The sequence below is a fragment of the Rousettus aegyptiacus genome, unplaced genomic scaffold (assembly GCF_014176215.1).
Source record: "Rousettus aegyptiacus isolate mRouAeg1 unplaced genomic scaffold, mRouAeg1.p scaffold_m13_p_2, whole genome shotgun sequence".
Taxonomy (NCBI): domain Eukaryota; kingdom Metazoa; phylum Chordata; class Mammalia; order Chiroptera; family Pteropodidae; genus Rousettus; species Rousettus aegyptiacus.
In genome coordinates, this window is record NW_023416295.1 from 55387869 (window position 1) to 55532047 (window position 144179).

Sequence of the window (144179 nt, forward strand, 5' to 3'; positions counted from 1 at the left end):
CCATATATATAGAACATCTATATATAACATTTTAAATATATATACTAAGTAAGTATAACCCTTGCCCCAAAACTTAATCTTATATTTTTTTCCTACTAGTATTGAAACATAATAACTGTTTTGGCTAAAAAGACCAGAGGCACATCCAGAGAGACATTCTCCCCTCCTAAATTCCCTCTTCCTCTTCATAAAAAGTATGCAAGATACCCAAGTATAAATTCTTTGTATATAAAATGAGTGCCCTGTAACGCAGATAGTTTTAAAGAGTTGAAAGCCAAAATAATTTTCATGTAAAATTCAAGTTATAAATCACAGGATATGTTTATAAGGAATCTAGTGATAAGTAAAAGGTCAAACAACCTGAAAGTATCAGCTGTGGTGCAAGCTTCATTGCATTAATAATGTCACAGTTAGTATGTTTATTAAATTAAATATTACCAGCAAGGGTCTTCTAAATGCCATGTTCCTAATACTAGATTACATATTTATTTTAGAGTTAACATAGTAAGAAGGGGAGCTATCACTAGAAGGTCTATTAAGCCATGGGTTTTTTTTTATTATTATTGCTTTAATGGAACTATTCAAATAAAAATTTTCACGCCATGCCTTGAACACTGCTGCAAACCATACTGTGGGTGTAAAATACATGCAAGGCGGATATAATCAGCTCAGATGAGACCAGTGACTTGTACACCATCAAGTTTACTTTATTGTGAAAGCAGTGGGGTTTTCTTTCAAGTGAATATATTTTTAAATATGTTGCAACCTAATTTACAAGCTGAAGACTGGGACCAGGAAGACACAAATCTCAAAGCAACTGAATTAAACCAAGCATCATGCCTAAAATCTTACCTAGTTTGTCCCTTTTCCCCAGAGACTCTTAACTTACCTCATCGTTCTGGAAAAAGAAAATCTAACTGTCCAAAAGTAAATTTTGGACTCAGATTGTAACTTCAATAAATCATATACACCTAACGTGCACAAAAAGTCTCAGCTACCTTTCAAAAGTCTGCTTTTAGTGATATTAGGGTAAAAATTTAGTCTTTCAAATATTAAAATGCACCAAGCAATTACCCACCTACCAGAGTAAATGTTTTAAAAATTAAACATTTTACACTGGTATTTAAAGTTGCTGACTTCTTCAAAAGTAAGTTTATCTAAAAATTATTAATTGTTGTTGTTTACTTTGGGAAATCTAGATGGGTTTGTCTTCGCGCGAGATAATTTTTTTCCCATCCCCGTGGTTAAAATGCCTACATCAAATAATAAACACACACACATAAAGATGCTGTACCTTAGGACAGGCTGAACATCTTATAAATCACCTGTGAACACAAACAGATCGCCCAAAAATTCGCTCTAAGAGTTTTTAAATCTGTAATATAAATGGCCTGTATTCAGCAAGGCTTCTGTTCCTAGCTTGCACCCTAAACAGAAAGTAGAACATCCTAGAAAGCATCAGTGCTAAAAGATAAATACTTAACATCGCAAAAAAAAAAAAAAAAAAAAAAAAAAAGGTCACAGTCTTAGCAGAAGAAAAATGTAACTGCAGGAGGTAAGAGGATTCAGAAAGTTCTCTGCAGACCCTAAATTACTACATTTCAAGAGCTCGGGTGGTAAAGTCAGTGCTGAAGACAGAAACAACCTGATTTTTGAAAGTAACTTCACTAAGTTTTTGCTAGGCCTAAAAAGGCTTCCACGGCACGTCGTAAATCCTAGTCGGTTGTCCAGCGTGGCTCTCGGGGAGCTACCTGCAGGAAGCCGAGCCGAGGCCGCGGGTCCCGGCTCAACCGGACTCCGAGGGAGCCAGGGCCGCCCGGACTCCGGGCCTGGTCTCCCAGTCTAGACCCGCGGCCTGGACCCCTAACCTACACTCCTGGCCTAGACCCAGGCGGCCGGGACAGCCACGCTGCAGCCGCCCGCACGCCCAACAGCGAAGCTAGAGAGGCTCGGTCCGGGCTCAGCGGCGGGGGCCAGGCTTCCGGAAGGGCCTGGCCCCGGCTGAGCTCCTGCCGACGCGCATCCCCGCGGGCCCGGAGCCGGGGGCGCCCGCGCGGCTGCAGGCCCGGCCGCGCTGCGGCCTTGCCTGCCGGAGCTGGGCGCACCTGCGGCCCGCGGCCACAGCCCTCCACCGCGGCGCGCTCGGTTCCCGCCCCTTGTCTGCACTGACCGGCGGCGTCCGCCTCGAAGGTTAAGAATGAGGGGCAGCACGCCTCGGCTCCAGCAGCTCCTGCCAGCTACAGCGCTGAGCCCCGAGCGGGTGGTTGAAAGCGAGTTAAGATGGCGCGGGCTGCGAGGAGCGGGGAGGCATGAACCAGCATAAAGTGCTAGCTGCACGCTCGGCCTTCTTTTTTCCTCCTCCTTTTGAAAAGACACTTTTGAAAACTGCAGAAATCTGCAGTGGACGGGGAGGATTCGTCGTCCCTCTCCGCCCTTACCCTGACCCCCGCCCACACGGACCTTAAAAGGCAGCTCGAAATGTAACCAGGGACGCGAACTTTGGTTCCCACCAGCCCTCCCCAGTCCCAACTCTGATTTCCTTGGCACAGCAGCGGACTCTGAGACACATAGACGTTATCGATTGACTAGACACCCAAAGACTTTCTTGGAAGCGAGGAGAAATGATCATGCTTGAAAGGGACAGGAAAGCACACTGCCGCCGAGAGGAGCGCGAAGCTGCAAATCTACCTCACGCTGACTCAGTCCACACAGCAGATGGTGGCAGAGCTGCAAGGGAAACGACCTCCCTAATTTTTTAAGTACTTCCTAATAGCAGCTAAAATGCGTCTTTCAGTACAAGGCACTGCGTTCCTGTGAAATCTATCCTCGGCTTCTAAGAGCTTTGCTTTCGCACATGACACTGACTCTGTTGCTCGCGGTGACTCTGGCCCCAGGGCGGCGGGCCTGGCCGGGCGCCGCGCTCCCCCATCCCCCGCGCCCCGCGCCCTCTGGCCTCGGCCCCCGGCGCCCTCCCCAGGGCACGTGCGCCTCCTGCTTGGCAGCACTGGGCGGCGAGGTCGCAGAAGCACAGGCCCACTGGGGCGGGGTGGGGGGTGGGGAGGGGGTGGAATCCCAAAACTACAGTGCTCAGCTTCACTCGCTACCCAGGAACCGTGTTTTGTACTTTTCGTCCTCTTGTTTAGTTCTTAGGTGTGGGAAGGGAGAAAAACACAAAGGAAAATCAGTCATCGCTTTTCTAGGTGGCAGACAAAACTCCGCGGAACGCCGTCTAGTGGCGAAACTGTCCAGGGACGGCAAATAGGTTTTGTTCCCCTCTCTAATGTTCGTTTTAATTGGAACTTTGAAGCCTCATAGCATCTGTCAAATTGCAAAGGTGACACAGGACAATCTCTAGGTGATGGTAAATTTAGTCCCGTGACCTGAGACTGGCCCAGACTAAGCAAGAATGTTGAACAACTATATTCCACCTCTTTTCTGGATCTCCTTTCTTTGGAGACAAAGTACAAAATCGCTCCTCCGCGAGGTAAAAGCGAAGCTCTGCAGATTCTTTGAGTAAGACTCTTTGAGTAAGACTCCCTAACTGGAATACCCAAATCCTCCACGGCTGGGGATCTGGCTTGGGCAGGACTGGCATAGGGATTCCTCTGTAGAAAGGATGGAGTCGTGCCTCCCAAGGATGGAGATACATCCCAAAGCAAATTTTAAGTTCAGTGGTTAAAAACTGACCTTTCATGAGTTGGTCCTTCCCCCACTTCAACCTTGTCCAACTCCCTAGTCCCCCAAACCAGCCACTCGAGAAATGTAGGTCACTCTGTGTTTGCATTTACAGATTTGCCACTGGCCTTCAAGGCCTGGTATTTAAAGATTGTAATTCTCGACTTTTAGCTAAAGCTGAGGTCAGCTTTAATTTTTTTGACACGCATTTAAACTACATCCTACTCTTGCCCAAAACCTCATGCCTTACTCTGTGAAATTTAAAGAAATTCTTAATTCTTTTATAAAGATCCTCTTTTTTCCTGCTTGCTTATTTCCAACTTCAGAGATCTCAAGACATATATGATGAGGAAGTGCATATATTTTCCTGGAAAAAAAAATGAATGCGACAAAGTGAAAGGACCCATAGGGAAGCAAGTAGCTGGAAATAAGAAGGAAAAAGGGAATTGCTAGTATTGCTATAAAACAAATTTAAGGGGAAACGGGAGGTGGTTCCCATTAAACAGACCGCCCTATTTTGGAATGGGGACAGGCTATTCTTCCTGAACCCTTAAAAGTAATCGCCTATAATAATTAAATTATTTTCAAACTGTAAACTGCGTTCAAACACCATAGTGTTTTACCAGATTTATTTTACTTGTTATACACAGACGATACAAACGAGCAAAAAACAAAACGTTTCTCAATGGAGTGTGTACTTGTATAAATTATTCAGTTCACAGACAAAACGAAACAAATATAAAAATCACAACATTAGATTTACAGAAGAGCCAAAATATACACACGTTTAGACCCTGAATTCCTATTAGGAAAAATCCCCCCATGGACTGGAATCTAGATTGAATATTGTGTATGATGCATATTTCACATTAATTTTAAAATACAAAAAAAAAGTATAGGTTTGCTACACATTAGAAATCTTACTAATCTATTTCCAGGGGGATTAATGCTTCTTATCAAATATAACAAGACTTAGAAGGGGGGAAAATCAGTCTTACTTGCATTAATGCTAGTGTTTTCCCAAAGAAGTCAAATTTCAGCTGTTTCTAGGTGGTGGGGAAATCATTTTCAAAACTAAAATGCAGTAAAATATACAACTCACACAAGTCATCTTCACTAGACTACACTATAGTTACCAACAATTCAGTCAGCTATATCATTAGTGGAATATTCATTACAAAGATTTACAGCATATAAAGGTGGAGGGGGGACTGAAAAGATATTCAGAAACAGTTTGTCAGCATATTTGGCACCTGCACAGACCAGTAATGAATTTGGCACTTTGGGGAAAAACAAATAAGGCAAAATAATATTGCTATGTTGAGCTATTCTATTTAGAAGGAATGAGGGGGAAAACATACAACTCCAGTTAACTTTGCTTTGCAGGCATCATGCCACTTAATCGACTTGCCTGTGAACAGACACCTATCCTTTGTAGGTGTCTGTTCCCATTCTCCTTAGCTATTTGTGTGTATTAGGGCACAGAGTAATTATTTCATGCAACGGATTGAGAAGTGAGAAACCTACCATTATCTATCAAGTATTTCAGGTTTCCAGAGCCCCTTAGAATATTGTTCATTATCTCACAAGAAAAATTTGAAAAGGGGAGGGAGATGAAGAAAAAGGCAAAGAAAGAAAAAGAATGAAAAGGTTAAGCATAAACTGGTTTTGTGCCTTGACGATGAGAATAAAAACTAGCCATTCGTTACAGTAAATTAACACTATATACAATCGTTTTCACAGGCTTTGTTCCACTAAAATTATTAACATCCCTACCATCCATCCATCCATCCACTCGTGGATAAGAAAGGACGCGCTGGGTGGGTCCAGGTTCTAGAGTCAACATCCTACGGGTAACGGGGAGGCCGAGACTTGGCGGGTCGGAATCGCTGCTGCCTGACAAGGACTGCCCAGGTCTCCTGAAGGTGAAGAGTTTCATTACGAGAAATAGAATGAGGGGGCGAGGAAAAGACGAGGGGTAGGAGGGCTGTTAGTTGTTTAACGTCACAGAAGGAGAGTAAGTAGGAAAACCAAACGGTTTACAGTAAAGTTGAAGGTCCGTGCGCTAACTGCAGAAACTGCTGTGCAAAAAAAAACAAAACAAAAAAAAGTTAAAATCACACTCGGAGACCTGTCCTTATTCGCTGCAGACGGTAATCGAGGGTCAAATGAAATGACGGGGGTGTGCAAAGTGGGGTCTGGGTGAGAGTTGTGAGGGGCTGGCGGGCGTCCGGGCCGCGGCGGGGCGCGGGGTCGGGCAGGCAGGGCCGGCCTAGCTGTGCGAGTAGAAACCGTAGTAGCCGCCTAGGTCCTTGGCGCAGTTCTTCTCGCAGTCCCGCTGGGCCAGCACCTCGCTCTTTAGCGGCGACGAGCTCTCGGACACGGGCGTGTCTGCGGGCGAGATCCGCCTCCGCTTGGCCTGCTCGTAAATCCCCGAGTCGCTCGAGTCGATGGACTTGATGGACGAGGGCGTCTCGATCCAGCTGGAGTCGGACAGGTCCTTGGGCTTGGCGTCCTCGGCGGCGCCAGGCGGCAGCGGCGAGCGCTCGGCGGCCAGGCCCTCGGCCTCCTCGCCCAGGTAGGGGTTGGCGCTGGCCATGCGCGCGGCGGCTGCGGCGCTGTTGGGCCAGCAGGGCAGCACGGAGCCCGACTTGGCGCCGCAGTACTGCGGGGGGCTGCGCGCGCCCCAGCCCGACGGGTCGGCGTAGTAGCCGAGCGGGCGGCCCGTGCAGCCGGCAGCCTGCAGCGGCAGTGCCTTCACCCCCGCCGCCGCGTACGAGAGCAGCGTGGCCGCATTGCCCGCGAAGTCCGTGGCGGTGTCATAGGCCGAGGCGGCGAAGTCCAGCCGGTTGTTGGCCGGCGTCACGAACCAGCGCTGAGGCGACGGCGCGCCCGGGTCTTCGGCCTGCTGCGGCGACAGGAGCCCGTTGGTGTGCGGCACGCTGCGGTCCGTGCCTGGCCCGGGGCCCGCGCCCGCTCCCGGGTGGAAGCGGGCCTTGGCGTAGTTGCTTACGAACTGGTCCTGCAGGAAAGAGCCAGCCATAGCGTAGCGGGCCCCGGGCACGATCTGCGAGCGCGGGGAGTCGTTGGGCGAGGGGGTCAGGCGGTCCATGTCGCAGCCAGTGTAGATCCTGCGAGGGAAGGAGAGAGAACGGAGGGGTGGCGCAGAGGTCCCTCCGGGGGACAGAAGGAAAGACCACCACTTTCACCCACCGCCCGCACTCTCCATCGGAACTTGCCATCCAGGGTAGAGACAGACAAAAGGTCACAGGCACGCGTCTTCCCCAAAGTAAATTGTGAAATTATAAAGGGACCAAACTGCCTACTCAGGGACCTAAAAATGATACATATACGAAGTCTTCCCTCGTCCCATGTTCCCACTCGCCAAGTGTACCGGGGACCGAGAGAGGAGGCCAGCAGCGGATTCCCATTGTACATCTCCAGTACATGGTCACATTTAGGCGGGTTAACCCAAGGGCTAAGGCGTTATTTGCACAGTGGGCCTTTCCTCTGCAGTGAGAGTTTCTGAGCAAAATTCCTGAACAAGGCACCCATTCCTCCACCCTTTTAAGACAGCTTTCTTCCATTTGACATATATGCAGGCAGTACAGGTAGTGATCATCAGACTGGCCTTCACCAGTCTTCCGAGACCCAAGGATTGCTGCTGGAAGCCTCCACAGTACTGACTTGTTTCCCCTGTGTGATCCTTTAACCCCCACCTCAAGCAATTACTACCTGGAAACAAAGTCAACAATCAATAGAATTATTTTACTCAGACCTTCTCTCCCCAGCTTTTGATCTCTTGCTGGTAAAAAACAAACAAACAACTTTGGGGCAAACTCATACAGTGTAGTTATCAATCTCCTCCAAGCACTTTCCCACTAATAATAGCTAACCTTTATACGACTTGACTATGTGCCAGGCACTGTTGTCTAGGACTGTACAGATAGTGATTTATTTAACCACCACGACAATCCTTGGAGTTAGGTAGTATCATCGCCCCCACTTTTCAGATGAAGAAACTGAGGCAAAGGGAAGGTAAATAATTTACCCAATCAGTAATTGCCCAGACAGCAATTGTGTTACTGGGAATTACCTTAGATAAAATAATGAAAGATTAATTCTAGGCCCTGGGCCTAGAAAATCCCATTAGAATTGAGAGGGAGGGAACCAGAGACTGGATCAAGATTGGTAGAAGTATTTTCTCATACACATACACACATGCCTCTTTTTTTTTTATTTAGCTCACACATAAATGTTTTAATCTTTAATCAACAGACTGTTTTGAAAGAGAGCCTCAGTCTTGTCAGACCTTAATCCTTTGGGAAGGAGATTCCCTGGTGAGTGGCCAAGCAGCCCTCTTGTCCCCCTGAACTCTTGCTGCTCTCCTTTTTTTCCCCAGAAGTGAGCCATGCCCAAACAAACTGCATACCAGTGGAAGAAAGGAAAGTGTCATAAAGCATTTTACTCTTTCCTAACCCCTAAAAATCTAAAGCATCCTTTCATATAGGTAAAGAAGCTTTTCATGAAAAATATATAGTGACGTAAGAATCAAAGGAAAGTAGTTTTTCTAACAGAAGTCAGCTAGAGGAGGGGCAGGTGAGGGTTACGCTGCGGCTATTCAGTCCATTCTGCTTACTGCACAAAATTTCCCTCCTGAAATTTAAGTCCAGTATCAAATAAGAGACGTAGAGGGAGGCAGGGAGGGAACATAACCAGCAAGATGCAAATATTTCACTGTTTACCACTACAGTGTTTTAAAAGAAAAAAAAAAGCAGTCTGCAAAAGATACAGTCTAGATGCCCATCTAGGTCCCAATCCACTTGGGATTACTGAATTGATTTGTGCAAAATAAAATGCTTTAGAACAGATGTTCACAACAGAATTAAAAGCTCAAAATCTACCAGACCCCCTAGTACAGAGACCAATATCTCTGGTCTCCTGGGCCACACACTTTTTATTGTGCTGGTTCCACCTTTTTAGATTGTGAGAACTGGAGTTAGCCAAGTTTTTATTCTGGGGAATCATTGGTGATGCTCGCTTCCTTTGAACTACTTTTGAGGGATGCACATGATGGTTATAGGCAATAATATCAATATCTCTCTTTTCTACTTGTTATAAAAATATCAGGAAGGAAGGTTGCTATTTACCTGGAGATGGAAGAGACAGCCACTTGTCTCTTTCTCCATAAATTTAATGGGTTTTTAGTCGAAGACATCTCCAACTTTGTAGATCTATTCCAGGCACTTAATGCAAGCTGTGAAATTAAAATGTATGTGCCCTTCCCTTTTATGGTTAGAAAAAAGTGTGGGAATCCCACAGTCCAGATTTAGATTTTGCTATATAACACTATCTGAACTTTTAGGTACCATACCTGGACTCTGAGCAAGAATGCTAGAACAAACCCACAAAGCACTCAGTGTACACCTACTGTTGCCCCCAGAGGACGGCATTTTGATAGAAAAGAAATAGAGATAGGTAAGGGAGGGTTGGAGAAAAGGGAACCAACACATTTAATTAAAACACATCTAAGAGTAAATATTTTTCTCTTAAAGTTTATAAATAATACAGAGCAACAGCACCTGGTTCCTTCCCCAAAGCCTGAAACGACTGTAGTAGAGGCTCTGCTTATGAACTTGCCTGTGGTGAGTGCACTTTTTTATTCAGTCCGTAGTAAACTCGCACAGGAAAAGCTATTACACAAAACTTGGAAATGGGTAAATAAAAGTCACATATGCCAAGGAAACTGTAACAACTGCCAGAGCCACATGCACTTTCAGGCAGAATCCGGCAGTTTCAGAAACAGACAATCTGAGCTGAGCATCTGCAGTGCCACATAAACTCCCTCACCCGGGAACCAGGGCAGCTTCCCCAGCCAGCCAGCCAGCCCTAGAGGCCCGCCAACAATTTTGTAATTCATAAGAGAGCTAAAAATAGGTGAAGGAAACCTTTGACCAAAACCACTGAAGTACTTAGCCAGAAAGTCGCCAGAGAGAAGGGGAGCGGGGAAAGGGAAAGGGGAAACCTGGAAAACAATCCTGTCTTCACACGTTTCTAGCTTCCAAAAGCCTTGTACATAACAATCCACCTTTGACCTAAAGCCCAATTCCACAACTATTTGAGAAGGATAGTACGAAATTACTTACGTGTCATAATTATCTCGAAATCCTTTTGCAAAGGGGTTGTGATCTATTTTCAGTTGCGTGATCTGGAAAAGAGAAAAAAAAATTATGACCTCAGCTGCCTTACAGGAGGATTGGATATTGAGGATATATCATCTGCCACCGCTTACAAGGCTTTAAGGCCTCCAATTTCATCAAATAGCAAAGTTTCCCTAACAGAAAAATTTGAGGGAATAGATAGAAAGGGGAACTAAAAAAAAGTGTCATGAAAGTTATGAGGAACATGTTTAAATTAATTATGCCTAAAACTAAATCAGTGCTTTTAACTGGCTCTCCTATGTGTTCTAAATTGCTCCAAATGCACATTTAAAAAATACTGTTATATTAAAATAGAAAACAAATAAAATGCTGTTACACATAATGCACTATTCAGACAAAAGTCTTTAAGTGTCATTTGAATTAATCAACAAAATTGTCTATCTTAAATGTTTCATTATATTTAAAAGTTGGTCGCTTCTGAGTCACAACCTGAAGAACCTACAAGCTGCATCTTAAAATCAGTTTTGGTTGTTGCAAATTTGCAAATGCTGAAGAGGTTCATGAGCTGGAAAACATTCCATAATCCACAGTAATTTGATTTATTGTAGTTTTTACATATATGAATGAGTGTTCTTTTGATCATTCAAAAAGTAATGTTTGTTTATTTCAGTCATCAATTCTGAGACTTTAAACAATTTTTTTTTTTAATTTTAGATAATGCCACAGTTTGCCAAGAATAAAATGCAGGGGGAAATCTGCTTGTTTTCTCAAGGAAAGAGGGCTTTAAAAAAGAAAAAGAGAGAGATTTAAATCTGTTCTAGTTTGAGAACTAAATGAAAAATTCCAAAGAGAAAAAGCCCTGGAAATGCTGGCCGGTATGACCCGCGACGCAGACCAACAGGAAGCGTTTTTCTACGGGCTAGGTATTTGGGGAAGGAACGCAGCAGGCCCCTACCGCTACGCCTAAAAGGCAAACCAGAGCCAGCTGTTCCTGATGTTAGTGTCCGAGCCGGATGGCCCGGGGGTGTACCGGCGAGTGCCGGGAGAAGCGGGTGCCGCCCGCCGCGCGCCCAGCCCCAGGCCCCCTTACATCGGTGTTCTGGTAGGCGGTGACTGCGATGAACTGAGTCTCGGGGAAAGTGAATGTCTGCACGCGGCCGGGCTGGCTGGTGTCCTCCGTGCCATCCTCGTTCACTTCAACCACATGCAGGCGGGGCTGGTACTTGTGCAAGGACTGTAAAACCACCATCTGTCCCACGGAGAGAAAGGGGATCGTCGGGCGGTGGGTTAGCGCGGTGGGTGTGCGCGGGGCTGCGCGCCACGGGCCGCGCGGAGACCAGCAGGAGCCCGCCCCCGGCTAACTGACCGTGGGACTCGCCTTGCTGATGACTGGGTAGCTAAGGCAGACCAGTCCGATCACCTCTGGGAGCAAGAATCTCCCGAGCACCGGAGGAGAACCAAACCCAACGGCCCGATCCTCAGGGCCCTTCTCCTAGTCCTCCGTCCTCCTTTAGCGAGGAACAAAGATTTTCGCGACCAGCAGATCCTATCGGGTTCTTTCTCGAAATCAAACATTTGCGCTTGGAAAGGTCGGAAACTTAGGAATTGGGCAGCGGGCGAGGAGGACAACTTTATAGATTAATATAATTTTGAAGAATGAAAATAGAATTTTAAGAAGTCTTTTTAATGAAGCAAAGAAACATGTATCCAGTTTCTCATGCTGATTTAAACTAATGGACTGAATATTAGAGAGGGACGAGTGTGTGTGTGTGCGAGACAGAGAGAGAGAGAGAGAGAGAGAGAGAGAGAGAGAGAGAGAGAGAGAGAGAGAGAGAGATGAGCATTTGAGCCACTGACCTGCCCATTGTTGTTTGAAGCTCCTTTGTTGTTAGTAAGTTTTAATTTTCCAAAAGAGATTTCCTGGCGCATCCAGTGAGCCCCCGTGTTGGGGGAATCCGGATGCATATAGACCCGATTTCCTAGAGAAAGAAATACGTTGTTTACATATGCCCGGGGCACTACCCAGTCCCAACTTCTCGCCACGTAGGACACACACACACACACACACACACACACACACACCTTATTCTACTGTGAAGCCCATTAGCTGGGGCTTTTTTAGGCCGCGCTTTCTTCTTATTAACTGAGGATGATTAAAATAGCTTTTGCATAATCCTCCCCCTTCTAGCCGCTCAGTCTGTCCCCCTATCCCCTTGTTTCCTTTTAGAAGTCATTGGCCGATCGTTTTAAAAGTCGCTCGAGCCAGTCCACAAAAGGCTTTAATTAATCATTCTCACCTAAATAAGTGTCAAGAAAACGTGTTAATTGGAAGGACTTGCCTTGCACATTGGTGTCCGCTTTGCCGCAAGGAACCCATTTGCCTCCTTGAAACCTCCAGTGATTGGGATCCGCCAAAATCACATCCACAAAAATATTGTAATGAGCCGTGGGATCGAGACCAGAAATGTTAAAACTTAAAAAAGGAAACATGCGCCTATTTAAATTAAGGGGGGGGAGAAAACAAGGGGAAAAAAAATAAATGTTAAAGATTAAATGCAAGAAGCGCGGCGCCAGATAGCAAAGCAAAACTTGTTCTCGCAGCATTGGTAGCTAATGTTTGCTGGGTTAGAAAAGGGGTGGTGGGGGAGGAAAAGAAATGGGGCCGAAATCGGGGAGATCGGCTCGTGAGCTGGACTGGGGAGTCGACAGGTATCACTGCCCAGGTGGAGAGCAAGGTTGGCGACCCGCATTTCCACCTGTCGTGCATCCAGGCGTGGATGCGTCCCTCCCATCTCTCTCTCTGCCGCTGGCCGGAGCTCTCCCTCTCCCTCTCTCTCTCCCTCTCCTCTGGCCACTGACTGGCTTGGCTCTCTGACCATCTTTCTAAAGAGGGATCACCCCCCACCCAACATCACCGCTGTGGTTCTACCTTCCACTTCCCCCTTTTCCAAAACCAGCTAACTCTAGAGCGCCTTCCACTCGGCTCCCGACCCCAAATTTTCGCGGCCGCGGCGGTCACAACCGGCGGTCACAATCCGGGTGCACTTGCTCCCGGGCCGCGCCTGGAGCAGAGGCAGCCGAGAATGTAGCATTACCTTCCCTGTTTGGTGATGATCATTTCCGTTTGGTGTCGATGAAATTTCAGCCAAAGGGGCCTGTTGCACAGGTATACCTGCGCTTTGCCGGGCACGAGCCCGGGCTGTGTGGAGGAGAACTGGTAGAACGGAGCTCCTTGGTAGGAGTGGCCGTACTGCTGTGGGTAGGGGTAGCCGGCCGCGGGGTAGCCCTGCGGTGAGGAGTTGGACAGGAGGCTGTTGTAGGCTCCGTTGGTGATGACTGGGTGGTGGGCCATGTAGCGGCTGGGGCTGCCGATGGAGAAGGCGGGGTGCGCGGGTCCGTGCTGGCCGGGATACGGGAACATGGCACTGGGAGCAGTGGCCGCAGACTGTGGCTGGCTAGACTGAGAGAGGAGGTAGCGATCTGCAGCAGAGCCATCGAAACTGTGACGAAGCTCAGAGACCCCGTCCAAGACAGGAGAGAGTTTACTTCTCTGGACGTCCCCTGGTGAGTCCTTGGAGTCAGGAAAATTGTCTGTATCTGACTGATTCGTCATCCCCCTGGTAATTTTTTTCAAAGGTGAACTTCTCTCCAGGTTGTCAGTGGTCGAGATAATGGGATGATCGTGCAAGACAAGCTCAGATCCGCCTGAATGTGGGTAACTGCTGCTCACATTGAGAAATTTCTTGGAGAGCATGATAGAAGGAGAAAGGCAGTGCTCCAGCTGCATAGCTCTAGAACCTGAATACTCGCCCTCCTGTCCCTGGTTTTAAAAGTCCTATTTATCATAAACTAGAAATCCACAGACCCCCTCACTAGACAGAAAGCACTTCAACCAGCAAATGCTTCTCAAAGGTTTGATTTACTTTTTTTTTTTTTCCCTGGGAGAAGAGATTGGCCAATTGACACTATGCAGCAATCAGAAAAGGCTCACTTTTGATCTTGCTGCTTGTGCAGCCGATGAAACGGCTCCTGCCATTGGTTAACTGCTGACAGTAATTTAATTAGATAGACATTAATTAGGATAATCACCTGGCTTCTGGTCGCGACGATCATGGCAAATTGAAGGGGATGATTTTATTGTTGGCTTGGGGGGTGGGGTGGGGAATATGTGTTGGTTTTACGTGAGCACTGTTGTGTCACCTTTAAGCTTTGTGACCACTGCTTTAGGAAGATTCAAAGATGTGCAATTTACTAAACATTTTGTTACCTTCCCCCCACCTCCCTCCTTCTGAGCTGAGGGGCGGAGGAGGGAATTCGAAGATGCTAGGAGACTTTTCGGATCTGAATGAGCCAAATATTCAGTTGAATGTAACGATTCCAAGTGCAAAGTATACAAAGCGCGAGCCGGTGGCCTCTTCTCGCCCTGTAAAAGTTCCAGAGTCTGTCTTTTCCAGTTAATACAGAAGCACACAACACCTGAGCCAGTCCTTTGTGAGCAGGTCCTGCGTGTCCTCTGCGAACACTCCCCCACCACCACCACCAACACACATTTTTAATACATAAATAAATAAATCACTGCTGCTGAGAGCCACAGTGATGAAAGTGGGCGGGAGAAGGGAGAAGTGGGGGCGAAAAGCAGCAACTCACCCACCCATCCACCCACCTTGGGAAGGTTCGGTTTCTTGTGTGAGCACAGAAACAGTGACAATCTATGATCTTTTTAAGTTTTGAAATAATCATAAGCTGTCGGACTGAAGTGCCTTAATGTATTTGCAGTGATGTTTACGAGGTCTTAACTAAATATTTTATCAGCAAGCTTGGTTGCATGTTATCTGAAGAGCATCTAACTGGGGTGCAGGCGCCCTGCATCCCTTGCGTCCCACTGCACTTCCTTCTCTCTGAGGTACTGGCTTGGTGACAGGTTCAAAAGCCTCACCAGGAAAAGGGAGGACCGAGTCCTCCTGTAAATGGGTTCGCTGGAGGCACTGATCCGGGGAGACAGAGTGGAAGTGGTATCAACGCAGTGACCGTTACTGAAGACTCTCTCTCGTGTGCGCGCGCGCGCGCGTGTGTGTAAAATGTTTATATAATATGGAGAAGAGAAAAATAATCCATGCCAGTAAAAAGGAAGGATAGAGAAAAGAAGCAATATCAAAGGATGTTGGCACAAATAAAGAGCCCGAGGCCCAAAGCGACCCCAGGTGTAGGAAGAAATCTCCCTACACCTGGCTCTACAGAGGAGAGCCAGGACGAAAGGGCCAAGAGCAGCAGAGGCTTATGCGCCCAAGGCGTCTTCGCGTGGCGTGGCACCCGCCGACCTGCAGTCCTGCTGCCTTCCCCCGACGCGGAGCCGCGCGGCAGGAAGGCGGCGCGGCGCGCCGGAGCTTGCTCGGCCCCGCAAGCTTGCTGACAGGCGGGAGGCTCCGCGCCCCGCACTGCTGGGGCTGATAGCAGGCGAGGCCACCCTCCCGCCTCCCCGAGCCCGGCGCTCCGACTCAGACCAGCCGCCCGGCTCTGGCTCATTCTGAGGTTCCCGAGAGGCCCAGGAGTAGGCGCCCCAGCACCCTGGCGAACCCGAGAGGGAGCCAGCGCCCGGGAGAGTGAGGGACCGCGGGCGAGTCTCGTCCGGCGCAGACCCCAGGGACACATCCTCTTCCTTTGCCAGAGGCCCGACCCGGCACTTCCGCCGGTGAGGCCTGTGCCTTCGAGAGAGCGTGTCTGCTCTTCCCGGGCCCAGCAGCTCCCTGAGGGAGAGCAGCGATTGGGACATTGAGTGGGTTCTGGGCATGGGCAGAGAGGGGTTAACTAGACTTGACCTACGCCTGGGAGGGCGCATTTTTAGAGGGGCTTCGATGGGCCCAGCGGTCAACGCTGAGTTCAGACTGCGCCCCAGGCGGGCTGGGCGCCTTGGCTGCAAAGGACACCAGCTGTGGCCTCCAGCAGAGCGCCGCGAGCAAGACCCGGCACTGGCGGCCCTGGGCTGGACAGGTTGATGACCAGATGTCCCAGACTCAAGCCGAGACAGTGTTCTGGGAGAAAAATACAGCCAGGTCCATTTTTCCTTTCGGAAGCGAATCTCAGGTCCTGGCCTGGAAGGTTCATAAACAAGCAGAGTCTTTGCTAAGGCGTCGGGGTGCGGGGGAGGGGACAGCAGCTATGACACTATGTGACACGATTTTTATTCCATTTACCTTCCACTACCATTTTTTATGAGAAGCTTTTGCTGTATTTTGGCCATTCTTGTTTTCAAAACAAGTGGCAAAAATGTGAGACTCCACCCAGGCTTTTCGAGGCTTTGTCATTCCTAGCACCCTGGCTTTTTAAAAAATGAATGATGCTAAAATGAAATATTAAAATATAGGAAAGGGATAGAGGTCTCCTCCCTCAAGAGTTCTTAAGGAATTAGATTAGGAGATATATACTCACTTTATCACTACTAAATTCAATAATTCCTCACATATAGGCTATACCTTGAACTTATTATATTTGCTTGGGAGCTAAGACCTTCCTCAGGACCAGTACACCTACTCTTGAGCTATACTACTGTAGAGCAGGGTTTCTCAAGCTTTAAAATGCATATGAACCATGTCAGGATTATTGATTCTAATTCAGGTCTGGAGTGGGGCCTGGATTCTGTGTATATAATGAGCTCCCAGAAGACCCAGGTGCTCCTGATCCAGATCACACAGAACACTGAGGCTGGAGCTTTCAATGCCCCCATCCTAGTCTAAAAGGAAAGCAAGGATATCCCTGTGCTACAGGCAAGCAAGCATTTTAGCTCTAGTGCTGCTTTAATGTTGCATAGATGGGTCAGGATGCTAACATAAACCCCCACACACCTTAAGTGGCTTATTGAATTTGTGATTAAATATGTCATTTCAATGCCTAACTGGGCCTGGGCCAACAGGCTGCTGCTAAAATAGCAGTACATTCTGAGACAAATGTGTTTGTTAAGCCTCTTCTTAGGGCATCCTAATTTTTATCAACTCCAAATCTACAAAGAAAATGTAGGTTTCTTCTAAGAGGGATTTTCATCTGGTTGTGAAACTGGGAATATCTCCAATATGAACCAAGTGGGAGAAAGTGGTATGTGTGGCTGTAAGTACAAGATGAGGTGATCAAATAAGAAGAGCAAAAGGTAGAAATTGTGTAAGCCTTCTCAGTCACCGAACTCACTCAGGAGATATTTTCAGGGGACTAAAGTGAAAAAAAAAAAAAAAAAAAAGTGTTTTCAAATGGAATGTTGAGCAACTGCCCTAGGATTATTGAGGCCTTCTGAGGGCATACTGTACAAAAAAACCTTGACTAGCTCTAATGAACAAGAATGTGAACTAAGTCATAGAACTTCATTTATGTAAAGAGAAATATATGTGTCAAAAAAAAAAAAGCCCACACACAAGTTCAAATTAAGCAATAGGAAAACTTCTAACTTCCGCTTATATTTTAATTGTAAATTAGTTGTAAACTCAACAATTAATACATATTACATATCCTACATATTATCACTATATTTAAAAGAAGAAAACACAGAAAAAGCAAGAAATGCTTAGACTATCTCCATTCCACCAAAAAGACTGTGAAACATAGGGGAAATTTAAGCTATTTCCCAAACCTTTAGTTTCTGGTAACTTCTCATTAGGTAACCAATAGCAGCCTAGAATTGTTTTAAAGAGGCAGGAATTTGGTCTACCACATCATCACACCACCTCCAGTACAGGTTCAGTCTAAATTCTAAGTCCCCAAGTAAAAGCCTCCTTTAATGAATGAAGCCTTAGAAATATTCTTGCCACATTTTCACAAAGGGTACAGATAAGAATTAAAATCTTTGTCTCCATGTTTTGCCATACTCCTTGGTGTACCTAGTATGGTGTGAGTATTAATGGGGCCTAAACTTATGTATATCGGGTTAGAAGCAGGTTGCAGGAAGAGGTCATCTATGAAAACTGCCATTAGTCAAATTTTTGTCCTTTTCAGAAAACTGCTAGTTCTAAGTTAATTTGGGAAAAGATAAAACAACAAAATTACTGCTTATGTACTCATTATGCTAAACTCACATTATGGCTACTTTCTCATTTTGCTTTGAAGATATTAAGTACCTTCTATGGCTGTCTTAGCTGAAAGTCTAGTGGAATTTTCAGCAGGCAACTCCCAGACAATCTCAACACTATTGGTGGAATATACTCTTTTAAAAAATGATAAAATCTAAATTAGCATTGCCCCCTTCTTCTTAAACACACTCTTCTGAAATCCTGAATGTGTGTTAACATATTGCATATACAATATAAACTTGTGGCAAATGCTTTTAATATGTCAACATTTTTTTCTGGGTTAGTAATGAGGTAGCCACTCATTAATGGCAATTATTTTACATTTGTGAAGTTGTGTTATTACACTGATGTTTTATGTTATAAAATCTTAAAATGCAAAAGGGAAACATATCGTTGTGTGAGATTTCTACAGCACTGTCGAATGTTTTTCTGTCAATTCCACCCAATGCCAAAAAGACCTCAGGAGACATAGATTGTAAATGTATTTTATTTTGTAAGCAACAATCAAAATATATTTGTGTGGCTGATTTCTTCAAATATTAAATGGGATCTTAACAAAATTTGTCCACTTTGATGTATTCTTATACAACTTTGGAATCTGCAAAGACCCTGACTAAAGAAACAGAAGTAATTGCACAACTGCGACTGAAGGTGTTACAGTGCTGCGAATGATACCAGATGTCTTACATTTAACCAAATACACCTTCAGAGGTCCCTTGATTTTGAGCATTAGGAACAATAGAGGAATATACACTGAAAGTATCAGTAATATCTTTTTGCATTGCTTTATTTAAATACAACAGTATCCAACATAGCTGCTAAACACTGGACAATATTTGAAGTCATAAGTACATCCACATGTTCCTCCAAATGACGTTTGGGGTCCTAAGAGAAAAGAAAAAGAATAAGAACCATATTACTGGTAAACATATTACTTAGATTTTTTTCAGTAGCTGATGAAATTAGTCAAGAAAGCCAAACCTCGATTTATATTTTACAATGTAACTTTTCTAATATATGGTTATATTTTTTTAGAATTTCTAAATCTGTTAATTTACTGATAAAATAGATTACACAACGAAAGACTGATTTACACAATCAATGCTATGACTCTGTACCAGAAATTATAAATTGTTATAAATAGTAACAAGAAATTCTATACGGCCTGCATCATTGATTAAAAAGTATAAGCATTTACATGCATCTATAAGCCTGAGTATGTGTGTATATTTTCTGCCATTCACATATACTGAATATGTGAGGGAGTTCTTTACTCAAAACAGACATACCAATAGGTAAGATGAAATCAACATGAATTCTCATCGTTTCCTGTACAATTTTAATTTAATTCCTGTATAATTTTAATATTTCAGGAATAGAGCTTTAAATGATTCAGGAAATATTCTTGGATCAAAAGTCACTGTTAGTAGTTTAAAATTTTAAATACAATTTGGATCAATTCTAAAATGTTAAGAATAAATCTTTCGTGCAGCTATTTTGAAAAAATGTATCATTGAAGTGTATAAGTACAATCCTTTAACTTATACCTGATCAAATCTATATTTGAAATGTCTGAGTTAAAAATAGGCTTAAAATTGCATTGTAATAAAGTTAAAATAAAATGCTTAATTTATATGTATCTTTAATGTTGAGCTGAATGAAATATTTCAGCTAAATATGAAAGCTCTGAAATAAAGACTATATACTACGCAATAAAAAAAATCTTGCAATTAAAGCATTATTTCCTTATAAGTATTGCTAAAATACCCAACACTCCTAACTTTAAACAAATGTTCATCATTGGAATTATTTCTTGGCTGTTCTCTTCTAAAGTATAATTTCAATACACTTGATTTCTTCTTAAACAACCCAGAGATACAACATGCTACAAATAATTTCAAGTAACCAGACCACAATATTAAATTTTCTTTATTTCAAAAATAAGACTTAGGGTGTTTTAGGTGAACGAAACTGAGAAAGACTGGCAGGAGAAAACGATTATTGGTCTAATTCCATTACAGACAGTTTTGCTTTTGCCATGCAGTAGGCTAAACCAGTGAAGTATTATATTTTAAAAATGATTCTGACGATTATTAAACTTTGCCAATTATATATTTTTCACTTTAACTCAGTCACTTTACTGTTAATTGTCATATAAAACCTACGTCAAGAAACTACAACTTCGGAGTCATTTATTTAAAAAATATTTACTGAATTTTATAAGGTTCAAGCCTCCAAGTTGGTAATATAATATCATATATTAGATGAAAATAAGCAGTAGGAAAAAACAACAGGGGTGACTATATCACATAGGATGAGAAAATAAGATGAACTATATTTCATTTTGGTTTGGAGGGTTCTTGTTGTTTTTAAATTATAATATTCAGAATGTAGTGAGATTTCATTTCACCCATTGTGATATTTTTAAGTCAGACCTTTGCCCCTACTGCTCTATTGGAGTAACTGGTTTTGTAGTGAATTGGTAACACACTTCCCTCGGTTATCTATATTACTTCTTGTGGCAGCTGGGTGATTCTTAGAGATTTCCCATCCAAGAATGGTCCTGGCCCAAACCTACATAGCTTGTGAGATGTGATGGGATCAGAGCATATGGTAGGATGGCTGAAAGCAAAGACAGCTTAGTGTCTTGCATCTGAAATATCAAGATTCTGCCAACATCAGCAATATGATAACCATGTTCCATGAAATGAAAAAAATGTAATCAACATTCTTTAAAAAACAGCCTAATTAATCTGTAGATTCTTTTAATTGGTTGGTGTGTTCCCCTCAACCCTAAGAAAATAGAAACTAAAATATATATTTCATCTTGGAAAAGTGAAAGAGCAAATACTTAAAACCCTTTCTCTTAACTCAGTATAATCCAATAGGACTCTAAGCTTTTCTAAGAATATTACCTACATATATCATTTAAAAACTGTTACATGTGAAATAAATCTACCATCCTATTATCTTCATTGGTAATATTATTTCAAGTAATACTTGAAAAATTAACTCAGGATGCAAGTTTCCTAATTTATTTCTAGTAAGTAATTTTCACTAAAGATAGTATCTCACAGGTGTATCTGTGATTCACTTCTTTATAGATGGCAGAGAGAATGTGACATCAAATAATTCAGTGACCTTTAAAATTAGCATTACATTTACATGACAGAAGAAAACTGTAGAGTGAATGGACAGGGGGGGAAAATCATACAGGCCTTAAAATAATTTTAACTATACAAGGGCATGTAATTATGCGACTGCATAACCAACCTATTACAACAGTACACCTCACCTGCTTGCCAACATTCTTTATTGCCAGCTGTTCAGGTGTCATCTTATCTTCTTCTTCTACAGCCTGTGAATGAAACACAAAGAACAGAGTTTCAAATTCTAAATTTACTTTTTCCACTGCAAAATAATCACCAAAGATAACAGTGATGATAATTTTCCTCCACTGAACCTTTTATTCAAGTAATTATGGAACGAAAAAGCAATTCTGCTAATCTTCAGAATATCCTTCAGGGTAATGAATACTATTACCACCATCATTTTAAAAATACTTTAAGAAATATGTAAAAGGCACTGAAAATATCAAACTGGACCACCAGCTAACCATTTGGACATTCCTGGATTGAAGGATGGCTAAACTGGAAAATAGAAGTACCTGAGGTAGCTGCTATTGACACCATGCTATTAACCAGTTCTAGTCTATCATCTTATCCTTTTTCTACTTTCACTAGGGTTCTTCCCCAACTTCTCATTGTATTCAGGAAAAAACTCACTTCTCCACGAGTGATATTTAGTAATCATGAATAAAGATTAAATTTGAAGTTTTCAACATCAATTAAAAGCCAAATCAAATAAAAATTAATCAACAAAATACTACTTCCAGCTACTTCCAGTTTGCTATAAACTCTTATGTGTGTGATAAATTTTCTAGTAGAGTGATTCTGAAATAATTATCTAGTAGAGTAATTCTGAAGTAATTCGGAAATAATTACAGCATTTATTTAGATCAGCTGCCACCTCTGCTCTCCTCTCCTAATAACAGTGCCACTACTAAACCTCTTTATTGAGAGGTCTAAGTTTAAGGAACCTCTTTCTTAACAGTGTGGCTATGTTAATTCTTGAAATTAGGACTCTAAGTCAGGTGAACTCCCGGTCTACGATTTATTCATAGCATCTGATATAAAGGAAAACAGGAAATTTAAGGATCGCCAACCTTATGAAATAACACCATGGCACTGCAAATATGGTTACAAAAGGGGATGAAATGGTGGTGGCAGAAAGCAGGAAACCAAAATCCCAGTGAGGGTTTGACTTGGATACTCTAAACTTAATAATCTTGCAGCTGCCAAATTTCTTCATGTGTGAACAATGAACATGTAAGAAATGCAATCATCAGACATTTCCCATAAACTGGGAAGTTTGGCTGCATTTCACACCTTCTTAATAGTTTTGTAAACAGAGAACTTGAAAATGAGCAAAGATGGCAAGTGTCTAATTTTATAAATGGACAAAACTACCTAGAGAATTTCTCCAGTAGAACCTGCCTAAAGAGAAACGACAGTGAATAAGTACTGTATATAGTGATTATTAGAGTATACATATTTACACATCATTAGGAAATACATTTATGACTCATAAAACTCAAAGAAAGAAAAATAAGGTTAATAATACTTCAAATCCAGAATTCCCTAGACAGAGAATATGTTCATTTTCAGAGTCAGATGTCACTCTATTATTCTCGGCTAGTTAAACAAGTATTTCTTAACTGGGAAATTGCTTCTCTCACTATAGCTCAATGTTTTACACATATGGATACACTGCAACACATAAAAAGTTTGTCTTTCTAAATTACTTTTACAAATTATGATACTATACCTTACCAACTGACTTGAAAACATATTAGATGAATGGAACAATTCACATAAATTTGTAATCTATATCCATTCAGGATTAGCTGTTCTAAGCACATGCTGACAACAGTACTTTACTGTATTGGAAGGAGGTAAGAGTTTTGGAATTTGGCTCAAAATACCAATCCATGTACAAAACAGTCAACATGGAGTATTTTGGAGTATTGCAAATATCAAGAGGGCAGACATGCAAAGATGAAAATCAAAAAGCATTTAAAGCACTGACCTCATTGGAAAGGTTAAACAGAATGTAAGAAGCTCTAACTCAATTTTTAAAATCTTTTACATCATTTAACCACTTTACCAATTAGTTTTTCCACTTCCAATAATTAAAAAAGAGAGTTCACAAACTCTTTGAGAAGTGCAGATGGCAAAAAGTACTCCCAGCCATAGATGCCATCTGGAAAATGAGGAGCAGCTGTAGATTTAGGCATATACTAAGGTTGCAAACCCCCATGACAAAAGAGTAAGCACATCTCTTACATTCTCAGACCAGATCAGACGAAATCACCACATCAAAACCCTAAATATTTTCTCCATCTACCTAAGTTACCTATATCTCATTTACCATCTGGGTAAAACCAGTTTGTCTTCATTCATAGTTCTAATCTGGCTAGTCACCAGAGAAAATTAAGAAATGGTAGCAGCAGAAACAAATGAAATTCAGGCACAGGCAGTGTCCTCACTAGGGGAACTTCTGTGTTTATGGCAACTTCTGTGATTTGGCATCAAATTTTGCTTTTGCATTCGTGCTCTTCGGTTTACTCAACCAACAAAAAAGCACTGAAAATGTTTGTGGCTATTCACACTAGAAACGTTTTTAACAGTTTATCAACAAAGACCCCCAGATGGCTATCCCATCATGCACGGTCTGCACAGTTCTAAGAAATTCCTGAAATTTGGTCTGTTATGTTATCATAATCCCCTCAGATGTACCCCAATCTCGAAAAGGTTTTTACTAAACCCATTAATATCATTCTCTTTATTTCTGGTAATAGTAACATTTCTATACATGGAAAACCTGTATCTCAGATTCTACCATACATTTACCCTTTAACAAACATGGATTATATCCTTGGCACTTCATTAATAGTCTCTTAAGGATCTCTGCCAGGTGAGTGCCAATGGACTCAGCCTTCTTGAACTTTCTGAACACCTTAGAGCTAATCCAATACCTGTTTTCTCTTCTAATCCTTTCTTTAACCTCTGCTTTTCTGACATGACATCTCTTATTCACCTTCATATTTCTCTAACTATTCCTTGGGCTTCTTTTTTCACTATGACATGTTAAGTTTGTTCACTCTATAACATGTCACACTCCCATTTAAAGCACATCATATATATGGTATTTTTCACCATTAAATATTCTGCAGAATTCCTAGTGGATTTCAAGATAATGTATTTTATTTCTTTCTGGATTTTTATACCAACTCAATGTACTGACAACTGAAAATTACATTATGGGTTTGAGGGTTGAGAATAATAAGTTTAAAGAAATGGCTTTTCTAAAACACACTTGGGAAAGCAAAATTAACAAACATAAAACAGTTAAAAAACTATCTGAGAAAGTGTAAGAGGTTTGAGTACAGAGAACAATAAAACTGGCTTTCCTACAACCACCAGGAATTATACATTAACATACACATGCTTTATAAATATTAATTTACTGATTCCTTAAAACATCCCAGTGAAGTAATTAAACTACATTTTGCATATGAAAATATTAGGCATTATTTCTTTGGGGCAATCACATGTTAATTCCAGCAATACGTCTATAAACTTTTCCAACTCTTTTTGGAATAGCTTATAACACTCCACTATATTCTATGCATGTCCTCAACAGTAGAATTTTCATCATTTTATACATTCAACAATCACTATTAAGTACTCTGAGCAACAGTTCTTGTTCTTGAAGGAGCTCATATTTGGGCTTTACTTGCCTATAAATCTCAAATTATAATGCAATATGACATATACAAAAAAGGAGTGTGCGCAAAGAATGACAGGGACACATATAACCGTATAGCCAAAAAGCAATGAAACTGTGACTTAAACACAGTTTTCATCAGTCTTCAAAGAGTGTAAAGCAATGTTCATTGCAATTTGGGAAATCATTACTTTTTCATGATACATCCTGGATAGTCATAAAGCCACACCTATGATTAAGTGACCCTGAACAACATAAATTCTTTCTAAAAATCTTACAGGGAATCCAATTTTAAAATGTAATTTTAAAATTTAAAATGTAAGAAACAGGGGTATAAAATAAAGAGCGAGCGTGCATGTGTGCGTGCGTGCATGTATGTGATGGAAACTGTAATTCAGCTTCTTGAAAAAAAATTCTATGGCAAAGTCTACTAGCTGCCTACCAAATATACATCTTCCCTTTCTTCTTTTGTCATATAACCCTGATTTTATTAAAGGCAGCTATGCTCCCAGGTAGATTATACTATATAGCCTATCTCAAAGCAAAGTGTGTTCACTTGACTAAGTTCTGCCAGTGACATAAAACCAGAAGTGCCGGGTTGGAACTATGAAAAAAATCCTGAAAGGAAACTGATTTAGCTGGGAGATATCCCCCTTTGCCCTGCTATTTTTCCTGTTATAAAACTGCCTGGAACTCAAATGGAACAGCTACAGTTCTAGCAATCATCCTGAAATCGTGGGGAAGATCTAAAGGATAGAAGCCAATATAAGGAAAGTAAAGCAAAAGATAAAAGGATTCTAGGTTTATGGTGACTTCAAAGTTTCATACTGGCCTTGAATTTTAAGAGACATAAATTTCTATCTCATTTAAGCCATTGTTACTTTGAGGCAACACAATGTTAGATATGTTAACAGCTGTTTAGTGCAAAAACTGAAAGTAATTCAGGATTTACATAAAGTATATAATTCCCCTACCTTGCACCTTAGAGGTGACACTATTAACATAATATGTGAGATAGAGAAATATCTTTGAAAAAGGGAAGGAAGATAAGATAGTAGGAACTTTTCATATTGTTATACAGTTTAATTTTTTTATACATAACAGAAGGTTGTAAATATTTCTCTAAGTTGGTACTTATAGAATTTTATTCTCCATAATAAAACCTTAGAAGACAACCAAAAGAGAACATGTTGGTTTACAGAGTTATATGCATTTAAAATTGAAAGATAAAATTAAAAGATGGCTTCAAAAAATGTTGTTATTATTTTACTTTCCCACTAGTGGTTTATTTTCCCAAACCATTTTTTTTTAATTTGGAAAGAAATTTTCAACTTATAATTTTAACTTTTTTTTTGACTACTTAATAAGAGGTTAAATTTCTTTACATATTTATGTGTCATTTGTCTTCAGTGAGTTTTCTCGCTCTTTTGTCCAATTCATTATTTTTTAAAGAATTCTTTAGATATCATGCATTTTTTGGATACTGCCCTTATATACAAATATTTCCCCCCAGTGTGACTTGTTACAAACATTTAATAAATGTTACTTATTATTTTTACTGCAGACAAACTTTACTGTCAAATTATCAAAAACTTAAAAGGTCACTGGTATTCTTACTAGAATTAAAGTAATCTTTGGGAAGCTTGACATCGGCTTAACAATACTGGGTCTTTCCATTCAGAAACTATGGATTTTATTCACAAATGTTTTTAGTATTATTCTAATAAGTCATATGTGTTTATATATCAACATTTCTCATGCAGTTACTCTTAAGTATTTTATAATTTTGGATACTACTGTGAACTGATTTATCTATCATTGTCTTCAACTGGTTTCAGTCTATGTAACTGCATGGTTACTAGCTACACAATTCTTGATCATGAGTTCTAACAGTTCTCCACTCTTGAATTTCTATGTTTGATTGCAAAGATATACTATCGTATTTAAATAATGATAATCTGACCTGATATTCCTAATACTTTTATCTTACTTTGTTTTTCTTATCTTATTGCATTAGCACAAAAAAAGATTTTCCTATTTAATATAGCTACTGTAGGAAACCAAATATAATCATATAATTACATGTTTTGTATGCAATCACATAAAAGATATATCCAAACTTTCAAGTTCTAAGTAGCAACATTTCTACTTGAAAAGTAAACTGTCAGAACTCAGAATTATAGGGCCACACGTTTAAATTTTTATGTTTCTATACTATTCTTAAAATGCTCTTTTATTCATTTTTTCACTTGCACATTCATTTATAAATATCCAATCAAATGTCATCAATATTTTAAAAATTGATGCATCCTAGCACAAATAAATTAGGAGAATAAAAGAGTTGTGAGTGTTGCAATTCAATAATTAGAGAAATCAATGACTAATAATCAAGCAGAATTTGTGTGAAATTCAGACCTGAAATCTCAAAGTTAGAACAAAGGAATTTAATTATTTTCTAACCTCCTTTTACTTTAGGAGTTAACTGGCACCTAACAGTAATTATCTTAATTTAAAACCTCAACCAATTAAAAAGAATACTAAGAAAAATTGGTAGCATGGGCCTTTCTTTTTATATTTTAAGTGTTACTAAAAACTCCACCGCATTCTCTTTCAATCACAGAGGGAATTACATTCCCAAATTTGGACTCCTTCATATCACAGCTTACACATTGTTTTCATTTTACAACCAAACCTTACAAGTTTTTGAGTACTACAGAGATTTTTTAAAACTGTAAAATAGCGAAAACTTCTGTGGATGGGCAGCAGTAACCATAAATAGGTTATTTCCTGGCAGTGGTACCAATATGAATTTACTTAAACTTGTAATGTTATAAAGAAAAGAAAACCATTCCTAAGACTGCTGAATAATAACTTGTCATAACTTTTTAACTTACAAAAGGTTAACTGTTTTAAGTATGATAAACTAGTTTTTCTCTCTTAATCTTCACAGCATAAAAACATATACAAGAAAGATAAAAAATATTTTCCCTACAGTATAGAACCAATAGGGATTTCCAGCTGGAACGCTACATATTAACCAGGACATTTCCTTCAAAGCCAAACCTAATTTTGTTGGAATTTAGCTTTGTATGAACCCAGCAACCTTTTATCAAAGCTCAAGTCTCTTAAAAGATGTCACTACACTTGGCAAATTTTATATACCATCTTTTGCTTTATATTTCTTTTAGCAAGATGTGCTTAATTTAAAAAGAGAAATATTTTTTAGTGTGACAATCAACACCAATTTTAATTGTCAACAAAATCTTAAGCTTTAGCACTTACCATTAATTTTTAGTCCCCATTTCTAACTGCTCATTTAAAATGTAACTCTTTATCTCCTTTCTCAATCCTTCTATTTCTACCAAAATTGGGAATGTTAATGGTACCACCATACTTCTAGTCATCTAGTCAGGAAACCTTGAATTCATCTTTGATTCTTCCTTCTTCTTTCACTTCATTTATCCAACTGTTGCCATGTTTTATTTGTCCATTGATGCCTCCATTCTCACTTCCTCTAAAATAATCCAGCACTTGGTACCTTTTGTTTGAGTAATAGCAAGCTCCTCCTAAACAGAATCTATATTTACAGCACTCCTTCTTCCAAACCATTGTCAATTAAGTTTCTAAGGTTAGCTTCTGAGTATATCATGCCCCTGATCAAAAATAACTCTATCCTGATATTGCAACCCCTGTTACTTGACTTCAATAACTTAAAACAACAACAAAAAACTTTATTCCCCATTATCACCCATATGCATTACATACTCTAGCCACACACAGGTTCTGAAACATGTCTTTACCTTTCCTTTCTCTCCTACTCTTTGCTGGTGATATTCATTTTGCCTAGGGTAACATGTCTCTGTATGTCTAAATCTTATTTAAATGCTTTAACATCTAGTACAAATGTTCTCTAAGAGTCTCCTGGGTCTCCTCCATCTGAAAGCATAAGCCTCTGAACTTCTACAGTACTTCACATGCTATGACAGTATTCTCTAACTTCTAACTTAATGAGTACACTGAATCTCCTGGAAACCTCCTTAAAATGCAGATGGCGATTCAGTAGGTCTGAGAGTCTGCATTTCCAGTAAGAGCTCAGGTACTGATGCAGCTGGTCTGTGGACAATTTGAATACTAATTGTGTTATGGAACACACCAATTATGGACTAGAACTCTGATTATTTATCAACTTTTCATATAGCCCCCATTTTCGTATAAATGAGGGAAGGATCTCTGCCTGTATAGCTGTATAAGAGATATTCAATATACTTGTAAACATAACACTATACAATGTGTGTGTGTGTGTGTGTGTTTTACAAACGAGATTTTCAACCCATTGATGAGTTTTAAGCCTTATGTATTTGTGTCTAATACCTATGTGTCTCATTGAAACAGAATGAATGGAGTCAAATGACAAAGAAAATAGAATATATCACATGTAACAAGGATAAACACTGTTTCATAAAATTTTTGTTACAATTACATATATACACATATACATAAACATTTGCATGTACTGAGCCAAAATGTAAAATCTATTCTTTAGGTGGCTTTGGTCAAAAAGTTCGAAACACTTGTTAGGGGATAAATCACATCCCACCAAAAGATACACTGAAATCCTAGCCTGGTTAGAGATTGAAGTTATGCTGCCACAAGCCAAATACCTAGTACTAACAGAAGCTGAAAGAGAAAGGAAGAATCCTCCCCTAAAAGCTTCTGAGGGACCACAGCCCTGAAATACCTTGATTTTTGACTTCTAGCTTCCAGATTGTGAGGAAATAATGTGTTGTTTTAAAGCGCCCAGTTTATGATAGTTTGTTATGGCATCTCCAGGAAAATAACACAACACAGAAGATATATTTTAGTCATAGTTCAAGTTATTTTCTTAATTTCAAAATTGTAAAAGAATATAAAACTATGAACAAAAACATTATCATGGCCACATATATTTAGCACAAAATAAACATTTCCAGGAGATTCTGCAAAATATAACTTTTAAACATCTTCATAAAAAGTGGTCTCCCCTAGTTATTACTCTTCTTCACATCATCCTGCTTATTTTCTTCATAGCAGTAATCGCAATGTATTATGTTGTGTTTATTTGTTTACTTTGTTTCCCCTACCGGAAAATAAAGTCTGTGAGAACAGGTCTTGCTTCTTACCATATTTCTTCCTACCAACTCCCTAGTGCTTGGCACATAGTAGGTTTTCAATAAATAGTAAATAAAAAACACCAAGTTCATAAAATAAATTTTATGTAGCAAGTATTAAATACTACTGTTGTCTAACATCTCCTTATTCCCATTCCCTTCTAAGAAAAAGTCTTCTGAATAATGAAGACATTTAAAATGTAAAATAATTTTAATTGGTCTACAATAGGAGTTGGCAAACTATAGTCCACGGGCCAAATCTAGCCAGCTACCCTTTTTGGTATATAAAGTTTTACTAGAACAGAATCTCACTCATTCCTTTAGATATTGTCTGGGGTTACTTTTATACTTCAACAGCAGAATTAAGCAGTTGTGACAGTGTGGATGACCCGCAAATTCTAAAATATTTACTATCTGATCTACAAAATAGGTGACTATTTTAAACTGTATTTATATAATACTTGATATCTAATCATATATATTCCAAAGATTATTAGGAAATAAATGTTAGAAATAACTGTTACCTTATTGTAATTCTTGGCTAATTCCAACATCTCTTTTACCACTGATTCATTGTGTTTACAGTGTTCACTGTAGTCCTGAAGTGTCAAACCTTCCATCCAACTCTTCTTATGCAAATTTAGCAACATCTAAAAAGTATAAAGAAAGAGTAATTATTTTTCTGTATTGAGAATATTTCACTTGTTTTGAGAAACAACTTCACGAAAAACTTCTGGAATTAATGAATTTAAATTAATTAACTTCAATAAACTCTAGTAAGAATTCTCTTAACTTTATATATAACTTAAGCTAATATAACCTAAGGAGTATTCTGACTCCAGGGCCTTTGCATTTGCTGTCCTTCTGACTTGAAGGCTTTTTTCCCTATCTTTGTATGGCTTACCTTCTCTCACTTCCTTAGAGATAGATGCCGTCACTCACTACACTATATAAAAAAGTCACCCCAAACTATCTTAAACATCTTCCTTCCCTTACTCTGCTTTATTATTTTTATAACACCATCAACACCTGAAAATTTTTTCTTGTTTACTACATTTCTCTCTCATTAAAGAAAAATTAACAGGGCCAAGGACTTTACCCTGTTTCTTTCAAGATCACCAGAGTCTAGATTCTAGAACAGTATCTAATGATAGCAGACACTCCATAAATATCTGTGGAATGAATGAAACTACTATGCTATACACAAGATCTCTAATGGTTCATATGGAAGCTCACCTTTTAAATGCCAAGATAAGAAAATAAAAAGCCATTTACTAAATGACTTTATGTCAAGCTTTCTGAGTTTCAGTTTAAATATCTATAAATTGAAGGCTTGTACCAGATAATCTCTAAATTTCTTTCAAATTCTAATATACCATCCATAATTTAAAAAATTAAAACTTCTTTACTGTCAGAATGAAAAGTCACAAAACTGGGAAGGAAATCCCAAATTCACTCAGTTTGCAATCACATCAGCAAGCTGAGATCAAACCCTACTAGTGATCAAAGAACTACTATCTACTTAGTTCATTGTTTTGCAAACTGGGCTCCTAGTTCCATGTATATAATCTTGGAAGTTCATAAATTTTTAAGTTTAGAGTCTTAATGATACTTTTTCTTAAAATCTTACTCTAAAAATGTTCTTCAGTTGCAGAATGTCATTGAATGAGTTTTTTTTAATGAATATGCAATGTAAAAAAATGGTGCCTACAGAACAATTGTTGTTGTTTTACCATTAGTACCAGTATACTTTAAGAGATCCCTGAGCCATGCAGATGTGGAGAAATAGTTGGAAGTGTTTGAGTTTAACTTAGAAACATTATTTGTTTAGAGGTTTGTAAACACACAGTACAAAGTTTTTCTCATGCTGGAGAATAAACTACATGTCAAAAATCACCCATGAGTCTTTTTAAGACACTAAAGCTCCAAATTCCCCCAATGCCCCCTCCTACAGCCCAAGAGTAGCTTGCATAAAAATTATAAAACTCCAGCACAAGAAGCTCCAATTTCTTTGACTGCTTCTCACCTTGGCCACAGATAGTATTTAAAAAATATATCCTCGGGAAATTTTGGGGCAGCTGCAACTACATGTGCTATAAAGCTATCTATAATTAAGTGTTGAGAATTAGATTTTACTACTACTTCAAAAGAAAACAAAGAAAGTTCCCACAGAGCTGGAGGACATCCCTACCATGCCTGGACAAGAATTCCATTGAGACCCTCAGGTAAAGCTTGGGGTTAAGTATACAGGTTAGTGGGATAAGAGTAAAGGCAAGGCTTCTTGTAATAAGAAAGCACCTGAACTGAGAAGCCAGGAACATAAACATAACCTTAATTAATCTATGTACATAGTTGTATGTTTGTTTTTTTTTTATGCCAAGGATGGTGGCTAAGTTTATGGGGTACCAAAAAAGGGGGGGGGGAAACTATGTAATTAGCTGGATATTTCCAAATAGTTGGATGTAAGATATCAGACTGATAAGATATTTATAGCAACTGGAATAGAGCTTCATGGCTCTGTGTCTCCCCTCAGGCCAAGGAAGAACTGGTCCCTTGGAGCCTCTCACTCATTGCCAAGCACCTATGACCTTAGGAGAGTTTATTAGTGGCTTTGACCTTTTAAGACAGTAGTTTATCAAACTTAAAATAATAATTTAAAAAACCAGAATTCAAAGAAAATCTTATATAGTGCATCCTCCCCATAATATATAAATAAGATTAAAAACTGAGGAGATCTGGTTAAAAGAGGGGGTAACTTACTCTCCCTCCCACTTAACCGTATGCACTAGAATCCCCTACTAAAGTACCTTTGAGAGGAACAGTTTCAACTAGTAGAAAGAACTTTACTACTGATTATTTACGTTTGGACTTGAGAGTACACGTAGGAACCCAAACTTACTGGCTATCAATAGTACTCAGTGTTCTTAAATTTTTCTTGTCTTTCTCAGAGAGAAAAATAAGAAACTAATTTTTTTTGAGTTAGCTTTCCCCTCCATCTTTATTGAAATATAATAGACAATTAGTTGCTTGTATTTACATTGTACACTTCAATGAGATTTTTTTCAATTATAGTTGGCATACAATAATATACCAGTTTCAGTTGTATAGCATAGTGATCAGAGATCCACATAACTCGCAAAGTGATCACCCCACTAAATCTAGTACCCCTCTTCCCCCTTACATATTTATTACATTATCAACCACCTTCCCCATGCTACACTCTACATCTCCATGTCTGTTCTGCAACTATCCATTTGTACCTCTTAATCCCTTTGCCTTTTTTTTGTCCCCCCCCCAAACCCCTTCCCATCTAGTATACCTCTAAATATTCTCTGTATCTATGAGTTTATATAAGAAGCCAATTTGAAGGTTGAGTAATTTTAATAGTAAAGAAAAAAAAAGCAGTTTTGATTGTAATTTCAAAAATCAATAGGCAGACTTAAACGTTTGGCATTACCTGAGAGAAAAAAAGTACTTGACACAATCCTAAAATAGTAGAAATTAAAGAATGCTAATCCACCAAAATGCTCAGTGATTTTAAAAGTAACCAAATTTGAAAATTGCCTGTACTAACAGATACGAATCTAAGTCCAAATATCTGAAAACTACATTTCCCTTTTGACTCACCTTTAGTTTACCGTATATAAACATGGTAATTTTGTTAAAACTATTACACAATTACAATTTAATTTATTCCTTCCAAATATAGAAAGCTATTAACTTAATTTAGACAGTAAAGGTCATTTTACTGGAGAAGGTAAGTCAATCAGAAAAATCACAGAACTAGAAAAGAGATTTTTATAATTTATTATAAAGCCAAACTGGAATGTTTATTTCCTACTTTCTCTGCTGCTTTAGCACCTACCAATAAGGTAAAATGTCTTTCAATATATCCAATAAAATATTCTTTTATTTTATGCTGCAATCCATCAGGAATAAAAAAATATTTGGAACACATCAATGAAATAGGTCAATAATTCAAATTCAAAAATACTAGTTAATATCTGAATTTGATCTGAAAGAAATTTTTTTCTTCCTCTAAGATAAAAATTTAAACTTACCTTCTGTTCCAGTTCATTTTTCCGATAGTTAATAGTAATGGAGTAATAATGTCTGTTTAGTCCATGAATTAATGCCTATATAGACAAATGATTTGAAAAAGGACAAATTAATATTTCCATTTATTAAATACAATTGTTTGAAATTATTGACATAGTGTAGACAATACCTTTGTCATCTAAAAAAAGGCTTTTTACCCTAAATAAAGATTAAATTAAAATATTTTTTTTCTTAGCTATATGTTTCAAAGTAAGATTTAGCGGTATGGGTCATACACTCTTCAGAGTATGATATTCGACAGTTTCGGTAGCTCAGTTAACGATAGGGTTTGACCTCATCATAGTCCAAATTATAAATTAATTATTCATAATTTAAAATTGTAATTTATTAAATCTGATTTTATGATATGTAGGAAACTTATTTAAAAAGAAAAGCATAAAAATGATAAGACACTTATTCACAACACTAATCTGGGATTTCTTTTTTTTATTAATTCAGTTTTAACAGATTCAAATAATTGTGTCTGCATGTCTCCAAATTAACAAAGTGGAGCTTGTTCTTTACTAGATCTATTTAGCTCATACTCTAATCCAGTGATGAACACACTAACCAGATTTTTTTACCACTGCACTTGATCTCAAAGACAAATAAGCAAATTACAATAAAAATTTAAGCTAATGGCATGGCTTCATTAGGAAACAACACCCTGTATGTGCTGGAATCCATTCACAACTGCTCTAACATTTAGCTCTATCTAGCAAAAGAAGTTCCAGCGAGGTTCCAAGTGGTATTCTGGGAGACCCTCTATCATCCTAGTAAGACATAAAAGTACAGAAATACACCTTGGACATATTTTCAACAAGTATAAAAACAAAGAGAGCTTTGGGGTTAACTCTCACGAAACTAAAGATAAAGCTAACCAAAACAACTGCCACATTCTTTAATTATTGGATTTTTATAGTGTAAGTGTTAAAGTGTTGAGGCAGTAGATGAAGGGGTGGAAAGGAACCATTTAATGAGCATCTGCTTTATACACTGTCTTCTAATCTTCATAACAACACAGTAAGGTAGGCTGGTTCCATTTGTATTTTGACAGATGAGGAAAATAAGACACAAATCGCAATTTGTCCCAGTTTACAGCTGGTAAAAGGCAAAGCTGAGATTGCAATCGAAATCTTTCTGACTCCAAAGCCCGTGTTTTTTTCTACCATACTATGTTATAATGTATCCTACAAAATTCTTGTATTAAGTCCGTACTTTAAGGATCAGGATGAAACCAATAGTCTTATTTTTAAACTTTGGTAGCAAATATCACTCCACCAAGTACTAAAGCATCTTAGATACATACTATAATAATCCATTTCTATATTCCTAACATCTGTTATAACAATTGATATACAATATTAAAGTACTAAGAGTATTTACTAAACCCTTAGCTATTTCCATAATTACCAGGAGCAGTGAATTAAATTTCAGTGCATAGAAATGCTGCACTGTATAGATCAAAAAGTGGAACTAATCAGGGCCCCCCTTGATCTGTACTCAGCTTTATGCAAATTAGGGAGTACAACCTCTGGGTAGAAGAATTAGAAAAAGGTGCCCAGTTCTCTAAGCAGACACAGCCTGGCTGGGGAGTGGAGCTTAGACTACATTTCAGGTGCCTATTGCCCCTCATCCAAGTGCCTTTGTGTAACGTCCTCACTACAAAATTATACAGAATAGCCATATAGCTAATAGCACTGATGGCTGATAAATACAGAAGCCAGACAACAGGCCCAAAGACAGGTCCACATTTTGGAAATTAACTGTACTACGGAAATACATAGTTTGGTATTTGAAGGCACTACCTACTTGATTTTCGATCACATTATTTAAAGTAGTAAAAGTAACACAGGCAGTGTGAAATACTAGCGGGTATAATAACAAAACAAATATTAGTTTAAATCAAATTATATCCTCAAGCAATCTTCCAATTTCACTTACCTGCTGTGTACCCCCAGTGCATTTATCGAAAATCTTAGTAAATTGGCCATGTGCAGTTCTCCTTCCACATGAGCCCAAAAGCACAGCTCAATAAATAAAACATGCTCTCAAATTAACCAGTCTAGTTGACACTGAACTACAAGTTGTAGCGGGATATGCCAAATATAAGATTAGTTTTATCAAGGGGGAGACTAACCTTCGGAAAAGTTCAAATTGTAAATTAAACACCATGTACAAGCAAATGCCATGGTATGTCAGGAAGATAATGGAGAAAGTTATATAGCAAGGAAATTTCTTAAGACATCAATACTTTTAAAGTTACACTTAAACATATGATGGGCTTAGGAAAATTTAGGCAATTCTTCATTAAAATGGGGTATGTTCCAGAAACTCATTCATTAATTGGCCATTTGAAATTGGCAACAGTTTCTCACAGGAGCAGTGTTATAAAGCTTGATTTTATAGTATATATTGTGAGCTAAATAAGCTTTTAGTGGCTGACCTGGGAAGGTAGCCAACTTTTATAGCACCATTTCTGGACAAGATATTTTGGATTTACTAACAGCACTTAGCTTACTTGAATATCTTGACCCTTGTTTTCTTTGCCTGCTGCCCTTTCAAAGAAAAGTTCTGCCTAAGTTAGTACTTAGTATCAGTTTAAGACAAAGAATGGTTTGAAGTAGGAACTAGACAGAGGGGGGTTTTAAGATCCTGCTGATTAACTTCCAGGTTATTTCCATGCTTCTTTAGTTAATCTTTAGAGTAAAGCTTTATATAATTTTGTTGGTAAGACAAAATCAAAACAAGTACACAAATAATCATCTCAGTGAAATAAACTTCAAAATCAATTACCTTTTGAATTATTTTTATTTCTATATTTACTTATTCATGTGAATTATTAAACTTAGGTTTTAGAAATCTCTGTGGGAGAATAGGTATCTGATCCAAATAAATGTTGAATTTTGACTAAACTACTGACACACAAATAGTGAGAAGGAAGCAATAAACTTAGAACTGCAGTGATACATGAGCAAAGGTGGTAGAAACTTCAGAATAAAAATAAAGGTACAGTTTATGAGAGGCAGTCAGCTACCAGGCTGGATGGAATTGTGTTGAATCATATTTATGTAGAGGGACTGCTGACAAACAGTTCCTAAACTAAGATCCTGTACTTTAATGGCTTCCTACATAATAACCATGTCAGATAAGTAAAAGCAACTAAAACCCACCCAGCCATACTTCATTGACATTTCCCATACTATTGAGGTTAGAAGTTATATCTCTATACACTCACTGCTATGGAAAGCAAACATACTATAAAACACAGCTTATGAACTATATAACCTATTTACAGGTTCTTAATAGGATAAAAAAGTTTCATGCTCTTAAAAAAGGCATGTTTACTTAGATCTGAAGCAAAATGTGTTTTGTTCTCTCTAGAGAACTTGGTTGCAAAAGGCACAAGTAGAAAAAAAGAGTTTTTGCTAAATACCTTTTTGTGCCTTTTGAATTTTGAACTGTATACATATATTATCTGTGCCAAATTAGTTTATTTTCCAAGTTTAGTATAAAGAGTGAGGCACCTTGGTTATGAATACCAGTTCCTACATTAATTCACTGGGTAACCTGGGCAAATCACAAACTCTCTGGGTCTCACAGTTTCCTCACCTAGAAAATGACCACGAAAGGTTCCTTTAAAAAATGTAACTGTTTAATCTGTTTAATAACTACTGAAAACAATATTTTTTCAAATAGCCTACTTATGGTAGACAATCTAATTATATCCAGGACTATACTTAGAGGTCATAGCCCTAGTACAGTGCATCCATGCCTCAATATTTACTAAATTTCCATGCAGTTGACAACTAATCTTCACATAGACTATGACTCTTAAGATTCTGAAATGTCAGTGAATTTTTTAGTAAAATAGTTTAAAATGTTTAGTTACTAAAATAAATACCTATTAACTCTCAATTCCATACAATGCTAATAATGGTCAAATGTTCCAAAAAAAAAACGAGGTCTCATACATCAATATAAAAATCTATAGGATAGGTATTATACTTTCTCCTCTCTACCAGGATTATTAATGGCTTTTCTCATTTAAAATGAGTTCATATAAATTTTGTCTATTAGCTTTGTCTTTTGGTAGATACTTCAACATTTATTAGTGCTTATGAATTATTTTTTTAAAAGCAATATATGTTTCACTGTAGAAAGTTTAAAAATATTTGGAGAAGGAAAAACAAGGAAAAAATTCCATAATCCCAATACCCAAAGGCAATTGATCTTAACATCCTGGTGTAAATATATAGGCATGATTTTACAAAATATGTATTTGTAAAAAGTAGTACTTGTTTACCTTATTTTGTAATCTCTTACTTAACAAATTTGGAATTTTCCTCAAATTATTAAATAGTAGTCTCTAACAGAATCTTAATTTATCACTACTTTAAGAATAACAGTAAAAAGAAAAAATCATCATTAGAAGAGCATAGTGACTACCAGCATGAATGCTGATGGTTGCTATCAAATTTCTATCCCCACTACTTGAAAGTTGGTTTACAAGCAAGACTCATCTCAAAACAAACTAGTTTTCCTTCAAAATGAAAGACACAGCGTTTCTGAATGGCTTCTGATCCGAGTTAAAAATTCTGCTAATGTATATTAAAATTCTATTATGGACATTACCATTCACTTCGAGTTCTTCTGGCTTGCTTTCTTTGTAGCTTGTCTTAGAAAACTAAAATTGTTTTAAGGTGTAACTTTGTTCTGTCACTTTTTGGCTTGATCCCATTTGAGTGTTTTAGTATTGAAATTGTCTTAATACTGTAAAGCACCCAGATAGATGTCATTCAGATGGGCGCTATATAAACTGTGAAATAAATATATTTACAGATTTTAATTGGAAGGCAAAACAAACTAAAATAAGGAAAAACAATGATGCTGTGGCTGTTATCTAACATTTACATGGGTCCTTTTAACTTGGGTTTGGAATCTGCTTTATAAATTATATACTATAAGGTAGGACCAAAAAACACAAAGTGGACTGTTGTAGAAATAGATTTTGAATACTGATTATACTCAATTTTTAAGGTTAAAAAAGCAGTGTTTAAATTTACAAAATGAAATCTGCAACAGGTGGCTGCTGACTTGCAATTAGTAAAAACTTCTGGCAGAAACATACCATGCAGTAATCACAATGATCTTGGATTATGAGATGCTACTTAACCTTTGCAAAAAAATAATGAAGTAGTATGATGCTATGGGGGTTTATAAGAAAGGTCATTATCACAAGCTAAACAGGTCCAATAATATATTCTCTTGGAACATGCAAGCATGGGCTTGTCTGTACCCAATCAAAAATACTGGTAGCTTATTTCAAACTCATTATACTTTGCAGTTTTCCCTAACTTACAATTTTTTTTTCAAAAGCAACACACCTCAAATCCTTTGAAACAAAACATTTCACTCTGATGATTTCAGATGAATGAGTGCTACAAAAGTAAACCTTTAAAAGTATAAAGTTATCAAAGTGTAACCAAGGCTTAACCATGGTTAACTGTCAAAGCCACAACTCCCCAAAGACAGAGCAAGGTTGATTCAGAAAGGGAGCAGCAATAGCTACTATAAAGCCTTTGTCCTATGTGTCCTATGTGTTCTATGTAACGAAACATGGTATTTCTGTCCCTTTAATTAATCTTCAGAGAAGCAATTACCTTTATAAACATGGGTTGTGGTGCGTTTAAAAACACATTTAAAATAATCTTTACAGACGATAAAGATTTGTATAAAAACAATGAGGTATGTGAACGATACAAAGAAAACAATCACTCAAGAGGATATTAAGTGTCTCAATAAATTTAACAGTGGTGGTAGACATCACCTGAACAAGATATGAACTCTGATCAAAGGTAATATATAGATGTGTTTTATAGGATTCATTTGGAAAGTGGAAATTAAACCCAAAAAAGTAGAGAATTTTAAGTACCATTTACGAATTGTTTCTGGGGACCTCCTAAAGTTCACACCAATTTTCCTATGTTGCTGCTATGAGAAATGTCTACTAATCAATCAAGAATGATATCTAATGCATTCCACTTATAAATCGTATTGGTCCTTTACTACAATGTTACCCACACACAGCCATAAGGTTATTATCTCAAGATAAGGGTTCTACTAAGCTTTCAAAAAGAGTGTCCACAAACTGTTTGGAAAGTTTAAAGTTTCCACTGAAAACTGACTCATATCTGAGCAAATCTAACATTTACATCACATTTCCATAATCTTCTTTTAAAGCACAAGAAAAATTAATTGTAAGCAAATTAAAATACTAAATATTGTATCTTCGAATGGCTATTTATAACAACTTTTTAAAGAGTAAAACAGTTTTAAACACATTATCAAATACAGGCATTACCTGGATAGATGGCTTGTTTAAGTGACCCAGATTAGAAGTTGTTTGTCTTGGTTCATGTCCTAGGACCATCATATTAGCATTGATCAATCTGAAGGCATCAATAACAACCTGTAAAAACAAGGTGTCAGGTCAATTCTTTTTAAAAAAGCAAGTGATGATGCCAAGCAACAGTGGACAAAGCATGATCAACTTGCATCTGTTTCTGGCCTATTTCCAGAAAATCATTTAATTATAATATTAATAAAAAAGAACCTCCTGCTGACTGTGCCATCGGCACAGCACCCTCAATCTTGTAATGTAAGGTGACACCAATTATTGCAATTTTCATGAAGCAGTAAAGAAAAATATTAACTTTGCATCTTTATTATTGAAATACGTCATTACTAAACTCACACCAAACAGCCTTCATTGGTGTGCATATGTTTGTCACCTAAATTTTACCTAATCAAAATGAATGACAAAGAGAAACTAAAACTGAAAGTGAGCACAAGCTAAGGGACCACATCTAAAGCCCAGTCCTGTCACATCAATTACACCACCACAATACTTGAAATGACAACAAAATTACAACCAGCAAGGCACTTGCTCCACGTATTCTCTTCTAGTCAGATACCTTTTACTTCTTGTGACTATAAAAGACTTTATACCTTGTCTGATGGCCTTAAATGTCCAAGCCACTGTCAAGAATAGGAGGCACAATACAAGAAAATCAAGGTCATCTGTGCTTTAAGCCAGGAACATGGTATAGAATTATATGGCCCTAAATTCATAATAAAGAAATAACAATAGGTATCCTCTTTATGCTAAGTATAATCAATGTTTCTGTATAGAAAGACTTCAAATTCTTACATGACACAATATCCTGTTAGTTCTTACATATTAAGAAATTTAAGAAGAATCACATACTACCATATTGCTTTTTTCTGTTCATTATCATGGATTTTAAAAAACTCGTTAAAGCTTTTAAATGTTGTGAAGTTGTAAGTAAAGCACTGGGACTTTAAGTCAGTTGCCTCTTTCAGGGAATTAAAATCAATTACCTGGAGAATAAACTCAACACATTTGTCACATAAAAAAATCAAAAAGCAGCATAATATAGTATTTCTAAATTTGCCTTTAATAGTGTTAAACACCTGAGATTTATCAACATTTTAAAAGCTATTGCTAAGTATACTGGTTCTCATTTGTATAATTATTGAGGATACCAAGAGATTAAAATTAAATTTATTTTCATTAAGCCAACTGAAATCTAATCAAGTCTGAAAAATCTGTAATAAGTATTACTACATACTGTATGCTAAATAAGATTGGAAGGAAGGAAGGAAGGAAGGAGGGAGGGAAGGAGGGAGGGAGGGAGGGAGGGAGGGAGGGAGAAAGAAAGAAAGGGAGAGAGGAAGGAAGGAAGGAAGGAAGAAAAAACCCTTTCTAAAAGGCTTCCATGAAGAGTCAACAGCACCAAATACAAACTTAGACCAAAGTATTACAATAAGTAATTCAATCTAAGGTCTCTGTCCACTCTGGTAGACCAAAAAGAAAGGAAAAAAAATCAACTTTGAATTCTGCTTTTAACAGTTTGAATTTCCCCAGATTCCTCTTGCCTCAAAATAAAACCAAGTATCCTCAGAACATGCATGATTTAATAGTTTGTGAAAACTTTTTTCTTTTTATACAATAACTGTAATCCAGACTTGATTTTCACATTTATATATAAATAAATATGGCCTAGGTTTGTATCTCGTCCTTATATTTTAAAAAATTTTCTAATCATGTTTTTCCATAAAGCAATAATAAAAACAGGTACTAATATCAGACATGCTTCAATCAGATATTACAATGAACACTTTTAAAAGTTGTTTAAAAAAACATATGGAAGTAAATTTTTCTAACATTTTCTACTAAAAAGCACATAAAATAAAATTAAAATGTAGGCAGAAGAAAAGTGACCATCTGGATAGATCGATGTACAATTTAAATACAGAATTAAGAATTGTCACCCTTACTATTAGTGGTAAATATTTAAGAACGAAGCATCATTTTGGTCCAATTATTTTTAGAATATTTTGATTCCATTTTAAGATTTCTACAAAATTATAAAAATTCCATTATATATCAAACAAAATGCCCACATACTTTTTTTTTATAATGAACACTTTCAAACTAAAACGGACAGCTACTTTACATGCAAAAATCTCTGTAATATTTCTCTAGATTATACACAGGTGTGAAACTTCATAAAAAATAAATGAAAATACCAGCTACACAGATATCATGGTCATTTAAAAACAAATCTAAAATAAAAAATTTTAACTCTATTAAAAAATTAAGAGAAAAATTCAAGAATATACTGTTCAACTACCGATGGCCTGTGTTAAATAACATGCTTAGACTGACAATTCCTGAGTAGCAATATAATAGCCAATAGAAAACGAATACTTTACACCGAGTTTAAAGGAATTTGCTGCCATCACTATAGCAACTGTCTTAAGGAAACTAACATTTTCAACAACCTGCAGACCAAAATTAGATTTAGTACGCAATAAAAATATAAATATGGCAATACAGTCTACATTTTAATTTCTGTACAATTTTATAATTGCTTTTTGTGCCATGAGAATAAGCGGAGTTCTCCTTTACAGCAGCCTATCAAAATAGACTCATTAATGTCCAGTGCACTAATGAGCAATGGATAAAGAAGGTGTTAATTATGCCACAGTAAGATTCGAGGAAAAGCCCTAGTGAGCACTTGGAGGTGTGTACAAGCTGAAGGAGTTTCTCCATGTTTACGCATTTACAACATGATGCAACAGAAGGATAGCAAAGTGATGGTCACTCCACTGTTAAGAATGGAAATCTTAGATACAATATACTGACCAAAGGATCCCCAAGGATTAATTAGGGTATTATGCGGAGGTCAGGGGAAATAATCCATTTTTTGAAGCTATATAAATTTCTAAATAGTTTGTTTTAAAGTATATATACATTAGACCAGTTCAGTTTATATCTTACAAATCCAAATAATAATTTAGCCAAAAAAATTGACATAAAAACTACCTCCTTAAGATGTAATAACTAAAACTTGCAAGCTAAAGTATGAGGAATAAATATGATGCTAGACTTCTGTAATTCCCTTCCACGCTGAAATCCTACACACCACACTGAATCTCTACTCACCAGCCTGACCATTTAATTTTTTCTGGTACAAGTGCCTTGAGACTTTTCAGAGGTCACTGCAACAGTAGACAGCTTATAACAAAACCATTAGCAGTTTGGCTAGCTTAGGGAAACCTCTTACTTTCCTTTTTTGTTTATTATCACTGCATGAATCTGCAGCATATGATAGTTTATAATTTCTCAGGCTTGTTAAATTCATGTTAAAGGTCTGTTTTCTTGTTGAATAAATTTTGTTCATATAATGCTGCCTATTTCATACACTCAGTCTTTAATAGCACCTTTGGTCTATGCGCAACTCACAGATCAAAACAGAGGACTAAAATAGGGGTTGATGATGCTATTTACATGTGTGATTCCTGCTGTCTTCTTGTTAGTAGCTTTAATATAATAGAAGACCTTGTCTGTTTTGTAATTAACACATCTTTACTGGAGAGATATTTGGAAGTGATTGCTGTGAATATACTGGTTAGTAAAATAAACACAATCACACACCACTTTCTGTTATCAGACAAATTTGTGAATTGTACACATTATATTCCAGATCAACAAACTGTGATATAACAGCCAAGTAGAAGACACATATTTATATAACCCTTTATTTTTCTGAAAATATGTATTCACTCTGACCTTGCAAATATAATTAGCTTGTGGGATGTGCAGATTTCAGTACCATGGTTGCTTTACTAATTGCAACTCTTGGAAATAGATACTAAATATTTGGAAGCTGCCAATACAAAATAAAAACTGCATCTTTTTTGTACATCTGTCTTAGATTATAAAAGCAAAATAGTTTTAAGAACAATACTGTATTCCATGTTTATTCCAAGCACACCCAAGGGTCAAGGCCCTGCTGCTTTATTTTAATAAAGAATCTGGCTTAGGGTTCAAATTGCAATTATTTTTGAATTCAGTTTAATCCATATTTTTTGGCTTCTTTCACAAGTATAGTACAGTTTATCCAATATGCTATTTATTTTTAAATTCATGTTTTCATACCAACTGCTAGGTCACTGAAAGACTAAACTAAATTTCTAAAGCATCGATTTATAATTCCCAATTTTTACATTTAAAGGAGGCTATTTTTTAAGTAAAATTCTAAAAATTAGTTTAATACAAAGATGTTTGAAAGAAAAATGCATAAGCACTTCTGGCAATAGTTACAATTTGTAATTTCTCTCTCCCTTCTCTCTTTTTTAAACAGTAACTGCTACTTTGGCATTTCCAATTGCACTTATACTGAAGTCCATGACTATGGGAAATGTTTATATATAAAATAAACTAGAATATTTTTTTAAAAGCTTGAAAAAAATTTATGACCTCAAAATCAATGTCAAACATAAAAAGTTAAAATTCAGTTACCAATTATGTTCCTTATTAAAATCGTATACACTCACCACCACATAAAGTCAGTCTCTAAATGACTACATAAACACTAGGTGTGGAAAGAAAAGCAACGCCCCATATCAAATACCCTTTATCACCTAGAAATGACCTGTTATCAACTGCTTAGACTGTTTCGACATTCTTTAAAAATTAAAGGTGCATGTCACCTGGGAAGTACTGCTTGAGTTTGTGACCATTTCGTTACTTCTGCTGCCATGCACTGCCAGACAAGTATAAGAGAAAAACATCTTATGTCTCTTGTAAGCCCACAGCATAAAAAATTCAAAGAAATCTTACTTTTTATGCCATTTCCAATGAAAAGCACTAAGAACTAAAACTGACTCATGCCAAATGCATATCACTGCATTGCTGTGATTTCTTAGTCTCAAGTTTGCAACACGGAAATTATTTATAAAATGTCAATTTTAGCTCTGGAAAAGAAATTCCTATGTGTATGTACATTTTCTTTCCTCATCCTCAGAGAATTGCTTACTGTAGCTAGACGTCTATAGTACAACTTCAATATATTGAGAGAGAAAAAAAAGGAAGGGATGGGGTATAACCAGCATAATGTACTATTTTTTGACAAGTGAAGATGCACATCAAAATTCAAACAGTAAAACTACAAGTTTTGAACATATATGCCTTAATGAAAACAAATTGATCTTTAGAAACTAGTATGGCAAAAGGTAATTAGACATTTATAGATTCATGAAACTTTGTAAAAAACATATACTTAAGTCTTAAAAGTTTGGCAGGATTTTTTAGTGTGTGCATGTAGTCAGTATGGTATAGGTGTTTAAATGCTTGAGACACTCTGGTATCAGAATATTCCCTAAATCAGAATTCTGGTTCTATCACTTACTAGCTAAGCGATCTAGGGTAAGTTATTTAACCTTTTGTACATGAATGAAACCTCACAGAGTTGGTGATATGATTAAACAATACATATGTACCTGCCTCCATAGTTCCTCGAGTTGTTAACTGTGGCAGTCACAGAATTGTCCATTTAAAATCTCCTTTCAATAGAACCTACTACGGAGAGCGTAGCTGACTCACAACCTTCAGATGCTACACCTTTGAATCCTCTAGGGGTTCACCCCAGGTCATGCTTCCCTTGGGCTGCTCTAGCCATTGCCTGAACGCAGCAAGATTACTAGAACCTAGCCATTCCTTGCAAATAAGGGATTCCTCTAAAAGGAAACTGTCTCAAAGACTCCCCATTAGCCTGGCTGCAACTTTCTTAGAAACATGCTGCAGTCTGATGCTCTTTCTACCTAATTCTGCCTTTCCTTTCTCCTTCCACAGGATCAGACATGTACTGATGTCTAAAGGGTCTCCCTAATAAACTTCTCACACATCCAATTCCATTTTGGCATCTGCTTATTGGAGCAACCAAACTGTCACAGTAAACAAAGCAGAGTACTACTACTGTAATATAGTGTTAAAGTTAGAAAAAAGCTACCTCAAAAATCAAATCGGAATGATAAATTAGCCATCCACAAACGCTTGGCATATGAAAACATCAAAAGGAAATTAGGGAGAAACAATTTAAAGACATATTTCCTTAGGAAAATTCCTAATTAAAGTAATTTAAAAAGCAGAGTTAAACTGAATATTATTTTTTTTTGAAAAATGACGATATGCCTAGAATCTTGATACTCTTGTAAGACACTTATATGTGACAAATAGTGAATTTAAAAACTGAACTCTTTAAGGGGCTATTAATGAGCTATGAGAGACTGTCATTGCTGGGCCACTGGTCTGATATCAATGCAGAGTACTAAGTCTATCTGATAGCTACTCAGTCAGTCCACGTAAAATGAACAACTGATTTCAGATTCCTTTCTAGTAGACAAACAAAAGCAGCAGAATTGGTATGCTTATCAACAGCTCCACATAAAGTAAAGAAATAAAAGGCTCTAGAGACTAAAGGTTTACCAAGGCAGTAGTTAGCAAGGCAGTAAGGTGGGTGGATGAAGGAAATAAAGGACTTATACACAATTCTTGTGCTTTAACATCACCTTCAAAGAAAAATGCAAATATATCCTCCAAACTGCCATCTCTCAATATGCAAGTTCATTTTCGTAGGAAAAATCAGTAAAGGTCATTTCTGTGTATCACTTTTATGTATTTTTAGTGGACTTATTAATTAAATGATTGTATAAAAATGATCTTCTCTAATCCTCTCAACAACTAAGAGGTAGATATTAATACTATCAATTTATAGATGAGGAAACTGAGGCTCGAAGTAAATGATTATAAATTAAATGAGATGACACAGCCAGTGATACCACTATGCTTTGTACATATACAGCATGTCAAAAGCAGTACTTTTCATCCCCAAGCTATTTGATGTAACAATTATCCTAACACAAAAACAAGAAAATCTACTATTAGATTCAGTTACTTGACAGCAAGGTTTATATTTTATTCACTATCAAATATCTACTCCCCAGCAGAGTACCTGACACATACAATATGGTGCAGAATAAATATCTATTGAAATGAAAAGCTCCAAGAAAGCATTTTTGGATACTACTTTATATAATGTTTTGTCATTCATGTGTTATTTTTCCTTCCAAAAAAAAAAAGACATTCGTTATGTATAAAAAAATCTAATCTCTTGCTTTACAAAATATACATTTCCCATTTCCTTATCACCGCACGGTTTTGCATTCATGAAAAACTCTTCCACTGCATGATGAACTGAAAAACTCAAACATCACAAAACATTTACTTGTGTTTACTTTGGAATAAAAACTGCATATAATACAGCTATTTGAAGTGTAAAAAGTGGCAGTGGACATCTATTTATCAGCTTACTAGTAGTCTAAGAATAACCACTGAGGAATCACCTATGACTTAGAAGAAAATTTACCAACATAATGAATTCTCTATCCTGTTTGGGATATTACAATGATAATAACATATTAAACCTGCTAAAACTAAGTCTCAGGTCCAGAAACATCCTCAAAATTACCAGGGGCTATTGTCAAATCATTTGAATATGATCTTAAACAATATATATGAGCTATGAAAAGTCCTCTTATACATCGTTTCCATCAGCTGGTACAACACTGGCATTAAGGACAGGGAGTAGATCTTACTCTTCTCCAATGTCACCAGTGTATACCTGGCATACATACAGTGGTAGTCAATAAATGTCTGTTGAATGAATGACCAGGCATCATTAGACTGGGGAAAGAAGAGCATTCAAGAAGCAACAAAGTCAATAAATAATATTCATATAGATAATGGGACATTGTTTTAAAGGTTTTCCAGTATCTTTACTGAAACAGCTAATTCAAACTGATTTGAAGCACATTTATATCACTCAAAATGCATAGCAAGTACTAAACAATAATAAATTAGCTCAGAGATTATATTAATATAGAAGTTCTAAAAGAGCTACTCTAAGAACTGTTAGTTTTATATAAGATTTATGCTTCTTAGAATTGTAAACATAAATTTGCTTTAACATTACTAGCTGACAACTTCTGATTATATCAGCTAAATGCTATGAACTATTAAGTTTGTCAGAGATAGTATAGGCACATTAGCATGCATAATATTTTCTTAGATATTCTCATGGATAAATTTAATAGTGTTATAAAAGTTCGAATTGATAATAAGAGTGGAAAACAGTATGCAAACAAAAAATATAGTAACTAAACATTCCAAGAGTTGGGTGGGTATGTTCACAGAGCTATATTAAAAGTAGAAATAGAATTTTTATGTGCCCTATTTTCTATTTTTCTCTTTCTATCTGGAAAACTAGATGAAGATAAGGTGGGGATGGTGTGTGTGTGTGTGTGTGTGTGTGTGTGTGTGTGGGCGCGCACGTGCGCGCACGTGCTTTGAGATTAGGACTACCCAGCCCTAATTGACCTTTATGGGATAATGATCAAAAGAAAATCTTATAAACAACAGCTATTGTAAATATATTTTACTACCTTCAAAAGACAAATGACATGTCAAACTTAAACTCTAGCTGGGATTACACATAACTCAAGGCTAATGTCTATGAACAAACTGGCTCACTGACCTTATCAATTTCAAGTGTTTAATAAATGACTTTAAAACTGCTAAGATAAAAATTACTAACAAAATCTCACAAAATTAACTGCAGTTTTTTAATATGCTGAAAACCATAACTGATAATAGCTAACTATTGATGTATTCATTCCTTGATTTTATTTTACAAACAATTATGAAGAAAACTACTTTTGCCAGATACTATATAAATTCTTAAGATATGAAAATGTTTCTTTCCCAAAAGAGGCCTCAATCTTGTCGGAGTAACAACACACAAACAGATGAATCAAATACAAAATGGTTTTAAGTAAAATACATTAATCATGTCAAAGGCCAAAATTTTAATGTTATATGTTAATTTTCCTCTTCATCAGCATGCCCCAGAGAAATATGCTGGAAAACAGTAAATGCTCAATAAAATTAGCTGAGTCATAAGAGTATTTCTAAATTAATCGGGATTTAGAAAATACAAGAAGGGAAAGTTTTCATATCTTTTGTAGCCATTACCTTCATCTTCCTAAAGTAAGCGAGTTATTAATTTAATGACCTGTTCTCAAAATTTTCAGAGATATTCTGAAAAACACATTAGTTATTTCTTTTAAGTATCAATTATTTTAATCGTCAGAATAATAAAGTACCATTTATTGCACATCTATTATGGCATGTGCACTCTAATCATTACATATATCACATCATAACATTCATAATATTATGAGATAGTTTCTAATATTCCTGTTTTATAGATGAGAAATCTGGGGTTCAAGATGATTAGGTAAATTTGCTCAAGGTCATGCTGTAGAGAAAAGAGAAAAATGGGATTCTAATGCAGGCTTGATCTCAAAGCCTGTGCCCTTCATTACTCTATTTCCTGCCTTTATGATTTTTAGAAAATATAGTAAGAAAAAGCTAAAACAAAATTATTATTTCACTAGTTTAAAGCCTCTACCATTTTAAAACTTTCTACTAAAAAATTTCTTCAATAAGATATTTGCTCCTTTACCCTGAAGAAAAAAATCTAGACATTTGAAAATAAATGATAACATCTTATAATATTCATTCTCTAATTCATTTCTTCTTTATTTATATTTATTCTTCGAAGTCCTATCTTTTTAGTAAAACGCTGACTTAAAAAAAAGCCAACAAGAACTACTTCATTTTACATTCTAATAAATCTGTAAAAAAATGAACAAAGAGCTAAGCACCCCATTAAATGATAGTTTCTATATTCTTCCCTGCATGTATGAGATCTTGAGTGATGTCCTGTTCACCCATCAAAGCTCAGTCCAAGCTTCATTTACTTTGTGCAGCCTACACCGTTTTTTCCCTTCTTCTAATTTAATTTGCATTTACTATGTTTGCTATACAACTACTGCTTCACTGCATAATGGCACACACGAGGTCCTGAATGGATATTTGTTGAATAATTTGTCCCCAGCAACCAATTTCATACTTAGTTATGGGAAAAAAACAGTATCAATATAATTTGTATTCTATCAGTATGAAATGTAGAATTATTAGCATATGATGAGCAGAATGTTATGTCTCACTAGTAACACTAAATATATATGACTTATCTTTCCAAAGAGACAAAGGCCATTTTTTTCTTTAGTATTTCAAAATTGTTAGCATACAGGCACATCAGGTGTACTTTAGAAATACCTACTGATGAAAAACACATTTTTAAAAGTCCACTGAGTATTTCTGATTAGATTAAAACACATTTTCAAAATAGCCCAGACAATGTTAATACTTATTTGGCCTAAAGGGTTATTAGTTTTTTGTTTGTTTGTTTGCTTGTTTTAAGTTTTCAAAATAGAGAACAGACAGAAATTGTTTGGAGTTAGCAGGTAACATTTGAACATTGTACTAACAGGAATCCTGACAATAAAATGAATTTTAAAATGTAGTAATAGCTGTACTAGTGTTATGACTGCACCAAGTGATCATTCTTTTGCCCTAAGGAAGAAGTACGGTCCTTATACAAAGTGAATTTACCTCTTAAATTTGCTGCTGGATCAAGTCCAAGTTCTGGGCTGAACATACAAACTAACAAAACATTAAGCAAGAGGATGCCACTGTGCTACTTGAGAACTGAAGTTTAAAATATTTAAATAGGTATATTTTACAAATCAACTAAAACAGAATCTTAAAGACCACTTCACTGATGAGTTTAGAGCAGAGCTCACTGGTAATTTCTGTGAGTTCCTCTCCATTTAAATTATAAATGCTATTATCATTGGTTTCACTATAACATTTTTAAACATTTTCAGGATTATGAAATATAAGGAGTGATATGGATTTTTTATCATATATTTTATTATTTATGTCAGTCTCAATGTTTGGTCCTAGAGATATCACAAAAGCTAAAAGATATGAGTCTGTCTAAATTGTTTTTTAAACTTCATAGAACAAGTACTACCTGAGAAAAATTACTATATAATACCTACTATAAATAGTACAGAGAACTATTGAAAACTTGAGAAAATGTATAGCTCTTTCCTCTGATTTATGCTGAAGGGAGTTACACCTATCCCTGTAGGTTAAAAAAAAAAAAGGCCCTGCGATGACCTCTAGTAGTCGTTTTCCATTCCTGAGTTACTGAATGATATCATCCATAATTGTCTGATATTGAAGGGCCAGTAAACCAGTTTGGGGTCTGAAATTTTGTAAACTTAGATTTGTACCCTTGTTATGCTGCTTAATAATGGTATGATTTCAAGCAAAGTCATCTCTTTGAGCCTAATACTGTTACTCTTTCATTGATAAAATAGAATAATAATAGTACCTATCTCCAGAATTACTGAAAAGAACAAATGAGACAACTTGAAATTGGGCATCAACACAATACCTGGCACACAGCAATAATTCCGAAGGTACAGTCAAGTCACATAAAAAGAAATCAGACATGAATTAAGATTATAAAGAATGCATGCTCATCTTATTCAAAAACAGAGAAATACTGGGATTTATAAAAATGAAAATATAAAATATACAGGAAAAAGGTACAGAGACCCAACTTAAATCATTTTCATATAGACTGTCATTTTTAACTCTTGATCTAATCATTGCCTCACTAAATATTTTGACAGCTTTCAGAATCCAGTGTAAAGAGGAGGAAGGGGGAATCCTATGTTAGTCCTTAATTTTAACAAGTGTATACTCTTAAGTTTAATGATTTAACTAGAACACTGGCCATGGATTTACCAGCATTTAATTTGCTTCATAGTTTTAACAGATCTTAACATTGAATCATAAATGATAACCAAAATCAGACATCTTACAGATGAAGTTACATAATTAACAAAGAACTAGATCCTTATTTTAAGTGATATAATTGTATTAATCAATATGTGAGGTACAACAATGGATGTGAATCATCAAGGATGGAAATTTATACTAAATTTTTTCAAAAATATTTTTATGACAAAACTAGATAGTAATAATGATTTCATAATTTTACATATTTTTAAACACTACATTCACCACATGACAGCAGTCATGTGATAATGAGTGTGTTTTTAAATGCAATGCATCTTTTAATATGAATTATGATTAATTAGAAATTTAACAAAGGAAATTCCAATGTTATGTAATACTTAAACTAAGTTTAGAAACTAAAACTTCCATTTAAAATATTATAAACAAGATAACCAAATATAAAATATATGCTCATTTATTTACATTCTATTTTGAGAATGCTTTAGTTTATATTTTAAGTTTATATTTTCCTTTTCAAAGTGTCCACCATCACATGAGCCAAATATCATAAAAGGTCAGTCACACTTATATTTAAAATTAAGCCTCAATTATTATTTGTAAATATTGTTGTAGGAAGACTTCATTGGATAATTCTGCTACATTTCTAAAAGAATAGTCACTACTAAGTGAGTTACTTAAAAGTTACCTTAATTATTACAGTATTAAACTTAGGAAGTATTATAACTTTAATTCATAAAACTAATAACAAAAGTCAAAGATTTTCAACTCCTTTTATCTATATCAGTAAAGTAACAATACACTTATTAAAAAAGTAAATAAACTGACATATAGGTATGCAGCCAGCATCAGAAGTTATCCATTCTGAATTGCTTACTCTATCAGCTATTATTGTTTTTGTGGCTAGTTTCTGTCTCTGAAAACCTAAATCACACCTAATAAGATTGTGATTTAGAGAAGACCTCGATTTTTATTCACCATAATATGTCAGAAAGTGCTCAACTTCAAATTCATGGCAAGTAAAAACTCCATGTTTTAACAGCCATAGTTAGTTTGTTTGAGCTGGTGAGCAGATGTAAATGTAATCTGTAATACTATAAAACTCCAGGTCTGATAGATGACAGCAAGCTAATATTTACTTTTAAGTGCTCCAAAAATTATTTGTAAAAGCTGCATAAAAAGGGTTCCATAAATATATTGTTATTTTATTTTAACAATTATTCTACACTACAATGGAAGTACATGCTCAAACAAGACACCTCAGCAGTATTTTAAAGCAGTAACCACCTAGCCAATTTCTGTATGTTCTGTAGTTTTTCTAATCCACTCTCCCTGTGGTTGAGCAAAATCGAATTGCCTCTCACATTTGCAGACAGCTCTGTGAAGGTGATAATAGAGCTGCTCCCTGCTGTCATGAGGCAGGAAATAGGAAAATGGCATATGGGGCTAGAAAGAAAGAAATAAAAAAAAGAAAGAAAGAAAAGAAAGAAAAGGAAGGAAGGAAGGAAGGAAGGAAGGAAAGAAGGAAGGAAGGAAGGAAGGAAGGAAGGAAGGAAGGAAGGAAGGAAGGAAGGAAGGAAAAAGAACAAGAACAAGAACAAGAACAAAAGATTTCAACAAAGAACTATAACCCAATATGCTTTGCAAGTTAATCTCTTTTCGGAATCATTTAGCATATTTAATCATTCATCTGTGCCCTCACTCTAAAAATGGGAATGATTGATACCAAGTCTTTGGGGCAAGTTTTCATTGCCTAAAATATGTGGAACATACAACTCCAGAGAATGTCCTGCACAATGTCTGCAAAATAGCTCTTTCACTAGATTTTCAAAATGTGCCAATCCCAAATTCACCACTTTAAAATAAAGGAAGGTAATGTTCATTAAAATACTAATGAAATGTGTATAGCAGGCCTCTAGTATGGTTTCACACTCCTAAATTTATGAAATTAAAAAATTAAAGATAAACATTTGTGATCAGATAATAGCTGAATAATCTCTAAATAATACCAAGACATTTATCAACTTATACAGTTTTTTTAAGTAAGCAGGGGTTTTTGTGTAATTAAGAATTCTGCTTTAAACAAAATAGGTTTTTATATAATGTATCTGTAAACAGAATGTGGCAGCAGATGCTAATAAAGACAGATTCCACTCTACCTTTCCCTTTACACTCTGAATGGGATCCACAACCACTGCCACAGCTCTCTCCGACAAGGCTTCAAAGCTCTGCTGAGTGTTGATATCCACACCAGAAAGCCAACAACCAAAGCCAGGGTGACTGTGATACCAACCAACAACCATCTCGGGCCTGAAACAAAGAGGGCATTCAGCTGTTCAGAACAGAACAAGTAATATATTTATGATATGAAAAGAAACAACACACTAACAGGGTATAAATTAAGAAGAGATGAAAAACACACAGGTGTGAAAAAGCACCATTAGAAACACTGAAATCATACACCATATTATCCAGAAAACATGGAAATGAGTAAGTGTGACAAAGGAGTGCTATCATTAAGAGATGCACATTAGCAGTGGTAGATAAGGCTTTCAGTTTTTCACCTTGTTACCACACTTTCTCAGAGCCAGTTTTTTACCCTTTCAGCATTCAAGTAAATATCTACTCTTTAACTCCTTAGCTCTGGGAGTTGGATTTTCCAGGCAGAGTACATTTTTAACAATGGACACCAGGATCCACTGTTGTGAAAGGATTAAATATCAATTAAACCAGCAGTAGAACTAGGAACTCAGTCAAAAACCAATTTGCACTGTTCTGCTCAGCTGCTGAGCCTTTTGCTAACATTAATTTTGAAGTTTTTTCCACAGCAGAAGAATTTGAGCAAGAGAATGACAACTATTGAGAAATTTAATCTGTAGGGAAAAAACTTGAATACTTGGATTTTATTTGCCCTGTCTTTAAAAGTCATTTGCCTACAACTATAATTAAATATTCAGAATCTTAGTCAGTTGCAACTCTCAAATACATGGACCATATAAGCTCTTTCAATTATAAGTGACTAGAGAGTAACTCTGTATGCTAAACAGAGGGACGCTACAGCCCAAGCTTACTATGTACTGGCTGGAAGATTTTAGCATGAAGCAGTTTTCTGACTGGCCAATTTCTTTGAATCTAGATGTAAGAGAGACTAGATGGGTAGTACATAGCACTGACGGTGATACTTTTACATTAACTACATGGCTGGAATATTCATAAACATCCAAAATTCTGAGATACATTTCTGAAAATATTTTCCATTATCCCTTATTATGATCATTTAAAATACTTGCCTTCCTGTCTGCTTCAACATATCCAACATTTTGGCTTGGAACACTGGATCAACTGCCTCCACACTGACACCCTGGTTTAGAAAGAAAGAAAAATGACTAGCTTTTATAACTACGACAAAAAGACTTTATAGTATAATGTAAATGAACAAAAAGCTACCAAAAAAAACTCTATGTATATTATTTTGATACACCAAAATAAATTTATAGCTTTTGATAATTATATTTGCTACCCACTCTTATCATTCAATTATAAACCATACGTTAACAAAGCTTCTAAAATTGCCAAGTACTAAACTGCTATTAGCTAATGAGTTAAGACAATTTTCAAGATCCTTTAAGAGTTCAGGGTCATGAGGGGGTGGGAGGTGTGTGTGTGTGTGTACATATATACCAGAAATAGCAAATAACTTAATCAACTATTTTTTGGTTAGACCTGTCTAGGCAAGTATATTTCCTAATGCCATCCTCTGATAACTGATAAGCATCTCACCCAAAGTTCTACAACTATTCAACTATTACAACAGACAACAGTTTCAAGTTTTTTGTTTGTTTGTTTGTTTGTTTTCTTCAGTAAACACTCTGAAGAAGGAAAATAATTTATTAGTTTCCCATAGTTGTTTTTGGGGTGTATGGGTTGGAAGAAAAGGAAGCTTAGTGCTTCTGTTAGGACTACTTAGTAGATAAAGTGGCTGGAAGAAAATATATACTTTTGAATATTATCTCAAATATAAAAGCACTCAAAAAAGGTTCTCTACCACAGACAATCTATAACCAAGTCTTTTAAGTACTGCAATATTTTGCTAGTTCAACCAAAAGATTTTAGAACATGGAACTATTAAAGGCATTCATCTCTTTAGTGATAGATCACTGCTATTATAGCTTCCACAAAGCTTTCTAACATCAGGAATTTAAGTCTAATCTACTTAAACAAACCAGTTAACATAAGCACTTTCTTCTCACCAAAACAAACAGTATTTTGAATTCTAATTGAGAGTGCATACTCAAGAACAGGGGTATGCAATCTGCTGCCACAGGCTAAGAATGTGTGTTTTGTTTTTTTTTTTACATTTTTAAAGAGTTGTTAAAAAAAAAAAACACTAAGAACATGAGACAGAGACATATGTCTTTACAAAAAAAGTTTCCTAACTCTTTGGCCAGAAGAAAACTTTTTAATTCTACCACATAGTGAACATGGGGATCAAAATTTTCTATTTTATATATTCAAACATTTATTCAAAAAGATATTAAAGCTTAAGAACTCTTTATCATAATGGATAAGCACATAAGGACCACATATAACAGTAATTCTACTATGTGTTTTATATATTTTGACATGAAAAGGTAGATACAAATAATAGTCTAAGATTCAAATCTAAATCTTTAGTTAATATGTAGTGCATTTCTCTGTGTCCACTGTACAAAATAAATACAATGAATATCCATTCAGGTGGACAAAATCATCAGATCCAAACTAGTTTACCTCAACAAACTGGTTTAATTAATGAAAAATTTGCATATTTTTCTATATTTTGCATTATTTCCAAATACGCTGCATTCTGTAGCAACAATTCCATTTAAAGTGCTTATTATAATGATATACATATTGCATTGTTTAAAAATAAAATGTTTATCTCTAACATCTACTTTATTAAAATATACTTAAAGAGTCTCAAACAGAGCAAATGGCTTTATTTAATCCAGTTTTTTAAAATAAGGCTTAAAAACAGAAAGACTGCATATTAGACAAAAAACTTCCATAATAAAAAATATATATATATATCATATTTTTCTAGACAAAGAGATGAGAAGGACATGTATGTTGTTTTTTGGAAAGTAGGTAGATTGGTTATTGTTTTTTGGCCATTTTCTTTAAATCTAAATGCACATCTATCTACACAAGTCCAATGCATTGAACGAAATAGCAAAACAAAACAAAACAAAAACCCAAAATATTCCAGAAAGAACAATGATTCTAAACAGGTAGAATAGATGACTTTCAAAGCCAATATGGAGCATGTTTCTTCTATAAACAAATTATCATACCAGGGCAAAAAAAAACCCTGGGCAAAAAATCCTGCATGGGACACAGCAGGAGTTTTTAACTTAGCATTCTGAGTAGGAGAAACTTAAAGCGTCATTTATTACCATACGTAGAACATTTTTAAAAGGGCCATATTTCAAAACGAAAGGAAAAAAATATGAGGACTAGATATGTATGTGAATTAAAATCTAATTAAGAGAGTCTCTGAAATCTTTTGAACCAAGTGTTCAAACGAATCAAATTAATATCCTACTATTTTAGGGTAACTAACTTATAAATCCAGTATGTTGTGCTAGTTTAAGCTGAAGGTACGAGTAAACAGATTTAATGTTACATCATTCAGTTTGTGGACCTACAGGGAATTCATGATGCATTTAAAACACGAAAAATTTAATTTGATACAATTAGAAATTTCTATCATTAATCTTACAATCATTCTTATCAAGAAAAGAAAATATGAAAAAAAAAGTTATTTTACATAGGAAAAGAAACACATTTACTTGCAGCAGGCAACTGTAAAAGTACTCACTGTTCCTGACTGTGGCATAGCAAACACATCAATCACTCTGACGGTGTAATCATCAACAAATTCTCCAAGCATCAGGCCCATAACTTCCATTGGAACTCCAGCACGACCATGTTTTAACATCTGTAAGAGGAAGATATGTGGACAACAAAGCTTTGAGATCTTAGGTCTTTTTTCCTTTTTTTAAAATTATGAACCTAATTTTGTTTCAGTGGAAATAAAACACTCTATAGATGTACCTAAAACAAGAGCTTTGTCTGAGAGGGTTAAGGTAACAAACATTCCAAAGTAAAAGATACAGTGGAAACAACAGAGCTTTCTAAAGCAAGTTAACTTTGTTCAATACTTACTTTTAGCAGTGCCAGGGAAGAGATATAGACTTGTTCTGCTGTGTCCACTGCAGGAGCATCTGTAGGTGGCCCCTAAAACAAGCATACAAATTTTTATAAACAGAGAGTTTATGAGTTTAAAATTAAAGTAACATGTCATATAAACTTGATTGCTTTAAAAGAGTTTTGGGAAAGCATGTTAAGTATCCTTCTATTCCGCAACAACACAAATAATCAAAACAAGTTTGAAATATCAAACCTGTAGAAAACAGATCAAACTTAGTACTCAGGCAAGTGTCCAAAGGATAAAAAGATTAAATCTTTCAGCAACACTAACCTACCTTCACTACAAAATAACTATAATGCATCAATTAACTGCAATGTGAATATAAAATGCTATTAGACTAGTATGATTAACTAAAGGATCAATACGAACAGCAAATTCTGAGCTTGATTTTCTGCTAAAGACAGCATGTAGTTGAGGGCTTTGGGATCTCTTTGCAAATAGTAGGTATAGTGAGGGGAGGAGGGCAGAAGACTTCTAATCCCTAGGTGAAAGATCTGTGAACAACATACTCTACACTGTTCCCCTCCCCCTATACAGTAATAAATTTAACACAATTAATCCCAGGTGGGAAAAAATTGGGTGAGACTGGATTAGCTAACATGAAAATATTTCTAAATCCTGACCATTACCTTTAAAACAAATATTACTATTAAACTTACTACTAGCTAAGAACGATACTGTATTTCTCCCTAAGGATCCATTCTATCTTCATCAAAAGCAACAAACCTCTTTTACTATAACATCCTGCAGCACAGTCTTTACCCTCAAGATGACTACAATCTTATAAATGTAATTCTGCCTTAACTAGTGCACAAAGAACACTTCTTTTTCAATACTGGGCAGCCTAGGAAATTAAAATGAAATGTGACTTATCATTGCCAGTTTTGCTTAAAATTCCTTTTCCTTGACTGTAACAACAAATTATATAATGAATATGTTAGCTATCCAAATTATGTCAATATTCTATCTTGCTCTTATAACTTTACTTAAAATTAAACAATTGCTTTATACATTACATTTCACACTTATAGGTCTATGTGCACTCTGTGCTTCTTTTCTATTTACATGCTAAATTCTGTGATGGGGGGGTTAAAAGCTCATTAATATTTACTGCAAGCATTAAGTATAAAAGGTTCTATAATACATTTTCTCTAAATATAAGAATCATACAAAAATTACCTGTTTTTTCTTATGTAAAAGTGGTAAGAAGAATCAAGTCCCTCAAATTATTTTCAATAATAAATGCCAGATAATAAACTTAAAAACCAACTGAGTTATTCATCTGTTGTCACCTAATTTATTGTTAGCCTTTCAAATAGATATGTTTTTCAGAATGAAAACTTATAGTAAGCTAAAGTGCTATCACACCAAAACATCTGCTGAGGTCATCATATAAAACATGGTTATTTTGCTGATGTTATCATTTTATTCACCTAAGAAAGTTAAAAAAATTTAAGAAGAAAGGTGAGGACAGTAGTAAATTGTGATGAGAGGTATTAGGGAAGTAATATTTTAAGGTCAGGATAATGAACATTGTATTCAAAATTATGTCCTGGATCCAGAACAACTGCATATGGAGAAAGAATTTAAACTGATATCTGAACTACAGTTATTAATACAGCCTTTCTCAACTTGCCAGAAAATATTTATTAAGAAAAAAAGGAAGAGGGAACCAAAACATCACACCATCACCAAAATGTATTAATGACAAAGTCCAGAAACTATGTCTGAAAGCAACGAAAGAAGAAACAGTTTTGTTCTACTTTATATATAACTAGTACCTAACAAAGTGCCTGACACGTAATAAGAGAACTCAAAAAATACTGATTGAAAAAAAAAATGAGTGAATAAATTGAGGTACTGCAAGCCAATGGGGCAGAAATGGAAATATCCACCAGTTACACTGTGAGAGAGAACAAACCATATGCAAGTAGATATAAAGATTCTTATCTCCTCTCTATTTTCTTCTGACTTAGAAACATACTACCAGAAAACCATGTAGCTGCTTCCCTACTGAAAGCCACTCTTTTTTGAGATAGTGGCCAATGATAATTCCTGTTGTCCCTCTCACTCCATTATTACCCTGTTTCTTGTTCTAGTCAAATTAAATTTCCCAGAAAACAACTTAGCAAGAAATAGAGAAAGGTCTGTAGCAGTGAAATGCATCCTGAAAGGAAGGAAGGAAAGCTAGAGGGGGGGGGCGAGTAAACCATGTAAAACGCTGTCTGTGGAACAGATGGTAAGGAAGGACCTCTGTTAAAAGTGAGTATCTGAATCTGAGGCTATCATTTTGCTGCATGCTCACCTGTTCAGAATAGCATATAACCAGGCAATGAAGGAGAAGAAAACCCCATTAAAGACCCTGGAAACTGAGCTAAGAAAGATACATAAAACCTGTAGAGCTGTAGATCAAAAAGCTGAGAAAAATGTACAGCTGTGGACAATTTACATAGATTGTCTTTTGGCCAACATTCCAGGAGAATAGCATTCTGATGATTCAAAAAGAGGAATGCCATCTAAAAATAGGAATCACAGCAAAATTTTATAAAACTATTTGGCATCGGAAGAATACACAAGGTTTCTTATTGTTGAAGCAGAGAATTAAAGGACAGACCGAAGTGAAAAGATGAAAAATAATTTAAAATTAAAATCGCATTGGAGGAAACAAGGGTAAAAATAAGTGATATAGAATACAAACTTTAAAAAGATGTCTCAGAGAGCAGAGTAAAATTAGAGAAGAAAACTATTAAAAATATAATGATATTCTAGGAGACAGAAAGGAGCTCTGTAAGCCAGGAAATACAATTGTTACTAAGGATAAAACAAAAATGATAAGAATTAATAAGCAAAGATGAAGCTGAAGAAAACTTTCTTGAATAAAAAGTCAACTTCTGGATCACTAAATGTCAGGCAATAATCGATGAAGAAAGTTTTATACCCTGTAAAATCTTAGGTAAATCTTAATTACATGGATAAAGCAAAATGTCTAAAACCATACAAGAAGGAAGACTAAATAACTCGAAGAAAAAAATGCAACTTTAAATTTCTTTGCAATATTAAATGGTGGAAAACAATGAAACAAAGTTTTAGAGTTTTAAGAGAGAAATCCTGAGTCAAAAATCTTATTCTCAATTTAAAAAATGTCTAAAGGCCCACAAATATATTACCAAATATATAAAGGCTCAGGAAAATATGATTTATTCAAGAAGTATCCTCCTTCAGAGAACTTCTTAAAGAAATGATCCAGTTAAGCCCCCATGAATCAAAATTAGAAACTTAAAAATGGAAAAGCCATTATTTTTATATATATACATATATATATATATATGTGTGTAGTATGTCTGTGAAGACCACTGAAAGCTGTTAAAAACAGAGACAGATCTAAATAATATAAATAACTAGGGTCCAAAAACACAGATATTATCCACGTAATACACATAAGGCAATGGAGAGAAATGAAGCATAAAAAATTCTTTATTTTACATTAAGGAGGAGAAAAAAAGAGATCTGTTTAACCGTTGATTTTGACTAGTACAGAAATATGGATTAAAGAGTTTTTTGAATAACTTTAAAATAATCGCAATAAACATTAAAACTGGATGTATACCTTAGCAAATCACTGAAGAAGAAAAAGTGAACCCAACACTGACAATAAAAAAACAGCATGGAACCAAGCAGGGAGCATAACAAAAATAGCAAACAACATAAGGTAAGATCAATTATACTGGTAATGAAAAATATAAATGAATTAAAGTCCACTGTTAAAGTTGTTCAAAATGGGTTTAAAATGGACATTCATGTATATGCTGCTTATAAATGACAAAACAAAACAAAAAGATTGGTGAGATTTGTCAGTCAGTGATACACCTATATTTCCTTTTATAAAATAAGCCACTATAGCCACTATTTTTATTCATCCTCCTTTTCTTCAGTGATGTATCATTTTAATAGATTTCCCACTATATTAAATGCTCTCTTTACTTCTGGGATAAATTGTTCAAGTTTGATTTACTTTTTTTTTTTTCCTTAAGATTTTTGTTTTCTTGTTGATAAATGAGATTGGTCTGGCATTTTCTTTTTTTCTGTTAATTTGTCAGGTTTTGATATCATTATGCTTTATTAAAAAATTGAAAAGTTTTACAATTTCCCACTTTCTATGTTCTAATAATATTTATATATACTAAATTATCCATGCCTTAAAAATTTGGAAGAGTTCATTAGTAAAACATTTGTTCTTTGAAGCTGACTTTGGAACCAGTATAACTTTTTCAGTGGTATTAATAAATTCGAGTTACCTATGACTTGAGACTAGGTGGACTATTATATTGTTTCATAGGATTCATTTCATTTAGATTTCAGTTATAACTGTAGAATTGAACATATTCTATTTTAATTTTTCATTTTTAACTGTTCAACAACAAAAAACTAAATTTGTTTCTCCACATTACATTATATCACTACGCAGAAAGATAAATGACTTGCATTTCTTAAAAAAAGTCAAATCACAACAAACAAAAAGTACGCTAAAAACGTCCCAATTCATTCTATGAGCCAGCATTACCCTGATACTAAAGTCAAAGACAGAACAAGAAAACTACATACCAGTATCTCTTATAAACATCGGTGCAAAAATCCTCAACAAAATACTAGCAAACAGAACTTGGCAGCATATTATAAGGATTACATACATGACCAAGTGGGATTTATGCCAGCAATGCAAGGATGGATGATTCAACACAAAAACTGACCGATGTAATAACGACATTGGCAGAATGAAGGGGAGAAAAGCATATAATCATCTTGATGTAGAAAAAGCACCTGACAAAATGAAACACCCTTTCATGATAAAAACACTTAACAGAATAAACACCATATATGTAAAGCACATAATACTTCATGGTAAATGACTGAAAGCTTTTCCTCCTAGAATAGGAACACAGCAAGGATGCCAGCTTTTACAACTTCTATTCAACATAGTACTAAAAGTTCCAGCCAGAGCAATTAGGCAAGAAAAGTAAATAAAATACATCCAATTTGGAAAGAAAGAAGTAAAATCATCTCTTTTTGCAATGATGATCATATATATAGAAAATTCTAAAGATTCCACACACATCCACCAAAAAAAACACAAAAAAACAAAAAACAAAAAAACAAAGCAAAACAAAACAAAACCCTGTAAGCCCTGTTAGAACTAACAAATGAATTCAGCAAAATAACAGGCTATAAAATCAACATGCAAAAATCAGTCATCTTTCTATATATATGGACAATGAACAATCTGAAAAGGAAATTACAAAAACAATTCTATTTACAATAATGTCAAAAAGAATAAAATGCTTAGGAATTAACATATATCATCTATCTCTAACCTAGGTGAGGAAACACATTCTAAGTACAAACTCGACTGAACAAATAAAACAATAAAAAGCTGACAACATAATCTAAAATTTATGAATATCAAAAAAACTAAAAACGTAAAAATATCTAAAAAATTGTTGCCCCATTTATGACAAAAAGTCAATACACAAATTAACAAAATACTGAAACCTTAATGGAAACATGGACAAAGAATATAAAGCAACTAATTACATAACAAACACATGATGAAATAAACATGAAAAAACGTCCAGCCTCACTAGTTGACCTTCTTTAATTAAGAAATACCTATTAACACATTAAGATATTGTTGCTGTTTTTCTATCAAGCAAGTATTATAACGCCCAATTTTGAAGAGGGTATAATAAAAGAGACACTCTCACCACTGTTGGTGGGAATGTGAACTGGCATTTTCTATTAGAAAAGCAACTAAGCAACGTATATTAAGAGCCTTACAACTGCATAAACTTTATGAGCTAATTTTGCACTCATAGAAATTATTTGTCCGTAAGCAGAGATATCTGAATGAACCAGGATGTTCATGATAGTTCTTAAAATAATGCAAATAAACCTAGGAACAAAATAACCAATAATTAATAATTAAAGAATATTGTTGAAAGCTCCTTCCTCTGAGATCTGATTACTGCCATCATCTTAATCAGCAATTTTACCTTAAAGTACACCCGCCTGCTGCTATACTGAATATTTTGAACTTACAATCTTGAAGAAATCCTCTTCTAATTTAAAAAGAAAGCTAAAACAAAGGAGCATGGCCGCTAGCACAATCACATGAAGGCAGATTTCTCTCCCTTCTCGGAGGCTATGATAGCAAGAGAGGTAAATTAGGAATTAGCCCATAAGACAACCATGTTGGCTTCAATGTGTACCAGAGCAAAGTATTTTAAAGCACTTAAACATGCAGGCATTTTTGGCCAGTTCTTGACCGTAGGTAAGGGGTTCCACTTAAGAAAGTTGTACACTCGCAAAATCTGAGCTATCAATGTGAGAAAGTGACTTAAAATCATGATTTATAGGAAAGGTTCAAAAAACTTGATGTTGCTTGGAAGAGATTCAAGGTACAAAACAGCTATCTTCAAATATATGAAAAATTGTCAAAGTTCAGACTAACAGTTCTCAAAGTACAGTCCCTGAACCAGATGCAGCATTGGCATTATCTGGGAATTTGTTAGAAATGCACATTCTTATTGAATCAGAAATTCTGGGGCAAAGCCCAGAAATCTAGATTTTGAATAAGCCCTCCAGATGATTCTGATGCTTCCTAAACTTGGAGAACCACTTATTTTAAATGATACAGTTTCAAGAATTATGGCTAATGGGATGATTGAATTTGGGTTCAATATAAGAAAAAGCTTGTATTGGTCCAAGTTGTCGAAAGAAGAGCTGAAGTTAATGAGTTCCCTATAACTGAAGTTATTCAAAATAAGTGTTAGAATTTATGAAAACATTATAGTAAGGGCTCAAAAATTCGCCAACTGATTAAATCAGATGTTGTTTTTAGGTTCCCTCCTAACTTACTAATGATAATTATCATATTATCTCCCAAGGGAGACATCTCAAATTCAACATCTCAAATTCAACATCTTCAAAAATCAAACTCACCATGTTTCTCTATGAACTAACTTTCCCATAATTCTCATTATCTTGAGTCTCAAACCGGAAACCTACACAAAACTTTTGTTGATGCTCCTTTAGTTCTTATATTGAATATATCACTAAGTTTTATCAATTCTTTGTTATCCTACAGTGTGACAGAGATTTCAAAAATAGTTATTTTGGGGAAAAGTCTCCAGAAAATAAATATAGAGTTCACTCCTAGTCAAGTTTAGGATATACTGCATATCTACCATACCCCTCAAATTTATGTTGTATGTTAGAATATTAAAGGCTCTAAGAAAAATCCTGGAATGGAAAAAAATCTGTTTATCTTTGTTTAACCTAAAGTTTTCCGAATCATTCCATGGGCCACATGGTCCTCTCAGAGAAAATCTGGAGTTTCTTTTTCAGGCTCTGAAACAATTTATCCTTTTTTCACATGTAAGGCAGTGATCAATCCCAGGCTCCAAATAATACTCAAGGATTTACCGTGTGCCTAGCACTTTAGCTATATGGTTGAACAAAAAGAAGCTCATGATGTAGTTAGAAAGGCAGAAAAAACGTACACTGGCATAGATCACCATGACTAAAGTGCAATTTCTGACTTCTAGCAATGCGATCTTTACACTAGAGCATACCATCCCATTTTCAGATTCCCAAATCTACTTTTATTCTGGAAGCTTAGCTCTTTTTCTTTGTTTACAATTTTAGATTCCTCTGCCACCTGGAGCCATTTCTTATTAAAGAAAATGGAAAAAAAGATTTGGGATGTTCTTCTTTATCCAAAAGCAGTTAGTATGCCCACTGAGAACAGGGGACACTTTTAAGAGCTTCCCTATATTTTCTGAAATCTAGAGCAGATTGGGCTTTGCAGAGTAAAACACACTACTGGATTTACCTATAAAACAGTACATACGCTACTATGAAAAAAATATATATGCCTTTTCATTAAAATATACTGTAGAAAATTACGTCACAAAACATTTGGGGCTTTTTTTTTTTTTAAATCATAGCATATGAATGATAGAAAAATAATAAAAAAACAAGCACAATTCTCACACATATTGCCTTGTTCCAACAATTAAATCATGACTGTATATATAGGGACAAAATTATTTGAGTATTTAATGTATTTTAAAGAACTAAGTAAATATACACAACAAAAACTGAACACTTACTCAGAGAAGCAGAGGTCTCAAGTAAGAATTTTCAAGGTACTTCACATGCTATATGCCTATACCCTAGGCAAATAGAGACATTGAGATATATAGCTCTATTTTAAATGTTAAATAATTTAACTGAAGGTGGAAAAAAGTATAAATCTGGGTTTTCAAGGAAGGGGAATGCAGAGAGTAGGAGCAGTCGGGGTAATGAAGTGGTACTGGGCACAGAGACAGAGTCTCAGGATTATGAGATGCTACCCAGGAAAACAGACAAACAACGGTTTTTATCCCTCATCCACAGAAAGTTTCCAGCTCTGCCTTCTAGCTCCGCCTTCATATGTCAAATTTACAATCCTAGGACTTCAATGAGAAACAAAAGATTTCAGAAGCAGAAACTGATACAAACTTCTAAGTTAGTATTAAATTAACTACTGTTAGCTATGTTTATATCCAACTAAAATTAACATATAGTAATCAAATACGATGCCAAATTCTACACATTCCATACAAAAGATGAAAAAAAATTTTGAATAAATGTACAGAATTTAATTACTTCAATCATCTTTCATTTACTGAGAACTTATTATGCTTAAGAAACTAAGCTAAATGCTGGGTAAACTAAGGTGAAAAACTGTAAGATATGAATCAAATAAAAACCAGGCCCAAATATTTTTTTGAACTTTTAAAACTGGCTTAGGCAGTTACTATTATTTAAAAAACAGAAAGTTTCCTTTCTGGTGCTTAATCAACAACATAGCTCTAAAATTATCAGCGTATATAGTGTGTGAACTCTGTTAACTCTGCTGACCTTAAAACAACTATTCTACCACCATAATAAGTACAGAAAGTCATTTTTTGGGGGGGAGACTGAATATGATATAATGTAAACTTCAAGGTCCTTCAATAAGTGTTAGAATAACTAAAGGTACCAGTATAACTTCAGTGGTATTAAGCAAAAAATAAAATAAAATAAAAAACTAAAGAAAACTGGTCTGTTTTCACATAATGCCACTATGAAATAAAAACATACACATTATTGACAACAAATAAGCAAAATAAGAAACATCTGAATGTTCTGCACTTTTATAATCTACTATTATAGAAACTTAAATGAATGTTACAATTTGAAAACTGGAATATGATGTAGTTATATACTGCTGTAAAAAACAAGGAATTAAATGCACATAACTCTCATACAAACAAATTGAAAAAACTACTTTTGTTATATAATTTCTCTTTACTTAATTCCTATAGGAAACTTTGAAATCACTTAAGTAAATCTGACTCTTTAAAATAAGTTTGTTTTAAAAGTGGGGAAACTCCATTTCAAACTAAGATCATAAATCAGCTAACTAACAGAACTGTGCAGTTGACTGGTGGGCCATGGGCACAAGAGATGCAACTGACCTTTACACATACATGAAAATCTACACAACCAGTGATATATTACCTATCATGGACTCTACAAAGGCATCAAACACCTCTCTCTCTGTACAATGAATTTTGATCTGCCACATCTAGTTAAAAAGAAATTATTATCCAGGTCCACAAATTTTAAATGTAGTTAAACTAAATTAGACACTGGTGGTGTTTTCTCTTGTTGTTGTTTTCCCATTTAGGTTAAAATTTGATCCAGCATAAAAAGCTGTGACTTTTACTTGGGCAGCTCCTGTTGACTAAGTGTTAAAAAAAGGCATTTGCCATTATAACAGGATAAAAACTAACGCCTCAAAGTGTTACCTACTCAGGCCTTTTAACAAATTTGTTAACACTATTAGTTATATTACTCCACCTTTCTCTTAGTGTGAACTGGTATCAATTATTTAGCCAATTTTATTATGTTATTAAAATACCTGCTGATTAAACATGAACCAAAGTGTCACTTGAAAGAAACATAAAGAGTATCATTGAACTTCAACAGTCCAAAATATCTAAGAATATAAATTTACCTTGAGAAACAATATGAAGCATTTCAAATTTGTAAAAAAGTTATTGCAGAAGTAAATGGTACATAGGAATTATTTTTATAATGACTATTTAAAGGTGTATATTTGGTCCTACATTGTAGAATTATGTTTAAAGGTCTATTAAAATATGAATTTTTCAACAAAGAGAAAATAAACTTTATAAACAAATAAAGGTGGCTATTTTTAAAAATAAAATAAAATCAAAACATACAATATATTAAATATTAATATTTAAAAAATAATTCTTAATTTATGATCTTCAATATAACCCTCAACAAATTGTCAAAAATTTTAAATTTTGATGAAACCAGCACCTTCAGTTTCCTCAATTAAAAACCCCTTAAAAAAATACTGAGCACAAAATAAGTGAATTCAAACATATACAACTACCGCTGTATTGTTTATCTTACCCAGAAAGGTAAGAAACAACCTTTTAATACTTTAATTTTGTAACTAGTGTGAAAAACAAGCTGCATGTAAACTATTTCTACTGCCTGAGCTTCAATGACTAGCTGAGGCAACCTGTTATAGGAGGTGTTAATTGGCAATAGGAGTACAAGTCAGAAGCATGTTCCCCATCGTCCTAACCCAGCAAGGCTAGGTCATTAAAGTGGAAATGAATTCTTTCATGTCGACTTAACCCTTTCAATGCATGATTTCAGCTGTTTCCTCGCAATTAATTTTAAAAACTTGTTACTTTTTAGAGTTAAAAAAAAATGTTCCAAAAAAAAAAAAAAAACCAGTCCTTTGGCTGACAGTTCCAATGACTGTATTATTCAGAAGAGACGAACAGAGCAAGTTAATTGCAATGTATTACTACGACTCTCCCTTCTGAAAAATATCTAAACTAATTGTATTTGTTTAACATTGAAAAGAAAATACAAGACATACTATTTAGAAATAGCTTGGAACCATTTAGTCACATAGAGTTTTGATTTAAATTTCTGTTTAAGGATCCAATGACTGTCCCATGATAACTTAATCACCTCAACCTTGGGATAGAATAGAACTAATTTTTTTACTCCCATAATGTCCACACAAGAATCCCCAATATAAAAATGTTTTGAAACATATATAAGTTAAACACTTTTCTAATTATGTTTCATATTCTGATAAGGTGCATAGTCACAGCATATCCTGATGACTGGTTGCCAAAAAATCAAAATTCCTTTTATGGAATGATCTCAGAGGTTTCCAGATGGCACATTAATTCTTAAAAAAAAAAAAAAAAAAAAAAAAAAAAGACAAAAAGAAGAAAAGGAAAATAAGAATGGAAATGTCAAAATAATGATGCATTGCTTCCGAAATGCTGTATTTACAAATGTTAATATTCCCACATATTTTTTAACATTATAGGTATTTAAAATAAAGCTCAATTATATAAATAATATTCTAAATAGTATGATTAAAAAATTAACATATATGCATTTTTCATTTCCAAGTAATCTTCGAAGTATTTCTTTAATACAAATATCAGACCAAGAACCAAACATTAGAAAATCTGTAATACCTAACATTATGTATGTAGCATGTGATAAATCAAAATTACCAACATGACAACACAGACATGATTTTACCCACTGTTGTGATACAGTTGGGGTCTGGAGGAATTATCACCAACAATATGCTTATTAGAAATCTGATCAGCAAGGACTTAGTTAATAATGGGCAATGTAATGGTTTAAGGATGTCAAAAAATGGGAATTACACTATATTCCTACATCCTATTCTGTATTCCTTACCCTACCTCACCCCATCTCCTTTCAAGTCTTCCAATATTTGACAAACTCAGTTCCTGCTTCTCTGAAAACTTTTTTTCCATAGACCTACTGAGCTCCTCCAATATAGCAAACTAAGTGGTTGCTGTGGGGCCAATATTTTAAGAATATAAAATTTTCAGTGGGGAACAAGCAGTGGGGTGAGGCAATGTAATGGTAGGGGTAAGGGGGATATGACACCATTATGTGGTTATAAAGACACCTGATCAAAAAATAACAGAGAGGCTGGTGACCTAGTGCACAGTGACCAACTGTGACATTTCTTTCCCTTTAAGATCACCCTTGATATTTGCTCTGAAACAATTTTCACCTACTTAAGAATGTGTGTGTGTGTGTGTGTGTGTGTGTGTGTGTGTGTGTGTGTGTGTGGTGTGTGAAATATGCGGCAAGCCTAATCACTTCAGACATCTATAAAATTTGTCTCACAAGAGTAAGGACTATCTCCCACACTGGGTGGCTTTCATTCTGCACCATAGCAAGGAGGAAGGAGCAAGCACATCCTTGGCTATTTTTGTTATAAAGCATTACCATTCACAAGGATTGGTTAGTGAAACTTCAGAAACCTTAAGATAACTACATATGTTTGGGAATGGCTAATACACACAATCTTTTATAACTGGAAATAGAATCCCAGAATCAAGCAGAACCTTGAATGTCTTACAACAGAATATTAAGGTATCAGAACTGTTCCATAACAGGCTCTGTAACTGCCTTTGGCTTTAAAGCTCTTACAGACATGGGTGGCCCCTTTTTCTTTTACATTGTTCAACTACAGTACTATTTATTTATGTATTTAAGTTACAAAACATATAAAATACAGTCAGCCACAAATGAACTGGTTATTATGGGAAGTGTTCATAATTTATTAATTGGCATTCATAATTTATTAATCAGGGGTCCCCAACTCTCAGGCCACAAACAGGTACCAGTCCAGGGCCTGTTAGGAACTGGGCCACACAGTAGGAGATGAGCTGCAGGAGAGCAAGTGAAGCTTCATCTGCATTTGCAGCCACACCCCACCAGTGCTAGCATCACCACCTCAGCTCCACATCAGATCATCAGGCATTAGATTCTCATAGCAACACTGGTCCCTGGTGCCAAAAAGGTTGGGGACTGCTGTTCATGCAAAGCCAAGTATGAGCTGTCTGTCTGCCTGTCTCTCTCTCACACACACACACACAAACGCAGAATACATGTTTTTAGCTATTCACTCAACAACCATGGACTTGAAAGCCCACTTGCCATGTACTGGCTATACAAAGGTAGGCAGCCCCCCCCCCCCCCAAAAAAAGGTTTACAAACAAGGCATGGAAAAAGAGAAAAATAGTAAATGTAACATAGTAGTTAAGTGCAAAACTAGAGGCATGTATCCAGGGTACAGAAGTCGGAGCAATCTATTTGATAAAATCTTTTTATGCTAAGAACTGAAGACTATGTAGAATTTTTCCAAGCAAAAAAAAAGAAGAAAGACATGATGGGTCAAGGCATTCCAAGAAAAGAAAATGTCACATCTAAAGGCATAGCAATCATCTTGCACACTACCATTCAAAGCTTTTTAAACAATAAAAAGGGGTGACTAAAGCATGGATTCTTAAGAAGTCAAGCATGAGTTAATATTGCTTCTTTCAATGGGTGTTCTTCTGAGAATGTGACTTTTTTAAAAAGGTCATCTTTAAAAGAAGTGCTTTTTATTATCCACCTTTGCCTTTATGAAAAATATTCAGCACTTTAAATATAAATCAGTTTGGAGTTCTCTGACATGCTTAAAAGAAATATAGTTATAAGACAATAAAAGACATACAAAATGTTATCTTTCAATAATATGTGGTATCTTTACAGAATTTATACAAATATTATATCTGATTTACAATCTTGAGGCCAGGGGCTATTTCTCTTTAATATACAGTTCTCAGAACAAAATATTCTTTCAACAAATAATATTATAAAAAGCTGATTATCTGACATCCAAGCAATGGGTACCACTTGAAGAGAAAACAGTTCAAAGCTGAGATTAGCTGGATCACTGATCAAAGGAGCTGAAGGTTAAGTGGATGCTACTGTGATCAGCTGTTAGAGCCACTAAGTAGCCATAAAAGCCAGGCCCTAGAAGTGCTAACCACGTATACTAATAACCTTGCCTGTCTGGTGTATCTTGCTTTAACTTTTTAAAAAATGTTACAATTGCCTCTTACTTTATATTTTTCAAGTGTATTTATCTCACCTAATAAAAGAAGATCAAGGAACAATATATAAGAAAAAAAAGAGCACCATGCAAAAGAGGCTCCCTCCTCAATAAAGAAGTGGGGGTGGATATGGGCATGGTTAGGAGGAAAAAAGGAAAAAAAGATGGGAAAGCTCTGGGTGCTACACATTATGACATGCACTACATATATGATGAATGAATTAGATGTGGTGCTAGTCCTTAAAATGTAGAAGACAGATAATGCATGTAAGTATAGAAATGAATATATAATTGTAACGGGTTTGGTATCAAAATAACAGAAAAGAGAATAAGCCTTGGAGACATAATAAAACAAGGCCTTATTTTCAAAGAGCCTTCCCAGAAAGAAAATAGGCAATAAATATGTAAGTCAGCAGTTCTTAACCATGTTTATTTCTCAGAATCGCCTGAAGAGCTTAAAAAATTCTGATTCCTGGGCCCACCCTCAGAGATTCTGGTTTAAACTGCTCTGGAGTGAGGCCCAGGAATCATTTTTACTTATTAACACCCCAAGTAATTCTAAAGTACAGCCAAAGTTCAGAACCACTGATGTAAATTTATAAAGCAAAGGATTTAATTACTATAAAGTTAATGAAATGATTGGGTTGAGTTTGCTTGGACAGTAGGGTAGGTATTTAAGCTGTCTAGAACCAATTGGCAAAGGCATATTCAATATTTATTTCTACAAGGTTTTATTATAATTTCTACTTAGCGAAATACAGCACTTTTACAAAGTGTTATAGAACTATGAAGTAAAGCGATTAAACAGGTATGGAGACTTCATGTGTGATGATTACTGTTATCTACCAAGTATTTCTGGTCCTTCTCTCCAGCACATAATAAGACTGCACTTCCTTGACCTCTTGAAGATAGATGTGAACACGTGACATGCTTTAGTCAATGAAATGTAAGCAGAGGTGACCTGTGATTTCCGTCAAAGCTTTGTAAGAGCCAGTGCTCAATGACAGTGCTCTATCAGCTTGAATCCAGAGTAATGATGATATTATAGAAAACATCCAGCTGACCCATGACAGATATACAGCATGAATGAAAAAAAGTTTTGTAATTTTAAGCCTAAGATCAGGGGTTGTTCTGAAGCATAACCCAGGCTTCCTGACTGACACACCTCTGAAGACTTCTGGGGCAAGGGATTATTTAACAAGTCTGGAAGGAAAGTAAGTAGTACTTCATTACACAAACAATGGAGGTAAAGGGCATTCATTTAGAGAGAATACCTTATACAAAGTCATAAATGAATGAACAGAATGAAACTTGAGGAATTACAAACGAGTATAATATGGCTAGTTTAGTAAATAAAAAGGTTGTAGCAAGAGATGAAGCCGCGAAGAGACAAATCATGAAGGATCAAAAATCTAGACAGAAAAACAACTCATAAAAGGGTCAAAGGAAAGGGTCTGTTCCACAAAGTGGTTCACATACTAGTCCTCAATCTTCTTTCTGTCCTAGTATATACCTAAGTTATAAGACCCACTCTCACCAGTAATAATGGCATACTACCACACATACCATTTTAGAAAGTTCCTAAAGTTTGGTTCTGATTATGTCCCTCCATTTGCTATCTCAAGATTCATTATACTTTGGCCTGAGGACTGTAATTTTTATCCTACCGTGAAGGTGACTGAGGGCTTACGAAGGATATTTGAACAGATTAATGATCAGGTCTGCATTTTAAAAAGGACCCTGCCATTTCAGGTGGAAGATTTACTAAGGGAGACTGGTAATAAGGAGAATACAGATAAAGATTATAAAAAGGCCTGAATAAAGCAGAGACGACAGAGAAGAAATATATTTGAGACTTTTAGGAAGCAGACTCCATAGTATAATACTTGGGGAAATGGAGGAAATGGAGAAGTACACTGTGGTTACATGTTTCACCTGGGGCACCTGGATAAACACCAATACCTTTAATCAAGACAGGAAATACCTTTAGGCCATATCCAAAATCTCCAGAATCTGACTGCTTCTTACTCCCTGTATTATAGCACTCTGTATGTAACTATAAACGTTACATGGAAATGAAGTCCACTTACATCTCATTCTAATTAATTCTGTTTTTACTCTTATTAGAAATGATATGATATCCCCTTCCTCCCAACTACCTTGATTAATCAAGACTTGGCAAATTTGAATCTGAAATTTCAAATTTAAGCCAATACAGCTATAATAACATTATTTCTAGTCTGTCTGCAAATGCCAGGTTAGGCCCTACCCAAAGGGGAACAATTCAAGACTATCAAAAACCATAAGAGCAATGAGTTATTCACTAAAAATTAAACATAGTAACAACATCTACTCTCGGTGGGATTAATAGTCTTCCTTCTCGGTGTAAACAACTGAAGTTTTGCCGGATAAAAATATGATACTCGGTTAATCTGATTTTTAGATAAATGAATATTTTTTTAATATGTATGTTCCATGCACTATTTGGGACATACTTATATTTAAAAACTATTTGTTGTTTATCTAAAAAGTCAAATTGAACTGGGCATCTGGAATTTTTATTTTCTAAATATGGCAACCCCACTCCCAAGTAACTACAAATACGTTCTATTCTAAATTCATATTCTAAGTCTCTCCCATTTTATTTGTTATGCCTAGTTTAAGCCAGAGGCAATTTTATATTGCCACGCATACCAATAATTTATTCTAAACCTATTGTGACTTCTTTGCCTTTAAATAAGTAATACTTTAAGACTAAAGCACCTTGTCAAATGATCACTCAATTCCTCTTATAAAAAGCACAAATAAATTTACATCTTGAGATACACACTAATTTTTTTTTTTGGAGATCAGCATCTACTTTGAAATCTTCTCTCTCCAAATGCTAAACTAATCATTCACTGACCAACAAATGTCTTTTACTTTAGGCAAGAGAATATTCCCAGTTCAGAGCACACTGTGCATGTAGTCCTGTGGTCTCTCCAATCTCTGCCCCTACTCTAGCTAACAGTGGACTTTCCATGCACGCCCTGAGTAGCATTCTTCAGCTACACTAGATTTTCTCTGCTACACACTTTTCTCCTCATCATGCCATTAAAGTCCCCAATTAAGTAAAACACTGTAAGGCCTTAGCATTCACTTGTTTCTAACTTTACACACATCTGGGTCAGTGCTCTGCATACTACTATCACTCCCTGATAGAATATCATAACAGAAAAGTCTAAAAGCTAAGAGAAGGCTACTGATATAATTGAAAGATTTCCACACTAGAGAAAGATTAACACATACAAAAAAGATGCTCAATAAATAACTCTTCGATCTCTTTATAAATAAATGTAGTTTTAGCTTTTATTTTTGATCACTATCTCACACACTCAAATATGCCAAGTAGGCATTCTGATGCCTCCTGAGCCAAGCACACAAGAAAATGCCAAAGGCAATCCTTTGCTTGTGTGGTCTCCATTAAGAGCTTTAGATCCCTTCTCCCAAAAGAATAAGTATATCCAAAAGGCTGAATAAAAAAGAGGCTAGAGAAAAGCAAACCAATATGCTTAAAGCATACTTAGAAAAACAACAAGAGACTGTGATAGTAAATCAAGTAGGCAGCAGACAGGGCACAGGGGTCATTCATTTAGAGATTTGATCTGTCTTAACCTTAGAGAAGAGTAGAAAGTTGCCTTCCAGAGAGTGAGTAGGTGAGAGGAAGAGAAAACCAAGTAAAAAGTATCCACTGAGTGAACAACTATTATTTTTTCTGGCCACTGTTGGTTTATTTCTTTTAAACTTTTAAAACGTATAAAATACGTAAGAGATACAAAAAAAAAAAATCTAATAAATAATAAATGCACTGCCCAGCTTATGAAATAAAACATCACTAAAACAGTTGGATTGAAGCTCTTGTGTCATCCTCTTTTGCTGACTACACCTTCTCCATACCCACTTGTAGCCACTATTCTAACTTTGGTGATTATCACACATTTCTTTATACTTTCACTATATAAGTATATAAAAGTAACATATAGTATTACATTTACATGTTTTTAAATTGTATACAAGAACTTCATATAGAATATATTGTTCTTTCCACTTGCCTTTTTCCGTCATCACATTAGTATGGATTAATCATGTTGATATGTGAAGATTACCTACTTTACAAAATTCCACTGTTACATAAAATTACATACATATTTCCCTACTAATGTATGATTAGGTTGTTTTCAATTTTGTGATGTTATATCTAGAGATCAGCAAACTATGGCCTATGGGTGAGCCAGCTGGTTGTTTTTGTAAATTGAGTTTGACTGGAACACAGTTTGGCCAATTCATTTTTGCATTATGCATGGCTGCTTTAACACTACAGTGGCAGAGGTGGAATTGAGTAGTTGCAAGAGAGACCATTTGGTCCACAAACCTAAAATATTTACTATCTGGCCCTTTAAGAAAAAAGTACTGACCCCTGTTATAAATAATGCTACTATTAATGTCCTTGTATCCATGTGGGAAACTTTCCCTAAGGAACATAATTGGGAAATAATCTGCTAGCTTGTAGGGTAGGCAAATCTTTACTGTTGTTACTATGTGTTACAAAATGGTTTCCAAAATGGTTGTACAGTACCACTAGCTTATACGTTTATAGACCATTCATGTTTCTTTCGGTGTTTGTATCTTTTGCCCATTTAGAAATTGATGTTTCCTTCTTACTGATTTATAAAAGCTAAAATATATTTTGATAACTAATACTTTGATCAGCATATATTAGATGTATTTTTCCCTATCTGTGGCTCACCGTTTTGTTTTTAACATTGCTTCATGCTTTAGGTGCATCTGACAAATGAGGATTGTAACAACAATCCAACTTCATACAGTTGTTGCAAAGACTACATGAGTTAATTTAGTTAAAGTGCCTGGCACATGTAAGTGCTCCACAAGTGTTAACTATTTTAAATGGTGTTTTTTTTAAAAAAAATAAAATTTTAATTTCAGTGTAAATTTATCAATCTGTCCCTTTAGCATTTGTGCCATCTTGTTTAAGAAATCCTTCCCTACATATTTAATTTTATGTGTCCATAAAGCAATATAGGTCTCGACCTATCTTATTTATTTAGTACCTCTGAATGCTAAGATTAACATTTCTGTTCATCTGGTTTCAATTCACTATTCAATTTCAGCATATTTTCTTAAAATCTAAGTACAATTTTAATACGGATCTCTCTAAAGTTCAAGTAGGAAAGAGAATTCCATCTAGACTATTCAGTGCAACACAAAATTTTCCCATTATAAAGTAACAAAAGAAATCTGTTTATGTCCAAGATAGAGTAACAGGAACTAAATTTATACTCCTACATAAAAAAAAACAAACAGATAAAACTATATGAAACAACAGTTTGTATGACATTGTTGATCAAGCAACAAAGGATAGTGGGAACCAGAAAACAAAGGTGAGCCCTACACTACCTAGCTCACTATCGTGAGACAGTTTCCAAGCTACAGTGCAGGGGGAAGGTAGAGCCTAATGGACTGAGTTGAGGTGATGAGGCTGAGAATACTGGGAGATCAAAAGTGAAAATGCTCTCAATGCTCTAAGCTGAAAAACATACTGAATGGTATTAATGGCAGATTAAACTTTGCTCAAAAAAAAAAAAAGAGTAAATTTGAAGACATAGCAATAGAAAATGAAAGAGATCAAATTTAAAATACAAAAGACAACTGTGAAAACAGTATGGTAGTTCCTCAAAAACTTAAAAATAAAATTTACATGATCCAGCAATTCTTCTGGGTATATAACCAGAAAAATTGAGCACAGAGATTAAAACAGATATTTGTACACCAGTGTTCACAGCAGCATTATTCATAATAGCCAAAAGGTGGAAACAACCCAAATGTCTATCAACAGGTGAATAAACAAAATGTAGTATATCATACAATGGAATTTTATTCAGCCTTTAAAAGGAAGGCAATTCTGACATATGCTACAACATGAATGAACCTTGAAGATTTTAAGTGAAAGAAGCCAGTCACAAAAGACAAATACAGCATTATTCCACTTATATGAGGTACTAGAGTAGTCAGGTTCATAGAGACATAAAGTAGAATGGTGGCTGCCAGAGGCTGAGGGGAAAGGGGAATGAGGAATTATTGTGTAACAGGTATAGAGTTTAAGTCTCGGAAGACGAAGACGTTCTGGAGGTGAATGGTTGCACAAGAGTGTGGATGTACCTAATACCACTGAACTGTATGCTTAAGAATGGTTAAAATGGTAAAATTTATATTATGTATATTTTAAACAATAAAAAAAAACCAGAATGCTTGGACAGAAATAAAAATAAGGTATAGAGTTTATAACATAGATAAAACTAAAATGTATAACAACAACACAAAGGTCTCCAAATACAAAGAATACTATTTTAATATTCATATGCTGTAAGTGAAGTAGTAGAATACCACCAAAAAGAACTGATGAGTTAAAGATGTATACTATAAATCCTAAAGTAAGCAATAGATTAACAAAACAAATTAGAGCTAGAAATCCAACAAAGGTGATAAAACAGAATTATTAAAAAATTCAATGAAAAAGGAGGCAGAAAATGGAAAACACAATGAAAGAATGAATGAGAAAAATAGCAATATGATATATTTGAACTTAATCATATCAATAATTGTATTAAACGTAAGTGACCTAAATATCTCAATTAAAAGGCAAGATTATCAAACTTGATCAAAAACAAATAAGACCTATCCATATGCTGCCTACAAGAAAGGTAGTTCATACAGATTAAATAAAGACCTGAATAGGTTAAAAGGAAAAGGACAGGCAAAGATATATGCCACATTAACACTAATCAAAAGAAAGCTGGAATGTCTACATTAATATCAATTTCAGAGCAAAAAATATTACAAGAAGTAAAGGTCATTATATAATGATAAAGGGTCAATATAATCATCTCAATATATGACAAAAAAGGATGTGACACAACTTAATGTCCATACCTGATGAAAACTCTGAACAAAAGGAACTTGTGTAATCTGATAAAGAACACCTAATATTATGTTTGATGATTTAAGAATGAAAGCGTTTCTAAGATCAGGAACAGGAAACCACTTCTTTTCAACATTTTACTAAAGGTTCCACTCAGCTCATTCAGTAAGACAAATAAAAGGCATCCAGATTAAAAATAAAGAAGTAAATTCAGTATATAAGGAGAATGACAATGCCTATCCACATTCTGACACCCTCCCAATTCCCATACAAAAATATCACTAAGAGGCGTAGATATTTTGGAATCAGAAAGACTAAATATGAGGTTGAATCCTTACTTAACTGCTTAAAACTAAGACTCACTTTTCCTTGTGAAATGGTGGTAATCATACCATACCCATAGTACCAGTTGCTACGGGAATTAAAAGATAAAACATGTGTACTACAATCAGCATAGTGCCTGGCACACAGCTGCTACTATTCCACCTACTACTTTTAATGATAAACTTTTGCAACTTAAATTACTGATGTCTACCAAGAAACAGTAATTCTAATTTCGGTACAATATTTTTACTTTAGGAATACTAAATTTAGATATAAAAAGATTCATATTTTGTTTGTTTTTCCTTAACCAAGTTTAACTCACAAACATGTCTTTTGGGTACTCACATTAAAAACAAACAAAAACCCAGGCACATTTCCTTCATTGCATGTACAGAACATGCCTAAAACTGGTTCTTAAACTGTATACCTGTGAAAATTGTGGTTACTGATTTTTAAAAATTAATCTAATTTTCTTTAAATAACTTTGAATAAATAAATCATTTAAATAACAGTACAATATATTGACAATAGACCTTAATAAAAAATAAAATCAAGGAAAATTAAAAATGAGCTTATTAATACTTACCAGTGTACTAAGAATATAAAAATCACTTGTTGCAAAGTTTTAACTTCTTTGATATAATTCTAAGGGTCTGATTTCCAATAAGCAACATCACTGAAAATACTAAAGAAAAAAGTATCCAAACTCATAATATGCTTCCATAATCCATATAATTTTTGGACCTATGGCTGCTTCTAAATAGTATCAGCATTTTAATTTTCTTGTTTTCCATCAGTATTCCAATATACCATAAACTATTCAAAAACAAGCAACACTGCATTAAGACAGTGACCCTACTAAAATGTCACTGTTGGCCAAAAGGCATGGTATCACTTAAGCTTGGAATGTATGATGTGCCAGCTGATACACAAAAATTCTAAATTCGCATATGAAAAATAATGTACAGATGCCTATGTGCAATTTAGAGAAGTCAAGTGAATAAAAGGGGGAAGAGTGTCTGTACTTACAAACCTAAAATGAGCTAAGAAATACCTTCAAATGTTCTGCCACAATTCAACATTAAACATAAGTCTCTGGGCTTGCTATGGTGTTATTATTAAAATAATAACACTCCTAATTTGAGCTTCTAGCACCATTCTACAGGCCCATTACATACACCACTTCTAATAATCACATTAATCTTGCCCAGTGGAACCGTTATACCTACTGTACAAACAAGGAAGCCAAGGCTCAAAGATTGTGTCCAAGGTGATCAAGGTTAAGTGGCGATATATAAATTCAAAGCTGCCATGTTGTAGTAAATATCCTTTTGAAAACATTAAGCTAAGAGACAACCTAAGTGTGTATCAGTAGAGGACTATTTAAATAAATCATAACTCATCCATAAAATGGAATAGCAAAGAATTATTTAAAGAAAATGTGGCAGCTTTATATGTATGGATATGGGGTGGCACAATTCTAAGATATACTATAAAGTATGTACACTGCACTGTTCAATACAGTAGCCACTGGCCAAATGCAGCTATGTAAACTTAAATTATTTAAAATTTAAGCATTTAGTTCTTCAATCATACCACTCACATTTCCGGGGTTCAATAGCTAGATAAGGCTTGTGGCTACCAAACTGGGCAGCCAGATATAATACATTTCTACCCTCACAGAAAGTTCTATTGGACAACACTGATATAGAGTATATTTAGAAGGACAGAAAGAAACTTTTAACAGTGTTTGTTTCTAGGAAGGGGATAGAAATGGCTAGGACACTTATTCAATACATAGTTATAATTTCTGGACTCTAACATGTCATATAATACTTAAAAAGAACTATTTACCTATTTTAAGAAATTTGGCTTAGTTTTCAAAAAAACTCCTTGAGGTATTCTAGTAAGAAGCAAAAAAGGCTCAGAAGTTCTGAGGCATAACAGATACAGGATAAAAGATAGAAATATCTTTCCAAGACTTCGTAGATATACTCCTGACCACTACCCTAACTTTATTAAGCATTTATCTATCCACAATATTATTTGAGATACCATGAAAAAAATTACAGAGATATTTCTGAGGAATTAAGGGAACAGGAAGAGAAAAAATATCAGAAGAAAAATGCTTACAAAGCATGAAAGAGTAGCTGTGGTCAAAAGGCACAGGTCACACTGCCACATCTATTTCTCTTATACTTCCACTTAATGCTGTAGAACAGCAAACACTTTAAGGCAACAGTCTTTCAGTTCTGCTCTGAAGTTACATTTTTTTCAAATGTCAACACACTGAACAGGTTACTTAATTGCTATATGTCTCAATTTCCTCACCTGTAAAATGAAAACCTGTTGATTAACCAAGGGTATTTACTAACTGCTGGGCATTTTTGCCTAGGAGAAGGAAAAGCCAAGCTTTGAAAACAAAAAAAGCACACTGGTCAGGTACTACAAGATAACAAACAACAAAACATTTGAGTAAATACTTTTCTCTCACTAGAAGATGGTCAGCCTTGGAAGGTTGAAGGGCCTGGGGATGATGTTAATATATGAAAATACACCCTGGAAGAAAATTGAATAGGAAGAAAATCCCAAACCATCCGCTTTCCTGCACATTAACACTGTTCTCTTTCTCTCTTCTTGCTCCATGGATCTCTGCCACTGTTTGGATCTAGTCTAGCTCCAGAAAACTGCCATTCATTGTTGCCCAGTACATACTGCCTTCCATAGTGAATGTGAGCAGGTCAGAGGTCTGTGCCAGGGCAGACGGAAGGCCAACCTGGTGTCCACAGAGTGACAAGGGCATAAATCTGTCCCCACAGAGACTGATGGCCAGGAAGCCTATCCAAATTTCGGGAATTTAGATTTGTGGTAAACAAAAGCATAGTACAGTCCTATCAGATGAGAATGCCATTCAAGAACTCCAATATCTAATCATATCCATATCCACAATCATTCAAGGAAGTCTACTTACTAAAGAAAATGTCTTACAAAATATAAGGCCAAACGAGGAAGATGTGGCACAATGAAGAACAACGTATGACAATTACTTCCAGAAATTTCTATTTTCAAGCTGTTAGTAAACGAATTTTAAAATGTAATTACCATAAGTAATTTAAATCCTTAAAAATCTATAAGGCAGATGTTCAATTCATTTCACATAATTACTACATGTAGAAATCTCTTTATGTGGCCTTAAACTACTATCCATTTATTTAAGGCAGTGAGACATTTGAAAATGAGTTTATATTAATGAGAAAGTGCAGAGAAACTTGCCAATGTGTGCCAGCTCCATGGCTCACAAGCGATGAGCATCACCTGCCTGTGCCAGTCAGATCACCAAACAACTTTACTGTGAAGGCCATGAAAGAAACTGTTAATGCTCCGGTTTAATCTCAGCACAGGCCAGAGCAGCAGATTAAGCAGAACTTCACATCAATGGCAGGTCTCCCAAGTTCTCTTGATGCCACAGAATTCATAAGTGGGATCAGTATGTTCTAAAAAAACATGGTACTGCAAAAGGAAATAAAGGTTCTACAGCATCAAGCAGTGTAATACTTGAAACCTCATAATCAAAGTGACAGTTTTCAAGTGCCATTTATGATGCCCTAGTCTGGAAACATCCCAGCTAACCCATCTGATCAACAATTTCACAGATGGAAGCACTTGATGGCTAATTGGCAAGTCTATTATTCAAATAAAACAGTTCTCTGTACCTCTTCTTTCATTATTACAAGTCAAGGTACAACAAGACTGGTCATTCAAATTAGCCAAATAAGAGAAGCCTCTTTCCCAAAATAATTATTTTTAATGAAACAGCAAATTTCGGCAATTAGTTTAGAGCACTAATCAGTTTCTGAATAGTAAAGAAAATTTTTTATAAATTAAAAAAAGTAAATAATGTAAATCTTTATTAAAAAGTTGTACTATTTGTAACCTCTACCTTTTATCAATGTCAAGATATACATTATTATGGGAATAAAATGAAATAGTCACTCATTCCTTAACTATTCTTAAAACATGGACCAAGTGTTACATGTCAGAATAAAGAAAAACCTTCTCAAATATTTTAGGTTTCCTAAAATTTAAAAAGCAAGCATCTAACTCTTCATCTGCATTTTGCAATAAAAAATTCCAACCTATTTCAAGTTTTTTACTTTATGGAGCAAATAGCTGATGACAACACTACAGACATTATCTACCTGCAGAAATGCTGAATAGTCTTTAACATCAGAAAGACTTGTGTTCCAACTCTATCTCCACTTCTAAACAGTTCTGTGACTCAATCCTATAATATGGAAATAATTATGCTTACCAATATAGGATTGTTGTGAGGATTAAATGAGTAGATTAAATACATAGAACACTTTACATCAAAACATGAGAGGCATTCAGCATTAGTCCATTTGGCTCGCATCCTCTCCTTCACTCCACTTCTATAAATTCTAGAAGGAAACCTCAATACGATTATCAAAATATGTGGGTCCTCTTTATGGATACATGCATTTGCTTTAGATCCCACTGAAAATTACATTCCCTACTGAGAATCTTGCTATATCCCTATATGCCTACAATTCTCATAGCCCAAAAGGAAACCTTCAAAACTGGCTATAAAATATTCAAAGATCGCACTTACTCTATAAACTAGAAATTAGGAATTGTGTATAGTAACCAGAACCTGCAAAAGGGAAGGAAACAGTAGCCAGAAACTGTGCAATCAGGTACAAACTGAAGCCAAAATTATCTCCCTACAGTAACACAGCTATATAATGGTAACAAAAATGTATTCTACTAGATAATGAAATAAGTAGTTTCCCATGAAGTAAAAAAATACCTTTTCTATAAAACAGAAAGAGTACTTTGCCAAAACTAGGTTTTGTAAGTTTACCATCTACTTTTGATAAGCATTTTGCTTCCAATTACTCAGGCTCTGGTGTTTTCAACACAAGGAAATAACAGGTACCACAGACATGTAAGAATAAAATCAAGTAAAAAGAGGGAAAATGTATATACGATAAAGAGAAAAGTATAACTATCATAATTATTAATTTGTTTATTGTCCCTAAGCTTCCTGTTGTGCCTAACACATGTGGCATTCAGTCTCTTGAAGGGAAGAACCTGTGAAATCACCGGCAAGTCTGAAAAACAGCACTGGGAGGCTGTCTGGTGGGGACCATTGCCCTGCTCTGGTGGCAGATTTCCAGGGCGCTCAACCCAGATAACATCCCAAAAAGAACCACCTTGAAAGTATGTTGTAGGAGAGAACACTAGCCATGTCTGCCCAGATTTTAAACGAGTATGTTATCTAGAGAACTGTCCAAATGATAACATGAACTGAAAAATCAGAAGTTATTTACACAAGTGTAATACAGGAAACACAAAGGTCAACGTACAAAATGAACAAGGTAACTAGTGAATCAAATACGTAAAACAATGTTGAGGGGAGGGAAGAAAAAGATATAGAATGAATTTTTATGATCATAATATCCCCATATTAGAGATATCTTCTCATTTCTCACCCCATATACCCTTTCTACCAATAACGGTATATCAGCTGTCATAGATCCTTGACTTCATATCCTTGACTTCAAATTTAAAATCTTAACATTTAATTTTTTATCATAATTTTTTCTATTTCATCAGAATGGGATTAATTTTGAAAGACAATTTCACTGTAATTGAAAATACGTCACTGCTCCCTTATGTTCTAAAGAATTCAAACAAAATCATTTAGGGTAATTTCATACCAAAATAGAAATTTAACATTCACAAATATCAAAGACCTCTCTCTTTCAAAGACTAGCCCAGTTAAATGTTCAAGCAAAATGACACAGATTAACTAGAATGCCCCACCAGGAATCTGTTTCCCTTTTACTTGAGACCTCTCAGGACCACCACATTTTTTATGGGGATTAATATCTACTAAGAAGAATAATGCTACAATTACAACTAGAAAGTGTATATGCTCTAATTAGCTTGCTTTTGACCTGATCTCTTTTTTAATTTTCTACAACAGAAACATCACCTCAATTACATGAATAGAATGATTAGGAATTATACTTTTAAAAAATAATACAATTATTACACAAGAGCAATAAATGAAAAAAACTTAAAGGTATCTTGTATTTTTGCTTTGTTTCTAAAGCAAAATCACTAATTGTAGTTAAGCAAAGAAATAAAACAATTAAAATTTCTTGACCCTTACCTACTTCTTAATAGGAAAAAAAAATAGTCACATTAATCTACCAGCGTTTAGAAAAAGTCTTTGTAAATGTTCAGAGGATCACATCAGGACAGCTATTCAAAGAATCAAAGAGAAAAGAAGGTAACCAGAAGCATCCATCAATATATAAAAATTGTCAATACAGGGAGGCTGAAGAGCTCAAGGAACATAAAAAGAACTCACAAAAAAGCCTTTTGTAAAAGCCCACTTGCTCATTTTCATGCTACTGCACCAGTAGTAAATAAATGGTTTTATTTCAAATGTGACAGGTATAAAGATTAATTGTACACATTAATCTATGATGGCTCAAGTCACACCAGAATTTCTCTAGCAGATAAATATAAACATCATAATCTACAATTTAAAAACAGTATTGCAACACTTTCTTGTGTCTGGTTCCATTTCTGCTTTATGTCTCGTCTCTGGTGTATCCAGGTTCTTTAAAAATTTAAGTCTGATAAGCATAACTCCTTTACTCAAGAATCCCTAATGACTTCCCAATTCACTCAGAAGAGAACCTTCTACAAGACCCTGCATGATTTACTCTGTGGCAATCTCTCTGGTGTTATGCTCTTCAACTCTAAGACTAAGGGAGAATATGAAATGCCTAAGTGATGAGGAAAAGTACTGAACAATAAAAGGAATTTCTGATTTTGTTTTACTTAGTAGCTTTTAAAAAAAGTACTAAGTACTAAAGAAAAATGGTATTTAACATCATTTAATGTTCTTTTGTTCTTCTGTTTTAGTTTGTTGGCTTTTTAAAAACAGAGGACATTACATATGAAGTGGAAGTTCCTCTAGCCTCCTTCCCTTCTCATGAATTTAGTGTGTTATATAGACCTGTGCTGGACAGTATGGCAGCCACAGCTACATTTAACTAGATAAATATAAATAAAACTAAAAATTCAGTTCTTCGGTCACACTACTCACATCACATTGACTAAATAGATACATGTGCGTATTAAGTTAAAATTAAAAGAAACTTAAAATTCAGTTATTCAGTTGCTCTAGTCACATTTCGAAGGCTTAATAGCCACATGTGGCCAGAGGCTACTGTCTTAGACAGCACAGATATAGAACATTTCCATCACTGTAGAAAGTTCTATTGGGCAGTGATTTTACTCAAAAGTTACATACCCTAAAAAAGGTGTTACTTCATATTTTTTAAATTAACGTTAATGCTTACATATTGCATATATTGCTCTATAACCTTAATTTTTCTGATTATGTTTAAAGGTCTATTATGCATAATATGTAGAAATTAATCTAGTTCATTTTAACTGTTGCATATTTCATCATAACACATTTTGCCACAGATAGATGTTTAAGTGTTTTTTAATTTTACAATAATCCAAACACTATTATAATGGATATCCTTAAACATGTCTTCCAATACACATGTGTAAGAGTTTCTCTAAAGTGAATAAATGGAATTGCTGAGTCATAGAAGTTAGGGCATTGCCAACGTTACTAGACACTCAAACTGCTCTCCAAAGTGACTTTTAATCATTTATACTCCACATATGGCGTGTTTATTCAACATCTACTTTGATCTTCTATTTGCCAGGTAATGTTCTAAGCACTGAGATGTAATCCTCAATCAGCTTCCACACACAGACCTCACACCAACCCGCCCTAAGGAAAAAAACTTACTTGAGAATTTTTGCTTTCTAAAATCTTCATTAACACTTAATACAACAGATGTGTTAAAAAAAAAATCTAATATTTGTTTTAATTTTCATTTCCCTGATATATAGTGAGGTTGACTATCTTTTCATATGCTTGTTAGCAATTCTACAATTTACCATTTTCTTTTTACTATGAGGTTGTCTTTATGTCTTACTAATTTATGGTTCTGCTAAATGTGTTACAGATAAGTGTGTTGCAAATAACTTTTTCCCCTCTACAGCTTGCATTTTAAGTTTGTTTCTATTGTCTTTGTTAGGAAAATAGTAATGTATTGAAGTAGTCAACTTACCAATCTTCTGAGTTATATTTTTCTATTTTGAGGTCATAAGGACATAACACTTTCTTCCAAAAAATATTTTTTTGCAGCTATCTACTGTGTGTGCCTGACATGCTCACAACTGAGTTTATTTTATCCTTATAAGAACCACCTGAGGTACATACTATTAATCTCATTTTAAAGATATGGCAATTGAATTTTTTGTGGCAGAATATACATAACAAACTTTACCACTTTAGCCACTTTTTTTTTTTTTTTTTTTTTTTTTTTTATGTCTGAGCTTATTTATTTGCTAGTCTTACAAAATCTCATTTTTTGACTGGACTCAGACTTAGAGGTAGAAGCTCTCAGAGGGGAAAGTCTACATCTCTTGGCACTCTGTTCCTGGCGTTTCTCTTTGGCCTCCTTCATTCTCTTGGCCAAAAGTTTAGCATATTCTATAGCCTCTTCCTTATTTTGTTAGTGTGCTGTTTATTCAGAGCAGGACACATGGAGTAACAGGATGTTAAATCTTGGGTGCTTTGGTCCTAAGTTTCTTACCTTCTTTGTTTAGAGGCTTTCTCACAACATATTGGCGGACATCATGTTCTTTAGAGAGATTGAAAAGTTTGCAGATTCCAACTCTTTTGGGCCCCAGGCGATGAGGAACAGTAATATCAGTAAGACCAGGAATATCTTTCTCCCCTTTTTCCACAATGACCACATTGAGAACACTCAGACTGGCATCCACAATGCAACTCCAAACAGATTTGCACTTTCTTTCTCCAGTCTTCCTTGGTCTATAATAGGAATGCCCCTTACTCAGTAGCAGGCAGACACCCTGGGTCAAGACACCCTGCTTCATGGGGAAACCTTGTTTGTTGTTCTCACCACTGATCTGAACCACTTAACCCTTCCATTCTTCACCCAGAGCATCAAGCAGCAACTTCTGTAGCCACGGTTTCTCATAAAAAGTATGAAGTTTTCATTCATCATCCACTTCAATAAGCTCCTGGCAGCCAGTGACTGGGAAAGAGATGTTCAGCTTTGTCCTGAAGCAGCCGACCATCTCCAACGTGCCACAAAAAAAGAACTTAGCCACTTTTAAGTATATAGTTCAGTGTCACAAACTTCATATTGTTGTGCAACCATCACCACTATTGATATCCAGAAAACTTTACATTTCCCAAACTGAAATTCTGTACCCATTAAATACTAACTTCTCACTCCAATATGACTTCCAACCCCTAGCAACCAGGATTCTACTTTCTGTCTCTGATCATTCAAGTGGAATCATACAATATTTTGTCCTTTTGTGATTGGCTTATTTCACTTAGCATGATGTCTTCAAATTTCATCCATGTTTTATTATGTGAGAATTTCCTTCCATTTTAACATTAAATAATATTCCACAGTATGCATACACCATATTTCATTTATCCATTCTGCCATCCAGGGACACGAGTTGCTTCCACCTTTTGGCTATTGTGAATAATGCTGCTATGAACACAGGCACACACATATCTGAGTCCTTGCTTTCAATTTCCTGGGGTAGATACCCAGAAATGAAATTGCTAGACCATATGGTAATTCTGTTTTCCACAGAGGTCACATAATTTTACATTCCTACCGGCAATGCACAAGGGCTCTCACCAACAGTTGTTCTGAGGTTTTCTTGGATAATAGGTATGCTGATGTGTATGTCTTCCAAAATTATAAAGTTTGATTTTCACTGTTGGGTCTTCGTTTAGTATACACATTTTTGTGTAAAGCATAAGGCAAAAATCTAATATTAGTTTTCCCCCCACAGAGAAAGCTCCTTGCTTCAGCAGGCCTCTCTTTTCCCATCAATTTGTAATACCATCTCTATAACAAATTAAGTTCCCAAATAAACATAAATTTATTTCTGGGCTTTCTATGTGATTAAACTGATCTACCTGGCTATCTCTATACCAATATAACACTCCTTGAGTCATATATCTTTAACATATATTTTGATATTTGCTAGAGCAAGTTTCATTTTCCCTTCTAAGAATTTCTTGCTATTCTTGGATTGTTTTCTCCTATATGAATTTTAGAATCAGATTTCTAATTCCATGAAAATTCTAGTTGGTATTTTTATTGGAACTACACTGAATTCATGATTAATTGGAAAGAACTGGAATGTGAAATAAAGACACCTCTTCCATAAAAATGGTTTTTTTTTCCATTTACTCCAGTCATTTTTCCCCATTGCTATGTTAAATTAATCCTTTATATAAAACATTAGACCGAAACCTAAAAGACAAATAAAGAACAGTTTTCCTCCAAAGCACATAACAGTAAAAAAAAAAAAAAAAAAAAAAAAAAAAAAAAGGTTATTAGCTGCATATACAAAATTCATATTCTATATGAATTCATAAGTTATAACAAGTAAAATAGATCATATCCAATTCATGAAGTTATTTTTTTAGGTCTAGCCACTTGAAATACTTCTTCAGAATGTAGCTTACATCCCGCCACTTTCAGAAAGTCTTCTCTGCTCACTCGTCTACAATATTTTCCTTTATTTTTGCATCTGGAAAATACTGAGGTCTATATCAGAGAGCTGCAAACTCATCACTTTCCAGCAACGCACAGCCTGTGAAAGTGTGCTTAGTTTAACCTATACCAGGTTTCTTAAAAACTGGAGACCAAAAAAATTAGGGCATGTCACATAAAAATCACAGGATTTCTGATTTGCAGGTTATATCTCATACTTTCTCAGTGACCTGTCTAAGACAGTGTCTATCTCCCTGCTTCCTTGATTACCAGGGTAGGCAAATTACACACTGATTCTTACAGTTTCCACCTAAAAGTGACCTGTTAATTTCCAATCCACATTCCATTGGTCAAAGCAAAATTGTGGTCAGACTAACTTTAAAACAATGAAAAAGTAAAATCCGATAATGTGCCTAGAAGGTAAAAAGTCAGAAGTATTTCATATCATTGATGACTGTGCCTTCAATCTCTTCCCTTCTACCTATTCTCCAAACTACCAATAGAATTACTTCTCAGAAACAGACTGAATTATCTCACAACTCTTGCTAAAAAAATCTTTATGAAACTATGATGCCTACGTGATAAAAAGTAAAAATCACTAAGAATGGCATTCAACATCTTTCATAATCTACTACAAAGTCTGTGACCAGCTCTTTTTTACTATTATTTCCCCTCATATAGCCTACTCCAGCCTTGCTGAATATGTCTTGGCACATATGTCAAAATTTAGCTCAAATATCATCTCCTCAATTCAAGCCCATGTTTCCTTCTGTGAAAAAAAAAATTAACCCTACATCCACTGTACTTACAAGCTACATTACTTATAATGAGCACTAGTATTCACTCAAAGTATTTAATATATGGCAGACACTTAAAACATAACTGCCACATAACTACTAAAATGTAAGGTCCCTAGATTAAATAACGATGTTCTTGCTTACCCTGGAATTCCCTGTAGCAATACCCAACACACAGAAACTCAAAATATTGGCCTAACAAATTCAAATACAAGACAGATAAATGCCACTAACGTTTTACTTAAGTTTCATTTATTTTTAGGCTTACTTTGTTTCTGAAGCTAAAATGAACCCAGAGACTTGAACTAAAACTTTCAGAGACTGGAGACTATGTTCTGGCTGTGCCTATCTCTTTGGTTTTGTCTTTTCTGCTCTTGGAAGAAGTTTAGTTGCCAAGACCTAAGTTGGGGTAGTTACAAAGATAATCAAGTTGCCAAATCAAAGCAGTAAATGCTTTTAGTTCAATCATCTCACATCTTTTAGTAATTTCAAGTCTGTAAGCACTTTGGCAAAGTAAATGTAAAAATACATTTGCAATTTAAAGCTACTTGTCTACAAATTCTCATAGTTCTAATAAAGTATCTGTTTGTTTCTGCTTCACACTACCGATAAGTTACAATGAAGTAAAAGACTGTTGACAGATTTAATGACTTTAGACTACTACTGTCCAAGTATTAACATTTAAAAATGCAATATTTAAAAAAATGCAATATTAAAAAAAATACAACTTTAAGTTGTTTGCAGGTATGGGCGCCATAATGAAGAACTAAAAAAAAAGTACTATAATAAAGCTAATGGAAGAAAAAGTTTTTTTAAAAAAATCGTGAACAGTGTGGAATTCTAAAGTCTAGTTGAAAAAGAAATGTAGCCAAATAGACTTGGCAATCCAAACAATTCCAGTATAGTATTGGAGGAGGCCAGCATATAATCTCAGGAGAGTCAATGGCGGTAAGAAAGTAGAAGATGTTGAGTATAAGCTATTATTTCAGGAATTCTAGAATGAAATAGAAGAAAAGGTTTAATGGCAGGATGCAGTGAAGTTATGTTGTTTTTTGAATCCAGGAGATTTTTAAACATCTTTGTAGGCAGAAGAAGGGTACTGATGGGGATGAGCAAGGTTTCAAGAGAGGATGGGATCAGATAATAAGTGGAAGTATTAGTTATGGAAAAGAGAAAGGTCACTTCGACTCAGAGAAAGGTAAGAGTCCTTAGAATGGATAGAGAATCCTATTCTGCTCTTATTCCTATGTTTTAAAAGGGCCATTTGTAAACTTACCAGTAAGTTTTATGGAAACTATTTATGAGAAGATTCTACTTTTTCCATTAAATAATAAAACAGTAACATTCTCCACTGATTTTTGTATTATATCTGCTTTTCTACTTTTTTGGCTGCTATGCATTATTTAATGGCAAGAGTAACTATTATCAATCCAAAGTTCTTTGAATTATTAAAAGATGATACACATTTCATGTTGCAGAAGTAACATTATAAGCATATGTCAAATTAATCTAGAACATGAGTAGAATAAAATTCAAGGAAGAAAATTTATCACTGAAAACCTATTTGATAAAGCAGCTACCACAGAAATTAGAACACTGCAAATCACTCCCCTGAGAGTCTGGGAATAATTGGGAAGATGAAACACATACATGAAACGAAAGACTCTCGAGTAATGTTTTTTAAGTTCAAAAAACACAAACTGAGGATACAAGGGTTGATTAAATGATCACAAACCAAGGAGAGGTTATTAAACTAATACTTAGTTGTCTGCTTAATGCAAAGGTTTGCAGTGGTCACTGAGATATAATGTAGCTCAATTTGTGGCCAGTAAAACCATTATTTCATGTCCAGTAGTTTCCCAGCATGTATTTCCAACATGGATATGTAATTTATCACATCTAATGTTTAAGGAAAGTTATTACGGTATTTAAATTTCATACAACTTCCCTTAGAAATTCTACTAAAGCAACATCCTTACCTGTAATTTGCAGGTAAATCTACAGTACTTACATACCACCTCAGCTCACTTCTGACACTTTTACATGCCTTAACATTGTTATTGCTACTTTCGGAATAAGTTAAGGAAATTCTAGAAGGTACCTAGAACATTTACAAAGTATGAAAACAGATTTGGAAGAATCAAGTTCATAGATCTGTAGGGTTCTTAAGTGAATGAACTTCATCTTACAAAATTAAAGAATCATGAGTAAGCAGGCAGACAGTAGAGGAACATGAGAATATTCAAAACTAACAAAAGTAAATGAAAAATAATGGAAGCCTATGCAAAGATGCAATACAGAATCAAAAAATGATTTCAACTTTCTAAAATATTTATTGGTCATAAACAGACCTAATTAAAGAAGTATTATAAAAATGCCTCTAAAACACTGAAATTTTACAAAATCGCAAACTGTTTCTTACACAAAATATAGACTACTTTGAGTGAATAAAGACAGTCATTGATAGTGCTATGGAAATGAGGAAAAGTTGTTAACTATAAGGGTTCTAAAGGTGAATTATAAAAATATTCCCAAAATTTGGTCATACAATAATAAAGTCTCAGAAAAGGAACAACACATAGTCATCCCTTTTGTTAATGGAGGACTGGAAAGATAATCAGTACAGAACTCAAAAGAGGCAGAAATTTCTTCTTTAAATGAAAGCAGATAAAATACCCTGATAGAAATCTATCTTGAGGCCATTTGCCCAACAGCATAGAACAAGATAAATGATATTAAAACTGAAAACTCATTTAATTTTAATAAGAATGTAAAAGAAACCATATATACCAAACTTAAAGAGAGATATTAGTTATTAATTCAGCCATGTATCTACTAGAAGAAATTTATCAGTATTAAGACTGTACATACAAATATTCTATGGGTCACTTTTCTGGATCTTACCAAGAGTATGCCATGTTTACTTTTTCATGTGTTACTTCTAAAGCCTACATTGTAAACCCAGAAATAGGATATTTTTAGTCTTTTTACTAAAAGGCAAATTTGATAATCTCATATATCCCAAAATTTTAAATCAGAGAAAATTCTTATTCCTAGGACAAAATTAACAGAAAATCTTCTCCACATGTTATTTAGTGTTACAAAACAGCAACCAGTGATAACGTAAGCTTCTTACCATAAGGTTATCTATGAGTCGATTTTCTTGGGAGTGATTTCTTTCTCTTTGGATAACTAGAGAAAGGCTTGCAGTTTACAAAGAAATATTGAATCTATATACTAACCTGGCCCAGTCCAGGCATACCTCCTCCAAGTCTAAGAAGTCTGTCCATATTTCTAGAAAACAGAAACAAAAGAAAACGTTCCTAAGCACAAAAATGTTTACTCAATTGCTATCTATATAATTCACCTTCAGTCACTCAGTATGTCAAAAATATTGGTGGTAATTACAACACAACATCAGACTTCCTGTTAATTAACACCACATATTAATTCAAGAAGCTGTCTTCCATGCTAATTAACAGACCTTATTTTACTGCTTTGGTTTTGGGTTATCCCTAGTTTTAAAGACAAGCAATCTTAGCATACTTTCAAAACTTTGCTATCATTTAGTTAATTATATTTTCTTATTGTTATCTAATAAAGTACCTGAATGAGGAAAAATTGCCTGAAATGCTTATCGTATGTATGATTGAATTTCATTCAATTTGTCCAGAGTGTACAAATAAAAATCCTCACTTTTAAATTAAATTTTAACATCCTCATTAGTAAGTTCTGTGCTAATTAACTTACAGCTTGTCAGTTATCATCAAAACTACATGTGAAAGACATTGTGAGCAGATTATGGATCTCTGAATTAGCATCAAAGGCTTTTAAAAAACGAACTCATTATACTAGAAGAAATATTATAAACATTAAATACATTAAGATAGTGTTCTAGAACCTACACAAATATTTTGTGTTATTTCAGATGTTGAGGAGATATACACCTTTTTCACTAAGGAAATTCAGCTGTAGTTCTCGATTATAATTTTAGAGTTAATATAGAGATGATTAACTTTGAAATATCAATCTGATTCTTTTTTTGCCTGGAATAACTACAAAAGACATTCTTATAAGCCTGAAAAATTCACAGAAGAAATCTAAGGTAAGAAATAATCAAGGGTAATAATATGGCCTCAAATACACAGAAGAGTAATCCAATTATAAAAACTAATATCCAGTACAACTAAATACTTTAAACATGAGAATGAAACATTGTTTTCTACTTGCTACTATGTTTTAAGTCCTCTTCTTCCTAAGTATATACTTTAGAAAATGGTATTAGTACAAATAAATGCTAAGAGTTTAGTTTAGTCATCTGTCCATGTCGTTTTACTAGTTAGAACTGCTATACAAACTAAAACTCAATAATATACTTATGATCATTACAGTCTAATCATGTTTGCTGAATCCTGCTTACAATTTAATCCTGCAGTGTTAACACTGCAAACTTTATTCAAGTCCACGAATAAAAGAGTACACAAATGATACAGGCATGAAATCGTCACAAAGTGAACACATCCCTATTAAGCAAGCACCACCTACATGAAGGAACAAATCGTTAGCACCTAAGAACATTTCTCATGCCCCCTTCCCAGTCGCTACCACCCGCAAAGGTAGAATTCTAACTTCTAACAGCATACATTAGTTCTGCTGTTTTGAATTTATATCAATGAAATCATATACTTTTGTATCTGGCTTTCGCTCAATAAGTTTGGGAGATTCGCAACAGATATACTCATTTTAAAAAATGAAAAGGTACATAAGAAAACCTGACAGACCAGACAAAATTTGTGTTTAACAGCCTTACCTCATACTACTAATAGCAACATTTACATATAAAATCTCCATCAAATTCTCATTAAAATTCCTCAACTCAAATACAGCATTCAATACATAGCACTTTTTAAAGGCTGTAGACAGAAAAAAAAAAAAGGAAAAAAAAAACCTTGTATATTTTAAAATATTAAAGACATTTCTCTAGAATATATTAGCAATGGAAAATTTTTTCTTTTGGACCATTTCGAGCTACAAACTTAAAAAACAAATGGAAAAAAAACCTAACAACATACAGAACACTTTAGACATTATATATATTCCAGGCCAAAGTCAATTCCCAGCTGTGTTCAGTTTATCTATTCCCCCTGTGTTGTTTCTGATGACTTTACACAGACTCCAGATGCTGTGAATATATATGAGCAATGTGGGGAGCAGAGGGAAAGAAAATCTGGCAGGTCAAATTTTTTGTTTTTAGCAAAATTAGATGTCTCAGCAAACAGGAAAAAATATTTAACAAACTAAAACATTTAAGATAATCGGATTTAATAAAAATAGCAACATTTGGAAACGAAACATATTGATAAATGTTCTAAATTTATCACTACCTTTTTTTTGTTTACAGAAAGCAAACAAGAACTAAAATGTTATCTCAATGACTTTCATGAGTCTTAAAATCTGGTTATCTGATTTACAATTTGATATGTTAAAAATGACATATTTTCATAATATCTTTAAATCATCTCCTGAAAGAATGGGTAAGAGTAAAATACATTCTTAATTCTCACCTGGTCAGTAACTAGAACTCCTGTGGTGTTAAGCTTCAATTTGTTGCTAATACTGGCAAGTATGATTCTTCTCAAGTATTTTTTTCTCTCTTTCCTATAAAAAGTAAACAAAATCAGATATAATCATGTTGAGAACTGAGAAAGAAAATATGCCAACAGCTTTAAAAGAAGCAAAATTCCTAAAAACAAAATAGAAATTAAAACTGATTTTTAATCACCATTTCCAGAAGATATAGAATGAAATTGCATCCCAGAGAGCGACAGAACATAGTGATTAATCCTATATCCAAATGTGGTTTGTAAGTTTCTTTTTTAAGCAGTTCTAATTATATGTAAACATTGATATTTCGTGACTTTTAAGCTGTTTCAAAGAAGAGAGAATATACTCATATTTTTAAATAGAACAAAATTCATTCGACTGAGCAATTACCAAATAGGCCTATTGCAACATTATTACAAATCTGTAATGTTATGGAATCTTAGTGACGGTTTTGTCCTATGTCTTGAAAGTTTACTGTTTTGTCATCCTAGGAATTAGTTCATTATTTCTTAATTATTCCCAACTATACTAAAAAAAGACTAAAATACAAAAATGGAATGATAACAATCATCCAAAATGATGCAACATTGAAAAATACACTGCAGCTATTGTATCATCCTTCAGTTTTTATTGTGCTGCCCACAGCATTGCTTCGTCTTTCAAAAAGATATAAGACTAGAGACATCATCATTGTAGTCTTTTTTTAGTTTTCATTGAACACAGTTAAGAATTAAGAATCGTCCATATTCTACCCATAATGGCAAAGAGAGAACTGACAGAAGGAGAAAAAAGTTTCGCTATTAGAGAATCACAAGGTGAATATAAAGAAAGAAGTCTAGTCTATAATGATGACAATAAAATTGATGGTACAAATCAGTTTTTTTGGCACTACTGATATTCATAACGAAAAAACTTTTTTGGTGTAGGGGGCTGTCTTGTGCATTATAGGATGTTTTAGCAGCATCCCTAGCCTCTACCCACTGGTTGCCAGTCAGTGGCACCCAGCCAGCTGTGATAATCAAAAATATCTCCAGACATTGCCAAATGTCCCCTTGAAAAGGCAAAATCACTCCCAGTTGAGAAACACTGATTTATAAGCAAAATCTCAGATTATGCATCTTTAGATGACAATATCCTAGATTCATTTTCTCTCACTTCAGAACCAATGAATGCTGTAATCAGTTCAACATAGAATTACCACATGACCCAAAAATCCACTCCTAAGTATACACCTCCAAAAATTAAAACCAAGTATTCAAAACATGTACATGTACATGCATATTTATTGCATCACTATTCACAACAGCCAAACAGCAGAAACAGCACAAATGTCCATCAAAAGATAAAAACATAAATTCTAGTACTGTATAGTCAAACAATGGAACATATGGAATATTATTCAGTTGTAAAAAGGAATGAAATACTAATACGTTATAATGTCAATAAATTTCAAAACATTATATGTGAAAGAAGCCATGCACAAAAGGTCATATATGGATTCCATTTACATAAAATATCCAAAATATATAAATCCAGAGAGATATAATACAGATTTATGATTGCCAGGAGCTTGGAGGCAGGGGAAATAAAATGGAAAAAGTGCTTATTGGGTAAAAAATTTTATTTTAGACTAATAGCAATGTTTTGGAACTAAATAAAAGTAGGAGCTGCACAACAGCTGTACTACATGACAGTGAACTGTTCACCATAAAACAGTTAATTTTATGTTATGTAAATGTTGTGAATGTACTAAATGACAATGAACTGTTCACTGTAAAACAGTTAATTTTATGTTATGAAAATTTTGTCTCAATAAAGTATTTCTTGAAAGGATCAGTGAGTGAACAACAATATATTTCTAAGACCAAAAATGAAATACGACTAAAATAAAAATGTTTTGCAAGCAAAGATGATGACCATCCATCATCACTTTAACAAAATTATAAGCTGTCAATGTTTTCAAAAGTATTGCAATTCAGTAGATAAAAAGTTCGGGATATGGATGGTGGTGATGTGTGTACAATGCGAACGTACTTAATGCCACTGAACTATACATATAAAAATGATTAAAATGGTAAATGTTAGGTTACATTTCTTTTAATGCACATTTCCATACCATGTATTACAAGTGCAAGAAGAACCAGAAAAAATAATAAGCTAGGGCCTATTAGAGATGTATTTAAAATGTGGAGCTGATCTTCGCAAGATGAACATGATCGAGGTTTATGCATGATGGATGATCAGTTAATTACATTCAAAGGATGTTGTCTATTTCAGGTATACATACCTTCCAAACCAGGAAAATACAAAATAAAAATTTGTATAAAATTTTTTTAAAATTATTTTTATTTCTGTAAATTATTCTTAAAATGACTTAATGGTGTAAAAAGGGCAAAAAGGTCCACTGGACGCAGATGGTAAATGGTGATGACTATTTTTCTTGGTATATGAGGGTTCAGAGCTATGACTGCAGTCTGAGTACCAATATTCAAATTCTAGCTCTGACATTTATTAGCACTGTGTCCTTGGGTCAGCCACTTCTCTCAGTTTCCTCACCTGCAAAATGGGAATAATGACAGCATCCACCGCATAGAGTTGTTTTGAAGATTAAAGAAAACAATGGACATAAACAATATTACTTATACCATGTTTGGCATATAGTAACAATGAATGCTAGCTGCTGTCATCAGCACCAGCATCCCACAGCACCAGCATATCTACAGTTCATCCAACACAGGTCCTACTTTCCACAAGGTTTACAACTTAGTGAGTTTCAAAACAAAGGCCATATTTCACAGTAATAAGTGAATCGTAATGGACAGGAGGGACTTGCATTTTGCAGAATTTAGCAAAGGGGTTCATAAAACTAGAATGTTACACTATAACATAAAAGAGAATACTTCCAATTCTTAGAAGGAAGCAGTACAAAAGGTCTATGGAGCTAAACCAAGTTTCTATACCTATCAAAAAGAGGAGGAGTCAGGGTTCGTTCCTGATATGATTAACTTTACTTAAAGCATTATCAGATAATATGAATAAAGTGTTTATATGTTATATATAAACACTTTATATATATATATATAATGTATCCTAATTAGTAAAAACAGTACAAAATAAGAATCAGTACTTTCAAAAGGTTAATGATTTTCCACTTTTTCATCTCCCAAGTTAATATCTGAATAGAACTTGACATAGATTGTGTTCATGTTAGAATTAAAATATTTACAGGAAATTTATGAAATTATAAATAATCCTAAAACAATAGATCTTTCGAAATTATCTTGATCTGAATTTAGAATGTGACAATTTGTATTTAACTTTTCAACTATTGGTATCCCAATAATTCATAAAATTCAAATAAAATCATGAAGCCCTTAGCTGTTTGGGTCTATCATTCTGTTTCTTAGTTCACTTTTCATTTTTTCACTCCCATGTCCACATTGCAGTTAAATACTATTACTTCTCAGACTGATGATAAATCCTTTTAAATTACTCCATATTTGTGATTTCACTAGATTTCTAATTCCTCTACTCTCTGATTTGTGGAAAGTAATTAGGAACTTCTTTCATATTCTTAAGGGCTTTCTTCAGCAGAAGAAATAGAGTCAACATTAAACTTAATTGTATAAACAGGATTTTGCAAGCAAGATTTTCCCTAGTTTAGAATAGTAAGGATAGAATTATCATAAGTATTTCTTGTGGTGTCTCTTTACTAAAGTATTCAAGTAAAACATTTATTAAGTACTACCTTCTGTATAAAGTGATACAGAAATAAAGCCAGTAAGAAACTTAGTGGCTCACACTGAAAGAATTTACAATCTTCCTGGGAAAGCATTATATACATCCATGAAAAATACATAAAGCAAAAGGACAGCAATGTAGAGCTGGAAAGGCTCTGGAGCCAATCAGACCCAGATTTGAATCCTGGTTTCAAAACCTACTTGGCTAAAGGATCTGGAACAAGTTACCTTCTTCTATACTCTAAACTTCATCTATAAAATGGAGACAATACCTATCTTGCAAGTCTGTTGTAAGAATAAATACAAAGCACCTAATAAGTACCTGGGAGATGCAATAAGTACTCAATAATTTTAGAGCTGGAAGAGATTATTGGATCCAATTCTCAGATGGGGACACCAAAACATCACAAAACAGAATATGAATGTCAAATGAGTGCAACAAATAGAGTATATGACAAGTTCATGAGTAAGAAATCACGAGTATTCAGGTAAGGCTTTCACAGGTAAACACTGATTTATGAAATGAACATTGCTATAAAACTGAAAACAAATAAAAGCACAATTGTTTCTTGTTACTGATTGGCAAACGTGGGTTCTGAACTTAGATACTAAACACACGGTTTACATGACAAAAAAATAGGATGGACCCATGTCAGAGAGCTTAAAAACACAACTTTTCAAATGGAACAGCAACATATTATTTTCTAAGCACCTGACAGGAAGGAAATCTCCCAAAGTCAACAGGTGAGGCTTCATTAAAAGATCATGACTTCAAAACCTTCTGATGGCCAGATGTAATTTTGTTCTGGGACAAATTAAAGACAATATCCAGGTTTTTCACTAAATACCACTTCACTAAACACATCTTAACTGTAGTTAATTCTGAGCTACTATGTATCTTAATCTCTTCAAATGCACAATAACCCATATAATTTGTTTGAAACATGTATAATTAAACTTTGATGGCTGGTAGGTTTACATGACACAAGGTCACCATTATGTTAATTATCTCCACCAGTGACTGTCTTGTAACTTTACTCATAAACATTGTCAGTAGTACTAAAAACATACTTTTGTGAGCAGTGAAAAAATCATTTTCACCCTAGAACTATATTTCTATGCTAATTTTTAAAGCCTCTTTTCCACCTGTCTCATGAAAATTTTTATCAACTTTTGGTACAATCTTAATTTCAAGAATTTTTCATTCGGTCACTAGACTTATAGTCAGATGCTTTGAAAACTTTACATTTTTCTTAGTTACTCAGACAGAAGCTAAGTAATGTCCCCAACAAAATTTAGTTGCAAGTGGTAACACACAGTAGCAGACTTCTACTTTACTAAAAACAGGAAATGTAATCAATTCACCGACAATTATTCAATTAGGATAAACTGAAAGTAAGTTAAAAGAATTGCAGGAATAGCTACACTTTGTTTTGAAGATTTTCAAGATTAAAAAACTAGTCATCTCTGGGGGTTTTGTTTGTTTTCTGGAGTTGAAAACCTTACACCAAGAGAAAAAGAGGTCAAGGCCTATGGGAAAAACAAGTGAAGAACAAGTAATAAAGGAAACATGCGTTTAGTGAGAAACTTAATTTTACTCTCTCTCTCTCTCTTTTCTTCTGTCTGCTTTGAAGTTTTTCAAAACAGGATTAACTATCAACTGAGCGCAAATAGAACGCATAAACACTGGTTATCCCTATGTAGGAAGGGATGGGTTACCAAGATGTGAATTCAGCATAGCTGGAGACCACATCTAGACCTAACTCTGCCAGAGACCCGAGTAGCCGGAGAGAAGGACGAAGGAGCCTGAGCTCCTCCCTCGGGGCCCGGGCCTCTAGTGACAATTCGGCTGGGCAACGTGACTCAGGAAAGCACGGGGCTGGCGGCGGCCTAGCGCGGCTGTCTCCGCGGACCTCCGGGGCCTGCCTTCCCCGTCTTACCTGCGGGCGGGCGGGCGGGACCGGAGGCCGCGGTCTGGACCCTTGTCTTCCAGCTGCGGGGACGCGGCGGCGGAGGCGGCGGCGGCGGCGGCGGCGGCGGCAGGGGCTCAGGCTCGACCCGACTCTGGCTCCGCGAACCGGCGATGAATCAGCCCGATTCCATTCAAAAGAGTCGCCTGGGCCTCTGCCGCGAAGCACTTCCGGGTTCACTGCTCCGCTTCGGCTTCCGTTCCCCCGACGGCCAATTGGAGGCGACTCGAGAGTCGGGAGGGCGTCCCAGCGGGGGCGCAGGGAACAGACGGCGCGGGCCGCCGGGTAGTTCTTTCTCGGCTGGGAGTGGGCGGCTGGATAGTGCCTGGCCTGCCCCGGCTTCTCAAACATCCTCCTTTTTCTCCTCGCAGGCTTCTGCCCAGATCTTAGACCCCGGCCTATCCAGCCCAAGAGGTGACTGCCTGGGAAATGGAACTGCAGGATTGCCGAGATCAGAATCTCTTTCATTCTGGTGTTTTACCGCGGCCCCACTCGAAAACTAAAAGGTTTACTTGAACTAAACTTAACTTGGTAATATGAGAAGCAAAAGAGAAAAGGGAGGGGTGTGAAAAGGGGAAATCAGTCAGATGCTCTTTTCCGTAGCGCAGGCTTCCCACCGTCTTGTCTTTACTGGTTTGCAAGGATTGGATTTCAGAGAAAAACCAACGTTTACCAAGTGTTAAAACCACCTATTTTGAGCTCAGTTTAATTTACAGGGCTTAAGGAATCATTTGCTTTTGTTTCTCCATGTAATTTGTATCAACATCCATTATCTGCTCTGTGCTAGGATTTCAGAGCAAAAGGGCCCAAGAAATGACTGACTTGGAAGTTTATATCACACGTAGATGCAGGCTCTGTTTAGGGCAGCATGTTTAACAAGTCCCACTTTGTCAAATAACACTGCAAATAATAAGCATCTTTAAAACATTCCTAAACCAAGAATGGTGATGAATCTACTGAGTGAAGGGGAAGGAGGGATTATAGCATCTGAATCCAAAGCTGTTTTAGTTGTACAATTACAAAGAATTTCTCTCTCAAAGTATTCCATCTCCACCTAAGAAAGTATATAGATTAATTATCAATAATAATTATATTTGGATCCTCGTCTTTATGTTTTCTCCCAAACCTGTGCCACCTCATTTACTTATTTTGTTTTTGGAGGATGGAAGGAAGGTCAATGACCCCATCTTTCAAGAAGTTTCCCCAATCATACCTGAGAGTAGACACTTCCCTCTTACTCAGCTGTTTCCACTGGCCTCCCAATTAATAATCCTGGAAATCATGAAGTGTCTCATCTGTAAAATTGCTTTCCCAATCCACTACTCCCCTTTCTCCATTCTCTCTACTTCAATATTAACTCAGGCCTTCATCACTTTTTCCCTAGACTGCTGCAATAATCTCCTTGATCCCCCTGCCTCTAGTCTGCCCCCTCTTCAATCCATTCTTCACTTCACTGGCAAAGATTTTTTTCTACTATACAAACACAGTCATGCCCCTTCTTTGCTTGAATTTCACGAGTGGCTCCCCATAAACAGTAAATATGAAGATCAAAAATCATTCAGCTGTTTGGAGCACCCTTGCTACAGGTGTACCAAAGTATTTAGCTGGGGAATGAGATGTCCATAGAGACTTTTCAAAACTCTAACATATTCCTGGGAATCTAAAAGGTAATCTTCATGCTTAGGGCTGTGTGCATGACTAGGGTTATGTGAATGCTCAGGAAAGACCTGCGAAGGCCCTAAGTTCTCACCTCTGGCTGACCTTGAGGAACTATATAAGAAGTAAAGACTAAGGTTGCATTGTAAATTCCCTGGCTGAGTGTTGCGGTCATGCGCCAACACACAAACTAAGACTCTCAGCAAAGACTAGGAGACTTACTAGTTAAAGACATTTAAGGAAATCTCTGTTCAGTCATCAGCAGACCACTAAGCCAACTGAGCAAAGACTTCAAGTGGTCACACATGACAAAGAATACAGACTTGAAGGAATTAATTCAGAAATGTCACTAAACTAAGAGCTACTACAAAAAAACAAACAACAAAAATCCTGAGAAGGGTAGCATCTGATTTCCAGAGTTGCCACATTTTAGTATTAAAAATGTCCAGTTTTTAAAACAAAAAAATCAAAAATATGATACATACAAACAAGGATGTAATTAATGCCCATATACAGGATTAAAATAATCAAGAGAAACTATTTCTTATGAAGCCCGTAAATAAGATACTTCAAATTTCACAAAGCTAAAGGAATCCATATTTAAAAAACTAGAGAAAGTATGAGAAGAGTATTTCACCAAATACATAATATCAATAAAGAGACAAATAATTTTTAAAAATAAAAATCGTGGAGTTGAAATGTGTAACAACTGAAGTGATCAATTCCTTAGAGGGGCTGAACAAAGATTTGATTCAGTGCAAGAAAAAATTAGCAAATTTGAATATAGGTCAGTTGAGATTATACATTCTAAGGAACAAATCCAGGCATACTTCTTTTTATTGTACTTTGCTTTATTGCACTTTGTAAATACTGCATTTTTTTTTTTTTTTACAAATTGAATATTTGTGGCAGCCATATATTGAGCAAGCCTATTAGCACCATTTTTCCAACAGTATTTTCTCATTTCATGTCTCTGTCACATTTCAGTACTTCTGATAATATTTAAAACTTTTTCATTATTACTATATTTGTTATGGTGATCTGTAATCAGTGATCTTTGATGTTACTATTGTTATTGTTTTGAGGCACCATGAACATTAAAATATCAACTTTATCAGGAGTTTGGAAGTTGATTCCAACCCTTATGGATTACTTTGAGGGATTCAGGACTTCAGTGGAGGAAGTAACCACCGATGTCACAGAAATAGTGAAAAAACTAGAATTAGAACTGGAGCCTTAAGATGTGACTGAATTGCTACAATCTTATGATAAAACTTTAATAGATGAGGAGTTGCTTCTTATGGATGAACAAAGAAAGTGGGTTTTTTTAATGGAATCTACTCCTGGTGAAGATGCTGTAAAGATTGTTGAAATGACAATAAAGGACTTAGAAAATGATACAAACTTAACTGTAGAGTTTAAGAAGATTGGCTCCAATTTTCATAGAAGTTTTATAGTGGGCAAAATGCTATCTAACAACACCCTATGCTACAGAGAAATCATTCATGAAAGGAAGAGTCAATTGGTGTGGCAAACTTCATTGTTGTCTTACTTTAAGAAATTTCTACAGCCATCTCAGCCTTCAGCAATCACCATCCTGATCAGTCAGCACCCATCAACATCAAGGCAAGACCATCCACCAGCAGAAAGATTATGACTCACTGAAGGCTCAGATGATGGTTAGTATTTTTTAACAATAAAGTATTTTTAAATTAAGGTATACACATTACTTTTTCAGACATAATACTGTTGCAACTTAATAGACTACAGTAAGTGCTGTAGAACATATGTGCTGGGAGACCCAGAAAATTGTGTGATTCACTTTATTGAGATAGTCATTTGATTGCACTGTTCTGGAACTAAACCCACAATATCTCCAAGGTATGCCTGAAAAAAAAAAAAAAGAAAGAAAGAAAAAAGAAACATAAACAGAGCATGAGAAGGCTCTGAGACAGAATCACATATACCGACATATGTATAATGGGAGTCCTAGAAGGAGAGAAGAAAGAGAAAAAGGCAGAAATAATATCTGAAAAATAAAACTTCCCAAATTTGATGAAAAGTAATCTACACATCCAAGAAGCTTAAAACTCGAAAGGGGATTAATCCAAAGAAATCCACGCCTGGACGCAGAATAAGCAACATCTTGAAAGCCTAAGACGAAAAGAAAATCTTGAAAATATCAAGAGAAGCCACTCATCACATAATCCTCAATAAGATTTACAACCAAAGCTATGGAAGCAGATAGCAGTGGAATGACATTTTCAAAAAGACTCAACCAAGAATTCTATATCCAGGAAAACTATTTTTAAAAAATGAAGGAAATTAACACATTCCCAAAATGTCTGTACAAACAAAATTAGAGAGAATTCATCACTAGGAAACTTGCCCTACAAGAAATCCTAAAGAGAGTCCTTCAGGCTTAAATGAAAGGAGACTGACTACACAATAATTCCAATACATATGAAAAAATAAAGATAAAAGACAATACAAATATTTTTGTTTGTAATTCATTTTTTCTCATACGATTTAAACAAAATGCATGAAGCAATATTCATAAATCTGTTGATGGAGATTTTATGTATACAGATATAATTTGTATAATAATAACAACATAAAGGAGGGGGATAAAATGAAGCTATATAGTAGTAAAGTTTTTGTATATTATTTAAAATAAATTGGTATTACTCTGAACTATATTGTTATAACTTGGTAACTATAATCCCCAGAGCTATCACTTAAGAAAATACTCAAAAAATATATAAAATAAAGCCAAAGGAATTAAAATATGTACTTAACACAAAATGGAGGAATAGAAGAAAAACAGATTCAGAACATTTAGAACACAAATAGTAAAATGGCGACGTAAATACTACCTTATCAATAACACATTAAGTGTAAAGATTAAACATTCCAAGTAGAAGTCAGCAATTATCAGAATGGATTTTTAAAAAGATCCAACTATGCAGTCCACAAGAGACACAATTTAGATTCAATGACCCAAATATGTTGAAACTAAGAGGACGAAAAAATATATATCATACAAACAGGAATTAAAGGATACAACTTTGGAAATTGTTCTGCCATCCTTTAATCAAGTTAAAAATACAATCACCATTTGACCTAACAACTCCACTTGATATATTTACCAAAAATAAATAAAAACATATGTTTGCACCAAGCCTCGAGCATGATAGTAGTTTTATTAATAATAGCTCTAACCTGGAAATAATCTAAATGTTTCCCACCTGATAAATGGATAAAGCATGGTATTCCCTAACAATGCAGTAATACTTAGTAATAAAAAAAGAAAACTACTGATATATGCAACAGTATGGATGGACTTTCAAAAACATCATGCTGAGGAAAAGACTACATACTGTATAATATCGTTTTAATGAAACTAAACAAATGAAATCAAACATATAGTGACAAAGCAGACTAGGGTTATCTTGGGGATTGAAAGTGGAGTTAGGTAGGAGAATTGCTTGGGGTTTGAAAGAACTTTTTGGGTCGTTGGAAACATTTTAGATCTATCCTATGGTGATGGTTGTCAAGGCTCATCAAACTGGATAGTAATGTTACAGAGCTGAGAAAGTGAGAAGGCTGCATCTGACACCCTCTCTCATAGCCATCGTAGCATACTAAGCTCCCTAGAGACAGCACTGGGGTAAGTGCAAGCTGGACAGGCACTGGGCAACTCTGTGCTCCGAGGAAAAATCAAAAATGGGCAAAGAGGATTCTAAGAAGCCAAGAGGCAAGATGTCATATGCATTCTTTGTGCACACTTGTCATGAGGAGCACAAGAAAAAGCATTCAGATGCTTTAGTCAGCTTCTCGGAGTTTTCTAAGAAGTGCTCAGAGATATGAAAGACCATGTCTGCAAAAGAGAAAGGAAATTTTAAAGACATGGCAAAGGTGGACACAGCCCAGTATGAAAGAGAAATGAAAACTTATATCCCTCCTAAAGGGGAAGCAAAAAAGAAGTTCAAGGATCCCAATGCACCCTAGAGGACTTCTTCAGCCTTTTTCTTGTTTTGTTCTGAATATCACCCCCAAATCAAACAAGAGCTTCCCAGTCTATCCATTGGTGATGCTGCAAAGAAGCCGGGAGAGATGCAGAAATAACACTGCTGCAGATGACAAGCAGCCTGAAGAAAAAGAAGGCTGCTAAGCTGAAGGAAAAATACGAAAGGATATTGCTGCAAACCAAGCTAAAGGAAAGCCTGGTGCAGCAAAAAAGGGAGTTGTTGAGGCTGAAAAAAGTAAAAAAAAAGAAGACGAGGAAGATGAAGATGATGATGAATAAGTTGGTTCTAGCAGAGTTTTTTTTTTTCCTGTCTATGAAGGATTTAACCCTTCTGTATATAATTCCTTTTAAAGAAAAAAATTGAAATGTGTAAGATTTGTTTTTAAACTGTTCAGTCTTTTTCTGTATAGTTCACACACTACTGAATGTGTCTTTATATAGCCTTGTCCTGGTGGTATTTTCAATAGCTACTAACTTTGTCTGGTACAGTATGGGGGTTGTAAATTGGCATGAAAGTTTAAAGCAGGTTCTGTTGGTGTACAGCACAAACTTGCTATATATGAGGATGCTAGTTTTTTTTTTATATTCAGTTGTCTCTGATGCAATTTATATGAAATAATTGTTTTGCTAACTGAATACAACTCTAATTGCAAAAAAAAATTGCAGCTGTTTTGTTGACATTCTGAATGATTCTAAGGAAACATTTTTTATTTAAAAAACTCATCAAATTGTGCACTTAAAATGGGTATGTTTAATTCTATATATTTTATAGTACCATAAAGTTGATTTAAAAGAAGAAAAATTCCTCAAATGTGTTAGTTTATCCCTTTTCTTAGCCACACCAAAGTATTTGTAGTTAAATCATGTTTTATGCCTCAGAATTTTCCAACTTATTGTTTCTCCTATCTGAAATGTCCTTCCTCCCATCTCCTACCCCCACATTCCACCCTTTTTAGAGAGTGGTCAGTTAGTACTGATTATGTATCTTACCCTACAATTGAACTCTATCATCCTTGATTTACTTGTCAGCCTTCCCATCTAAACTTTAAGCATCTTGAAAGCAAATAACACAGCCTGGCCAATGTAGGTACCAAAAATTGTTGTTGAATATTGAAGTAATACTTATCCAAGTACTTTGCTTGCTCAGAACACTCAAAAAGATCAGAAACATTTTAAATCCAGATATGGTCCCTCTTAAAATAATCAATTGTTTAAAAATAAATGAATAACCAAATTTATGGAATTTAAATGGCCACATATCTGATATGAATATCATATACTAATGCTCGAAGCAGTCATTGTTTGGATAAGACCCAGTATGGCTTTGGAGAACACTATAGAGCATAGAATTGTGAAACGTTTGATATGTTTCCCAAAATCATAAATTGCCGAAAGTTCACATTATTAAATATGCAACATACATTGTTTCAGAAAGAAACTCTCCTTCTTATTTGGTATCTCCTAAACCTGACAGTTTATTAAATGAATGAACAGCTATGGCTAATAGCATTAGCACATACCTATTCAAAATGCATCAACCTGATTATAAATTAGTATAAAAATTCCTCCCATTTGTAAAGAACATTATATGCATATACATATAATTCCTTTCATATACAAAGTCTGACTATGTGTCTAATAAGAAATTGTAACAGTAAATTTTCAGATAGTCCAGCTTTACAATTATGAATATCAGAAAAGGGCTGTTGTCATTCGAATTTTTAAGAAATGTTTGGAAAGAATTTAAAAACATGTTTATGTTAAAAATTCAAAATCGGTTTTAATTGTTATACCTAATTATAGTTTTGAATTATTCAGGTTTTTGAGTATTATAAATAAATATAGATCTAGCACAAGAAAAAAGAAAAATAGAAAAATATTTACTTTTTAAAGTACAGTGAATTTAACGTATAAGGCCAATAGAATAATTGTTACTTCTGCCAGATGGTATTTTACATTTTGATAAAAAGATATATTCTTAATCATATATGTCAAGGAAAAGCAACCATATGTTGTTAAACACTTCCAATTTGTCATTTAATTTAAAAGGCACTACTGATATTGCCATAAAATTTTTGGTGATGTGGTCTAAGTATCCTTGGTATCAATAAAATTTTATCTCAAATAATTTTCTTATTTCTCTTTGACTGAGCAAATATTTCAACAAATAATTTTACTAGCATCTATAAGAAGAAATATCATAAAGAGGATAAATGAGAATCCAGAGTCTATATTCAAGTTACTCCTGGGTAAAAACCATAACTTCTGTTTTCAAGAAGCCTCCAAAAAGTAATTTTCTCTATTCCAGCAAAGTAAAATATACAGAGTAACTCAAATGATTCTAAATTGATGTGCTTTAAGTTCAGAAACCAAATATATTCTTAAGATTAAAAAATAGGGTGATTATATTACAAAATAATTTTGCACATTACAAAAGGTTTTCTAACTAAAAAAAAAAAAACCTTATGGAAGACACAGAAAATAGCATTTGTTTTTAATGGAAAAAGGAAATTAATATTAGATGATTATTTAAAAAAAGGTTTCAAAGTAGTGCCCCCTTATCTGTGGTTTCACTCTCCATGTTTTCAGTACTTGTGGTCAACCATGTTCCACAATACTGAATGAAAAATGCCAGAAATAATTCATAAATTTTAATTTGTATGCCATTCTGAGTAACATTATGAAATCTGTCATCATCCTGCTCCATCCCCCACAGGATGTGAACCATCTCTTCATCCAGCATATCTACACTGTGTATCTACCAGCTTGTTAGTCACTTAGTAGCTCTGGAGTCAGATGGTCAGTAGTGACCTAACGCATCATTCACCTCACTTCAACTCATCATTTAGCCACTGCATCGCCTCACGTCATTACAAGTACAGAACAAATATTTTGAGAAAGAGGGAGATAAACCACATTACTCTTGTATTACAGTATTTTGTTAAAATTATTCTATTTATTATTAGTTATTGTTGTTAATTTCTTATTGTGCCTAATTTATAAATTAAACTTTATCATAGGTATGTATGTTTAGGAAAAAACAAAGTATATGCAGGCTTAGTTACTATCTGCGGTTTCAGGCATCCATTAGGGGTTTTAGAACATATCTCCCGCAGATCCGCAGATAAAGGGGATATGCCTTTGTTTCCTCTGCCTTTTTTGAAAAGGGAATTTGCTGATCCCTCTTCCTCTGCCATTCTCAGCCAGTTTTTCTTTTCACTCTGCAGGGCTCTATGTATGATTTCATTCAGGCTGAAAGTTTGAATTGTCATGTACATTCTGAAAACTTGAAAATTTCCATTGTCTGTGCCTATCTCTTATCCAGGTTTTTCATTGTTGTATGATTATATCACTATTTATCCATTTGCCAGTTGATGGACATTTAGCTTATTTCCAGTTTTTTTTTGCTATTATGAATGCTTCTGTAAATATTCTGTGTGTTCCCTGGTCTGTCTTACCAAGAGATTCTCAAGAGTAAATACTAAGAAGTGAAGTACTGGATTCTAAGACATACATCTTGTTGATTTTACTAGATAATACAAATCATATTCCAATATAATGTTCAAACTTTCTCATTGTTCTTCATCATCGCTAAAATTGAATTTTGTTATACTTCTTAATTTTTGCCAATATAATGGGAATAAAATGATATATAATTTAGTTTTAATATGCATGTTCTTGATTACTAATAAAGTTGCACATCTTTCGTATGTTTCTTGGTCATTTGTATTTTCTCTTTTCTGAAATGCCAATTGATGACTCTGGCACATGCTTTACTATGGAGTTATTTGTCCTTTTTTGCATATTTTCAAACTATTTTGTACTTCAGTAAAATGAAACTCAAAGTTTGTGTAGCTAGTTAGTAGCAGAGTCAAACTCATAGTAACTAGTGATTTGTGTGTGTGTATGTGGAAAAGCAAATCATGTGCAACTAATGTCATTTCTTTTTCTTATAATTTTACTTTTCTAAAGTGGACACAAGTATAATATTAGATTTCTATGACACTTTAGATTGCATATGATCACCTCCTATCTGAGCCAGGCAGATGTATGAACTTTGCCATCCACTAAGATTGGAATGCTGCTCCAGGCAGGCTACATCCTATAGTGAACCTTGGTATGTCACAGGGTCTATTCATTGTATTTGCAAATAACAGGAAATGTGTTAACAACTATCCTGGAAACTCAAATTTTGGGGACAAAGTGAAGGAAGTAGTATAATGAAGATTGTCAGATAAGTCTAATCTTTCTACTCATTGTGATCTATGTACTGACTGTGTAAAGTGATTGAGAGGCAAAATCAAAATACAGTGTATTTCTCGTTGTTTATAGTGGATAACAGGTGGTAACAGGTGTTACCCACATAATACAATTTTAGATAGTCCATAGACATTCTTCGCATTAACAGATATGTACTTACTTGTATGTATACTAGAAAAATATATAAAGAGCACTTCAGACTTGTGATTTAAAGGTTATTATTTTTTAAATCAACACTCAATTTTTTAAAGCATCTAATTAAAGAAAAAGATAAACAATAACACAAATAGTATGTGAGTGAGGGAAACAGTGAAACTAATACAGGAATGACCAAAATTTGGGAAACAATGGACAATGATTTTGATTATATGCTAATCGGTTTTATAAATTGACTCTAACCCACCTATCTGTGTGAACTTGGGAAGTTATTTACCTTCCTTGGCCAAATTGTCTGTTACATTAGTTGCTTTAACAAACACCAAAATAGTAATGGCTTAAACAAGTTATAACATTTCTTTCTATTACACATGAAAGTTGAAGGTGGTGAGGGGGTCAGGTTGGCACTGTTCCATGAGGCTGTCCAGAAGCCTGCTGGACATCTCACACTACAGCATATTAGAAGGGGAAACAAGGAAGTATGCGGCAAGCAGCTTTCTACTAAGAGCATGAAATTAAACTACGCCTATCACTTTTGTTTACACTCTGGTGGCTAACTACAAAATCGACTGTCATCTCTAGTAGGAAGAAAAGAATGAACTTAAGACATTGGGCATTACGAAACGAAGTCTACAGCCATGCCACCCTAAACGTGCCCAATCTCATCTGATCTCAGAAGCTAAGCAGTATCGGGACTGGTTAGTACTCGGATGGGAAATCACCTAGGAAGTTAAGGTGCGGTAGTCGTTTAAAAAAAGAAAAAGGAAAAGGAATCCCTAGAGATGGAAAACAAATGAGCACGCCCTCTAGTTCCCCCAGTTGTCCCGGCTTACTACTGCCTGAAGGAAATTTCCAAGCTTCCGCACAAGGAAGGGAAAACCCAGAGGTCTACTTGAGCTGAGGAGACAGAAGTGGGAGTCTGGGGAAGCCAGGCTTCTAGAATTCACAGGGCAGAGAACGAGAGAGGAGAGAGATGCAGAGGGAGCATGCCAGAGACCTTCATAGAGACCCCCTCGAGTATTCAGCTGAGTGGTGATGAATGCAACACATGTGGCTAGGGGAAGAACCATAAAAGGAATGGCGACTGCCTTGTAGAGGCCAGGAATAAAATTTGTTCCCAACAGCAATAGACTTGTGGGAAAAATCCTCATAACTGAGGCAGTATCACTAGAACACCAAATAGGGTATGCTTCAGTAGTGGGGAATAATTATCCCTAGACTGACTGTAGGTCTGGTACTGCTTAAAAAAATTAAAAGCTTGACCCCAAAGGATCAAAGTGTTTCTAAGTAACTAAACCAGATTCGGTATTAAGATATCAATTCTCTTCAAGCTTATTCTAAAATTCATATGGAAGTGCAAAAGACTTAGATTAAGCAAAACAACTCAGAGAACAAAATTGAAAGGCTTACACTAGCTGACCTCAAGACTTATTATACAGCTACCATTAATCCGGACTGTAGTATTTGACACCTCTAGAATTAAACCCCAGTTGTATCTCTTACTTACTTTGGGCAAGTCACTTAATCTCTATAAGCTTCAATTTTCTTATCTGTAAAATCGAAATAATATTACCTATCTTACAGGATTATATGTCTAAATGAAATAGTGTATATAATACATTTAGCACAGCACTGAATCCATTAAAAAAGTCAGCTTTTATTATCTACTCAACCCTGGGCTCCATAGGAGAGGGACTGTATATGCCTTGATTATCACCATACCCTTAGGGCCTCAGAAGAAAATTGAGATTCAACTAGCTCGAGCAAAAAGTTAACGAGAAACCAGTTAACTTTCTAGTTAAGGAACCTGAGATATTATCAAATGGACAATTAGCTCCTACTTTTAGAGTAAAAATATTAGTGACTCATTGTTTGGACTTACATAAAGTCTGAACCTTTTGTAAAATAAACTTGATCCACTTACAAATATGAGAATTAAATCAAATGTGTTAAGTATCAGAAAATATTGCTCCAGTTAAACTTCAAAAGCTTTATTAGCCTCTAATAAGGTAGCTTAACCAAGATCATCTTTGTTGGATAATATTAATTGGGTCTATAAAGAATCCTATTCTTAGATTATAAGTATTTAATAATGAACTTACTTGATTTGTAGATTTGTCCACTCTAAACCCTTTTCATCTTTATACTAGTTTTCCTAGCATTTTGTATTTTTTTCTATAATTACTGTGTATTGAATAGGTTAAGCAATAATCTTAATGCTTTAAATGTTAGTATAGTAGATGAATTTCCTTACAATTTGGATGAAAATGAGCTCATTCATGAAGAATATTCATTTGCAAAATGACAAGAGTTCTTTACAGATAGATGGTAACATTTTAAATAAATCTCAGCTGTTGGGTGAAAGGTTTAAAAGTGGTAATTCTGAGACTACAAATAACTTGATTAAGAAGTAAAAGAACAGATTATTTTTCTTTACTAAAATAATTTTTTATTTTATGTTTCAAAATATAATTGGGCTATTAATGCTTAACAGAGCAATTGAACTATTAATTGTTCTGACCAAAAACATTTAAAATATTCACATATGACATATAAAATCTTCTATAGATATATGATATGTAACTTTATGAGACTTTATGAGACTAGCATGCAAAAAGGCTTGCTAGAATTGTAATACTAACCACGGTATCTGTGGTACAAAATTGCCTTTAAGGTGATAGCTTCTCATAATAAAGTACTTTGGAAATTTGGAATCATGCCAAATTTTATTACATTGTAAAATGTTTCTAATGAATTTTTACTCATTTGGAAGGATTTAAAAATAACTCTAAAAGAAGCACCCACATTGTATATTTCTTTTAAAAGTCTATACAATTTTTTCTTACCTGCACATTTCTAGACTTTATAGTGCTAAAATAAGTAATTAAATAATCAATAACGGGACACATACAAAAGATTTAAAATCAATCAAAACTATTAAAAACTAAACAAACTGATAAAATCAATAGGCTCGTTAATTACTGCAAAAAAGATTTATTTCAATGGCTAGTGTAGAGTTTCATTTAATGTTAACAAAGGGATGGTAAACAGCAGCAGCCGCAGCACAAGTCTGGGCCAGATTATGCTGCTACCTTTGTGATTTTAGATTATTTAACTGCTCTGAGCCTCAGTGTGCACGACCAAAGAGTAGTTTTCAACTTTTTCCCTTCCTCTTCTTTTTCTTATTCTAGCAAAGAACATTTTGTCAAATGGAATCATACATGGAGCACCAATAGACAAAGCAGATAAATGCAGAACTGCTCTGTTGAGGTGGTGGGTGGGAAAACCTGGAACTCTCTGCAGATTTGTTTATGCTATTTTTCACTGTATAAAAGTTTCAAAAAGAGTTTGATGACTTTGCTTTTGCTTCTGGGTTGTATATAGTCAGGAAAGGATTTCACAGCATAAAAATTATTAAACAACAATCATATCTTCCTTCTTCAAAGACTTTTTCATTTAAATCCTGATCTATCTGGATTTTATTTTCATGAAAGGAGTAAGGTAGAGCTCCAAATTCACATTTTTCAAGATTACTACTGAATTGTTCCTCTATTTATTAAGTAATTTGTATTTATCCTACTGATTTGAAATGTCATCCTTCTCCTATAATAAATTCTCACATATCATCAAATCTATTTCTAGTTTCTGGTACTTTCATTTTAGGGATGCTTCTCTCTCTCCACATCCTTCACCTATTGCCAAGACAAATGTTACTGTCCTGATTTTTTTAAACTATGAAGATTTTCAGTTCTGTATACTAATTATTAGCATTTTGTATATCTTTTCATACCTCATTTACTATTCTTTATTTTCAACTGTGTAAAAAATAATATATATTGCAATGATAACCAAATAAGACATATATAAAACACTAGCTTAGTGGTTAAGAGCATGAATTCTGGAGCCAGAATGAGGACAATTATGCTACTTATTCAACAGAGTTGTCATGAGGATTAAACGATGTAATATTTGTGAAGCACTTAGTAAACTTTACATTTTGGTTACTATAATTAGTACATATACTCTGGAAATCAACTGATTTCGCTTGCGCATTATATATTTAATATTTTGTTAGTCACTACCCTTAAATCTTAATATGACTATTTAACTTATCAATGTCTTAATTTAGTCAGTATCTCTCTCATTTCTCCTAAACCAAGGATCTTAAGATGCTTAAACTCCAATAAACTCCTCTTTCATCTGCCATATCATTATTGTTGAGTTCCACTTTACTTTCAAGATTCCCATGATTAATCATTACATTCATTTTTTAAATTCAATATTAGGCTCATCAACATGGTTATCTACAATCAATATTCAATAAAGTTTTTTTAAACTCTATTTGTGTTTACTTTTCATTTTATACCTCCCATATTTTTACTATGTTGACCTACCTACATCCTCTTCGACTTCTTCCTCACTTTGTGATCCGCACTAGTCTCAATTCTTTTGAAATTAAATAAATAATCTTCAGTTTAATCTGTACAATTTAAAATAAACAATCATTTTAAGCCTTAAACAAAACCTCTTGATGTAGCCAGTCCCATATTGTCCTACTGCAACGCCAGAACAATTACTCTGAAACTATCGCTTTTTACCACTAGATGGTGCCTATGTCTAAGTAACACAATCTATTTAAGTTAAACTATTTGGGAACAACCTCGTCTTCCTTTGAGGTAAATTCTGCTGGTGAATTTTCATGAGAGATGAAATTTGTTTCTTTAAGGTTTAAAGAATTGTTACTTTTAGACAATTTAGATTAAAGTCTTTCTAAATTGAGATATACATCTCCCTTCTTAAACTAGAGCATATAAACCTGTGTCCTGATGATTAATAGTGAACATCATAAACATCAATTACAGCAACGCACAAGCATATACAGGTTACTCCACTGTTTGACCCTAAAGAGCCCTAGATAACTATGCTTTTTGAATTCACTCTTCACAGTATTTTAGTCTAGTCTAGTCTTTAGGGCTCCTTTTGTAACAGCATTTTTTTTCTCTTTTTTCCAGATATTTTTTAAAATGAACTTCTAGGAGTTAAATACCTTCTTTCCCCAAGCTTTGTTTTGAAATATTGCTGTCTCTCTAATAATATATAATGATCAAATAAACCAGATAAATAAAGTTATTAAAAATGGATCAAATATAAGTTCTACTGATAAATTACACAGACTTTAGTATGTTTTATGGCATCTGTTTTGAGGATTCTATGACATCTATTTTGAGTACTGAGATGTTTTGATAGTTGAAGTTGCTTAATAAGTGATATATTTGAAAGTATTAATTATATTTTAATTAATAATTGGGGTGCACAACATTCAAAAATTCGAATACCGTTTACTGTATTGACTTTCTTTTGACTTCTTTCTCCTTTTCATTTCAGCATTAATAATGTCATTGATCCCATTAAAGCCACTCCAGGATGGAGAACTAATTCCATATAAGTAATTTCAGGTTTATTTTTTGCAAATGTATTTTCTTATGTCTATTGAAAAAATAACTTTGTTTATAAAAAGAAAATATTTAAAGAAATTCATGAAAACATAGATATTAACCAATAAAATCATTCTTAAACTTTAGTATACATTATAATCAAGTAGTGATATTTTTACAAATGCATACGGATTCCAGGGCCTCAATTCCAAAAATAGTGTTTCAGTTTGTATGAGGTAGAGACCAGGACTCTGTAATTTAAACAAACATCCCAATTGATTCTTTCACTTCTCTGCGTTTCTCAGAATTCTTAGTTGATACTAAAGAAGAAATTCTCTCTTGAATGAATGTACAGTTGAATGTTTTATTTTGGATTCAAAATTAGATTTTATACAACTGTAACTTAGAGAAATTAGTTTTCAAAACAAGCCTTTTCCAAAGGCAATACTGGTAATTCCATTTAATACTTATTTTCTCAGTAAATAACATTTGAGGACATCTCTTCATCTCTTTATAGTCATAGTCACATCTGAAGATGGTAAACTAAAGTCACTTCAGATTATTATTTGTTAGTAGGACTTTCTAATATGCAATTATGAAGAATTAATTAAAATAAGGTAACTATCTCAGTTTCTTTTACACTGATCCTTACTTATTTTTAAAACGCTCTTTCTAAAAATCAACTTTTGCCCTTTGTACCCTGTAGTAACACTTTCCCGTGCCTTTTAAGTGACCCTGTTTTGAGGCGTGTTAACACTTCAGAAAAATCTCTAGATACATGTCATGTATCTTTTGGTCTACTTTAATAACAAAACGGAGTCTCCTTGTTATGCTCACTTGCTCAGCCAATGTACATTCTTGCCCCTGTGTTTATACATTCATTAGTGGTTTTTACTTGTCTAGTCTTTTGGGCCAGAAAACTAGAGTTTATTATCCTCCAGGTGATGAATCTTCTTATTTACAAATTAATTGCAGATCATGTGTGGGCAGCTTGATTGCTGATCCTGCCTAACGAATACATTTAGTGTTTAATTTTTTTTCTGTTGCTATTTTCTAATTTGAAGTGGGTAGACCAAAACCAATTAGTTCTATTCCAGTTTTTCAGTGCTTTGCTGCATGCTTCTTCTGTCACTACAGATGCTTATGACTCTTAATGTATGGCTTTAAATAACATCGATATTAGAGTTGTGCTGATATTAAATGACATGCTCTGAAAACTGCATCTTTCAGGTAAATCAGAGCTGTTAATTACTTTAAGAAATTTTAGGTCACACACTCACAATGTGAATTAATTTATCTTCAACAAAACTACTTATATTCAGGTTGCTTTAATAATAATTATAATCATAGAACTAGAAATCTTTAAGAATGTTTAAAAACATAGCTCAAAGACTATAATAATCAGTTGAATGCAATTTTAGCAGAGGAAAGTTTTGTAGGGTTTTTGATATCTGAATATGAAATTAAAAAATAAACATGTGGGATATTTTAGCTGTAGAAGTTTGTAGATTTTTATACTTCTCAATATCTATTCAATAAAGAATATGAATGAAGTAGAAGAGCAATCTTGAACTTCTGAAGACAAGATTTATTGGGGCTATTATAAGATTTCAAAATTTCTGGTGATTTTTATAGCTTGTAACTGAGATTTTTGAATTAGTAAGTGAATGGGAAGTTGAATTTAATGAACAGGTAAATATTTATGTAAATATACCATGGTACAGCCATAACCCTAACATCACAAGAATCTAATAGAAACTGCTTTATTTTTTCATGATAAAAAATTGTGAACTAGTTCTATATCATATTAGACTGACACTTCATCATCCTTAACTTTAACATCATAACAGATAACCAGTTACCCAAAACGCTGTGTGACATTAACTAGCACTAGATACGTGAAATATAAAGAGTAGCGAATGTGATATAAGTGAATTTAAATAAAACTTTTTTGTATGCATTTCCAACACTGTGCTAGGCATGCTTATATAGGTTATTTCATTTAATTTAATCCTTAACTTTATAAATCTTTCGCAGATGAATTAATTGTAATTTACTTCTGGTTTACTAGTTTTCCTGTTGTCAATTATATATGCTCCAGCAGAAGTCAGCATCACCATCACTAGGAATATTAATGCTAAGACTGTGTAAGTGCTTGGAGATTTTCAAGCATCAGATGGGTGCTTGAACTGGATGAATTTAAAATATGTCCAACTCTGAGATTCTATACATTTATGTAACACTGCTCTGTTTTAAATCGTGGAAAAGCCTTTATAAACATACAACTAAAGCACAAAACCATTAAGATGATAGGAATATGAGGCAGAAACCATTTCTGATGCTCGTAAGCCACATTCATGGCAATCTGTCCAGAAGAGTTTATGTAGCTGATTATGTAGATGGAATTCTTTGTTCTTAATCGTCTACATTATAGTAAAGTAGTCACCTAATACATAAAACGACAAAGCATTGACTAGGAAGGATGCCCCCCACCCCAATTTTTTAAGCTGTTGGCTTTGTACTCTCATCTACAGAATGAGCAGAGGTTAGAACATTCTAATTCTATTTCTCTGTAGGACACCAAAAATAGAAGCAGCTTGCATTGAAATAGTACTGTGACTAAGCCTAGCCTCACTGTTGCATGTTTCTAATTGCATGCACTTCAAGGTTTGAGTTTTTTTAGAAAGCTATTAAAAAGTGGGAAAGTAGGCCCTACAGTATGACTTAGAGTTTACTTTCAAAATTCAACTACTTAAAATTCATTAGTATTTAAGGCAGTGTTATTTTTCACTCCTTTTTACTTTATTCTTTTTCATTTATATAAATAGTCATACAGACAAGTTATATGCTCATGTAAATGGGCTTTAAATAACTGAAAAAAAAAATAAAAAAGATGACCAGTTAGAAAAATATATAGAGGAGAGATTAAAAAATATTTTAAAAGTTTGTCTTACTTTAATATTATCTTTTGGCTACCTTACATGATAATTGTGTTTGAATGAACTCCAATGAAACAGAATTTTTACATGTTTGTGCCAACAAACTGGGAAGAAAGTTTGATTTTTCTGCTTCTCTCTCGGATATGTTTGCATCCTCATCCTTGTTGTAGTATAATTGCTTTTTCTGCTGAACAAGTAGGTTTTTAAGGTCAATCTCTAATTTCTCAATCAAGTTAATCTTACCCTCTATTTGTAAAATTGTAATAAAATATACATAAAATAAAATTTACTATTTTAGCCATTCTTATGTGTACAATTTGGTGTCATTAAGTACACTTACACTGTTGTACAATTATCACCACCATCCATCTCCGTCCATCTTTTTTTTTTAACTCTTATCGTTAGAGATGTAGAATTGGGCCATTGGTACAGTTTTTCTGACCCCCACTTTACCTCTCTCACTGGTTTCCACAAGTTAAATTTGTCATGGGCCTTCTAATCTAACAGGCCACATCTATTTATCTGTATTTGCTACCAACAGATACTAATAGCATGAGGTAGCTAAGGAAAGTACTGACATTAGAAACTAGATGGGCCAAAGCATATTATGAGGAATAATAAGAATGTTTGTAAACTCAAAGATGTTTTAAACTTTCTGTGAAATTACAATCATATATTTGAAATGAAGAATTAAAAAAAATCTCTAAAACTAAAAGCTAAAAGTTTAAAGCTATCGAATCTTGTAGCATGGAGTTTTTTTCTTCATTCTATGAAATATAGCACACGAGACATAAATTTATATGATATTAGGAATAAAAATGTAAAAACGTCAATTCTTTGTACATTATTTGTGTATCTTAACATATTACTATAGATATTGAATCTCCAAAACAGCTTCTTACAGTTGGTCTTAAAATGCATGTGTAAGATAAGGCCAAACTCACGCTTCCAGTAAATCTATTCATTCCATAATTTAGTTTTCAATTGAGCCTCAACATATATCAGGTGAAAATAAGATGATCCAAATCTGTCAGTATTGATGTACATGTAGGTGGTTCCTTTATTATAATTTGTGAAATGCTTGCAAGCCGTCTTGGTGAGAGATCTCACATGGAGAGAGATAGTCAAGATATAAAATAGCAAAGGTCAGTCAAGTTGTGCAGGCAAAGTTTAGTCAAGTTGTGCAGTTTTGTGAAGTGATCCAGTACAATAGGTTTAAAAAAAACAAGGCACACGTTTGGCCTATTCAAAGGCGAGGGGCTATGGTACAGCATTTTTGTGCGAATTATTTGATATCTTAAAAGCTATGTCTTGTTATTTCTTTTCAATCTAAAGTGACTGATAACACTTCTGAAATCACTTGCTTCCATTTGAGTGGCATGTCATTAAAAATCCCAAGCTTAGACCCTTCTTATTCCCTTATTAAGTACTGCAGTCAACATCAAAACTGTCTACAACCATGAGTTGTCTGTGTTTGTCTTTATATTAACTGCTTTTCAACTGTATTGAGAAAATCACTTGTTTTTCAATTACTTATTGTATTCTAAAAGAAACAGTTGTCAGAAATAAGTTTACAGAGGCGAATGGCTGCCTCAATAAGTGTTAAATCAATTTGTAATTTTTATTTAAGAAAAAGGATCTGCCAAACTACCCACTGTTCCTTTAGTTACTGATTTTTGGTTGTGATGGCATACTTAATTCCAAAGAGAAAATTTTGTTTTTAAAAAAAAAACAGAAGTCAAGCCTGCAATGAATGAGCTATGTCGACGTTTTGCAGGAAATAAGTTTTTTTAACCTTTCTTTTTTATGTTTTAATTTTCTCCCTGAAATGATAGTGATCTCTCTTCATCCTACAAGTAAATCTGTTTCAGAATCAAAGTTCACAGTGGAGAGCCAACGATTGAACTTACTTGGTGTTAAGATTGAGAAATTACAAAAATTGCAGAAAAAACTAAAGGACAAACTATGCAAATAGATGTTAGGCTAAAATAAAGCTTGTAATTTTAGGTTTTTCACCCTTTACATTTCTCTTGAGGTCAACCGCTGCACATTAAAATCAACAACTAAAACAACAAAAGCAAGAACAGTAGGTAGGTGTGTTGTCCGACAGGGTTATGTTGATGCCAATCCTCATCTGGAGTAAAAGAACCATTGCTAAGTCGCGAATATTAAAACAAGGCCACATAAAAGCCTTGTTCTTCCTTAAACACATAAAACATTGCAATGAATTTTCCACGTGATTTTGATCCCAATAATAACTAGATAAGTACAGTGCTTGCAAATCTTCAGAAAATCATTTTAAATTACCAAAGGCAAAGGATTAAAGGGCTGCATCTGAAAATAAACCTGTCGCGTTGAAGTGTGGCCAACAAGGCAAAAAGCAAATGGTAGCGGGGGAGAACCCGGTCGAGCGGATGAGTTCTTTTGGGTCTCTACCTGAGGAAGGGCGAAGATGACAGAAGTCATTTAAGAGCAGTTCTGCTTTCTGCCTCTTTCGTTCTTGCCAGGGTGCCCACTTTAAAAGTATCCAAACAAAGAACCACAAACCCGCCAGTCACACCATAATACCAGCTTGTGTTTACATTTTCAGCTCTCCGGATCGTGATCCTCTTCAGTGCACACAGAGCGAGTGCTCGTGTACACGCGCCCGTCCGCCATCAGCAGGGCTGCAACTGTAAACACAAGCTGGTATTTTGGTGTGATCGCGCTAATATGGCGGTGTGCGAGGTCGAGGGGTGGGAGGTGAGCTGTGCATCCAGCATTTCCTTCCTTTCGTCAGTTTAAGTCAGGCTGCTGACGCAGTAGCTGCTTTTCAAACTCGAATAACCCAGCTATTTTAAAGAAGTGAAGACCTACCTTCAATCATTAGAGGGGCTGTCCTGGAGAACTGTCTTCCCAGGAAGCTGCGTGGCTCCTCAGAACCTACGAAGTCAGACCGTGGAAGGCACGTAACAGTCTGGTTCAGAACACACAACCAGGTGTTATCACGCCCAAAGTGCAAGGTAAAATAACCCAAGGTCTCCATGGGGCTTCTCATCATGAAGGAAAACCATCTAGATGGCCTGTCCATTTAACCAAGAAAATAAGGAAGGAAAAGCGTTTAATTGTTCAGCGTACCCTAAAGAGAAATGCACCAAGTTTGAGACGCAGCTCAGAATACTTTCCCTACTTTGCTGTTGAACAAAAATTTATTTTTTGCTGTTTGCTTACAGGTAGGTAATATATCTTGAACCAGGCTTGTGCTAGATGGGATCTCCAAGATTATTTGGATTTTGAACTACTATGGAAGTATCCTCGGTACAAAAAATATCAAAAATGGTATCCCAGTTCACCCCAACGAGGACAAGAAAAAGATCATTAGAAGCAGCTGTTGGAGCTTGATTCCTATAGAAATATGGGCTAGCCGTTAGATAGATAAAATGAGTTTTATAGTTTCACTTATTCCTTCATGCACATACAGATAAATATAATCCTTTTAGTTTGTTGATTTTTAAAAAGTATTCTTACATTATCAGCATTAGGAAGATAAATGGTGGTTTCAATAAATGGGATGCATTTTTCTTGCTCTTGGCTTTTTTGAATGACGTTTACATGAGGACTGATTATATTTCAAGTAAAATAATTTAACGTTTCTGTTTCTGTTGACAACACAGACATTTCTTTTCATGCATATTCTTTAGATTTGTGTGAAAAATAGTCCTCAAGTCGAATTCGGTTGTTAAACTGTGTTTGTTGCTCTGTATTGTCTATAGAAATGGAAAACAAAACAAATTTTCTTTTTTCTGTAAAGTTATTTCTGGTTCACCAAAATTCAGTTCGAAAAAAAATCAAAGAAATAAAGTTTTTCATTTTCATCTTAAGGCAAACAGGCCAATAATTATATATATATTGTGTGTGTGTGTGAGTGTGTGTGTGTGTGTGTGTGTTTAGTTATCCCATAGACAGCAATCATTACTGTGACAACACTGAATTTTCTAGAGGTAAAAAAGATCAAGTAGTTCTTTGGTCTATTACAATCTTAAAACTTTATACAAGTGTGGAATTATCAGCCATCCATACATTGAGATATGTGGAGTTTCCTTCTCTTGGATTAATACAGAGCATTGACCACTTCCTCTCTTTCATTTGCATGTATTCATATGTCATAAACTACGTAATGGATGCATATAAATATCTATATAATAAGCAAATCTACAAATAAATAACAAATAATCTATATTAGCCTATTTTAAGTGAATTCGTTTTGGGTTTATTTTGTTTCATCTATTGGACCATCAACTATTTAAAATTTTGAACTACATTTAAATAAAAGTTGTAGCTCCCAGAGTATCATGTATTCTGCTTATCCCAGTAACATCAGCAGTACTGCTTAAAACTGGAGATGGTGGGAGGTGAGAAAGTAGAAGAGGCCAGTGTCCTGAAGGACTGTTAAGAGGACAGCCGGATTGCCTGCGTTTTCCCACAGCATTAACGTATCTTTTACTACTAGTTCTGCAACAATGTCTTCATTTTCCATTGACTTTAGAATTACAACTGGGGGGGGGGGGCGGGGAGTAGATTTTAAGAGTAAAGGAAATAATATGTGATCAAAAACAAACAAAAAATCCACATATACTATTGTTTGCTGTATTTTCCTGCTTTAAGGTTTTTACCAGCCACTTTCTTCTTTGGACCGCTTTAATAGAAAAATGTATGAAAGCAACTTTATTTTCTAGTTGAAATTTTTCCCTTGGGAAAATGTGTGGCTATTTCTGAATTTGAATAGTTAGAGGAGAAGGGGGTAACTATCATAAGATTTTGTTTCATCTAATTGGCATAATGCCTTTTCATTTAGAAAAAGTTGGTAAGTGAAATGATTATTTGGTTTGTAGTTCTTTTACTGACCAGATCAGATTCTGTGGAGGCTAATAAGAAAGGTGATGCCTACATTTTCTTCTTAGTCTCATGTTAGAAGTCAGCTCCAAATGTCATTGAATGAGACAACCTTGGGCCTCATTCATAATTTTTCTCTTTTCAAGAAAGAAATCTGTTCAGATTAAATCAAGCTTCAGAGAAAATAATGAAAGACTTAGTTTGGATAATCAGAGTTTTGAAAAGTGTAGATTAAAACTCATAGCTGAAATCTAAGTGAGAATTTACATAAAGCAAGTAAGTTTAAAAGCATTTGCAACATTTTAAGATTTTACTTTCTCCGGAAAGCAATTTCTCATTATATATTAGCGTTTTTCTTCCTTATTCATTATTTAAAATATTTCTCATATGATGACATAGATAGAAACGAGAAATAATTTTATAATTGTTAGAGCGTATACAGGTATACATAAAAGTAGAGAATTAGAAATGACAAGAGCTAGGTAATGCATTTGTAGTTCTTATAGTTGAATTAGAAGAGTATGGACCAGACTTAGTCTCAGCAATAAATAATGGCATGTAGACAAATAAATAAATAATAATATATCACAACAGAACATACATGATTATATATTAATACCTAGTGTGATTAAAACAGTGTAAGATGTACTTAAAAATATTAATCAAGTCAGTTTTATTCAATGTAAGATAATCAGATAAAATGCTAACATGGGTTATAGCAACTCTTTCAAAAGCATTTAAGAACTCTTCTATCTTTAACCTTTGGTGTAAATGATCAGTTACATCTCCCTAGAAATTAACTCAGAGGGACCAACACACCAGGTTCTCTGGTGGTTTCAATGCCATGTGTATGAGGAATATCCACTGGGTTGAATAAAAATTTATTATTTTTCCATTAAACATGGAGAGGTACATAATCTGAATGAGGCATTTTCTAGGCATAGCTTTCTTTCTCTTTTTCTGTTTTTTTTTAAAGAGACTGCTTTTGCTAGTTTTTTAATAGGTGTGATGTGTGAAGAGAGGAATGGCAGAAAGGCAGAGATGTAGAGAATAATTATAAATATTTCACATTATACTTTAACAATTGTTTACCAGAGAAATTTTTCTCTATGTAAATAAGTATTGTCGTAAACAAAATCATAGGTTTATTTATTTAATACATAGATGCATAATCATTGTTAAAAATTAAAACAATATACCAGTACATTAGAGTATAAAGTGAAAGTGCTTATGAGCATCTTAAAACATATTTTATTATTAATATACCTATTTATCCTAGAGGCAAATAAAATTATAAGTGTAGTGTCTATTGCTTCAGAACATACTCTTATGCATTTACATCACATAAATTGAAGGGTTTTGTTTGTTTTTTTAAACTCTCAACAATACATTTTGGAGATTTTTTTCATGAACATACATATAAGATCTACCTCCTTCTTTTAAGACTGCTGCATAATGTTTCAAGTACAGATGTATCTCATTCTATTTAACTATCTGCCAATGATGTGCATTTAGTTTCTTTCAAGTATTTTCTGTTGAAAACAATGATGCAGTGAGTAGCCTTGTATACCTATCTTCGTGGGTGTGTTTGAGTATTTTATAGGGTGGGTTCAAAGAACTGGAATTGCTGAGTCAAATGTCTATGTATTTATTATATTTTGATGAACACTGTCAAATCGCCAACTACAATGAATGAAAATGCCTAAGCACTTTTAAACTATAGCTTCAAAAACAGCAAAATTTTTAGTTCAAAGAACGTAAGTGCCAGTTTTGATGCTATTTATTACATTGTCAGTTCGTCCAACCAACAAATAAGTATTGAGTGCTGCCATGCCTCATGTGCTGTTTAGTGGTGGGACAGTAAGTTACAAGGCACCACCATACACATCCTCATTACCCTTAAGATTATGGTTCTGACAGCAGAATCCCAGGATGCAAATTCTCCTTTGTTTTACAAAAAAAGGAATGAATGTTTGAATACAAAATAATTTAAAACAAAATTGATTTTTGAAATTGAAGTAGACAGCCTATGTGTATGCATTGGTGATTCTATGACCAAGAAACCAAAGCTATCACTTTTGATCACACTCTTCCAAATGGATTATTCTCTCTAAGCTCAAATGCAAAGAGAACTTTAAGGGAAATTCAAATTAACTAATTCAAAACTAACACAGTCATCAACACACTTTGACAGCCTATTAGTCATGCAAATATGACGTTATTAATTGTTGGAATAATGCAATAAAAAATGTGGAACCCATTTGTAGGCTTTTGAGCAGTGAAGGCCGTTTAATCAGGTAAAGATGAGTAACGGGGAGACAAGTGAGAACAGGCCTTTACTTGGGCCCAAATGAAATCAGTGCCAATATAATCAGGAGCTTTGAAAGAATATTTTTTCTAATTGGGCAGGATTAATGGACCCATTATAACACGCAAATGCACTGCTTTCTTGCACAAAGGTTACACTACTGAACTAAGAGCTGGGAATAAACGAATGTGGTTTCCACATATACACACATTTCTCAAAACCATTGACAGATAATTAAATTAAAAGAAAAACCACTTTACTTCATTCTTTTTACCAAAACATATTTCTTATCATTGGATCTAAATTAATTGACAGGTTTGTGCTATATTTTTTGAAAACTGATATTTATTCTTTCTTAAAACTTCTCATCTCACATATACATATATATGCATACATACAAGAAACCACCAGTGCCTCATAAGACTGAAAGCAAAGATGTCTCAGCTCTTCCCAATTGACCTTTTACTGAGAATTTCTTGGTTTTGGTATTGAAGACCCCTTTTAAAATGCATTGAAGATGCACCTGAAAAAAATCAGGGTTTCAGAACTAACAAGTAACATTTAAAAGGGCATTTTAGTTCCAAAACTTGAATCTTCGGAGGACAACTTAAAATATATAACTCTAAAATTAAGCCTCAAAGAAATGCTTAAAAATACATTTAAACCCAGAGATTCTATATTATAATCAAGAACTAATGGGTATAATTTTGGCCACATTTATTGGATGTTTGGGAATAATAGCCCAAAATGACCAAATGTATTTATAATACATCTATTGCTATTTATTAAGAAGAAATAAGAGTAATTTAGACCACTGTACTATTTTGTTTCATGTTCAAAATGTGCATAAATATGTCAATATATTGGTATGATGAAACTACATAAAAATATTTGAATTAATTTATTAATGAGTAATGCAAATTAAAGTGTTATGCAACTTGAGATAAATTCATAGGCTCACAGTGTTAGAGAGTTCATCTGGTCTGTAACTGACCTTCAAATGAAATTTAACCAGATTGATAATTATCAATTCTGTTACTTAGAATATTTCTCTTTTCAGAAGTAGAAATTTAAGAATCTTTCCTGATATTTCTCTCTAGTATTTCTTTGACCTAACAAACAATCAATGCTTCCTTATAAAAGTCATGCAAAACTGTTTTTTAATAAACAGTTTTTGTTCTTATTTAGACATAGAGAACACCCACTTGGCTTCTTTTCTTTGAAAATAAATCTTACAATTGAATACTAATCAAGTCACACCTTAGCCTTTTAAAAATAAATAATGTGAATTCCTTTAGCTTTCCTCAAGGACCTAAATCAAATCTTTTTGGCTATTTTCTTGTTTCTTGAACTCTCATCAATTTCTCCACATCTTTTAAAAATATGCTCCAACCGGAAGTAATTTTAAAACAAAACTTTAATTAATACATGATACAGAGGAGAAACTGTCACTTGCTTATTTAAGGTGACTTAGGAAATCATAAAAAATTGTTTTCTCCCACATTGTTGATTATTTGTACTTTGTAGATAAACCTTAAAGTTTTTTCTCCTATCCTTTTACCTAAACACTCTGCACAATCAATCCTATATTGCACTAATGTTTGTTTATAAGTGTGTCTTCATTGGCTGCTTTGAGCATAATTTTTTATATGATCATTATCATAAATTAAATTTTAGTTCATTTTTTCAAGATCCTAACTACTTCAGTTAATTTAATATCATTTAAGAATTTGTGCAATTTAGTTTTGACTTTTTAAAGTAAACAGAAAATATGTTACTATGAGTCCCAAGAGTAATCCCTCAACCCCTTTGTGGTAAGCCCTTGCTCGTCATTCCAGATATTTTCCTAGATTGAGAAGGTATTTCCTTAAGTAATAAATGAGATAAACATATGTAATGGACTCAAAAGTCTATTTATTCATCTGTGGAAAAATGGTAGAGAATGTCAGAAAATCCTGTAAAAGGAGGATGGGGTAGGAGCTACTCTGTCCTTCCACATATTGAAGTGTCTCGCAAAGCTAAGTATACTGTGAGAAAACACATACACATTTCTTGAATCACTAGATTCTAGGTGCAATGTATTTGACATTTATTATCTACCTCACTGAATCTCCACAATAACCGTATTTTAACAGTGAGGGACCTGCGACCTAAAAAATATAATTATCTCAGTGTTGTTGATAGTATTATTTAATTTACAAGTCTTCATTTTCTCCAAGTCCTTGGCATGCTTTCCCCCTGAATGCAGTGTACTTTTCTTTCTCATACACTTAGGGGTTGGCTGCATGATTTTCTCAGACCAATGGGAATGTGGATGGAAAAGAGAATATGCTAAGTTGAGACTTAAGAAGTGTGGCCCAATTTTCACCAGCCCTGTTAGAGTATGTTCTAGGGAGCTGTTATTACTTCAGCCTGAAAAAAGGCACATGGAAAAGTCATAAATTTGACCTGGAGCCAGGAGCAATGTTTGTTTGTGTCCAGCAGAACACTGCAATGTCATAGTTGACCCAGATAACAATAGAAGAGGAATACATGTTTGTTGTTGTGAGCCATTAAGATTTGGGGGGTGTTTGTTACACAACACTAGTGCAGCAAAACCTGAACAATATTCTCAGAATCTATCTCATTGATACAGATCACGTCAATACAGATAAATGAAACAGAAGGTGAAATCTGGACCTGGATTACAATACATCTAAAAACTTAGTGGAGAAAATATGGATTGCTCAAAACTGGTGTGGGAATATTAACTAACCATTTGAAAAAAAATATGGTTAGATATCTATGTCTTTTTAAAAAAAGTCTAGATAGGTTTAAAGGTATAAGTGAAAAAAGACATGAGTATGGTTAGAAGACATCATAGGAGAATTTTTCTCACTATCTTATCGTAGAGAATGTCTTTTTAAGAATAATACCAAAGACACTGAATTCAGTGATAACTTATAAATTTGATTACATAAAAACTGTGTGGCAAAAATGACACAAGGGAAAAAGACTAAAGATATACTGAAAGAAATACATATCATAAACGAAAGATTCATATTTTTAATCTTTAAGGAGCCATTTACAAATCAATAATAATAAGATATACACTGCAGAAGAAAAGTAGGGTAGAAAATTAATTAACAAATACAGAAATAACAATAAACCATAAAAATATGAAAACTCAATAAACATTATTAATCAAATTCTTGAAATTAAAGAATGAGAAAATACCATTTCTCACCTATGAGATTTTAAAAGATTTTTAAAATAACATTAACACTCAATATTGGAAATGCTTGAGAGCAAAATCACTATAACATTTTTGGAGGACAGTTTGGCAATATTATCAAAAGTTAAAATTAGGCAGACTTATTGATCTAACATTTTCACTTAAGAGAATAATGTGTCAAATGTAAAAATGTGTTTTAAAATATTCATTGTAAAATATTGGAAACTACCTAAATGTTAATCAATGGAGAATTAATCAAATAAATTATGAACACTGTGAAATAAAATATTCATTTTAATTGTAGCCATTAATTATGAAGATCTGCATTTATAGACATTAAAGGACAGCAATGAATATACATTACGGGAAGAAAAGGAGGCTAAAAAACAATATGTTTAGCGTGGTTTCATTTTATAAATATATGAAATATATATGAATAGAATTAATTCTTGAGGAATAGGCAAAATACTCAATGGCAGTTTTTCATAGATGACAGGGTTATGGCTGAACTTCATAAAAGAAAGTAGTTTTTCGTATAATATTTGAATGTTTTTACAATGAGAATATTATATACTTATAGTCAAGAATAATACCAATAAAACACTTTTATTTTGAAAATAATATGAAAAATAGCAGTATCTTCTACTGCAAATATGGAAAAAAGTCTGGAGAACTCAAAATAGGTCATATCTATTCCTTCTTCTTTGTCTAGGTTCTCATAAATTATTCATGGAATCTTATCTATAATAATTATTTTTGTTCATTATTTCTTTGCATTTCTTTTCAAGAAAGTGACAAGTATTATATTCTGAAGTCATTTATATTTTAGAATATTTCTCATAATTGCTATTTTTAAAGCTGTATTTACATGATTTTAAAAAATCATATAAGTAAAAACAATTATATTGAGTAAAATTAGAGGATTTCCACATAAAGCCTAAACAACTGACCAACTTGACCTAAGCAATCACTTTAGGATTATTTTTAAAGTTAAAGCCAAGAAAATTAAAAAATCAACAGTTTTCCTCAATTAAAGAAAAAAGATAGTAGTCTTCAATAAAACAAATTAAGTTGACAAACAAAAACAATTATGTAATATATGTATTTATATTATACATCTATATTTCTGTATATAATGTATAAATATAGATATGTAATTTATGTATATTTATAAATATATAAATCCAGAGATGAACTAATAAACTATAGAGCTTATGTAGGACCCATCTAAAAAAACTTATAAAATTTTACAAAGAAGCATAAAAGGTTTTGAAAAGTGTTCCTATATGGAAAATGACAATATATAAGGATCCCCCAATTCATTTATAAATTTAATATAATTCTGTTTTGAATTTCAGGTGAATTTTAAAATCCAAACCTCCTTAAAAGGCTACCTAAAGACTACCTTATAATAAAAAGCAAAATTTTCTCTTTCCCACAACGGCCATTCCCACTCTCCTAAAGTAACATTAACAAATTTTTTGTCTATTCTTCCAGAAATTTTGTATGTATCTATAAGGCACGTACTCACATACACATGAGCATACACACATACTTCTGTGCTTTTTCTGACTTTTCTTTTTTAATTATAGGAGGAATAATCATACATACAGTTCTACAACTGGCTTTTTTCACTTAATATATCTTGGGCATTTTTCCACAGCAAAACATATGTTCTCAAGTGAATATTTTTAACTTACTAAAGTAATTATGAAGTATATAAAGACTAAATAGGGAAAAAATGACAAAGAAACTTCAGGGGGAAAACTACTAAAGAGGGATTTGCAAGATCAGATGTAAGAATGTATAATTAAAACATTGTGATAAAGGTGGAAGAATAGAGAAATCAGTGGAGCAGAAATTAATCTCAGGAGTGGACCCTGAAATATAAAAGCTTTAGCTTGATTCAAAGTTTTTTCAAATAAGCAGGAAAGAAATATATTATTCAATAAATATTCAGGGACAATTGCTTGACAAATCAGAAAGAATCAAATCTTCACATGGTAAACCAAAATAAACTGCAAATTAAAGCATTAAATGCATGACATGAAAACAAAACAAAACAAAATCATCATATATGTAGGAAAAAATATAACTGAATATCTAATCTTTGTGAGAAATATTTTCTAAATGTAAGCAAGGGTAGAAATTTTAATGAAAACATTTGAAAGATTGATGATTTAAAAATGAAAAAAATCAATAACAAAATATAATATTAGCTTGGAAAAATACTTATAAAATGTATGGCACAGTGTTACTATCCTTACTATATGAAGAACTCTCATAAATTAAGAAAAAACAAAACATCTCAATAGAAAAAAATGAATAATGTGTAGAAAAAAGCAAGCCATAATGAAACGGTTTCAAATTTTTTGTCTAGTTTTCATGTATGAAAAATATTAAATTTTTCAAGTAATCAAAGTAACAAAAACTAGAAAAAAATTGTTTTCAAACATCAAATTAGAGAAAATTAAAAACGTTGTGTTGGTGAAGATAGGGATAAATGGACACTCTCATACACTTCTATTTTGGAAGGCATTTTGGCCTTATGTTTAAAATTTGCATTAAAGAAAAAAAAAACCAAAAAACCTTTTTGACCCTGAAATTTCCTTTTTAGAATTTTATGTGGAGACAATTGCAGATGTATGCAAATATAGTCTACAGAGATGTTCGTTATAGCATTGTTTATAATGTAGGAAAATGAGAAACCATCAAATATATAGTGTTAGAGAACTTATTGGATAAACTATGTTACACTATATAATCATCCAAAATAATTCTGTTTGACAATTTTAATGATAAGAAATATTTGTGATCTATTTTATTTGAAAAGTGAAGGTCACAATGAGAGATGTCATGTATTTCAATCATTTTTTATATATATTGTTGCACAGAAAAATATGCTATAAGGATATACTCGAAAACATTAACAATGGTTATCTCTAAACTGGCTGGGTTATGGGTGATTTTTATTTTATTATATTATTTCCATAATTTCCACCACAAACACTTATTAGTTTTATAAATAGAAATGTTATAAAATAAAATAGTTTAAACAAATATTTATGATACAGACATTGAAATTTATGTTTTTCCTCAAGAGACTGGTTGCTTTGCTTTGGGTTCCTTTGTGCAGTTTAGGTGTAAACCCAAGTAAGCTTTTGGGCATTTTACAGAAAGTATAAAGCATAACAATAAAATTATGTGTTAATTTTGTAAAAAAAAAAAAAAGTCTTTTGCTAGACAAAATCATGGAGCTAAAATATATTTTTACTTTTAAAAATGAAACACTTATAATTTAAAAAATTCAATTAGCATTATATGCATTTCAGTAAAGATTAAATGGCTCCCCCCAAATATATTATGTAATACAGCTTTATTTTTTACTTAGTGGGAACACCAAAAAGTATAGTTTTATAATTTAATACTCAGCAATAAATCATTTTAAATAGAAAATTGTAAATGTTTTTCCATATACTATCCCTAGAGTATAAGTGATATCACAAAATATGATAAATAACTTCAAAGAAAAGTCTTCATTTGGTCTTTCTAGAAAATACTGACTTGTTGATTTGGTGGCCAACATATATACACATATTATATTGAAAATAAAATTAATGTAAACTTAATGAAATATTAAAATTTTAATGTGTAAAGCAGCTAGTTAAACTACCTTTCTTGTTCATATATCCTTCTTTCATTTGCTATTTATATTAGTAAAACAAACTCTGTACAATCCTCAAATGGTTAATGTAAAACTTTGAAAGACTCCCAAATAATAAATATGGTACATGCTCTTCTTTCAGGATTTTAGATATGACTAATTTAGCTAGCAGAATGCTAAGCAACAACCTAATGACACATAAACAAAGGTGGGGGCGGGGGTGGTAAATTACAAGCACAACCTTAAAGAGAAGTGCAACTCATTTTCTATAACCCAGACACCTTTTTAACACATCCATGCTTTATCTAAAACCAGGTGCTGGTCCCAAAGGAGAAAACACTGCCCTCCAGTGGGCTTCATTGGAGAAATGGAAAGAGTTTCAGGTACCATAATTGCAGCATTTATAGAAAACATTGTGTATTTATCTAGACTCATTTCTGGCTGTATTTCTTAAGCTGAAACCTATGTCTACAACCGAGCATGAGAACAAAATCCCTAAAGTAAATTCTAATATTTGGTAGTTACTCCAGCTAAATAGAAATATTAGCCAGGAAAATGCTTATGGCTTTCTGACCCCAAAAGGTGACCATTTATTTGATTATCATAATTAGATTACACCAGCCATCTATAGCTTCTCACTTCCCAGATAAGGAAGAAGAGATTTCATCTCTATGTTTCCCTTGTTGGCCAATTTTTTAGCTAAAAGACATTTAAAATTGTACAGCAGGCAGAACCCCAGGGGACCGAACAGTGTTCCAACATCCTTAAAGGCTTCCCATCACTTGAAAAACCAAATTCTTCCTCCTGTTTCTTAAACTAACCAAAGTAGGCAAAAGCAATTTTAAAAAGTCTTTGTGTCTAGCATTGGAACTTTCTCATATTTCACACCATTATATAAATGTCACTCTAACCTATATGTATCACAAATGCTACGCTAAATTAGGGCCAAATTTGCAACCTAGTTTAACTGGGTTTCCTCTTTTTGCAAATGCAGTTTTTGTGTCTGCATTTAGCAATGCATACAAAACTGTCCGTGTAGCTAACTGCTTCGAATTGCTAAAATTGAGGATGGATGTGTAGATCGCCTGAGTCTTTATGCATGTGCCAAAGCAATCCTGTTTCTAGTTGTATAAAGACTTCTTAATCAAAGGGACCTGAACTACACTGGACTACTTCATTGATTCTTTTTGATTCAGTAAAGAAAAAATGGAGTTTTAAGAGGAGAGAGATAGTTTTCTAATCTCCATACCTCTGTCCTTCAGACACAAGAGTGGAAGGGTCTCACATGGTAAGAGCGTGGACTTTAGAGTTCCACAGCAGTAGGGGTTCATCCATGATTAGCTATGTGACTTAATCTTAGCCTCATTTGCTTCGTCAGTAGAATAAAGATAATAATGTTGGCCTCATGAGGTGGTTATTATAATTGAATGAGGGAATATGTGTGAAGTGTTTTACACAGAGAACTTAACTAAGAAATTATTCTATCACCATCACTTCTTAGACTATTAATCCAATAGCCAAGTAAATTTCCTAGATGCATGATTTTCTAAAAATATTACCCTTTATCATCTTAAGTAAAGGCTCCTTGTTCAATTTACTATATAGAAAATGTCCTGAGTCCTCCAGATACATTCTTCAAAACAAATGTCCTGCGCAAAGATAAAATATTTTAATACCACATTGTTCAAATATAGCACGTTTAAATATGAATCAATCTTTTATTCTTTTCACTCCTGTGGAAAGTGGTATCTATTATACATTTATCTGGATTCACGAAGCACTTAAGAATAAAAAATGACAAATATAGAAATTACAACTATTATGAAAGTGGTATAGGAATTAGACATTTAGGAATTTGCATATATTGTAGTGAATTATAGAGTTCGTAGGCTTGAGAGTATAGAGTTCCAGAACCATACCTGTTCTGGTTATTTGACTCAACTTAGAAAAGTTATACTTTAGAAAGAAATACTGCTTCCTTTAGGAGATTAATGCATTCTCCTTTCAGATGAAGAAAAACCTGCAGATACATTTTAATGAGACACATGGCTTCACTTTTTTCACTAGCTGTGGTAGTAAATTTTTACATGGTCCCACATCTTCATCTCCTTCCACTGTGTACACCTGCAGCTATAACATTTTCTATCTGGATAAGTTAATTGAGTGTTGTCTTCTATCCGTGGCATCTCCCCAGTCATCTCATTATGAGACTTTGTGTCGTATAACATAGAATCTTGGATTAATCAAAATAGTTCTTATAACACAAATTGTTTACGATTTATAACAGTGAAATATATTGAACTGAGACTATAACAATGATTTGATAAGTATTCTGTATTTATCCAACTCTTAAAGTTCCACTTACAGATGGAGCAAAGTTAAGTCTAGTTAGAGACTGCAATAGTATGTGTTACGTTGAAGACTGTGCATAAGCATTATCTATGCATAAATAAATGTGAAGAAAATAAACTTTGGTTATAAGTTATAGCTAATCTAAATTAATCTCAAAATTTGACAATGAAATATGAATTTGTGACATTTTGAATTTTTCAAAAATTCATCATATTTGTAACAGTACCAAAATAACCTAAAGTCAGAACACTTTTTCCTGGTATAATTATATTATTATAATTCTTTACCTTGACAGATGACAATTTTAGAAAACTCTAAATTTCTAGTGTATGCACTAAAATAAAATGTAACACATAGACAACTCACCATAGTATAAGTAACACATTCAAATTTAGTAATTTATTTTCCAGGTGGAAACCAGGCTTCTTGGAAGACTTCAAACTATGCCAAATGGTCTGATTTTACCATAGAGGTAGGCACTAAGGGACTAAATTTACTTCTGTGTAATCTTTGTTAACTACATTTTACATGCAAATGTCTATACAACCATGTTAATGAAGTTATAGAGAAGGAAAGTTGGCATTCCTATTGTTCTGTTTTATTCAAAAGCAACTCTTCAATTGACTTGCTACATCATTTTAAACCACTTTTCATTTAGTCACAGGAAAAAAGAAATGTCTAACAATGCATGCAAATTAATCACAAGAAAAATACCTTACTAATGAATAAAATTTAGACTTGACAAATTTTCTCTTATTCCTTATAATCTTCAGAACATAGGATACTTCTATTGGAATCAGACACAAAAAAGTTCTGTTAATCATAAATATTTAGAAAAGTGCCATCTATTGATCCAGAGTTGGTTAGAGAAAAGGATTTTTGTCCTTCCAATTAGGGCTCACATTTTTCTGTACTCTAAATGGACTGGATGCTTAATTGACAGTTATCTAAAATCCTTTTTCCAAGAAACATAAACAAATGTATTTAAATTCCACATGGGTGAATTTCCTATTAAAAATTTGGTATTCAAGCTTTAAAACCTGTATTGGAAAAGTGTACCGTATCCTTTCAACTGAGTGTTAACAATCCAAAATTTCTCTTTGACTATAAAAGAGTTCCTAGAATGTAAAAAAAAGAAAAAAAGAAAGAAAGAATGTTTTTAAACTAAAGGCACACTTGATTTGCAATAATGCCAGAAATGTAGGTGATAAAAGGAGAAAAAGGCAGAAATAATGGTTGCAACTCTGCATTTATGGTACATGTTGCAGCTAGGATTGATACAATCTCATCCTGAAACATCCAGAAAAATAAAGCAAAATAAAACCTCCTTCACCCTTACACATTGAAGGGAATTAGGATCCTGACCCAAATTTCAAACTCCTGGAACTTGGAAATATCTGTAAAACCTCCAATACCAATGTTTCTAAAACCTGCCACATCCCAGAAACAGGCAGATCTTCAACCATGGAAATATGACTATTAAGAATTCACAGATTATCTGAAACATTTGCTAATCACCCCACCCCCGTGCTAGGGGGAGAGGAAGACTCAAAGCATTAGAGAAAGCCTGCTGTGAAAATGCCAGGCCCTTCTTCGGGTTTAGGTTGTTAACCTAATCCCAGCCACAACTATTGTTATGATTGTATCAGAGAAACAGTGTACTTGTGTGTGAGAAATGGGGTGGGGTGGACCAGAATGTTAAGAAATTTAACAAGTTCATATAATTTTTTTCTTTATATATTTGAAAGTGTTGTGTTTATACATGCTGGGCAACAGAAACCATAAATCTTGCTGGATTTCTGCAAACTGCTGCATGAAGCATACAAGCAGCATTCCTGTCAATGGGAGGAAGAGACAGACAGAAACCAAGACAGAGACAGGCAGCACCCCAGGACTTGAAGCCTGTTCCTACTGTAAGCTGTAGTGGAAGAAGATGATGACATCCAGAACAAAATGTCTTTTCCAGGAGGATGCTAAAGCTCTTGCTTTGTGATCTCTGTGTATAGAAAGAATGACCAATAAAAAGGACTTAATTTCCTTCTTTTCTGGAATGGAAATCTAAGGGCTTTTTAGTTATTTTTAAACTTCTTCCTGTAGAGTCCATTGTTGTGTTCCATGAAAGAGACAGAACTCAGCAAGACAACAAAGACTTGATCTGTAGGAGAGAAGGCAATAAAGAGCAAGTCCTCTCCAGAGAGGATAATTAATCCTTAGTCATTCATCCTAGAAGTCCCAGTTACAGTTAAGGTTAATGTTCAGGTAGCTTCTTTCTATTTTCTTTAAAAATTTTTCTAAACATTTTTTTTCCAGAATGTTATACTATTAATTGCCAATTTGCATATGTGTGCAGCTGCTGTTTTGGCTCTGAACTCAATCCGATAAGCTTGCTGGAGGTATCGCAGAGCACTTGGCAGCTTTCCTATTTGAAAAGAAAGCCTCTCCCCACTACAGAACAGCTGATCGTCTATCAGCGATAGACCCTGATGGCGTGAATTACAATTACACTACTTTTCACACTAAATCTGGGTGATAGCTACTTGGAAAGAAGTTTCATCATTTTTTACCACAAACTGGAAAAAGAATTACATGGTCATGCTGTGCTTTTAAAGGCAGTTTGGTTCACTTTTGTCTATTTAACACCTAATTCCAAGAAGTCCATAGGCATCCAGAGATCTGAATGGCGTGTAATGAATTCACTGTTTAGATTGAAGATTTAAAAAATCTACCTCAAATTACATTTATTAGCAAGGCGACCAGGAAGTGTTAAAGTTGTTAGACGCTTCATTTATTAAATAATTTGTGGGTATTTTCAGTTGTCATATCTAGAGTCATGGGGTTTGCTTATTTTTTTAATTAGCAATCCAAAACAATGCTACTGCAATTTAACAATTCATCACATAATCTTGGGCTCTTCAGCTGCGAATGTTAGATAATTCAGATTGTTATTTTGATCTGTTTATAAATGATTTGGGTTGCATTGTGCTGTGAGATCTGCAGCAGCAGCCAAGGCAAATCTTTCTCATCTTTCTTACATTGCTCAGGAGAGCTGAGGGGCCTTCCAAAAATGCATTTTGGGACTTTAGCATCCAGCAGGAGGAAACAAGTGTTTGGGGTAGGGGACACTAATAATTACTTGATTTATTATCATTACCAAGTTAACTTCTTTATTAATTTACATTTCCTGTCTGCTTGGAAAACTAAGGAAGGACCTCTTTGCCAAAGTGCATCTTATCGGAATCCTACATCGCTCTTATTTTCTGGGACGTTACAAAGTGCGGTCTTTCCTTTTCTTGCAAGAACCCACCAATCATCAGAAAATGTAAGAGGCCCCTAAACAGCCCTCTTCTTTCTTCTCACTTTCCCCTCAGATTTCCTCCCCGCCCCCATCTTGACATTCAAATCCATTTGTTAAAGAAAAAGAAAAAAAGGAAAAAGAACAAGAGTTAAACCCACCTCAAGCAGCAGAAGTGGAACACACTCATCCTGACGTAGTTAACCTAAGAGAAAAATAGATTTTGTTTTCCTTTTTTAGTCGTTAGCTTTATTAGATTTCTCACTCTCACAGATTATCCGAAGACTACCCATTGATTGATCGCCCGTAGAGCTGCATTTGGTGTAAAGAAAAAACTCACAGCTTTATTGGCTCCCAGGAGACAAAACAAACAGAACAAGATATTCATATTAATGCAAACAATGCAACAAATGAGGGAAAGAATCGCCCGGCTGAAGCGAGGCGCAGCGCGGCCGGGGGGCCGGGAAGGGCCTGGGCGCCCCCCGCCCCGGCGCCGAGATTTGCCGGCCTCCCCGACCCCGGGCGCCCGGGGCAGTCGGTGCCCCGCGCCGCTCGCCGGGCTGAGGGGCCCGGGTGCCCCGTGCTCGCGGGCCCCCTTGGGGCACCAGGCTGGACAAGCCGGTGCCCGCGCTCGGAGGAGGCCTCGGGCCCAAGCCGCAGGGCAGGGCCTGCCTCAGGCCCTCAACGCTCCGCGTGCAGGGCTGCAAGGGCCTGAAAGCCCGCCTTGCTTTCTCCTTTCCCCTCACGCGCGCCTCCAGGGGCCCAGTTCCCGAGTCTCCGTTTCCCCCTCACAACTGGGCCCCAGGTGGGAGTGAAGAATTTCCGGAGTGCCACCTGACTCACCTGAGGCAGCCTGGAAGGAGAGGCAAAGACGCCAGGGAATTCTGGAAGGGAGGAAGCGATGTGATACTCATTCCTTCTCTTTGAAAAGCTCACATTTTCATGGAAGAGACTACACGAACACATTTAAACACAATACAAAACAGGGTATAATCAAAATCTAGGGGAGTAGTATGTACAGGGACTGCTGAGAGAAATTTAAGCGGCCTTGAGACTTTCTCCGCGGAATAAGAAAGGAAGAAAAAATTCAGGACACAAGAACGGATATTTGCTCCACGCCTAATCCCCCCCCCCAAAAAAAACCCACAAAAATCAAACAAGGAGGGGGAAAATCTGTTAAGTAAGACTTGATTTCACATCTTGATAGTCAATGATATGTTAAAGATAAGGTTGCCAAATATTGCATAGATTATATTTCCAGTAAAAAATTTTTTTTTGTTATTTATTCGAAATTCAAATTTAACTAGGCGTCCTGTGTTTTCATTTGCTAAACCTGGCTATCATAACTAAATAATACTTTATTGAAGAAATCATACAAGAAGCAAGGCTCATTCTCTGATGTATATCAGAATACTCAAGACCTTTTTATTGGGACTTTGCCTTGGAAAGGAAAGGAGTCACCCCCACGGCGCACTTTTCCAAACACATTGTAGGGTGGAGGAGGAAGAAATGACTGAAACGCTTGAAAATGTTCTTATATTTTGGAGGGAAGTGGCCGTGTCATCGTTGACTAGAAAATGGACCATCATTTCTTTCCTGAGGTTGGCTCCTTTCCAGGCCAGTAGAGGGTACTACAGCATGTATGGAAATAGAGTGGTGGTTACCAAGGTACTCTCATGTCAGGATTACATGTTGTTTTTGAACTCTTACTATAGGGCCATGTTACTCATTGATATTTATTTTGAAAGAAATAAAAGTTGGAACTTGAAACCTTTCAAGATGGAAGGGTAGAGCAAAATCTGCTTTAAAGTTCATCAAGTGCTCTAACTTACAAATAGGTATCATCCAGACCTTGTAGATGTTGAAAAAGACTTTCAAAATGCCAATGGTAAAACCCCAAGAAAAAAACAAACAAAACAGTGGGTCTTTGCATAGTGGAGACAGACAGACAGACAGACAGACAGACAGGGACAGAGATGTCTAATGGAAGAAGCTGGCTGCTGGCACTTCTTCCTCTGTTCGAGTAAGAAAAGCCTTTTCAAGGAAACTTTTTCTCCCTTACTGATCTTTGGATTTCCATTGAGCTCGCCTTCCTTTTAAGCCAAATGCCTGAAGTTGTATGAATACACCCACCCAGGATATTCCTTTCTCACTGACGATTAGTGCAATTTAACACATTTGAAAAGGGAAAACTATTTGTTTAATGAGAACTGTTTTCAGAATTGATTCACCAAAAGTCCAGGAAAGGTAATATAATGCTGAGACCTCCTCAGGAAGGGCAACCTTTCAATCAAATGAAATATTTGGTTTAGATAATGTGCCAGTTCCAGTTTAATAGTTTCAGAAAATACATAGGTACACTTCCAGTTCATACTGGTTTACTTTTTTTTCTTTCCCATAGAACCTTTAGTTTAGAATTTGGACTATTAAAAAGTTACCATTGTGGTTTGGGTGTTATTGTGAAGCTTAACTCCATGCTTTAGAGGTACAAATCTTTTTTTATTATCTTCTTTCCTACCTTAGTTTGTATCTCAAGCTTTGAAAACCAAATCCAACACATGCTGTTCCCTCATTGGGGCAGAAATGAGAGAGGCTCAACGCTCAGTGCTAAGGTGCTTCTTCCTCTCAGCAGAAATATTCCGCACCCGTGTTAGGGTGGTGATAAATTGATAATCTCTAAATAATATACAACACCTCATGGTCAGGTAGTGTCAGGCTCCTACTGTCTCTGTGGTTTAGCATAATGGTTGGGCTCTTTGTGTACAAAAGACTTCTGACACAATAATTTAAGTTTCCTGGGAAGCCAAGTACAAAGCCAGTGAAAAAGTGTATGTTTTTTGAGGTGAGGGATTATTATGAAAAAGTAGCAGATTGAAAGGTATGGGAGTTTGAGCTGGGTTCTAACTATTTGCATGAGCTTGAAGGACTCATTCATTCTCTTTAGACATAGTTTTGTTCTGTTTTGTCCACATAAAAAGGTTGGATTATACAATCGTTAAGATTTTGTTATTTCTAAAATAATTATTCCCTGAATTAATTAATAAGCAATAACTCATCTTTGTTACACTGCTTCCAAAGGATATAACATGAAATTTAAAAAATTTATTCATGATATAGTCCTAAACAACAAAGGAAGCATGCACACACTCCAGGCTACCCAGGCATTCCAAATATTCAAACGAGGGGATATTCAAACCAGTTCAACATCAAGGGGTTCCATAATCAGGTGCAAATACTCTGGAGAAGTGCGAGTGACCTAAAGACAAACAATCTTGTATAGAAAGAATAAGGGAATAATAATATGTTTGAGAACTTATACTTCAGTCCTATTTGGGGCCTGAGACCTAAGAAAGGTCTCAAAAGGTCTCAAAAAGACCTAAGAGAGGACTGCAAGATGTGAAAGCTAAAGTTATTTAGTAAAC

The 144179-nt window shown here is 34.8% G+C and overlaps 2 protein-coding genes and 2 pseudogenes across 3 annotated transcripts; 1 reads left to right on the forward strand and 3 right to left on the reverse strand.

Annotated features, from left to right (window-relative positions):
- Positions 1 to 3065: 3065 nt before the first annotated feature.
- TBR1 (T-box brain transcription factor 1) lies at positions 3066 to 13871 on the reverse strand. The gene is made up of 6 exons (XM_016140425.2): positions 12932 to 13871; positions 12176 to 12330; positions 11694 to 11815; positions 10927 to 11085; positions 9822 to 9883; positions 3066 to 6806 (listed from the first exon to the last, which is right to left on the reverse strand). Exons 1-6 carry the CDS (start codon positions 13621 to 13623, stop codon positions 5948 to 5950), a joined length of 2049 nt encoding a protein of 682 aa, XP_015995911.1. The 5' UTR covers positions 13624 to 13871; the 3' UTR covers positions 3066 to 5947.
- A 4482-nt stretch (positions 13872 to 18353) lies between these two features.
- Positions 18354 to 102733, reverse strand: PSMD14 (proteasome 26S subunit, non-ATPase 14). 2 transcript variants are annotated; one of them, XM_036236334.1, is made up of 12 exons: positions 102550 to 102733; positions 96830 to 96923; positions 94508 to 94559; positions 58358 to 58429; positions 58011 to 58130; positions 55441 to 55511; positions 54310 to 54460; positions 40343 to 40450; positions 33942 to 34016; positions 30405 to 30530; positions 21180 to 21242; positions 18354 to 18769 (listed from the first exon to the last, which is right to left on the reverse strand). In XM_036236334.1, the coding sequence occupies exons 3-12, from the start codon at positions 94553 to 94555 to the stop codon at positions 18671 to 18673; spliced, it is 933 nt and encodes a 310-aa protein (XP_036092227.1). In that variant the 5' UTR covers positions 94556 to 94559; positions 96830 to 96923; positions 102550 to 102733; the 3' UTR covers positions 18354 to 18670. The 2 variants fall into 2 exon arrangements, with proteins under 2 accessions (XP_036092227.1, XP_036092228.1); XM_036236335.1 differs by having other exon boundaries at positions 96830 to 96925; positions 102556 to 102602.
- On the reverse strand, positions 88213 to 89305 carry LOC107499883 (annotated as a pseudogene).
- A 4872-nt stretch (positions 102734 to 107605) lies between the features above and the next one.
- On the forward strand, positions 107606 to 108544 carry LOC107499878 (annotated as a pseudogene).
- Positions 108545 to 144179: the final 35635 nt, after the last annotated feature.

Bases quoted from the DNA above. Each gene is read 5' to 3' on its own strand.
- TBR1 (XM_016140425.2), bottom strand. From the start codon at position 13,623: ATGCAGCTGGAGCACTGCCTTTCTCCTTCTATCATGCTCTCCAAGAAA. The intron at 9,884-10,926 runs GTAAGGGGGCCT...TCTCTTTTCCAG, and splicing joins CCGCCTACCAGAACACCGAT to ATCACGCAACTGAAAATAGA. The intron at 6,807-9,821 runs GTAAGTAATTTC...CTTCCCTCGCAG, and splicing joins TTTCGAGATAATTATGACAC to GATCTACACTGGCTGCGACA.
- PSMD14 (XM_036236334.1), bottom strand. From the start codon at position 94,555: ATGGACAGACTTCTTAGACTTGGAGGAGGTATGCCTGGACTGGGCCAG. The intron at 58,131-58,357 runs GTAAGTATTGAA...TTCCTCTTACAG, and splicing joins CTTCCCTGGCACTGCTAAAA to ATGTTAAAACATGGTCGTGC. The intron at 18,770-21,179 runs GTGAGGTGTACT...CTTTTCTCTTAG, and splicing joins TAAAGAATGTTGGCAAGCAG to GACCCCAAACGTCATTTGGA.